General features: G+C 45.9%; 2 protein-coding genes, 1 long non-coding RNA gene and 1 other non-coding gene across 4 annotated transcripts; 1 reads left to right on the top strand and 3 right to left on the bottom strand.

Annotated features, from left to right (window-relative positions):
* Positions 1-29397: 29397 nt before the first annotated feature.
* On the top strand, positions 29398-107400 carry HAAO (3-hydroxyanthranilate 3,4-dioxygenase). The gene is made up of 11 exons (XM_009905394.2): positions 29398-29402; positions 75399-75504; positions 77792-77870; positions 86419-86502; positions 93336-93442; positions 98351-98440; positions 99102-99145; positions 102653-102798; positions 103931-103999; positions 105125-105207; positions 107309-107400. Exons 2-11 carry the CDS (start codon positions 75425-75427, stop codon positions 107385-107387), a joined length of 861 nt encoding a protein of 286 aa, XP_009903696.1. The 5' UTR covers positions 29398-29402; positions 75399-75424; the 3' UTR covers positions 107388-107400.
* Positions 47025-49201, bottom strand: LOC128897962 (FAD-dependent oxidoreductase domain-containing protein 1-like). The gene is given in 3 exon segments (XM_054168622.1): positions 47025-47770; positions 47773-47886; positions 49141-49201. Coding segments are annotated over 3 exon segments (921 nt in total).
* Positions 69025-69119, bottom strand: TRNAI-UAU (transfer RNA isoleucine (anticodon UAU)). The gene is made up of 2 exons: positions 69082-69119; positions 69025-69060 (listed from the first exon to the last, which is right to left on the bottom strand). It is a non-coding gene; the product is annotated as a tRNA-Ile (tRNA).
* Positions 107401-136710: 29310 nt separating the features above from the next.
* On the bottom strand, positions 136711-137535 carry LOC128897903 (uncharacterized). The gene is made up of 3 exons (XR_008462632.1): positions 137424-137535; positions 137223-137318; positions 136711-136781 (listed from the first exon to the last, which is right to left on the bottom strand). It is a non-coding gene; the product is annotated as an uncharacterized LOC128897903 (long non-coding RNA).
* Positions 137536-144179: the final 6644 nt, after the last annotated feature.

The raw sequence follows: 144179 nt of genomic DNA, 5'->3' as shown, positions 1-144179 counted from the left end.
AGCCCTTTTACTACCATTATTCAAGGGGTGCCACTCCAGCAGCACTCATAAGGAGACAATAATGGAGGTCTATCATCTGACACCCTCAGTTCCCAAAATGTTTGAACTGACATCAGAGCCAACACAGGAAGATCCAGCCCTGCTGGCTCATTGCTTTTTCTTTCTTTTTAACCCTAACAAGTTATATGGCACAGAAATGGCTGAACTGAGATAATGGCAGAAGATGAAGCACATCATGTGAAGTAGAACAGACAGAATACCAGTGCTGTTAAGGATTCCACTCACTGGTGCTGAGCATATTTTTAGAGTAGAGTAGAGTAGAGTAGAGTAGAGTAGAGTAGAGTAGAGTAGAGTAGAGTAGAATAGAATAGAATAGAATAGAATAGAATTAACCAGGTTGGAAAAGACCTTCAGGATCAAGTCCAACCTATCACCCAACACCATCTAATCAACTAAACCATGGCACCAAGCACCCCATCCAGTCTCTTAAACACCTCCAGTGATGGTGACTCCACCACCTCCCTGGACAGCACATTCCAATGGCAAATCACTCTTTCTGTGAAGAACTTCTTCCTGACATCCAGCTTAAACCTCCCCTGGAACAGCTTGAGACTGTGTCCTCTTGTTCTGGTGCTGGTTGCCTGGGAGAAGAGACCAAGCCCCTCCTGACTTCATGTAGTTGTAGACAGCAAGAAGGTCTCCCCTTAAGCCTGCTCTTCTCCAGGCTAAACAACCCCAGCTCCCTCAGTCTTTCCTGGTAAGGCTTGTGGTCGAGGCCTCTCCCCAGCCTCGTTGCCCTTTTCTGGACACATTCAAGTGTCTCAATGTCCTTCTTAAATTGAAGGGACTAGAACTGGACACAGTACTCGAGGTGTGGCCTAACCAGTGCTGAGTACAGGACACAATGACTTCCTTGCTCCTGCTGGCCACACTATTTCTGATGCAGGGCAAGATGCCATTGGCCTTCTTGGCCACCTGGGCACACTGCTGGCTCATGTTCAGCCAGCTGTCAACCAGTACCCCCAGGTCCCTTTCTGTTTGGAAGCTCTCCAGCCATGGCTGGCAAGATGAACAGAAACTTTAATTTAATTAGTGTACCAGCACCTGACCAAACAAATGTTGTGTCCAGGCTGAGTCAATTCATACATTAAACCAGGTGCTTCTCCTGATTTTGAAATGTGTGAAGCTGGCATTTCTCTGTGCCAAACCACAAAGTATTAAAAAAAAAAAAAGTCTGTGAAAGCAACGAAAGATTTCCATCAATCTTCAAAGACAATGAAGGTTAAGCTTTTTCTAGCTCTACTTGTATGTGACAGTCATTGGGAAGATTTAAGACTCTTTCCATAGGAACGCAATTTTATTTGTTACTATTTTTTTCCTGTAAACTCCAGTACTGAATGCAAGTCAAGAAAATAACAAGAAATGGCTCTTTTCACAGAGTCAGCAGCTCAGTGCCATTAATTAGCTATCTCTGCAAGGACCTGGAAGAGATTCTAACCACTGGAAAGAAACAGTGTCTCAGTCCAGAGAGGGAAAGAGACTTGGTTCTTTTTGAACATTCCCGTGTTATGAAGTTAGAGGCACAAACGAGGCCAAAACATCAACAGCCCTGAGATTATTTATTAACAGAATAAAATGGAAGGAGCAGTAGATGGGAGAGAGAAAGGGGAAAAATGGAGATGGAGAAAAAGAGGGAGAGAGAAAAAAAAGGAAAGGCATTATATTACCACAGCCCACACCGCCCAAGACAGTTTGGGTCCAAGGAAAGGTGCTGCCGCTTTGGTGTGGAGATGTCATCTTTGTTGGCTTGTGCTGTCCTGTCTGGAGGAGGGGAGGGAGAGATCCCAAGGTCCAAGTCCTTCTCTGAGAAGCCTCTTCAGCTCCACGAGTTGCAGCAGGCAGAACTTAGGACACAGAGAGAGGGTTCCTCCTGGTCTGCTGCCTCCAGGCTGCATGGTCATGTCTTTTTCTTCTGTCCTTTTCTCTCCTTGTATTTTCTTCTCCTGAGCAGGCATTGCTCAGGTCTTTTATACAGTTTTTTAGTCACAGGGTTTTTTTAGGTATATGTCCAGGTGGTGAATCCATTGTCCTTTTCACAATCCTCCCTTTCCGGGGTAGCTGTCGATGCACATTCCAGAGAGTCATTATCCAGTGGTGTCTGCTCACTACACATTTCTGTTGCCAAAGAGTCTTTTCACCATCCGCTCCCTTGGCAGCTGTTGTCTGGGCAAGGAGCAAAGGGTTGCTGTTTCACATCAAGAGTGCCAACATTTAGTCTCCTACAAACAGTTCTCAATGTGTTAAGAGAAAACTACATTTTAATTCCACGTGGTTTCTTGAAGGAAGATAAGGAGGTTGAAATTGGTGAAGGCAGATACAATAAAATGGGCCAAAAATGTCTGTATAAAAACAAAGCAAAGAATGGGCAATTCTGGACCTTCCTGTTACAGATGGACTTCATGATCTTAAATCTCTTTTTCAACCTATATGATTCTATGATTCCTGCACTCCAAAATCTTGAGGCTCATGGGCTGCTTGTTAAAAAAGTTTTTTACCCTCAACACAACTGTTTGTATCAATACATAATTCAGGTTTAAAAGATAATATGAATAATGTGTACTCACCTTAATATTTAATTAATCCAATGTGACATCACTGCATAAAAGAGTGCCAAATGTAAACCTCTTGTGGTGGTTTAAGCCTTAACTGGGAGTTAAGAGCTCAGATGGGGGCAAGGCTGAGAATCTCTCCCCCAGTCCCCCCTCCTCTGTCCCAACAGAGAGGGGGGGGAAAAAAGGAAGGAGCAAATCCACCAAACAATAATTTGGAGTTGGCTTGGAAGTAGAGAGGTAAAGAGTTTTCTTTAAACAAAAAAAAAAATATATATATATACACACACATACATAAACATACATATATATAACAATAACAGGTAAGGTTCACAAGGGCAAGGAACAAGGATGGATGGGAGTGGGACAAAGAATAATACAAAACCAGTCTCTCTCTGAAGAGGCACAGAGGCAGCAGGGAGAAGGATCAGGCACGACCACGTGGCAGAGGAGCAAGAAAGCAGCTGCAGTGGCTCTCATCCAGGAGAGGTAGGAGCCAAAAGGAGACCTAATAGCTTCAATGTCCTGGTTTTATACGCTAGCTGGGCAGAGAGTGGGGAGTGGAACAGACTCAGTTTCTCAGGGGGGAAAACAGCCTGCAGGGAGGGCAAAGTACCTGCAAGCCCTCCACCCTGTTTTGTTTTTGTTTTCAGAATGGGCGTTAACCCACCACACCTGTAAAACATAAAAACTCACAACTACTCAAGAAGAGAGCCTCACAAAGAAATACAATGTTTGCTATGACCCAATAAAATGATGTTAAAGTTACTTCTGTAGTCTTTTCTTTCTTAGGAGATGTTGGACCTGACATTTAAGACACAGTAAGAACAATGGTGGGAGAAAGATATCTACTTACAGCAAGATTAAAGGACTTAGGAAAAAAATTATACTTGTCATTGTCTTCACTTGAAAACTGGACACAATACTCAAGGTGAGTACAAGGGGACAAGGGGACAATCGCCTTCCTACTTCTACTGGACAGGGAAATTTTGATACAAGCCAGGATGTCATTGGCTCTAATGGCCACCAGGGCACACTGCTTGTTCATATTCAGTTGCTTGTCAATTAGAACCCCCAGGTCGCTTCCTGCCAGGCAGCTCTCCAGCCACACTTCCCCAAGCCTGTATTATTGCTTGGGGATGGTGTAAGCCAAGTGCAGGACCTGGCATTTGGCCTTGTTGAAGCTCATCAGTTAATGACTGTATTGAGGAGGCCGTGTCTGCATTGCCACAAATGGTGACCCCAACGTGATCTGTGACCCCAAGGGATCTTGCAGTTCAACCCCAACAGCTACCTGGAAAGGGGGCTGATTTGGATTTGTCAATGCTTGATGACTCACTGGTGGAGCATGTAGCTTGGCAGGTTGTGGAGCCTGTGGGCAGGGGCTCTGTTCACAGGAAGTGCTGCAGAACATGATTCACGGTGGGGCTAGTAGCTGGGGCTGCATGTATAGGGAAAAGAGCCACGGGACTCATTGGTGGGTGGCTGGCTGGTAAGGACATGTACTCCATGTACATAGTTGTAGATAGTTCTGTACAAAAATGCATTATGGACTCAGTGTATAAGTGTATATAGGCTTTCTAGAGGGATAAAGCATGTAATTAGCAGTAATGATAAAACAATTTTTAGTGGGGAATGTGTGATCAGCATTTAATTTCAGCAGAAACTTTTTCTGCAACCATTTTGGGGCTCGGCAGGTTCCACCCCTTCCCCCCTCCTTCCTGTTTCTTCCCATGGCTCTGGTGGTTTTGCTGAGCCTGCCTGTTTCCCAACCCCAATTCCCCCCTTCTCTCCAAAAGCTGTGTTCAGATTTAAAGTAACAGTGCTAAGTCTTGTTAAGAAAGATATTTAACATTTTGTAGATGTGAATCTGATATGGATAATGATTTTAGCATTATTTTTTATTATAATGGACGCTATCATCACCTCCATTAATTTGCATAGTTCGTGTTTCCCTAACATAGAGGGCCACGCCACCACCTCTTTTTCCTTGCCTATCCCTTCTGAAAAGTTGGTACCCATAGATTGCAGCACTCTAGTTGTGGGAGTCATCCCATCGGGTTTCTGTGAGGGCTGCTATATTATAGTTTCCCTGTAGCACAATAGCCTCCAGCTCCTGCTGTTCATTGTCCATGATGCATGCATTGGTGTATAAACATTTCAGGGAGGGAGCTGAGTACATAGTTTTCAACCTTGAGGTGGGGTAGACCTTCTGGTTATCTAAGATGCCAACACACTGCTCCACAAGAAACTGGGAAGACTGGGAGGGGACTTGCCTGCCTCTCCTGTCTCGCTGGAGAGGGACCTGCCTCCATTCCTCCCCATCTCTTAGATTTCTTCCTATTTCCAGGTGACAAGAAGGCAAGGGATCCCCTGCTTCTTGTGCCACCCACACCTGCTGACCCTCCCCCAGGGATGGCAGAGTCCAACTCCCCAAGTCTATCTCATATCCCCTTACAGTCCTTAGCTTTGCAACTTCCTCCTTCAGCTCAGCCACCAAGGTAAGCAGGTCATTCACCTGCTCACATCTAATACATGTGTTGTTTCTGCAAGCACCAGGCTCTGGTACTCACCACAGCCCAGGGCCTGGACACCTACAGCTCTGCTCAGAACCTCTGTCTGGGTACCCAAAGTTCTACTAGCAACAGCCCTCAGCCTGATTGCAGCTATGGCTGGATCTCTATCACTCACTGCTTTCACAGGCTGCTGGGACACACCCAGATAACTTACCTTAATTGTTGAATGACCTTGCTCACTGTACAGGTGTCACAAACCCCAATGAGTTACAAACAGCTGTGGCACCCCCTGGTGCAGTTTTTTTGGTGTTTGGGTTTTGGGGGTTTTTTGTATATATATATTCCACCTGACTGCTATGTTTTACCCAGGCTACCACAGAGGCTTCTGCACTCTGTCACCTGACCCAGCATGTGCTGGTTGCTGCAATCCAGTCAGACAGCTACCTCTCTCTCCTCAAACAAATGAAATCTATGGCATTGGTTTAGTCAAATTTATTCTTCCACTTAAATGGGGGTTGAAAGACAAACAGGTTAATCTTTTTATGTAATTATTCTGCCAACCTGAAAGTTTGAAGCTAATTGTGCAAAGTGTTTTAGTAATAACTTAGGATTAATGGAGTTTTCAATTTGTCTGAAATATATTATGAAACAAATAACCGAGTTGGCTTTAAAAATCACTATAATTTTATTGCCTTACAGCAGGCTACCAGTTTAAAGTTCTTAAGTAATATACAGAGATGTTTTTCAAAGAGAATGTTAAATTTTAGACCACTATTTTAAAAGACAGTTTCACATCAAACAAAACATAAGTAAACTGGCTTCAAAAGGATGAAGCATGCAGAGTTCTGCCACATCATAGAATACATAGAATACATAGAATAAACCAGGTTGGAAGAGACCTTCAAGATCACCGCGTCCAACCCATCAACCAATCCAACACCACCCAAACAACTAACCCACGGCACCAAGCACCCCATCAAGTCTCCTCCTGAAAACCTCCAGTGATGGTGACTCCACCACCTCCCCAGGCAGCCCATTCCAATGTGCAATCACTCTTTCTGTATAGAACTTTTTTCTAACATCTAGCCTGAACCTCCCCTGGTGCAGCCTGAGACTGTGTCCTCTTGTTCTGGTACTGGCTGCCTGGGAGAAGAGACCAACATCCATCTGTCTACAACCTCCCTTCAGGTAGTTGTAGAGAGTAATAAGGTCACCCCTGAGTCTCCTCTTCTCCAGGCTAAGCAACCCCAGCTCCCTCAGCCTCTCCTCGTAGGGCTTATGTTCCAAACCCCTCACCACCTTTGTTGCTCTTCTCTGGACTCGTTCCAGCAAGTCAACCTCCTTCCTAAACTGAGGGGCCCAGAACTGGACACAGTACTCGAGGTGCGGCCTAACCAGTGCAGTGTACAGGGGCAGAATGACCTCCCTGCTCCTGCTGGCCACACTGTTCCTGATGCAGGCCAGGATGCCATTGGCCCTCTTAGCTGCCTGGGCACACTGCAGGCTCATATTCAGTCTACCGTCAACCAGCACCCCTAGGTCCCTCTCAGCCTGGCTGCTCTCAGCCACTCTGACCCCAGCTTGTAACTCTGCATGGGGTTGCTGTGGCCAATGTGCAGAACCCGGCACTTGGATGTGTTCAATCTCATGCCGTTGGACTCTGCCCATCTGTCCAGCCTGTCGAGGTCCCTCTGCAGACAACTTTCAAGTGCAGCATGCATTTGCAATTCATGCTTTTTTCTTCTATTCCAGCCTGTTCCTCAGAAAGGCAGTACAGCGGAAATAAAAACCTGGCAGAGCCTCCAGTGTGAAAACTACAACTAAAACAGGATGCAAAACTGCAAGAGCATCCCTGAAATCACATCCGCTTCCAAAGCCCAGTTGCCTAGCTGGCTTGTGGCTTCTGAATGGAAAGATTCTCTCTTATTCCTGCACTATTTTTCTAATATCTAGAAAATGAAAATATTGCACACAGAGCATAAGCCAGGGTATGCACTGAGGGGTTACAGACAAGCTGAGGGGTTACAGACAAGCTTCAGTTCTGGGCCCCTCAATTTAAGAAGGACATTGAGACTCTTGAATGTGTCCAGAGAAGGGCAACGAGGCTGGGGAGAGGCCTTGAGCACAGGCCCTGTGAGGAGAGGCTGAGGGAGCTGGGATTGTTTAGCCTGGAGAAGAGGAGGCTCAGGGGTGACCTTATTGCTCTCTACAACTACCTGAAGGATGGTTGTAGCCAGGAGGGGGTTGGTCTCTTCTCCCAGGCAACCAGCACCAGAACAAGAGGACACAGTCTCAAGCTGCGCCAGGGGAAGTTTAGGCTGGAGGTCAGGAGAAAGTTCTTCACTGAGAGAGTTCTTAGCCATTGGAATGTGCTGCCCAGGGAGGTGGTGAAGCCACCATCCCTGGAGGTGTTCAAGAGGGGATTGGACGTGGCACTTGGTGCCATGGTTTAGTAGTCATGAGGTGTTGGGTGACAGGTTGGACTTGATGATCCTTGAGGTCTTTTCCAACCTTGTCGATTCTAAGCTAAAGAAAAGATAATGGGTGACAGTTCATATGTGGTTTGCCTTGGCAGTTCTGTTTGGTATCTTGGTGAGAGCTCATAACAGGCAGTAAAGGTAGTAGAAGACCTGGCAGAAGCTTAATATAAAAAGTAACAGACTTTAATTAAAAAAAAAGGAGTAAAAATTGATAACATTTCGTAGTGCACTCCCAGTGCTACAGTACTGTCAGTAATTCATAGACTAAAGGCTGGGGGGGAGGCGCAGAAATTACCATCATGTTAACAAAGCCAACAACAAACTGGTAGTGTTCTCAAGAAAAATGCTTCAGATAGGTAGGAAAGAGGAAATAATTCAACGTCAAGTCTCCATCCCTTTGCAATTGCAGGACAAAATTTTAGAGCATTCTCCAGCCTCAAGATGAGCCTGAGCACAAAAGCCAGGTTCTGACTTCACATGCTGAGTCCTGCATGCAGAATTGATCCTGATATTAAAGTAAACATACAGTGTTCACATGAGCCAAAGCAAACTTTGATTAATATGCATTAGAGTAAAAGCATATTATCATCTAACGTGTAAGATATTTACATACCTGGACTCTGTTTACAAGATGATTATTCATACAGCCTAAGATAAAGACACAGTTGCATAACAAGTTGGCAATTACTTGGCAATCCTCCCAGCATCTAGGAAGCAACAAGGGGACTCCTGGATGTCCCCAGTCACTGCTGCTCGCAGAGCATGTGTGTTTGGGGAACAGAATTGACATGCTTGCATGAATGTATTCCAACTCACTGGTTGCACTTATCTATTGAAATATACAGCAAGACATGGAGATAAAAGGACTTAAATTTCAGTTATCACTCAGAGCTGTTTATAATCACTACCCTGAAAAGAACAGGCATTGGTGATGCAATTTGCAGCAAACCACAGCTGTGCCAGCACAGCTGAAGGAACAACAAATCACAATATTGTGGCAGGGGCTCCTCCACCATCAAAAGAAACCATTTACCCCTGACATTATAGGTATGTTCAGTTGTGGAAGACAAATCTTTATATAAACTTTAATGATTTCAATGAGATTAATTTTAGAGAATGACATCCCACCTCTTCCTTAGCTCCACTTATCTAAAGGGGATACCAAATCAGTTTGGCTCTCGAAAGACTAACCCTCGCATTTTGAAAAAGCTCAAGATTTCATGAAATATGCCATTGTCAGGTGTGAAGAGAAAGAGTTAACAGCACTTGAGCTTGAAGCTCTTACTAATAAGGATTCACAGATGCTAATTATGCACAGGTCTTGGGAAGCTTAACGATCTAGACAGAAATTAGGCAAAGAGTACAGCTGCATGTTTTCACTTCGGGTGTTTTTCATTCTGTTCTTACTTTGTGTGAGAAAATGTCCTTTGTATTTCTTAGATAAAATTTGTTTGGGGTTGTGGAAAAGTACTGGGGTAGCTTTGCCATTTGTGCCATCTGATAATGACTGAGATTCAGCTTACTTTTTTAATTAAGAAGTGGAGAGAGGACAAGCTCAAGAGGCACAAAATGCAAATCTGGGACAGCAACAACCACTCCATGATATTGGTGTAAATGCATTAATGGGGGAGGCAAATTCTGCTGCTGCTGCAGAGCAAGCTAGAATTCCAATCAGAGGCTCAATGCAAGTTAAGGATATTGTGCTAAGGACAATTAGAGCTGTTCCTGAGGCTGGAAAGCAAAAGCAATTATTTATCAAGATAAAGCAGGGTCCACAAGAACCTTACCTGCAACTTCCTGACCATCTTAAAGATGCTCTGGGAAAACAGGTTGATAGCAAACTTTAAGCAGATGGCTATTGAGAGTGCAAATGCAGATTGCCAGAAAGCTCTACACACTTTAAAAGATCCTACAGTAAATGACATGGTAAATGCATGTATGAATATAGGCACACATCAACACCAAGTCTCCCGAGCAGCAGAAGCTTTTGCAGTCATGTCAGTTCAGCAGCCCCAACACTGTTCTTGTGGTCAGTTTGGGCACCTTCGCAAAGACTGTCCAAAACTGAAAGCAAACGCAGGAAGAGAGTCAAAGGCGTGCCCCCGCTGTAAGAAAGACAAACATCCTGCATACAAATGCCATTCTAAATTGGATAAAAAGGGCCAGCTGATCATGCAGAGGGTAAACTTCAAGCCAAGCATGCCCAGGGGTCACGTGAAGACATCAAATCTCCCCTTGACCTGGTCCCTGCAGCCAGCAGCCTCAGCTTGCACACCAGAAGAAGCAGTGGCACCAAGGTGGACTTGGCCACCTCAGCAGAAACAATAATCAAGGACATTTCAGTTATGTCCATTTCAACAGGGGTATGTGGACTGCTAGGAAAGGGAATGGCAGCTTTGTTGCTTGGTCTACCTTCTAGCACCCTAGCAGTACTTTTTGTCTTACCAGGGGTCATGGATGCAGATTACAAAGGGGAAATTAAAATAATGTCTTGGACCCCAACACCGCCTTGTACTGTACTGCCAGGAAGTCAAATGGCACAGTTAATCTATTTGACACTACAAGTGCCTGCACGTTTGCCATCATCAAGAGGGACTGGTAGCTTTGGCTCAAGAGGAAAGCCAGAGATCTATTGGACAGAACATGTTTCTAGTTGCAACTGAGTTGCAAGCTGCAATTGGAAGGGCAACAAATTGATTTAATGGGCATTATTTCTAGTGGGGCATATGTCACTGTGATTTCTGTGTTCAGCTGGCCACGTCTCACTACCACGAATCAGCGGAGAAACCATGCCCAAGGAAAGCAAAATGGTTGCTAATGTTGTTGGCCCTGAAGGCATAATTGCTACAGTGAACCTTTTGTGTGGCACAGTTCGGGAACACTCTGGGAAAGGGACAGTTTGAGTCAATCAGGACTATGCCTGAGCATGGATTTTTCCCTAGGGCCTGCGGAGGAGTAGCAGGTCCCGCCTCTGATTTGGAAAATGGATAAACCATCATGGGTGGATCAGTGGCCCCTGTCTTAGAACCGAATAGAATTAACCAGGTTGGAAAAGACCTTTGAGATCATCAAGTCCAACCTATCACCCAATACCATCTAATGAACTAAACTGTGGCACCAACCACCCCATCCAGTCTCTTCCTAAACATCTCCAGGGATGGTGACTCCACCACCTCCCTGGGCAGCACATTCCAATGGCCAGTCTGAAGAACTTCTTCCTAACATCCAGCCTGAACCTCCCCTGGTGCAGCTTGAGACTGTGTCCTCTTGTTCTGGTGCTGGTTGCCTGGGAGAAGAGACCAACCCCCACTTGGCTACAGCTTCCCTTCAGGTAGTTGTAGACAGCAAGAAGGTCTCCCCTGAGCCTCCTCATCTCCAGGCTAAGCAACCCCAGCTCCCTCAGCCTCTCCTCATAGGGCTTGTGCTCCAAACCCTTCCCCAGCTTTGTTGCCCTTCTCTGGAACACGTTCCATCAACTCAGCATCTTTCCTAAACTGAGGGACCCAGAACTGTACACAGTACTTGAGTTGTAGCCTAACCAGTGCTGAGTACAGGGGCAGAAGTGTGAAAAGCTGCTGCAATTAGACAAACTGGTTGATAACCAGCTAAAGCATGTCATATAGTCCCTATGACAAGCCCCTGGAATCCACCAGTGTTTGTTATTGAAAAGAAAAGTGGCATCTGGAGGCTACTGCATGATGTACAAAAGATCATGAAGTTATTAAGGACATCAGAGCATTACAACCAGGACTGCCTTCTCCTACCTTGCTTCCACAGTCTTGGACTCTGATAATTATAGATCTTGTTTGTTTACAATTCCTATTTGTCCACAAGACGCTCCTTGTTTTGCCTTTTCCATATAATATGTTAATGCAGCTGAGATCACAAGTGTTACCTCTGGAGAGTTTTGCTGCAGGGCATGAAAAACAGCCCTACAATATATCAATAGTTTGTTGCTACAATATTGTCACCTGTATGAGAAAAAAAATCCAGAAATATTCATATTTCACTAAATGGATGACATTTTAGTACCAGTGCCAACAGAACAGGTGGTAGAAAAGGTGCAGCAACAGGTCATGCAAGCTGCACGAGTGGATCCTGTCCTCTAAGCTATCTGTGGTGTTAAGTCTCCTCTCTCTCCTCCTGGAGACACCGATCAGGGTCTGTGCCCTATGCCACATGCCATGGTTTGCTAAGCTTTTCAAGCTCAAGATGCTATGATACCCTTACTTAGACCTGCCTTACCAAAATTATGAACAGGTCTATTCGCTGAGTACATTAATTCAGAAGTGGAAACCCAAACCATACAATACATTAAGCGGCACAGCACTATAGGTAGGCTGTGGCCAAATACAGCGTTTCCCTTATTTTGAGTCCTCTCCTCAATGAAAAGGAACAGTTTTATCATAAGCAAATGTAGAGAGACTTACCAGAGCCTCAAGAATGTGTTAGAACATATTTGCCATCATCTACAGATATCACATAAAAAACCAAATCATTAAGACAGGAAAAACTTGGAACATCATCCTTAGTCATTGCCCATCTATCTGTATGCTGGACAAACAGAGGTAAATGGAGAATTATCTCTTTTGCAGTTCATGTATATTTCTCCTACTCTCCTTTTGGATGTTGGAACCAAAAAAACCCAAAAAACCCAGCACCTCCTTTTTGGCTTTTCCTTTAAAACAGGTTGGACTGCATAAAACTAACATAGGAATAGGAGGTTGAGAAACAAGTAAAATTTCTGTAAGTACCAAAAGCTGTAATTCACTCTGAACACAAGAGGCAGTAACATGAAAATGCAAAGACATAATAGGAACAGCCAAGGCCTTAACTCAATCCCCCATGCCAATTTTCAACAGAGAAGTGAAACCAGATATAACCATGTGGTTACTATATACCTCATATTACCAGTTCACACAATTTAGTTTCAAAAGGGAAAGGCTCAGCATGCTGAAAAATAGGGAACTGCACACTCCTAAAAGATAGCTAATATGAGTTCATATTCTTTCTAAGATAGGGAAAACAGACTTCAACAAATCTGGGTTTATGATAGACACATGGGACATTTCTGTCAAAGGATTCCTATATTCCTACATACACTAACACCCAATACTGTTATAGAGAAGTGAAGACCAAAGTATTCAAGGGAAACCTGTAGCATTGGGTTCAAGGAGCTGGGAGCATCTTGGGGCAAAATGCTCAGGAATGTTATCCAACTCACAGCTCTCCACTGTCTGCTGGGCAGCAGCCAGTTTGGATGTAAGTGCAGTGGAATCCACCAGGATTACTAATAGCTTGCCTCCTTTGATATGTGAATCAAATTCTACAATAGGTGAGGTACTGAAAGAGCTCAACACACTGGATATTGACACTATTAGCAACATATCAAGATTTTCCTCTTTAATAAAAGAGGAGGGATGAGAAGAAATAAAGCCACTCAGTAATACTGGAAGTGATGATCATTTCAACACTACATATCTGCACCCAAATCACTTGCAACTCAGTCTGCAGTTCAAAGCTGTCATATCACAGATGATAAGCAAGATTCCAGTCCCTGATGCATGGACAGCTAACAGCAGAATCAGCCATGCCCTGACACTTCAGTTGCTTCAAGAGAGCAGGTTATAGGGTGTTGTGGATTTAGGAACTGAACATTCTAAGAACAGAACTGAGGTCCTCCAAAGGGACTAGAGAGTCCCTGGGGAGGGACCAGGAAGTTGTAATTTGTTATTTAATCCCATAATTCTGTTATCTTACTCTATTTAAGATTGCAGCAAGGCCACCTCTTTCTCTTTCTTCCCTCTCTTTTCCCAGGGAGGCACACTCTCTTATCTCCTGGTATTTTTACTGCAGTCATAGCTTAGTCCTGGGGGTATGGTGCAGCCTTGATGGGACTCAAGGAGGCAGCAAGGGTGAAGCAGTTTGGGCCTCACCAGCCCAAACTAGCCTAGCAATGTGGGGGAAGAAAGAGCACTGGGGTTTGGGTCTGATTTGATGGAAGTTTTGGTGAAGGCTTTGGCCTGCTGGGGTTCTGTGTTAAACCCAGAGTATGGATTTGTGTATTTCATATGCTTTTGCACTGCTTTGCACTGTAGTGTGTAGTTATTAATAGCAATAATACCAATAATATTCTGTATTTCTATCCAATTCGACACTGTGTGGAGTCTTTCTTTAATCACTTCGAGAGTAATTTTAAAGCCTTGTCTTCTTCTGCTGCTCCTTAAACGAAGACATAGGGTTGTGTTACAATTTACACAGACAAACCTGAAAATGAGAAACCAGTTACAAATATTTTTTAAAAATTTAAAAAAGAAAAAAGACAGTCTTGTAGGCAACAGAGTGATGAGATCTGAGACTGAATTTCTCAGTCATTAACTTCTACAGTTTAGAATCCCTTAAATAAGACTCAGTTTTCTTTCACTGGGCATTCAGACACGTCACTGCTATTCATTTACAGATCCAACCTTTCACAGAGAGAGGTGACAATGACACAGTCCTGCTGGAAAGACTGCAGAGACAGTGTAGCTGTACCAGAGGTGTGGAGGATGGTGATGATAATGGCAGAACTGAAAATAGGTTAGATGAAATTGAAGAAAACCTACCAAGTTCCTACGCTGGCAAACTGAAACCATTCAGGCATTAGCCTCTAAGGACACGGGAACCCTAGCACAAGGATGTCAGACCCCTTTGCTCTTGCTCTGGCTCCAGGCAGAAAAGAGTCTGGTACTTGGGTCTTGCAAGGCCACATAGGTATTAGCGAAGCTAGCATTCAAATGGTTCAAGTTTCTAATTGTTTGTGCACAGACATGAGGTGCAAGTCAGCCAGATGGATAAACAGTCTCCTTTAGACAAACTAAAAAGACATTAGACAAACTAAAAGACATTAGACAAACTAAAAAGACATTAGAAACTGGATTCTTATTGCTAAGGCCCTCAATTCTATAAGGACTAGAAATCCAGTTTCTCCCTTAGCACAGAAGCGTCAAGCTGCAAAGCTGACTGAGGGAAAAAGCATCCTAGACAATTCTGAGGCACCAGAGTATGTGATGTCTGCTGAGCATTAATTATCTTCTGTTCTCATTAAAAGTGAAACCACTTATGAGGTAGATATGTGGGGGAAAATTATTTCTTTTACAACTGCTGCTAGCATTTAGAGCAAGTGATACTGAAATCCTGATTTCATTTTTCCTTCTGTCAGATATAATAGCAAGGACACTTCATTACTGACACTACTTTCCATTAAAATAAACCACATACAAGAAATTATCTCTTTTTTTAACTGAGATTTCTCGGGCAGCTTCCCATTGAACACTCCAGATCACAGAATGAATAAATACCAGCTTAAGAAAACAGGTTTGACCCACAGTTTTTCACTCTGGCAGACACATGAGTAGTTTCTTCAACCACAGTAAACAAATAGCTAAAAAATAAAAGGAAAGGAGTGGGGGAACCCAATATTCCTATAATAAGCTGGAAGAAAAATTCAACTAAGCAAGTCACAAGAGGCTGTGCCAACATATATTAAGGCATACACTATAGGAAAATATCGTGGCTATATATTTGATAAGGGTATGTGGTCAGCAATTTTCAAATTCTAAGAGTTACTGTTAGAAAACTAATGTCATATAATTCTTTTATGTTTCATATTAGAGAAGCTCAGAGATAAAATTCACTTTGGGAAATGGTCTCCTTCTAGACTTTGCATGCCAACCCAGGAGGGGAAAAGAAACATTCATTCAAGCAATAAAGCTTACATCTGGTGATTTAATGACTGTTAGTGGGCTAGGTTAATAGAAATCACGGAAAAGCAAAAAAATACAGTAAGATGAAAAAATATATCCATATTGCAGCAGTGCACAGACACCACTGCTGGGATTACAGTCTCACTGTGATCAGTGCTTACATAGCTGTCTCAGAGAGAGCACAGTCTTGCTCTTGGAGCTGGTAGGCATAAAAGCATCCTATTCTCTTTCATCCTTGCCCTGGAAGAATTCCTTCTAAGTGGGAATGTAATACATTGTGAGAATGTAATACATTTGCACAGGACACAGACACAGGAATGGTGCCTTCTATAATGATATAGCTGAGGCAGCTACTGACAAGAGGACTTCAGTCCTCCATCTATAAACTTTTTCCTTTAACATTCTATAGAATAGAAAAGATAGAATCCTGTAATCAGCACTGAAGCTGACATTCGTGCAGTGATCTGTAACTGCTTTACAGTACCTAGCACTAGAGCGCAAGCACAGCTGCAGGAAAGCTGAAGCTGTGCTTTAATTTAGGTCCTTTAAGGGCTTCTGGGTTGCTTTAGGGGGTTCTGAAGGTGGAAAGACCCCAAGGGACAAGCAGGACTGGCAAGGGCTGTTCTCCAGCACATCTGCTCAGGCAAGTGATGTGGCTGGGGGGTTGCTGCCGGGTAACCACATGAAATTTAAACAGCAGTTAGCGCTAGTCATAGTATCATAGTATCAGTCAAGGTTGGAAGGGACCACAAGGATCATCTCGTTCCAACCCCCCTGCCATGGGCAGGGACACCCCACACCAGATCAGGCTGGCCAGAGCCTCATCCAGCCTGGTCTTAAACACCTCCAGGGACAGGGCCTCAACCACCTCCCTGGACAACCCATTCCAGGGCTTCACCACTCTCATGGTGAAGAACTTCCTCCTCACGTCCAGCCTGAATGTCCCCACCTCCAGCTTCATTCCATTCCCCCTAGTCCTATCACTACCTGATATCCTGAGAAGTCCCTCCCCAGCCTTCTTGTAAGCCCCCTTCAGATACTGGAAGGCCACAATTAGGTCACCTCAGAGCCTTCTCTTCTCCAGACTGACCAGCCCCAACTCTTTCAGTCTGTGCTCATAGGAGAGGTGCTCCAGCCCTCTGATCATCCTCGTGGCCCTTCTCTGGACACCTTCCAGCACGTCCGCCATTGCGTTGGAAGAGCAGCTGCGGGAAAGCTGGCCTGCCCACAGGAATGCAGCGAGTACTGCGTGAGGCGTAAAACAAAAACAACCCACAAAAAAACCCCCACACTAATAACCCTAACCTACAAACCTTAGCACTGCATAAGTTAAGTATAATAGTCTCCACCCAGCAGAAGGGCAAGCACCTGGTGCCAGCTAAGGTGGATGTGGGAACACAGACAGGACAAAATAAAGCAGGCAATGGCTGCAGAGAATGCCTGTCTCTCCTCAAGACCAGGTAGTTGTATACGTTGTGAGTAAGTAGATTTTTCTACTCAAACTAGCTTAGAAACGTTAGGGAAGCAGAATATGAGATAGACAGGTGGTGCCAGTGAAGAGACAGGACTATCCATTAAAAGATAAGATACTGAGGGTCAATTACCCCCCATAGCCTCCCCCTGCCAGTCTGAGGCCACTAACCTAAAAGAAAAGAACAGGTGGAGGCAAGTCCATGGTCAAGGCAGTGAACTAACTCCTGCCTTGTCCACCCCATATCACCCCCTAACATGTGCAGTTAGCAGTGTCCAGTGTTAGAATTAGAATCACTGTTGGAGCTATTAGAGTTATTCTGGGAAACTGTGGAAGTAACAGCTACCCTCCTGGTATTGCTACCTTGGGTTCTGCCACTTTGCAGTTCCTTTAGTGTCCTGAAAAAATCAGCAGTTGGTTGACCATGTGCTCATGTGCTCACCAAACTGATCATGCAGAGTTACCAAATACTCCCACATGATTGCCTCTATGGTCTGTTTTGGAATGACCTCCTTGGAGGACGTCTGTTTCTAACAGCTGAAACTTGTGTCCATCTGGAGGAAGAATTGGAATTATCTCCTTGTGTCAATTTGGATATGGAAATTTTAAATTCCTACTTCAGCTCTTTCATGCAATTCTCAATTTTTCCAGACAGAGTTTCAATGGCTGGAACCAAAGAAACATATGTGAGACTATCCTCCAGATGTCTCATTTGATCAGTGAAATGCCAACTGCAGGAGGAGCTCCACCATCATTTCTTGCCACAATTCTGCTTGCCAAAGTAGTAGCATAATTGGGAGGAGCAAGCTGGATGAGCTTTTTAGCAAGACCAGTTCCCACAGGAATTTCATCAGGATTCAGAGTTCCATGGCTACCATAGAGTACTTCTCTCACTGCAAACTCTCTCAGATGCTTAATTCTTTCATCCATGGTATTCCAAGGTTTAGGATTCCATGGAAGGTCATCTCGGGATGGGTATCTCATAAGAGCTGCCAATAAAAGGCATACCCACAGAGAAACCATACCATGACACCTGCCTAGATGTCTATCTATTCCACTGTCCTCTGAGAGAGTGCCTAGCTGAGATGATGACTTGTCTCCTACTATTAGAGCTGGTGCACCTGCATCGAAACATCTGCCAAGCCAAGTTAGAATTGGCTCATTCTCTGCTCTGATGTATTCCTTCCTCACATGCCTTAATTCTTGCCAGGGGGTGCTAGTGTTCTGAATATCATCCTCTTCCTCATCTGCTCATCTTCCTGAAGATGTTGTCCACCTAATACTGCTGCCACTCTCCTAAGGATCTCTTTAAGCTCAGAAGCACCTCCATTAGTTGCTGTCCTACCAGGACCTGTATTCTGCCCTGTGTCTCCATCCAGTGATGGTCTCAATAACTCAACTGTATCTTTAAGACAAACCTTCTCTTCCTCCTCAGCAGGATCTGCCTTGGTCTCCACATCTTCCCTCTAGCTTTGAGGCAAACCAACAGCCAAACCAATTCTACCAAGCAAGAAGCAGAAGAACCCAGGCTATGGGAAGGGGCACTGCTCAGAAAAAAGTTCTCTTGTCCATGCAGGAGCAGGCTAAGAGAGGCCTTACTGTCTGCATAGGATAGGATATTTCTGTATAGTTAAAACAATGAGTATTTTTCCCTATTCCTCTTGTGCATTCCTCCATTCTGCATAACCATGCAGCACTTTAGGGAAACCCAATAAGCAGCCTTAGGAATTTTAGAAACTTTAAAGGAACAACTTTTTGACTCCCAGAATACATAGAATAAACCAAGTTGGAAGAGACCTTCAAGATCATCGCGTACAACCCATCAACCAATCCAACACCACCCAAACAACTAACCCACGGCACCAAGCACCCCATCAAGTCCTCTCCTGAAAACCTCCAATGACGGCGACTCCACCACCTCCCCAGGCAGCCCATTCCAATGGGCAATCACTCTCTCTGTATAGAACTTTTTCCTAACATCCAACCTAAACCTCCCCTGGCGCAGCCTGAGAACAAGCAACTCATAATGTCTTGTGGCTGTTAACACAATGCAGGTGTTCAAACTATGAAATGCATTTTGCCTGAGTGTTCATGAAGTATGTGCACCTCTTCCTTGAGGTATTATTGCCTGTGCAACATCATGCTTTAAAAAACATTCTAAATGTCCCAATGGGTCTTGCAACAGCAGGTTACATCTGTAGTTTTTTGTTGATGAAATACACAGGAATCTGTAAGATTCAGTTTTACTTTCTTTGCAGCACTCCCGTGATCATGTAGCAGCCTACAGACAGTACAAACATACTCATATTCAAACATACAATCCTCAGAGTTAACTCTGAGCCTCTAAGATGAAATGTCTGCTGTTCTTAGCAGTGCCTTTCATCTTGTTTGCCCACAGAGGAACGAAAAAACACATTCTTTAAAAAAAAAAAAAAGGCATCTAAAAGCAGAGGAGTGGAGGGAGGTGGGTAGAAAAACAGTATGAGAGTGCAGGATAAATTATATGTAGAAAGTGGTATTTCCCTATAAATGCATAGCTTTAAAGTTTGAACATGAAGAGAAATTAGTCTTGATGCTGAACTAGACAGACCCTGCTGTGAAATTCCTCTTGGTCAAGACATTTTATGGTCTCCTCTCATTGAAATTTCATTAAGTGGCAAATGTTAATATAAAATACAACTTTCCTAGTATTCTTAGAAGACCATGAAGACAAATGGAGGGTTCTCAATTTTTCCTCTTGGTACTTTGCCACAGAAAATTTTACTGTAGGAAATACCTCTTTTGTACTGCAAACTTCTTGGAGAAAATAACTCTCAACCCTGTTAGTTTGGAATGTGTACTTACATGGTGGCATAAGAAAATAATACATATAAATTTAAACAAAGTGGAGTAAAACTTAACATCTGAGAAAAGGATGTCACTGTAAACAAGTGCCCCATATCAAAACTATAAAACACAGAGATTGTTTTTACGGATAAAATGATGTCAAGTAAGCAGCTCTAGCTTTCCACTGGGACACCCAAATAGAAGAAAAAATTTTTCCTCTTCATCTTTTAAAATAAAAGATGTAAGAAAGGCACACCTCCACAAGCCCCTTTTTTAAGGTGAACACTTAAAAATAAAACAGAGAGAAAAATCACCTTAAAAGAATGATCACAATCACAAGAATATTCAATACTTCCCCAAAGATGTTCAGCGTCTTATGAATGAGCTGTTTCTATTCCGACTGCTTGACGGAAGAGGTCAAATATAAATATGGCATTAAACTGTTCACACAGAGGAAGACCCAGAAAAGTTTGTAAATTAATCTAGAATACCATACTATTCAGGGAATGTGAGAGCACAACAGACATATATCTCCTATAGACATATAATAATTTTCTTAATTAACCCTGTTGTCTACCTGGACCTCAGCAAGGCCTTTGACACCATCCACCCCAGCAAACTCCTGGCCAAGCTGGCAACTCATGGCTTGAACAGGAGCACTCTGAGCTGGGTTAGGAACCAGCTGGAGGCTGAGCCCAGACAGTGGTGGTGAATGGTGCCACATCCAGCTGGCAGCCAGGCACTAGTGGTGTCCCCCAGGGATCAGTGCTGGGCCCCATCCTCTTTAACATCTTCACTGATGATCTGGATGAGGGGATTGAGTCCATCATCAGTAAGTTGCAGATGACACCAAGCTGGGGGCAGGTGTTGATCAGGAAGAGAGTAGGAGAGCTCTACAGAGGGACCTTGACAGGCTGGACAGATGGGCAGAGTCCAATGGCATGAGATTGAACACATCTAAGTGCTGGGTTCTGTACATTGGCCACAACAACCCCATGCAGTGCTACAGGCTGGGGTCAGAATGCCTGGAGAGAAGCCAGTCAGAAAGGGACCTGGGGGGACTGGTTGATAGTAGGCTGAACATGAGCCATCAGTGTGCCCAGGTGGCCAAGAAGGCAAGTGACATCCTGGCCTGTATCAGGAATAGTGTGGCCAGCAGGAGCAGGAAAGCCATTCTGCCCCTGTACTCAGCACTGGTTAGGCCACACCTTGAGTCCTGTGTCCAGTTCTGGGCCCCTCAGTTTAGGAAAGATGTGGAGTTGCTGGAAGGGGTCCAGAGAAGGGCAACAAAGCTGGGGAGGGGTTTGGAGCACAAGCCCTATGAGGAGAGGCTGAGGGAGCTGGGGTTGCTTAGCCTGGAGAGGAGGAGGCTCAGGGGAGACCTTATTGCTGTCTACAACTGCGTGAAGGGTGGTTGTAGCCAGGAGGGGATTGGTCTCTTCTCCCAGGCAACCAGCACCAGAACAAGAGGACACAGTCTCAAGCTGCACCAGGGGATGTTTAGGCTGGATGTTAGGAAGAAGTTCTTCACAGAAAGAGAGCTTGGCCATTGGAATGTGCTGCCCTGGGAGGTGGTGGAGTCACCATCACTGGAGATGTTTAGGAAGAGACTGGATGGGGTGCTTGGTGCCATGGTTTAGTTGATTAGATGGTATTAGGTGATAGGTTGGACTTGATGATCTCACAGGTCTCTTCCAACCTGGTTAATTCTAGTCTATTCTTAATTTGGATATTTTTAAAAAGAATTTGAAAGCTGTCAGTGGTGATATTGACCAAAACAAAGTGCTTAAATTACTATAAGAAGTGCTTTACTTTTTAACAGCTTTTTTTGTTGTTTGGTTGACTTGGTTTGTTTAAAACAAATAAATAAACAAACAAAATTTTGGAACAGACATTTCCAAAACTCTAGTAGCTGTCCATATGCACACATGCATACTGTGGCAGTTTTAAGCTGCAGATTTTGAGCAGAAAAGTAGAAAAATATAAATAATTCACTATTGGGTGTAAAAAGCAAAACAAAAGATTATTCTAAACATATTCATTGGGCAGTGGTTCCATAATATCTTTCACATTTCACTTCCATTCCCATTCCTTCTTTTCTTCTCTGGTCTGATTATTCTGCTGGGAAGATAATGCTTCTGGCTGACCTTGAGACAAGACTAACACTGCTTTCTCCCAGCTTCTCTCTCTCTTGGTAGAGGGGGGTCTGGGAGGTTTGGGAGGGGGCAGTGGAGCAGCTTCCCTGATCTTTTTGATAGGGAGGGGGGAGGTTGTGCTACTGGTTTTTTCCTAATTGTAAATCCCTGTATAATATTGTAAATCCTGTATTTTTTTGTACATATTCATTGCATTCCATTGTAGAGTGTAGTTTTTGCTTTGTAAATACAGCTTCCATTTGCTTCCCGACTGAATCAGTCATGCTTAGTTAATGTAATGGGAAATTTCAACCCACTACACATACATACATATATACATACAAGCATTCCATATATTATTCAAAACATCAACTCTAAATGTTATTTCACACACTAGAGCATGCCATATAGATGGTCAAATATTTCAAGTTTAAATGTGCTTTTTCTAAACACTATCCCAGTAAATTAAGTACAGAAAGAAAATTGTGACTTCATTACAACTCCAAATTTTCCAAACAAACCAACCAAAATCACTTCCCTAGCCCCACGGGAAACATTTACTATTCTTTATCTGACTAGGAGAGGGAACATACACAAGCAGCATTTTCTGCAAGAGTCTGTGAGGAAGCTAGTATGGCATTCCTAGTATGGCACCTCTGCTACAAGGACAGGCTGAGGGAGCTGGGGTTGTTCAGTCTGGAGAAGGAAATGCTCCAGCGAGATCTAATAACAACCTTCCAGTACCTGACAGGGGCCTGCAAGAAAGATAGAGAGAGACTGTTTACAAAGACCTGCAATGATAAGATGACGATCAATGGCTTCAAACTAGAGAAAAGTAGATTTAGATTGGATGTTATGAACAAGTTCTTTACCATGAGAGTAGTGGAACACTGGATGCCCAGGGAAGTAGTTGAGGCCCCCATCCCCGCAGATATTCATGGTGAGGCTGGACAGGGCTCTGGGCAACCTGATCTAGCTGAGGATGCTCCTGCTTACTGCAGAGGGGTTGACCTAGATGACTTTTGGAGGTCTCTTCTAACCCAGAACATTGTATGATTCTATGATTCTTGCAAAACACAAGCATTGCAGGTAGGTATGCTAACAGGTTCACCAAAATCAAACAAAAAACCCCAACAAATCCCAACCACCCCAGCAAATCAGCTATAAATTTGATCCCTACAAAAAGACACCAGGTCATAAACATTACATAAATCCAGTATAAACTATCAGATGAGGTTTCTTTATCCAAGAGATTTATTTGTGCATCCAGGTTAAAAAGCCACCAAGATTTGGTGCACTGAGATCTCAATTTGTTGTTAAAATGAACACACAGTAGGTATCTATAGTATTTTAACATTATATGACTGGTAACATTTACAGTTTTTAAAAAGGAATGCTGTGATGCAAATGCTGATTCATGAGGACTTTTGTTTTGCGTTCTAAACTGAAAAAAAAACCAAAACCTTCTCAATTTGAGATAATTTCCTTAAAATAAAATAAAGAGAAAAAAACCTCTCCAGAATTACCCTCCCTTGGCTATAATTTACAGTTAGAATTGAGTGCATTAGCCACTTTTTTACTTCATAATTATGGCCAATCTTGCAATTTGATTATGAAGCCACGTAATGAGTCTACACACAGACAATAAATTAAGTTAAATGGAAAAATATCAATAAGCTAGGAAAACGTGCAGTGGAGACATTTTACAAACCTACTTGAGCAAAAAAGTACTTTGTGAATGCAATTTTCCCTATGCAACATTAGATTGTTAACCCACTGTTATTCAGTGACTGGTGAGCTGACAGCCCTGAATGATTTACAGCAAGCTGTCTGCCATCTGCCCAATATTAATTATTTTAGTCCACAGACTTGGAATAAGGCAGTACTGTTGCAAGCTACAGTCAATTCCCTTACATTTTTGCTGAGTAGCACAGCAGTTAAGTAAGCCTGATATTTAAAAACAAAGTTAAAGCCAAAGAAATAAGACTGAGTCCATCTGACCAGTGCAAAATGTGGGTTTTTTTAATGTCTTTATGAATAAATTGCCTCTCTGACCACCTGTCTAATCAGCCACAATTTCATACACACATATATACACATGTATGAACAACTATTAGACACAACAGGTATCTAACTCTATGACAAGTTCAGCTAGCTAGCAATTGTGAGAAACGAACTCACTGCTGGAATTTATAACCAGTTTATTATAAAATAAAGGCAACACAGTGCTGGGTGCAGAGCGAGTTTGCTAGAGGCGCACCCCAACAACACGAGCTGAACTTAGATAGACGGCAAACATACATATTAATATATTAAAACGTACATATTCATCTATTCCCCAGCACGCTCCCACCCCTCTCCATCAGGACTGAGACAAAACCTGCACTTTCAACCTGGCCAGTCTTTAGACCTGTTGGCGCCTCACCTTTCTCTTCCAATGCCCTACACAATACAAACCATCATCAACCAATCAGCCCAACGACCGCGAAAGCCAAATATTAAAGGCAACACAATTTCTCACAATCCCTCCCCTTCTTTCTACTACATTTGGCTTGAGCCGTAATAACCTAACTTGGCAACAATTCTACAACAAGCAAAAGGATTCCTGGTAAAAGGAATGGAATAACAACTGATGTTCCTTGCCTGAAAATATTTCCTCTTTTACTTTAATAGGCACCATACACAGGGAGTGGGTATGGTATATCTGTGTGACAACTTTCTCCCTCCGAGTGGTTAATCCTGGGAATTAGGAGTCCAGTTTGACTTGCAACTCCACTCACATGGCCTATGGGGTTGCTGCCCACAGCCATGGCTCTAGATCTTCTTCGTGGCAATTACAGAGGTCTACCCGGTCTTGCCTTCTTCAGTCCCCACCAATGCTCTGCTCGGACCATGTCTCCTTCCCTTGTCCAGGGAGGTTTGTACCAATTTCAAACCCCGACCTGTTTCTAGTTTGTGATGTTTTCAGGCAAGGACCATTACCACTCCTATTCTGATACTGGAACTCATCTCATGACCATCTTTATGTCCTCCATTTGGGGTACCACAGTCCATTCAGTGGGTGGATCCACCAGTCCTTTAGCTCTGGTTGCATGTTGGCTGTCTGCATTGCAGTCTCTGTGGTCCCACTAGCCGAACACAGTTTTTGATACTTTAACACCAAGAACATAGATGAATCCTCTGTCCTAATCACTTCAAATTATAACCACATAGATTTGAAAATTTTGAACCCACAGGAAACCTAATTACATTACCATTAATAATATTGGAGGAGAATTTATCCACACCTGGGGACATGGTCCAGTTCGGTCAGGATAAAATACTCCTCGATTACAACAAATACCATTTCTTTTACGCTTTACCCATCCCCAATGACATCAAGTCCCAGGATGTTTTACACAGAATGAAATGGGGGCTTTCCTTGATGTTTTCTTACAATGCAGATTCAATGTCACACAATGTCAGGTGTTTCAAAAGGTGGGTTTGTCTCGCTGGCTCCAGAGCCTTCAGACCGAGGTGTTCAGAGGCACATTCCTGAAGTGGTACTTTTGCTCATGAAGCATGTGTCCACCCTTGTTCTGCAGTACGGACAGCTGGATCTGTTGTTAACAAAACCAAGAAAAGAGCCTTCCCAGAGGGGAATTAGTGACTCTCCTTTCCAAGTTTTTATTAACACTTTACCCCCAGCTTTAATTTTATATATATCGGGAATCCCAAAGGTGGGATCTGAGACTAGAACAAAATAAAAACTTGCTATCTGGGCCTCCTCTACTAATAAGGGCTGCTGGTAAGCAAATTGGCCCTCACCTACTTACAGAATCTAATAACTTGGAACAATGGCCTACACGATTTTTACTTCCATTCCAGTCCTGGGTCAACACCCCATATAGATGTACAAAAAGATCAAATGATTAGTCCCTGTCAGGCAAATTTAAAACAGGACATCAATCAACATTCTTTTTATTTATCCAATCGCTCATCATCGTCTGGACTCCATTTAATATTACTAATCAACAGTACCCCAGAAATCCGAGCAGCTGCTTGATTTCTGACCTTCTCTTACAGCAGTTACCAACATTCTAACTTTTGCCTCCTGTTTCTCTTCATCCCTCCTTCCTCTAAACTTCTGTCTTGCCAATCCTCGATCTTTTCCAATTTCTTTCTAATATCTGCCCATGATTTGTCACAAACTGCATCCTAGGAAGTATCACCCCAGCTGCAGAATACCATCCACTCCGTAGGAGGCTTCCTCTGATGTTCACTAGAGGCTTTCAAAATATCTGGGCATAGGTTCTTTAATTCCCTGTATTACCTCCCATGTTCTGTCTCCCTTGAAGCTGCTGATAGTCCCACTGAGGATCTTGATCAGGCCACTTCTGATTTTCTGGTGCCCCCCCCCCCCCCCCCCCCCCCGATTTTACCTCTCCCATATTCTCATGCCAGCCTGGTCGGCCTTTTCCTTGTCTTTGTCCTTATAATAACAGGGGTAGGGCATGAAAAGCCCTAATCCGAACAGAAACCACTCTTTAGAATTCACATGATGGTTTCAAGGCTTGGCAAATCCAATCATCAAAAGATAAACCATTTCTCAACTCGTCATCATCCCAATACTGTAATATGATCCCTAACGCGCTCTCTAAGATGGGAATGGGAGGGAGTCTGATGACTTGCTTCTCTTGTCCCATTCTCCTGATCACTAATCACTGACCGGGGATCAAAACCGAGCGGCGGCACTTGGAAGCGCTGGCTCCAAGCCATTAGCCCGCTCCCTGCGAACGACCGACCCCCCTCACTGTGCCGATCCCTTGCAAAGTCAAACCGCAAAAAAACCCTCACCTGCCGCAGCCCAGGTCCCCTCCTGCCCTCCTGCGGGAGCCTGAAACCACGGAAAAAGAAAACCTTCCCGAACCAGGTCCCTCACACCGAGGTCCCCCCCTAGAAACCCCCTAGAAACCCCCCTAGAAACCTCCGAGCGTAACCGCTCCACGGGCCCCCACAGTTCAAGCCCCCCTAGGAACCGACCGCAGGATACCAAAAACTCCCGAACCGGGTCCCTCACCGCCGGAACACCGGAAACCGGGACGTCAAACCCGCCACCGCCACTGCGACACGGGCCCCCACGGCCCAGGCCCCTCCAGAAACCGGACCGCAGGATACCGAAAAACCCCGAACCAGCTCCCTCACCACCGGGACGCCGGCACCGGGACGCAGCGCTGGTCGCCCTATCCCCACGGACGACCAGTCTCCACAGCCCCTAGACCGTAGAAACAACGCTGCCCCTTCACAGCCCGAAAATTCTCCAGGGCTGTGAAGACCACCTGGCTACCACCCAGAATCCTGGAATCCCCACCCACAGTGAAATTCCAGGACCCCGTAGCCAGGACCCTTACCCAGGCAAAACTCACCGAACGGCCTGGATCCTATGCATCACCTGATTGACACGAATTTACTCACTAACCTCACACCCACCAATTCTTCAGAAAAAAAAACAACTGACTATCCACAATCCACAATATCCCAACAATCCTTGCCTTGGGGTTTGAAGAGGCACAATCCTTCTTCCAACCCCAATTGCCCCTTCTCCCGAGATCAACAGGTTATCACACCTAACCCCCCTCTATTTTCTTCTGACCGTCATCTGCCCCTCTTCCAGAACTTCCCTTATGTCCAACTGCACTTTCTCTCCCTAGTAAATTACGTCTTGCACTTGGTACTACACTAAGATATACCCTAGCCCAGTTCTAGCTTCAGTCTCCAATTTAACATCCTTAGCTACCGGGACTTTAAACCTTTCCCCTTTTGGCCCTAAAACTCGCTCTCCACACCCCCTCTAGGAACCTTGGCAACACGAGTAACCCTCCTTCTCCGACCTGAGCCTGACCACCTCCTGGGCCTGATCCTTTACCAGTCCCTGGTGGACACGGCTCAGCCACTATAGCTCTCCCCGCAACAGCTCCTGCTCCGCCCGCCGCACTCCCGCAGATGCTGGTGCAAACACTTGCGCTCCAGGCCCGCCCGGATCCGATAGCAACTGCCGGGTGCAGCCGCGATTGCGGCCGCACTCCCGCTCCTTCTCCAGCAGTGCCAGGCTGTGGCTCAGCTCTGCCTTGTCCCGGGCCAGCCCTGCTGGCCAGGGCATCCCGCAGCTGACCCTACGTTCAGCTCCTGGACCTACTGAACATAAAAACCCTTTATATATGCTTCTAAAAAAAACCCTTATATTAAAGTCTCCCTTCTACTTGGGCACTCCCGTTTCAAATGCCCAACCTTCCCACAATCTACTTTTCTCTCTAGGCCCTTCCTCCATTATCCTTTATCCTTATCCTGTGTATTGTGCCTCCAATACGCTACCCAGAGGACTGTCCGGGGGTATATCCCTGGGTACCCTTGTTGCTCCCATTTTTCCCGGGGCTGCTCTACACCTGACACTCTACCCTTGCCCCATTTCCCCGAGGTCCACGCTTTCCATCACCAACCGCTTCGTCCTTTCACTGGCCAATTCCCTCGCAGGATATTGGAAACACAGTTAGAAGGACTCCGCACTCGCTTCGTGTCCAGCCCACGTCTCACGCACACACACACTCTCACTGACCTCAATACCCGCCCAACCGGACAGTACTTACAGTCCTTTTCTTGCCCGGGACTTTGTGCACAAGAATTACAGGCAGTCGCGACAAACCGGGAGCTCCTTCCCTTGCCTTTATCTTATAATGTTGGCTGGATCGTCTACCCGTGCTCCGAGAGGCTTCCAGGGTCCTCCTTCTAGGCCGCCGAAATCGGCGGGGGCATCCCCCCTTCTGAAGGGTCCCGAAAGCCGCTGCAGACAGGGGAATCACGTACGGGTCACCAAATTGTGAGAAACGAACTCACTGCTGAAATTTATAACCAGTTTATTATAAAATAAAGGCAACACAGCGCTGGGCGCAGAGCGAGTTTGCTAGAGGCGCACCCCAACAACACGAGCTGAACTTAGATAGACGGCAAAAATATATATTAATATATTAAAACGTACATATTCATCTATTCCCCAGCACGCTCCCACCCCTCTCCATCAGGACTGAGACAAAACCTGCACTTTTAACCTGGCCAGTCTTTAGACCTGTTGGCGCCTCACCTTTCTCTCCCAATGCCCCACACAATACAGACCATCACGAACCAATCAGCCCAACAACCAAACCCCACGGTCCCTGCGAAAGCCAAATATTAAAGGCAACACAATTTCTCACACAACGAATAACCATCAGATTTACAAACATATGGAAAAAACCATGGGAGTTACTATACAACAAATATAAAGGACACTACTTGCAAGTTCATGATACTATGTATTAGGTTTCTGGAAATGAGATTTTATAAGAATCTCACTTATTTAGAGAGTTTTTAAGGCTCAGCTCAGGAAGAGATCTATTTTAGTTTATATAGATTTATTGGCCAGAAATATGATAAAATATTAATACGATTTATTAAATATAAAAAATTGTTTTCCCAAGCCAATTCTATTCAGGTTCGTTTGCCTGGTTGATGATAGGTTGATTACACACGGTAGAAGGCTGGTAAACAGTAGAGTAACAGTCTAGAACAATCAGAACTTAGAATACAGAGGAACGAACTAGAATCTCCCTATGCGCGCAAAACCAAACAGCAATGTTGCCTCGGGTGGAGTAGACAAACCACCTTGAGTTCGCAACAGAGCTAACCAAGGGGTAACAAGTTATAAAACTCAGAAATAACCAGGTAAAATAGCATAATTTACTCACAAACCGCCGAGCTGCTAACTACCAAAGCTTTTGCTGAATGAAGAGATGTTCTGAGTTCATAGTTACAGTCCAAAAGGCAGTATCCAAAATTAGAGGAAATGAGAGAGCAGGCTGCTGTAGTGGGGGCCCAACTCGAGCACTATGCCGCTAAAACAAAAGAAGCTAATTGCCGTGAAGAAAGGAACAAGTAGGGTGCTTGTGGCTGCCTTGAATCCCATTAATGAACAGGGGAGAGAGAGAAGAGAAATAACGAGCGTGCAAGCTATGGGTGTAACGAGTAATGAGCATAGGAGGTCTTCACTTATCATACTGTGATAAATTCCCTTTTGCAAACGGAACGGCCCAATGGCACATCCCGCCAATCAATTCAAAATGTGTATGTGGCGAGTAAACTGCACATCCTTCTCTCATGGTGTCTGACACGTGCAGTTGCCTCTCTGAACCATGAAGATTGGGTTCAGCTTCCACCCCCCTCCAGGCAGCCTTAACAGCACCTGCCTATTAGGCTCCTCCGCCTCAATCCGGACCCTACAACAGAGAGAGAGGAGAGAGGGGCAGTGGCTCAAAACAGATTTAGCTGTCTTGTTAATGCCTCTTCCAGGACAAGATCTTACAAACATGAGAGCGGTTTTGTTCAAAATTCATAAAACAGAAAGTAAATAAAATCCTGTTAAAAAAAAATTAAATTTAAAAAAAAAAAATCTAGTTGCCTTAGGAACTAGGTAGTGATTTTTGAGTACTGCAATTAACAATAGCAACCATGGCAGATTTTGCAGGACTGGGATTAAATGAAAAAAATCCCAAACAATACCTCTGCTACAGAAGTCAGCAAAGACACTAGGAAAACAAAAAGTGTTTCTTCATGTAAGACCACGGGTCTGGTTCATGCTCCTCAAAATGCTAAGCTTTGTGTCTTAAATTGTAATGATGGGGGGAACAGTATGAAGCAGAGAATGCAGGGAAATTTTGATACTTTCAGCAAAGATCTATTTCAGCTGCTTCAGCATAGCTGATCCCACTCAACATTGAACACATCAGTTCCTTGCTTCCGCAGGACACAAAGGCCTTCCCCAGCCACACTGTTGTTCAAGAGATGTCTGGGCCACTGTATGAACAAGGCAGGGGGTTGTGATGTGACAGCACCCGCATTTCACCATCCCCATTTCTGGGGCAAATACAAAACTAGTACTATATAGACAGAGCAGCCTGATCTTCTGGAATCTAGACAAGGCACCATGGAAATCCAGCCACAAGGAGGTGCTTTTCCAAGAGGCCACTTTTGGAAACGGCCCCACAATGCTCCATAATACAGGGCAGAGATGCTACTTGTGACACTGAGATACCTTGTACTCTGAAACACTTTGTACTAAAATACCTGGGGCACGAGTTGGAAGTCCCCACCCAAAATAAACTTTAAAAGTATTGCTTTTTATTTCTGCATTACACACAAATGTTGTTAGAAGTCAGTGAGGTAGATATTTAGTCACGGCTGCCAACCTGTATAAAGGTTTGCTGGTTATCCAAGAATACACCAATTTTGCTAACAATAGTTGAGAAATCTTTAAATTATGTATCTCAGCTACAACTGTTAGAGTTGTGTAACCAGAGGACACTTTGAATTAGATCCTAAGTTTGCTTTTCTGAGTCTCGCTTCATCCAATTCATTTCATCATCATTTATTTTCCTGCCAACAGCTGAGGTCGGTCAGTGCAAGAGCAGCAAGTCATATCTCACACTTCAGGAGTTTATGCAATAGCTGGCAACTGGACAACATTTCTGACATCTGGGAGCTAATTTGGTGAAACAAGACCATCCTGAGTTATAAACACAAGTCTAATGGTGCCTTCCAGCTTTGTGGATCACTTTTTATAGAGTGGAAACTATGTAATTGTGTATATAGTTTCAACTGTCGCAATAATGTCTGTCCTACACATAACTCCTAATCAATGAAACAAAGACTCTGTAAAACATTTGAACAAATTATAATACTGTAGATACATTTAAAGAAAACAAATAATGAAACCTTATATTGCACACACACTAAGGAAAACAAACCAGGAAGATACTCAGCCCTGAAGATCCAGCTCTGTGTAGAAATACCTAAAAACCAGCAGCTGTACTGAATAATTTTTCTGTTATAGCAGTGGACACTTATGTTCAGTAATTGTGAAGTTATCTACTGTTTTGGGTAAAGGATCTTCTCAGACATTTCCACTAGCCAGACACCATACATTTCAGTGTTATGAGCTACCTAAACATCACAATATAATCAACAAAAGTAGTCTTGACTATGCTCGTGAGACCCCAGTTTTTCCGCCACATAAAATCATTTCAAGTACAAGCATTTTACTGCAATGTCAGGCAAGGATAAAGGTCCTTGCCTGTCTGTTGCAGCTGAGACCCTTCCCTCAGGTTCCCATGTCCTTTTCTCATTGATTATGAAGTTAATTACTGGAATATCAGATGCATACAAGATTTATCATTGTCAAAAACCCAATCATTTTAATTGCAAAACAAAAATCTGTTGAAGCCAATGGGAAACCTCAAGTGACAGAGAAGCTGTCATACACAGCTCAAGCACAATTTCAGCATGTTCATTTTCAGAATAAACACCAAAAAGTAATATTCCCCACTATCAGAAACCATGAATTTATGACATTTTATGACTGTAGGGCATTACCATCCTGGACAGGGGATTCTGGGTTGCTCTCTCACTTTCTGGGTCCTGAGCAGATGTTGCATTTTTCACTTGGTTGTGGGTTCTAGACAGTACTTTTCCCTTTCTGTTTTGCATATATACAGATGTAATCTGACAGTTTTTAGCAGAGGAGTAAAATGTTCTGTGTAAGTCAACTAGAAAGCTCTCACTGCCTTTTTTTTTTCCCCTCCTTGTCTTATCTCTTGGTAAGTGGGGAGGGAGGAGGCGGGAGAGGAAAAGGGGGGGTGGGAGGGACACTAAAACCATAACAGCAAGGAAGAGTAATCTTGGCCTTGTACCAGCCTGCAGCAGTACAGCAGCTGGTAGCAGCTGGATCTGCAGGTTAGATTATACCATGCCCTCTTCATGGAATTCTTCTTGTTTTGATTCCTTGAACCAAACATCCTGACTGCATTTGCAGTTTAAAGACATCTAAAGGAAATCTATCCAACAAGCCTTCACTGCCTGTTTAGTGGGAACTTCTGCAGACCACTCCTCAAAGTGCCGTGCTACTGGCAGCCATTGAACACAAACAACAGCAGCATGTGCCCACTTTCCCAAGTGGAAGCAAGCAGTACTGCTGCTCCTGTTCTTTCAGGAGTGACACCACCTCGTGTATCATCACATCAAATGATAGCACTAATGATGAACCTTGCTCTAATGATGAGCTTAGTTATTCACCATGCAAAAGAAAAATTTAAGGGAATGCAAACCAATAATGTGCTTCAGCTAATCACTTTGCTCTTTTAGACTGAAACAGGCATTCTTGTGTGCCAGTGTACCATTTTCTGTATCATTTTTTGGGAACAGGATTTCTGGAATGCAGCTGCACTTGCACTCTCAACTCTTTTATGCTATAGATCTGGAGCCCTAAGTAGGGATGTCCAAGAATTTGTCCAGGATCCTTACACACTGATGTCACAGCTATTGTGGTGTCCCCAGTTTCTGGGTCTTCAAGGAGATACCATTGATCATCTTGTACATCATAAATACTGATTGCTGCTCTCCTCACACCTTGCAGAAGTGATGATCTTAGCAGCTTCTGCTCCTGCTGCTATGTTACCCTGCTGGCAGAGCAGCTCCAGCCTTTTTCACAGCACAAGTTGATGAGCAGCAGTTTCCTCAGTGCCCAAATGGATTTTCTAGGAAGACCAGGTTTTGAAGACCCAAATGGTCAATTTGAAAGTGGAACAATGAAAAGTCTACTGTGGAGACAACATGTTCAGAAAAGAACTTGGGAAGAGGTAAGGACAATAGAAAGTGGGACTACACATATGAAGGAGCAGAAGAACTGACATTTGATAGCAAGTATAAAGGTGCCCATGTCATTTGGCTCCTTTAACAGTACAAGAAGCCTTCTTAGATTGTCACACCAGATTAGTAACTTAAGAATTTTGCATCTGTGCACACATTCAGGATAAGCATGGTTCCCATGCATTGATTTGGACCCATTGTATGCCAAGCATGTGCAGGCAGAAAAAATCTTCTGGTTTGATTTCACACCAAACAAATCTATTTTATACATACTCACAACACTCTGCAACCCAAACTCTATTCCCACCCACATCCCTTACTCCTATACAAGGAGTAAAAATGCATAAAGACACAGATACACAAATGTACTTAGAAGGGAATAGTTATTTCTTTATGACTACTTAAGTTGTTTAATGTGTTTATTCAAAAGCCAGCACACATGACCAGGAGGTTGGTCTGGTCTGCCATTTCATGCTTCAAACATGCAGGGAGATTGTGATAAATTAGTATTTTCATCATGGGGAAGTCATTCCTTTCCTCAAATCTTTCAGTGGCTCAAAATGATGGGAAATCCCAATTAAGCCACAGATCAGCAAAATCTGAATAAATCAACATACTGATGCTATGGGAGTGCCAGACTCACTAGCAGAGCCCCTTCATTTGGCGTCAGTCATGAAGTCTGAAACAAGATGCTGTACAGCCAGCAGAAATATCCAATAACTTGGTCTGAAGTAACAGTTTTGTCTGAACAATAACATTCACACCAAGTGAATCTATGTGTTGCTCATACAAGAATAAGGATTTATCTTCCTTCTAACTCTTTCTCAGAAACTGCATATGTACATCCCATAAATATGGCAACTGTTTTTTGTTTTTCCACTGTTCAACCTCCCATCCCCATAAGGAATTTAAGTCAAAGTGTCCTTTTTTTAAGTACAGAAGTGTACAGATAAATATTAAAGAAGCTCATGATCTGGAAAGTTACTTTAGAAGTTATGTTGCTCTTGATATACCTACAAACATGAAATTCTGAAAGATACGGTCTGGTCTACTTTCTCATTTAAGTGGTATAGTAGTTGCAAGTTGTGTTTGGAATGCTATCAAATTGTTCCTTTCTAAACAGAGAATTTTAAAAAACATTTAAAGCAAAATATGTTTCAAGGTAGCTCTTTGATATGCTTGAGTTGAGTGGGTGACTACATTGAGCACAGATAACCAGTAATTTCCAAATCTGAAAGACATTAAAAAGAAGTAATTTTTTTCCCCATAGAAAACAAAACCAAAACAAAAGATTCACCTATCACCCCAAAACTTACTTCTATTTTAACTTACTAGGGAATCAGGACCCACAATAAAAACAAGTAGCGGCTTCTCTGGCCCAACTTGATCAATCGTGCTGAGTTTGGTTTTTATTTAATTAGTTTCAGCTGGTTTTACAGCACAGATTTCATTATGCCAAGAGGATTATTTCATTCCTGTTTTGCACATTCTTCACATGGGAGTTTCCTGGCAATCATTTAATTCTCTCATCTATTATAAGAATTTTATCATCTGAGATACCTTTCCTACAACTGAGTCAGATCTCTGCTATGGTTACTGAACTCCAACTGTCCTTACTCTCCAACTGTAAAAGATCCTACTTCCACACACAAGCAAGAAGATGTGCTTTTTGCCAAGGAAACTATTGTGCGAGACTAACTCTTGTCTCTCTTGATGTGACTCAACAAAGATAAAATCACCTTTGCTGCTTGCCCAGACAATAGCTGATGTGTATTGGGCAGACACCACTGGATAACAACTCTATGGAAGGTGCATAGATAAAGGTTGCTCACCAGACTGCAGCTGCCCTGGAAATAATGGGCAGAGGCCACTGCTATCCATACTCTCTGGAATATGCATATTCACCACCTGGACTCTTAACTAAAAAGTGTATAAAAGATCTGAGCAACTACTGGCTTGGGAGAAGGAAAAGACCTGGACAATGCTGCTGAGAAGGAAACCACAAGAGAAGGAAAAGCCCGAGGCAATGCTGCCCTGAAGAAAAACGGAGAGAATACCAGGAGAGAAAAATGACAGAGACATCACCGTGGAGCCTGGAAGAAGCAGACCAAGAGGAACCCTCTCTCTGTGTCCTAAGTTCTGCCTGCTACAACTCATGGAGCTGAAGAGACTGCTTAGAGGACAGCACAGCCAACAAGGACAACATCTCCTCCACACCAAAGCTGCAGTAGCCTTTCTTCACAGACCCAACATCTCCTCCCTTCCAAAGATGCATCAGCCTTCGTCCACAGACTCAAACTGTCTTGGGGGGGTGAGAGGTGTGGTAATATAATTCCTTTCCTCTTCTCTCTCCCTCTCCTCTCTTTCCTTCTCTCTATTCTCTCTCTCTCTCTCTCTCTCCTTCTGATCCATCCACTTTATTTGTGTAATAAATATCCTCACTGTTGATATTTTGGCCTCATTTGTGCCTCTAATTTCATTACACAGGAATATTCAAAAGAACTGAGTCTCTTTCCCTCTCTGGACTGCATTAAGGTTTTGTTGGACTGTAAAAGTGAGTCACTCCCCTTATGTGTAATCTTAAATTAGTCTTCAGATTCCAAACACAACTTCCAATTCATCCAGTGTCATCTTAAGAAGTGAGAGCTACAGCCATTGTCCCTTCTTCAACAAGTTTCAGAAAATACTTGACAAAGGCTAATTTTCTAAAAAGTTCCTTATACTGGGTAAGAACAAGTCACTGGCCACTGGGAGAAAGCTTGAAATGGTTCAGCAGACTCCTCAAATTCGAACAGAAGTGGGGTTATTTGGTACTTCCTGGAACACTTTTTTATCTCAATTTCTTTGTTTTCCCTCAGTAGATGATTAACTGATTCAGGGGCACTGTGAAAGAGAAGAGAGAGAAAGAGCACAAAAGCACTTGCCTCAGAACAAAGCACATAACCAGAGAGAGGCCACAAAGTGCCAGCCAGTGAGTGCTCACCATGTATTCCTTTTGGTTAGGCTTACTACAGATTTCATTGTGTGTGCTGGTCATTAGTATATGTGCAAACCAAGTTTAAATGGAATGGGTAGTGCATCTGATGGCTCACCTCATACTGTTCAGCAACTTAATGCCCTGCTGAACAGGTTAGCAGAATGTATTGAGTACTCTTTCCTCTGTATGTTAGCCTTTCCCCTGTTGCTTCTATCAGTACCAGGAATTGAAATGTTGTGTCTTTGTAGGAGCTTGATACGTAGAAAATCCTTGGAGTTACATTTAAAAAAAAAAAGGAAGATAATTCTTCCCTGCATTGTTAATATTTAGTTTAGGTTTTAACTAATTTTAAAATTCAAAGCACTTCCTGAAGTCGCAGAATTGCTTACAGACACACAACAGAAGCTTGGTCATTACTTTGCATGCAAGTATGATCAAGCTCATAGAATCTCAGAATTGTTAGGGTTGGAAGGGACCTGAAGGATCATCTTGTTCCAACCTACCTGCCATGGGCAAGGACACCTCACACTACATCAGATTGCTCAGAGCCACATCCAGCCTGGCCTTTCACAATTCAAGCATGCTTTGTGCAGGCCTCTAATATTATTCTACATTGCTACAATGGAAACTATATTTAATCAGACTTTTGATGACATGAAGCATAGTGAGAAAAAACACTGAAACTGCCAAAGGCTGGTTCTCCCACATACCCTCCCTTCAATGGACACAGAGAAGTCTGTAAATAATTTGTGCAACCATGATCTTAAACTACATTTATGTGATATACTGAGTGCAAACACGCAAGCCCTCAGCAAATCTTGCACAACTCAAACTCAGTTTTCATTTGTAGACCTAAATGCATATAATAATATCTGAGTAACTCTGATGGTTCACCTTATCAAGAGCTCCACAGTATTTCAGTATGCTTATGTGAGACCCAGTCTGGAGCATGATATAACTTTTTAAAAAAATACGATTTCACACTGAGGTGAATAATTGGGGCCACAGACAGCCTGTAAAAACCTAAAGAATAATATAATCTATGCAAATTTATGCTTACAAATCTTGTTTACATGCCAAAGGACTTAAAAACACTTCAGCTATATTCTGAAGATGTTTGTCTGCTTCATTAACCTATTAACCTATATGAATATTTTGCAGAAATTGTTCCACAGCCCTTACCCTTCACTAATTCTCTAACCATCTGCTACCCATTCCATTGAACACACTGAACATCTATGCTGTAAGCTGTAAAATTTTATGTTAAAAACTGTTCTATCTGCACTATTTACTAGCAGCCTCTTCCAAAATTTTGTATCAAGCTTGGGCAATATACCAAACAATGTCTTTTTAATTATGTTTGTTCTTTCAAAGTTGAGGAGCAGATTTTCCACATGCTATCTCTTGCAGCCCTGAGGCACACATTAATAAAGTCACTGACTACTGTCTCCCAGATTTTCTCTAGAATGAATTTCCTAATTCTTGCCTCCAAAGGTTCACCTTTACTCAGAACAGGGAGGTCAGGGGCTTCATTTTTACAGAGTAGGAGTTCTCTCTCCATTGGTACCTTCAGCTCTGGTGGTTTTTATTCCACAATGAAGACACTTTGTGAGCACTTACAGTCTTAGCAGCACTGCTGATCTGGATAGGCAAGAAATTCACACACACTACTGGTCTTTATGAGATCATATGAATTGCTTCTCTGGTGGCAGATAAGAGAAGACATCTTCCTCTGAGATAGTCTGTCACATCCCTTCACAGAGTATGCCAGGCCAGAAGCACCTTGCAAATTCAGAAGCACCAATACTACCCTGAATGGGAAAGCTATGGGTAGACACGTGTGCTTTCACAGGACTGTGTGTTTTCTCCATGCCACCCTCTTCTTTCATTTAGTAACTAGCAAAAGATGCAAGACAGATAGTGGAATGCTGCCATTATGGTATAATTTGCTTGGAAAGTTATTTTTAACTTTCAGGAGCTCTGAACTTCAGGAAAATCTTCTTTCAAGGCCATCTTTGCAGCTGAAAACCATTCAGCTGACACAAAATGCAGTGACTATTGTTAAAATCCAAGTAAAGAAACTAAAGGGATCTATTCATTCTTATGCTGCAAAATTACTGGAGCACACCTGACATCCATTAACATTAACAAAAATTACATGAAAAATTTCCACATGTACCAACGAGAGAATACTGGGCCCCTCAGTTTAGGAAAGATGTTGAGTTGCTGGAACGTGTCCAGAGAAGGGCAACAAAGCTGGGGAGGGGTTTGGAGCACAGCTTCATGAGGAGAGGCTGAGGGAGCTGGGGTTGCTTAGCCTGGAGAGGAGAGGCTCAGGGGAGACCTTATTGCTCTCTACAACTACCTGAAGGGAGGTTGTAGCCAGGTGGGGTTTGGTGTCTTCTCCCAGGCAACCAGCACCAGAACAAGAGGACACAGCCTCAAGCTGCACCAGGGGAGGTTTAGGCTGGATGTTAAGAAGTAGTTCTTCACAGAAGGAAAGATTGGCCATTGGAATGTGCTGCCCGGGGAGGTGTTGGAGTCATCAGCCTGACATCTGCTAGGATCTCAACACAGCAGACAGGAGACAGTCTAGGAGGTTCTTAGAGTGCATGGAGGACAGCTTCTTATCCTAGGTGCTGCGAGAGCCTACCAGGGGTAAGGCTATCCTTGACCTCATCTTCACCAACAGGGAAGGGCTGGTGGGTGATGTGGAGGTCAGAGGGTGTTTAGGGGCCAGCGACCACGAGATAATTGAATTTTCAGTATTTGGTCAAGCTAAGAGGGGCAGCAAGAAGACCTCCACTCTGGACTTCCGGAGGGCAGACTTCAGATTGCTCAAGGAACTCAGAAGGTTCCTTGGGAAACAGCCCTTAGAAACAAAGGGGTCCAGGAGAGCTGGGACTACTTCAAGGAGGAACTCTTGAAGGTGCAGAAACAGGCTGTGCCAATGTACCGGAGGATAAGCCACCAGGGCAAACGGCCAGCCTGGATGGGTAATGAACTTCTAAAAGAACTAAGGGAAAAAAAAGAGGGTGTATCATCTTTGGAAGAAAGGTGAGGCAACCCACAGAATGTTTAAGGATGTTGATAAATCATGTAGGAAGAAAATTAGGGAGGAAAAAGCACATTTGGAGCTTAAACTGGCCTCTGCTGTGAAGGACAGCAAAAAGTCCTTCTATAAATACATGAATAGCAAGAGGAAGGACAAGAACAACTTCCACTCCTTGGTTGACATGGAGGGAAACGTTGTATTAAAGCATGAGGAAAAGGCAGAGGTACTTAACACCTTCTTTGCCTCAATTTTTACTAGCAGGATAGAATGTCTTCCAGACAGCTGGCCTGCAGAGCTGGCAGAAGGAGACAGGGAGCTGCATAGTTTCCCTGTGTTCCATGAGCAGGTAATTGGAACTCTCCTCAATCGCTTGGATCCACACAAGTCCATGGGACCAGATGGGATCCATCCTAGGGTGCTGAGAGAGCTGGCAGATGAGCTGGCCAAGCCTCTCTCCATCATTTTTCAGCAGTCCTGGCTCACTGGAGAGGTCCCAGAGGACTGGAAGCTGGCCAACATTGTGCCCATCCACAAGAAGGGCTGGTTGGTTGAGCCAGGGAATTATAGGCCTGTCAGCCTGACCTCAGTGCCAGGCAAGATTATGGAACAGGTCATCCTGAGTGCAATCACACAGCACTTAGAGGATGGCCAAGGGATCAGGCCCAGCCAGCATGGATTTAGGAAGGGCAGGTCCTGCCTGACCAACCTGATCTCTTTCTATGATCAGGTGACCCGTCTGGTGGATGTGGGGCAGGCTGTGGATGTAGTCTACCTGGACCTCAGCAAGGCCTTTGACACCGTCCCCCATAGCAAACTCCTGGCCAAGCTGTCAGCCCATGGCTTGGACAGGAGCACACTGCGATGGGTTAGGAACTGGCTGGAGGGCTGAGCCCAGAGAGTGGTGGTGAATGGTGCCACATCCAGCTGGCAGCCAGTCACCAGTGGGGTGCCCCAGGGATCAGTGCTGGGCCCCATGCTCTTTAACATCTTTATTGATGATCTGGATGAGGGCATTGAGTCCATCATCAGTAAATTTGCTGACGACACCAAGCTGGGGGCAGGAGTTGATCTGCTGGAGGGTAGAGAGGCTCTGCAGAGGGACCTCGACAGGCTGGGACAGATGGGCAGAGTCCAACGGCATGAGATTGAACACATCCAAGTGCCGGGTTCTGCACATTGGCCACAACAACCCCATGCAGAGCTACAGGCTGGGGTCAGAGTGGCTGGAGAGCAGCCAGGTGGAGAGCGACCTGGGGGTACTGGTTGATGGTAGGCTGAACATGACCCTGCAGTGTGCCCAGGCAGCTAAGAGGGCCAATGGCATCCTGGCCTGCATCAGGAACACTGTGGCCAGCAGGAGCAGGGAGGTCATTCTGCCCCTGTACACTGCACTGGTTAGGCCGCACCTCAAGTACTGTGTCCAGTTCTGGGCCCCTCAGTTTAGGAAGGAGGTTGACTTGCTGGAGCGTGTCCAGAAAAGGGCGACAAGGTTGGTGAGGGGCTTGGAGCACAAGCCCTATGAAGAGAGACTGAGGGAGCTGGGGTTGATTAGCCTGGAGAGGAGGAGACTCAGGGGAGACCTTATTGCTCTCTACAACTACCTGAAGGGAGGTTGTAGACAGGCGGATGTCGGTCTCTTCTCCCAGGCAGCCAGTACCAGAACAAGAGGACACAGTCTCAGGCTGCATCAGGGGAGGTTTAGGTTGGATGTTAGGAAGAAGTTCTATACAGAGAGAGTGATTGCCCATTGGAATGTGCTGCTCAGGGAGGTGGTGGAGTCGCCATCATTGGAGGTGTTCAAGAGGAGACTTGATGGGGTGCTTGGTTGCATGGTTTAGTTGTTTAGGTGGGTTGGATTGGTTGATGGGTTGGACGCAATGATCTTGAAGGTCCCTTCCAACCTGGTTTATTCTATGTATCCTATGTATTCTATCATCACTGGAGGTGTTTAGGAAGAGACTGGATGGGGCACTTGGTGCCATGGTTTAGTGGATTAGATGGTGTTGGGTGATAGGTTGGACTTGATGATCTCAAAGTTCTCTTCCAACCTGGTTAATTCTGTTCTGTTCTGTTCTATTCTATTCTATTCTAAATTTAGAATAAAAGTATATGGCAGAAGAAACATTCACTGTTGCTCTACAAAGAGAGAGCTGACTGAAAATGTTTGATGTACCGTGTTGCTTTGAGGTAATTGATAATTCTTAGCTATTTCTTAGCTTTTTCAATAATTCATGCCAGAGTTTTCCCAGAAACATCTGAAATTAGGGAAGGATACAAAATATACCATTAGGTTACACATGTTGCAAACACAAGTTTCTCATCATACACTATGACGAAGAGTAAAGATTTTAATGTCTAATGAACAAGGTATGATCTCTACACAAATGAGAGTAGGATCACTACCCAAAACCTTGTGGTTGTATCTTCAAAAATATGAATGCCTACAGGAAAGTATCCTAGAAGCGCATGCAGCCTAAATCAAATTTATTCTGGAGGAAAAGACAAAGCATGAATAGTAGCTGTGATACAACGTAGCCTCTGTAGACTTGAACAAAATTAAAGCTCAGTGTCTTCCTTATAAATGTGTGTGGCCAGGAGGTGCAAGACACATAATTTTCTGCACAGAACTACTCCAGCAGACATGAGGAATAAGAAAATGGACAGCAGTCACTTCCCTCCCCACAAAAATAAGAAGTAAACAACAAAAAAATTCCACTATTGATCATTCAACTCTGAGACTCTCTCCTGGCTGCTTCCTCTTCAAGGTGAGCCACTATGTCTTGATCTACAGCCAGCAAACCTGAAAGGCCATCCTCTCAGGCTGAGGAAATACAAACCAGCCACCCTGCTCAAATAAGGAAAGATAAAGCCTTTGAATTGCCCATGTAGCTGAGGAGTATCCAAAGAGTCACTGTTAGTTACTCCCATTAAGAAACACAAATTAGATGTATGTTTCATAATCCACAGATCACCAGTGTTTAAAATACTCATTCGAGAAGATCATTGTATTAGAAGTACAGAATACTGAAGAACACAGTCAATACATGGTGACAAATGCATATTTGCCACAAGTTTAAAATCTCCATCCAAGCTTCATGCTCATCAACTTTTACCCTATATTTGCACTAAAATAGAATAACTGTGGCTTAAACAGTTACTATGGGTGTTGTCCACCCTCACTCCCTAGCCTGAAAGCTGAGGAATACATAAGTCTTCATGCAAAAAGTCTGACTTACCAAATTGAGAAGAAATTTCTGACAATTTTGATTCATCATTTTCAAACAAATCCTTACTTACACAGCTTCTCACTAGCTGAAACAGAAAGACTTGGGAATAAGTGAAGTAGACCAAGGCATTTAAATATTTACAGATTCAAAATGTCATTACATGAGAGAATTGTTCCCTATCCAGCTCAAGTGCCACTTATGACTCTCCTGCATAAAAGAAATAAACTATAGGAGACATTTAGTGCATACACACAGAAAGTTAAGAATCCAATAACACATTCTGCTTTTTCTCCCTTTGCTTAAGATATTGAGAAATATCAGTATCATTTCATTTCATTAGAACAGATACTGGCATTTATCTGAGCATTAGGTTTTGACTAGACATCATTTTACTTCTTCTAATTCCCCTCAGCTACCTTAAGCCAGTCTCTCCCTTCCATCAATCCTACATCTAACCTAATAAAATACTTGGCCATCATTTTCCTTCCTGTTTTGGAATCTGCATCTAATAGAGAGAACTATTACAAAAGAAATTAACATGCTGCTTGTGGCATAAATTAATTCAAAGCTGTGTTTTCAGCACTCACTTTTTAAACAGAGATACAATTGTAATTTTGACTGATTCTCACAGCAAAGACAATGAAGCACTTTGAAAATGCTGATATGCATTTTAAAAAAAATCAATATTAAAGGCTAAGAAAGGGATTATTGTCTGCCCCTCTGTATTCCATCAAGATTAACAGCAAGTCTAATTGTGTACGAGCCTGCATTGTCCATAATTTCCCTGGGATAATTGCATTATGGTCAATGGGATTGTGCCAGAAAAAAAAGAGAAGCACTACTTTTGCACAAATAGAGAGGCTATTTCAGCATATGATGCCCTGAAAGAAGATAAGGAAGTAAAATTTGAATCCACACTAGCTCACTCTGCTTTGGTTAGACCAAGCTGTCTGTAAAGAGCATCACCTCCATTTCTTCTCAGACCTAAAAAAATACAGTACAGCAGTGGTGAAAACAATCCAAAGCACAGCTGACACGGTCAGAAACACCTCAAGTCAGAAAGTTCTTCCTTGCCCTTATCATTATGACTTTACACAAACACACACACATATATTTAAATAAATACAGATATGTTGCTCACTAGCTTATTTTGTATCAAATCAGAACATCAGATAATTCTCCAAAAGGAGTTTTCACACTTTTTCTTCATTCACATTTTTCTTAAGCCACCTGCCTATCTGTATTCACAAACATTAGAGCAGACAAGTATTGACAACTACTGTACCAATGCCACAGATTCCAACCACTACTAAAAGACTTCAGCTATTGATGCTGCTGACTGCTCAGAGCACTCTCAATTTTTGTTAGCTCTGGGACTTCAGAGGCCTTATATCTCAGATTTGCATTCACTTGCAATTACAAGAACTACCACCTTATGTTTGTGGAGCTGACTTGCACCCATGCCACCACATACACACGTGCGTCCAAGGAGAACACAGACCAAAGGAGCAGCACTTGAGGCCAGCTGACACTAGGAATGTTAGCCATATATATACACCCATTCTGATGGATCAGTCTCTTGAGGATATCTGACTTGTATCTCACTGGCCTGACAGCACAGAATCAGTATACTCCGCTGTTGAGACATGTTATTCTAGGGAAAACAGTGTGAATTACCTACATGTCAGTTCCTCGCCAACCCTTAGCCCCTCAAAGCAGGAATATTAACTGGCTTGCAGAGTTTATAAAATAAATCCAAATTAAAAGCCATTGTTATTAGTGAGGCAAGTGTCCTATTACTTCTGTTTCATCTTAGTAAAGCAGCTGGTTGGATCCTTTGCTGAGTTTTCCACAGAATACGTTCAGTGGATGCACAAACCAGAAACATGACCTTTCTCAGGCTTTTGAGCAGAATTCTTCATGAGTTAGAGTCTCAGACATCACTAGGCCCATTACTGAAAAGATACTATCCAGAAAGACTGGACAGCATTGGTATTGCCATAAAATATAAATGTGTGTTTTGCTTGGAGTCACATAAAGAGGGGATGGGGGGAGGGAGGGGGAGGAAGAGAGAGAGTAAAAAGCAGAACATTCTGTAATTGTAACTGAGGATTTTGGAAAGAAAACAATCTGGAAAACAAACTTTAATCCCATGATGATCATTTTCTCACAGAAAATGGAGAAAATGCTTTCTGAAAAAATAAACAGAAATAAACATTTCTGTATAGGCCATAAATGCCAGAACATTGAAGAAACAACTTCGATTTTGTAAGGACTGAAAGGATAAGTAATAAGTTGGCAGGGCTGCTTGGATATTTGTGAACTCTCATAAATATCACCTACCTCAAATCTAAATCACTGCCAGCTCTGGCTTATGTTAGCCTGTTTTACTATCTTACAAACTCCTCTGCCAGAGGATACCTAACCTTTTAAAGTTTTTCTTCTAGTGTGTACAGATAGTGTCAAGTAAATAAATGCTTGTCAGTTCTCTGAAACTGGAAATCTACACAATTTCTAATCTTTTAGATGGACCATTATGTACATCATGATTTATTAGCTTTTTGCATCAATGAAATACAACACAAAACTAAATGTTTTAGAGTAGTGAGTCTTGCAGTGAGTACCACTGTCCACGAACAGATGAATGGGCATTAGATTTATCAAAGCTGTATTATAGATAACTGAGATTAATAGACTTCTGTAATAGTGGGCTCCACTTTTCATCTGGATTCTTCTCTTTACTAAGGTAAAATGACCAAAATGACTGATATACACATGAAAATCTACATGGATTCATGCATCTTGGACTCCTCACTGGTTCAGACTAAAAGGAAATAGAATAAAACCTGAATCATCAGTTTCTCCTTCTGAATTTTCAAGCTATGTATCTATACCTGAACTGTCTGACAAAACAAACAAACCACTAAAAAAGCAAACAATAAAACCCACAAAACACCAAAACCAACCACAACAAACAAAACAAAACAAACACACACAACAAAACATGACCAAACCCACAGAAAAGACATAGCCTGACAGCACTATAAGATCTCTTTTTACTCTTATAACAATATGGTAAAGATTTTTTTAAAATAGAGTAGGTCTCTCCACTGATTTCTAATTGGAGAAAGAGAAGAGTGAAACCTGGAACAAGAGAATTCCACAGCTTCTCCAAAGCCCAGCTGAATCTGCCTGCCTTACCAGGCAGTAGAGTCCCTACTCCTGCTTCTGAGAAACTGTTGGGGCTGTATATGTGTGCACCCACAACATCTGCTGGGGCTTCAGAACCGTGTATCCTTCCATAGCAGCACTTCCCCTTGTCCATTTCTGAATTAAATGTTAGAATTCAACATTGTAACCACCACTGGGGTGACATAATGCTCTTTCATTTGTCGACTAACATATTCATTAGGGCTTATGGAGGGGGTTTGTTGTAGTTTTCAGAATGGGTGTTATCCCAAGCAGCTATCAGATGTTAATGGCTTAAAAGGAATACATGTATGAGGTCTGTGGTGACAGGTTGGACTTGATGATCTTTGAGGTCTCTTCCAACCTTGGTGATTCTGTGATTCTGTGCGAAAGTTCCACAGTTATAAAAAAAGGTTTACATACTATGATTTACTCTGATGCAACTCCAGGATGTACAGAAGGGAAAGAAAAATAAATAAAAACTAAAAGGAAAAAAATATTGGCATGAGAGTAGTATCTAATATTGCAAATTCACCATCCCAATTTTGCAGTTTCACACTTAATACTTTAAGTTCCGATATCCTTCAGGGATCAAAGGGCAGTTCCCTTTTCCATGGGTCAGGAACTTTCTGCCTCTGTGACTCCTCTTAAGGTGGCAGTTACAGTATCACAGTATCACAGTATCACCAAGGTTGGAAGAGACCTCAAAGATCATCGAGTCCAACCTGTCACCACAGACCCCATGACTAAACCAAGTGCCACGTCCAATCCCCTCTTGAACACCTCCAGGGATGGCGACTCCACCACCTCCCTGGGCAGCACCTTCCAATGGCGAACAACTCTCTCAGTGAAGAAGTTTCTCCTCACTTTGAGCCTAAACTTCCCCTGGCACAGCTTGAGACTGTGTCCTCTTGTTCTGGTGCTGGTTGCTAGAGAGAAGAGACCAACCCCTTCCTGGCTACAACCACCTTTCAGGTAGTTGTAGAGAGCAATGAGGTCACCCCTGAGCAGGCTAAGCAACCCCAGCTCCCTCAGCCTCTCCTCATAAGGCTTGTGCTCGAGGCCTCTCACCAGCCTTGTTGCCTTTAAAAAAAAAAACACAGGGGGGGCTGCCACATCTCCTCGGGCAGCCCTGCCTCCTCCAGCAGCTTCCCGGCCCAGGCACCCGCAGCGTTGACCATGATGGAACAAGCCACAGGCTTGTACTCCAGGCTGTCCCGCATGTAGATGTGGATGTGTTTGATGCGTGCGGACGTCAGCGATGGTCCCCCCGGCACCAAGTCCCTAGCTGAGGTGACAAAGCCTCGCACCTCCCCGGAGCAGCTGTGGACTCCCAGAGAGGTGGCTTTGTGGCAGAAGGCATTGAGGAGGGTCCAGGGATCAAACCAACCTTCATCTTCCAGACCATAGGAGGCCACAGCCACCCCCTCTGTGTTCATCCAGGGGAACCTCTCCTTCAGCTGGGTTGGGGACAGCAGAGCCACTTGTGCCCCTTCCTCCCTCTGGAGCCAGACAGTGGCCTCCAGCCTGGCAGCAGCTTCTGTGAGAGCAAGGAAGAGGTATCCCGAGGGCTGGAACTGGATGTCGATGTAGGGCTCGTTGGGCACCCCAAGGTACTCGTCAATGCGGCGCAGGAATGCGGTGGCGAAGCGCGACATGCGGATGTTCTCTGGCAGCAAGAACTGCTGCCGGATGCCCCCCACCGACAGCACCGTGGAGGCCTGGAAGTACGTGGGGTCCCTCTCCACCACCAGCACCTTCATGCCGTGCTGCTGCCCCTCCAGCGCCTTCAGCCAGTACGCCACAGACTAGCCCAGCACGCCGCCCCCAGGGGCGTCCAGCCCCCCCAGCCCCCCGGCCTCAACGCTGGCATCTGATCCTTCAGGGTCTGACCCAAGCACTCCAAACCCTGTCCCAGCTCACAGAAGTTGTCAGTGCAGAGCAGGACTGAGGTGCAGAGGGCCCAGCCAGGAGCCCCCCGAGGGAGCGGGGACCTCTGCAGACACCCCTATAGGGAGCCCCCCGGCGGGACCCCAGCTCTGGCCCTCCTGAGAAGGCACCGAACGTGGCTTTTGTTTGTGGGAGAAGGGCTGAATGTTAGAAATTAGGGTTGAAGGGAGAATGTGAGAAAGGTCAATCAAAAGTGTGGCTTTATTGGAAAAAGGAAAAAGGGGGAAATGTGGGAGAAGGGTTGGTTTTGGATAGCTTTGCGAGGCTATGGAGATTTGCCTTTGCTCAAATTAGAGAAGACTTTGACTCGGAGAAGAATGTAAACATCTTGTAACTGACAGAGAGAAATTAGGCAGAATTTGGTTGGATGTGTTAAAATATTGTTTTGTTGTTTTGACCAATTACACACATGCCAGTAGAAAATGACCAATTAAGCTGTGACACCTGTGCCTTCTGATAGACTTTGCTGTGTAACGTAATAAATGTCTTCACCTGCTTACATCTTGCCCTGGAAGCTGTGCTCAGGGTGAATAGAACATCTATATTACAACAGCAGTTGACTTGATTTGCAGCACTAATAAATGATATAGCCTCTGGTTCTGCGTCTCCATCATTTCTCATTCTCTTTCCAGATGCAAAATCTTTTCATCATAGTTTTTCAATTCCTCTAGCATCTGAATGATGCACACACCCACACTTACAGCGAGTATGCTGCTAGATGGGCTAGCATTCTTTTGGGAAATAAGCTCCAGATTTTTGCAATTTTGGTTTGCCCAGTCTAACCTCAAGACTGTAGGTACATATCCCAGTTTTTGCAAGATATATCTCATTGTACACCCTGGTCTAAGCAAGGAATATTGTTTTAATTTATAAACTATATGCTTCCCCTTGCAATCAGGATTTTGCCATGCTTCAATTCACCCAGGAGCAAGCACCCATCGCAATAGCAATGTTAACAGCCTGCCATCTGCTGAAGCCAGACCAGCCATCGACAACCTCGTGGCCTTTCTGCCGGCAACATGCCATGCCCAGCGCATGAGCGCCCCAAAGCCAGTAATACACAGCAGCAGCACTCCCTACCTGGGTACAACCAGCTGTGAGTAATTAATTCACTGCCTCTTTGGCATAACTGTTCTCATGGAGTCTCCCCCACACTGTGGTCGATTGCATTTCACGCCTGGGGTATTCTCTTTCTGTTATATTCCTCCCGGTTTGCATAAAACAGTTAAATTGTTATAGTTGCCCACTTACTGCACATCCCATTATAGATATATTCTAACCGTACATTGAACCTTTTGATATGTTTTGACATTTTTCATATTAATAAAGGTTATTAATATTTTGATTAATATTGCCATATCATTTTATAATAAAGGAAATCTATATCCTTTTCAGCAGGGGGGAGAAGGGGACCACGTCTAGACACATCAGGGTCTGTCTGGATTTGTGCTGGGACTTGTTTGGCCCTACCATGACAGACCACAGACACAAGCTTGAACTACTGCTTTAGCTGAATGCTAACACTTAAAGGTTGATCCTCTCCACATGGTTATCACTTTTCCCATTTGAAAAATTAAATATTCCTATACTTCATCTCTCAATGAAAGTGAAACACAGACCATTTCTGTGCACAGTGCCAGAGTCCTGACCAGATCTTTCCAACAGCAATTACAGCCTGTGGATGTAGTCTACCTGGACCTCAGCAAGGCCTTTGACACCGTTCCCCATAGCAAACTCCTGGCCAAGATGTTAGCCCATGGCTTGGATGGGAGCACACTGCGATGGGTTAGGAACTGGCTGGAGGGCCGAGCCCAGAGAGTGGTAGTGAATGGTGCCACATCCAGCTGGCAGCCAGTCACTAGTGGTGTGCCCCAGGGATCAGTACTGGGCCCCATGCTCTTTAACATCTTTATTGATGATCTGGATGAGGACATTGAGTCCATCATCAGTAGGTTTGCTGATGACACCAAGCTGGGGGCAGGAGTTGATCTGCTGGAGGGTGGAGAGGCTCTGCAGAGGGACCTCGACAGGCTGGGCAGATGGGCAGAGTCCAACGGCATGAGATTGAACACATCCAAGTGCCGGGTTCTGCACATTGGCCACAACAACCCCATGCAGAGCTACAGGCTGGGGTCAGAGTGGCTGGAGAGCAGTCAGGCTGAGAGGGACCTGGGGGTGCTGGTTGACAGTAGACTGAACATGAGCCTGCAGTGTGCCCAGGCAGCTAAGAGGGCCAATGGCATCCTGGCCTGCATCAGGAACAGTGTGGCCAGCAGGAGCAGGGAGGTCATTCTGCCCCTGTACACTGCACTGGTTAGGCCGCACCTCGAGTACTGTGTCCAGTTCTGGGCCCCTCAGTTCAGGAAGGAGGTTGACTTGCTGGAACGAGTCCAGAGAAGAGCAACAAAGTTGGTGAGGGGTTTGGAACATAAGCCCTATGAGGAGAGGCTGAGGGAGCTGGGGTTGCTTAGCCTGGAGAAGAGGAGACTGAGGGGTGACCTTATTACTCTCTACAACTACCTGAAGGGAGGTTGTAGACAGACGGATGTTGGTCTCTTCTCCCAGGCAGCCAGTACCAGAACAAGAGGACACAGTCTCAGGCTGCGCCAGGGGAGGTTCAGGCTAGATGTTAGGAAAAAGTTCTATACAGAAAGAGTGATTGCACATTGGAATGGGCTGCCTGGGGAGGTGGTGGAGTCGCCATCACTGGAGGTTTTCAGGAGGAGACTTGATGGGGTGCTTGGTGCCGTGGGTTAGTTGTTTGGGTGGTGTTTGATTGGTTGATGGGTTGGACGCGGTGATCTTGAAGGTCTCTTCCAACCTGGTTTATTCTATGTATTCTATGTATTCTATGTATTATAGTTCTCTTGCTGCAGGAGAGATTATTTCCTTGCTTCTACCAAATTTGAGTAGAATGTAGATGTTTTAAAAACCCTTTAGATTTCCTCATTCTGTAATATATAAATAACATTGACTCATATTACATCGTGATTTCATGCCATTACACTGAAAGTAATCCTAGAAAGTGAAAATCACTGGTGCACTGGGTACTACACATCCCACTCAACAAAGGTGTGACGTGTCTCACCAGCTTTCCTGCATACATCTTTTGCTCTATTCCCAAACAGAACTTGTACACTTTTCATGTGTCAGAACTTTTTCCCACTCCTCTATGTCATCTTTGCTCCAGAAGATGGCTCCTCTTCAAGAAATGATCTAATCAGTCACGTTCCTCCTTGAATTTAGTTTTAAAGCCCATTTCACATATGCATGCAGACAACCACCTTTGTGTTCCTGAAAGTCTGGCTTCTTATATCAGCTGTACCAATCCAACTACTGAGACATAACCTCTGTCTACAGATTTTGCCTTTCCTCCACGTGCTCTTAAACAGTTTTTTGTCACACACACCACATAACAAAACAAAATCACAGGATGCTATGATTTACTCTTTCTGGGAAGATAAAAAATATTTTGTGTTTTGTGAATATATTTGCCTAATTTCAGCATGTTAAAGGTATTTCAAATTACTAGCTCAGCTCATGGTTTTAGCAGCTATAAGCTCTCCCATTTTTCCAGAAGCTGGAGAGCCTTTTCCTAGCAGTCTTTTAAGCCTTATCCTGAAGAAGGCATGTGGGCTATACAGGTCAGGAAATAATTTCTTTAGGCAAGTTCCAAAGTACACCAAGACAGAGATACTTTGAAAGCCATCTGACAGCCAATATTGTCCCATTTTAAAAATAAATGAAACTCTTTAGAAAACACTTTCTTAAAGCTGTTGATCCTTTAAAAAGAAGCAATTCCAAAATTATCCACCCTGTAAAAGCAAACAGAGCCCACAGGATTCTTTCTGAATGGTTTACATGGCTGTTTTGAATAGGTTCCTTCTGAAATGTGTACAATATGCAAATATCTATTACACAGCTGCAACACAAAAAAACCCCGTATTTTGGTTTTTTTAACACATAAGTGAAAAATATTTACTTTGTATTCAGTAAATGTAAGATACAATTACATATAAATGACTAAGAAAGAAGATATTTAGCAAATAAAGACCAATCTCATTGCCTTCAAATTTGCAGGATTATTTGCTATTCAATAAACTCAAGAACCCACAAATTAATTCATTAAGAGTATTAAAGAGGAAACATCTTCTGTCATAATGAGACCAGCAAGTAGGTCGGGGCAATCCTAGATATCAATACTCACTGGGGGATTACAAAATTGACAGCAGCCCTGCAGAAAAGGACTTGGAGGTTCTGGTGGATGAGAAGCTGGACATGAGACAACAGTGTGCACTTCAAGTCCAGAAAGCAAATCACATCAAAAGAAGTGTGGCCAGCAGATCAAGAAAGGTGATTCTGCTACTTTACTCTGGTAAGACCTTACCTGGAGTACTGCATCCAGCTCTGGAGCCTTCAACACAGGAGGGACATGAACCTGCTGGACCAGGGTCACAAAAATGATCAGGGGCCTGGAACACTTCTCCTAGGAGGACAGGCTGAGGGAGATGGGGTTGTTAAGCCTGGAGAAGACCTAACAGCAGCCTTCCAGTACCTGAAGAGCGCCTACAAGAAGGCTGGAGAGGGACTGTTTACAAGGGTCTGTAGTGATAGGACAGTGGTTTTAAATTACAGAAGAATAGATTTAGACTGGATGTTAGGAAGAAGTTCTTTACCATGAGGGTGCTGGAACATTTGAACAGGTTGCCCAGAAAGGTAGTTGAGGCCCCACCCCTGGAGGTATTTAAGGTCAGGCTTGACAAGGCTCTGAGTAACCTGATCTAGTGGAGGATGTCTCTGCTAACTGCAGAGGGGCTTGGACTAGATGACCTTTGGAGGTCCCTTCCAACCTAAACCATTCTATTATTCTGTGATTCTAAATGCTGAGTGTTCCACAGTCACACCCCCAGAACTCCCCACATGGTATGATCAGTATCATCTGAAATAATTGGGAGCAGTCCTTAATGGTAAGATCAACCATGTCAACTGCAATGGGAGCCTGGGGAACTGCTAGATATCCACACATTCCATTCATTTTCACAGTGTGTGTTGCCCAGTATTTCAAAGATAAGGCAGTTTATTTAAGCAGTTTACAACCCTTCAGAGGACAAAGTCAGAAAACCAAGTATATTTCATTAAAATATGAAAACATTCAGACAGATCAGAAGCAAGTGTGTCATTCAATCCTGAAGAAGCACAGTTAAGTCTATATTACAGAGGAGGAGGATTACCTTTCCCATTAAGATTTTATCTCAAATTCAGGAAACACTTTACAGTGTTACTGAAGTGAAACCAGTGGGCCTTCAGTGTTACTGAAGTGACACCGTGGGCATCATCACTGCTCAGACTTGCTCATCTGGCCCCAAGCACTCCACCAGCATTTCCTACCCCACGAATGGCTACTCAGAGGAAGCACTTGGTGAAAGATTTCAGTCCTAGTATCACCTGCTATATCTGTAAAGGCTATCTCATCAAGCCAACTACAGTAACTGAGTGCCTCATTGTTCAACACTTTGAAGACAGCAATGACTGTCCCAGGTGTGGCAACCAAGTGCATGAGACCGATCCACTAGAAATGTTAAGGCTGGATAATAACACCTTAGAGGAAACTATATTTAAGACACCACTAAACCTCTTTGTTACAGCAGTGCAATTTTCTTGATACAAAATGCTGTTGTAAAAGCAAAACATTCGTCCAGACTAAATTGCAGCAGCAGAAGCCACCAAAAGTAGTTGCCCTCCCTAGAACTGCTCATTCCAGCACAGCAAAGGAAGACAGTCCAGACAGTTGGAAGACAAGTCTCTCAAACTGAGACCTGCCTTCTGTGGCTGGTGGGGGTTTTTTTCAGTTGGTCGGTTTTATTGCCTGTTTTTTGCGTTTGTTTCAAGAGTGTTCTTCCTGTAACATTAACCAAGCTATTTGTTTATTTCTTCTTCATTTTGTTTTAAACAGGCTTATGCAAGTTCCATTTAACTGTTATGAAGACAGGAAATTAATTCCAATTCTTGTTGATCTGCTCAAGTTGCAGCGGGAGTCCAGGTAGGCCAAAAGTCCCTCGTCACACATTTGGACTCTGTAACAACATAACTTTTCTTCACTAGCATCTTTATGTAGTTTGAGAGAAAGAAAACAACACAAAACTATTCATGCATTAGACTCCTCTGGCCAGACCATGTTCTGAGGACATGACTAGTACAAGGAGACCTCTCAATTTAAAACACCAGTTGCCATGCTGCTGATATTACTGAACTTCTCCCATTCAAGTAAAATTTGCATATACTTAATTTGTCCCCCAAAACTGAGATAGTCACATCCTGGCATAATATAGCTGAAAAAGTTTTTGTTCATCCCAGCAGAAGAGTCTGGCACCCACAGTATTCTTCTGTGACTGCAAAACCAGAATAATTCCACATTTTCACAGCCCTTCACTTACATGGCAAGAGGCAGAACTGTATTAAAGTGTAACCCAATGTCTGAACTTTGCTTTTACCTCTACTATTATTTTGTGCTCTAGGAAAATAAAAAAGGAGAAAGAAAGGATGAAGTTTTCTTCATTCACTGCAAAGCCAAGTTCTGAAGTAGGTAGGCTTTCCAAAGAGCCCACTAATGTAGTCAATATACTTATTACTACCCAACAGCTGCAGGGGCACAACCTGCAAGAGGACCACAGATTTTAACCTTTGTAAATGTTTGCAATGGTGGAATTTATTTCTATTCATTATTGCCCTGTGTTTTGTGTTGCTATTTGCTGTATTTTGTGCTGCTGGTTGGAATGCAGTACTCTGAAAGTGCATCTTATACCAAACATAAGAATGGTCTTATATTCTCCCAAAGAGAATACATGAGAAATAAAACAACTTACACACTTAATGATTATGTACAGAGTAATGTACAGTACATCACAGACAGATGTCTATGTAGAAATAAAAGAGGGTTTTTCCCAACAGGGTCTCTGAACTCACTCCTTTCCTTTAATAACAAGAACAGCTTTCATTTCCTCCACTGTCCTACTAGAACTCCCACAAATCAGTGGGGAATGTGGGGCAGGCAGGGAAAACCTCTCCAGTATTGTCATATCACAGTATCACAGTATCACTAAGGTTGGAAGAGACCTCAAAGATCATCTAGTCCAACCTGTCACCACAGACATCATGACTAGACCATGGCACCAAGTGCCACGTCCAATCCCCTCTTGAACACCTCCAGGGATGGTGACTCCACCATCTCCCTGGGCAGCACATTCCAATGACAAACAACTCTTGGTGAAGAATTTTCTCCTCACCTCCAGCCTAAACTTCCCCTGGTGCAGCTTGAGACTGTGTCCTCTTGTTCTGGTGCTGCTTGCCTGGGAGACCAACCCCTTCCTGGCTACAACCACCTTTCAGGTAGTTGTAGAGGGCAATGAGGTCACCCCTGAGCCTCCTCTTCTCCAGGCTAAACAATCCCAGCTCCCTCAGCCTCTCCTCATAGGGCTGTGCTCAAGGCCTCTCCCCAGCCTTGTTGCCCTTCTCTGGACATGTTCAAGTGTCTCAATGTCCTTCTTAAACTGAGGGGCCCAGAACTGGACACAGTACTCAAGGTGTGGCCTAACCAATGCAGAGTACAGGGGCACAATGACCTCCCTGCTCCTGCTGGCCACACTATTCTTAATGCAGGCCAGGATGCCATTGGCCTTCTTGGCCCCTGGGCACATTGCTGGCTCATGTTTAGGCAGCTGTCAATCAGTACCCTCAGGTCCCTTTCTGCCTGCCTGCTCTCAGCCACTCTGACCCCAGCCTGTAGCTCTGCATGGGGTTGCCGTGGCCAAAGTGCAGCACCCGGCACTTGGACTTATTAAATGCCATCCCATTGGACTCTGCCCATCTGTCCAGTCGGTCAAGGTCCCTCTGCAGAGCCTTTCTACCCTCTAACTGACCAACATCTGTTCCTAACTTGGTGTCATCTGCAAATTTGCTGATGACTGACTCAATCCCCTCATCCATATCATCAATGAAGATGTTAAAGAGGATGGGGCCCAGCACTGATCCCTGGGGGACACCACTGGTGACTGGCCTCCAGCTGGATGTGGCACCATTCACCACCACTCTCTGGGCTCGGCCCTCCAGCCAGTTCCTAACCCAGCACAGAGTGTTGCTGTCCAAGCCACGAGCTGACAGCTTAGACAGCAGTTTGCTGTGGGGGACGGTGTCAAAGGCCTTGCTGAAGTCCAGGTAGACCACATCCACAGGCCTTCCCATGTCCACCAGGCGGGTCACCTGATCATAGAAAGAGATCAGGTTGGAGAGAATTGCTAGAAGTTGACCAGACTAAATGTACAATCAAGCATGTGTTTTCTATATGATGCAACATGCTCGAGTTCTCACAAGCAAAAATTAACTATTGCATCTGAACCTCTGAATGCTGTCAAACAGTTGATAACTTTTAGTGAGGGAATATCCACTTGTACCTCTGCCTAATTATGGACTCGGATGATCAGGCTGCATGTTGTTTAAAAGGTATAGTATGGACAGGACTAGGAAAGTCAGCTTTTTTTTTTTCTAGAAATGGAATTGGGGGGAGGGGTGGTGGTGGTGCTATAGTTTTAAAGACATAATATGCAGGAAGTCACTTGCAGATCTCCACATGTGGTTCCAGTTCAAAGTCTTGCATCTTTACTTTTACAAATAAGAACATTCCTATCAAACAGCCTTCCTCTGTCTCAAAACAATTACTTAAAGAGTTAACAGGAAAGATTTAGGTACAATCGCATTGCTCTTGAGTACAATATGCCCTCATGCAGCAGTGGTATTTTCCATATGAAAGCTCTGAAGCCGAAACAATACCCAAATATCATGATCTACTAAGATCTGTATTTCAAAACATTTTAGAAGAGGTTTTGGGTTACTTTTTAGCTGGCAGCCTCCTGTCAGTCTAAGGAGCAGAGTTGCAAACCACTCCTGGGAAAATGAAATTCCAGAGTGCAATGCTGCCATCTGCTGAATATCACTTGTCTTAATCTTCTGATTATAATTTCCAAATACTCAGTTACAGGCTTTTGCACATTCAAAGCTATTTAGACCTATTTCATCTGATCAATTTGAGAAAGAATAACTTTTTTTTTTCTTCTTTTTGGATGAAGTGCTTGCAGCTACAAGGACACCCATAAGTAGCTCTACTTCTCTCTAATGAGGTGGTCACTCAACACTTGGCAACAACCCACATTTCCATGTGTTAAGTACAACACAGCACCATAACCTTGCAGAAGGTTCCTTGGAAGCAGCAGGTACCAAAAGCAATGTTTCATGCATGGTGACAAGTCTGGAATAGGGCATCCAAGCCCACGGGGTTCTCTGTCTACGCAGAAATTGCAGCTGCACATCAGGGTGGACATCAAACCCTCCAGCAGCTTTGGCTGTTGTTCCAGTTACCAGGGATGTAAATGAGGGTTGCAGACTCCTTGAAAAACTCAGGAGCCCATATTTTTAATTGATTTCTATTTCCTTGCATCTAGTCACAGAATGATTTTGCCAAGAGACAATATTTGTCATCCATGGGCCAAACCCAAGTGGTTAGCAAAAGCCACTAAAAAAACCAAAAAGGTATTCATGTGAAAGGGCCACAGCATTGTTTTCACTTTGACCTGGATTAGCTGTAGTAGCTAAATTGAGGTACGTTTACAGAGCTCATGTAATTTGGTCTGTCTTGCACAATTGTTACCCGTGACAGTCTGACATTGATGCCCTGACCTACAGTGTTTGGTGTTTCTCAGATAAATAAGGCTAAAGAGTTCCTCCTAGCACAACATTTAAAGCACACACTAGATAATATCTCATATATACATTTCAGCAGTATAACTCTGAAGTAACTCAGTGGAGCCACTGCACCAAGTTTAGCCATACATGGCTTTACCAGATACAGATGCTTGACAGTACAAGCCTCATTTGTCTCTGCCTGGCACTGAAGTAAACAAGAACAGAATTATAATATAACATTATTGCATTAGAATAGTAATTGTTAATCAGTTTGAACAGATTGTAAGCAAATTAATGTGGAACACTGAACAGAAGAAATCAGTCTCTTCTACATATAGGAGGTCAAACAAACTCATCAAATGAGTTAGTCTGAGGGGGCCTGCCCCTCTTACCATCTCTTGTTTTTCCATTAGAAAAATTCATCCTTAACCACATCATTTAATTTGGTGCAGCTTCACAATAATTATGATAAATTCAGGCTGCATCATTTACATTGACAAAAGGAAATTAACAGCAGATTCCAGAAGCGTTTTACTGATTTAATTCCAAGCATAAACTCCTAAGTGCTCCACTGATATCTCTCAGTTTGATTGTGGTATGAATCACATGCCAAGAAATACTATAAATTATGTATTTTAAGGCAATCTTTATTCTAAGAATGCCACTAAAAGAAGGCAAAACCCACTCATCTTTAGCTTAATTTTCTTATAGGATGAAGATGGTCAAATTTCAGGGGAAAAAACAAGTGTCAGTCCAAAAACTTGTATGTAGTAAGCTGACATTTTGCACTTAAGTTGATAATTTGTGAACACTGCATTATTTAACAGTGACAGAAGATTAAAAGAGTTTATCAGTAAAACAAGATACAAACAGAACACATGGGAAGCACAGTCACAGCAACACTAAGCTACAGCAAAGACTCATTTACTCAGAGTAGCTCATAAATACCTGATCAGTAAGGAATGATCAACGGAGCATTTTTTTCCCAGATCACCACTCATGTTTACAATCCCAAGACAAGGAAATTACAAAGACAGTAGGTCTGATTAGACTGAAACAAAGACAGCAACAGGGGTTTGTTTTGGGTTTGTTTTTTTGTCTTGTTATAGTGCAACACTATATATATATATATATATGTGTGTGTGTGTGTGTGTGTATATATTCACACATATATATTATATATATATATATATAGGGCAACACAAAGTTGCAGACATCAAATGCTACAGGACTAAGGTTTGTAGGTCTGAATTACCTCAAGGTTTCTTGCCAACCATCAGCGTGGGTAGACTGACACATGGCAGTTTGAACTGAACACTAACTAGAACTTCATGGTCCATTGGTGATCCATGAAGGTCAAGAAAACATCTGCCCTAACAAAATGATGCACATGAGACTCAAGTGCAGGATGCACAACACACAAGGAACTAAAACATTAAAATGGAGGACCAAGTTCTCCTGTAATTTCAATGGCTACAGTTCCTCTAACAGTGTTTTTTGTTTTGGTTTGGGTGCATTTTGGTTTTGATCTTTGTTTTTTAAAACCTCCCACAGAAGCCAAGCCAGATGACTAGATGCTGCTAATACTAATGCTGCTAATGCCCCTTCAGGACTATTTATTGAGTGGGACAGCTAAAACCAGCACTTTCACAGCTTGTAATTACTACCAGTTTTTTTCCCCCAATTTGCATCAGTTATAATTTTCTTTGAGGATACATCTCCAATGTGCATTGTTCAGATCTACCCTGAGACATTACTTAGCTATTGCAAGTACAATTGAATTTATTCCAACTGTATCTAAACTACAGTTGTTATTGGAAACTTCTGTTCCAAGTTACTTTTCAAAGTGACCCTTAAATCCCATCTTCTTATCTTGTCCAGCAGTTTAGTGGAGTAAGCAACATGAATTTTCACCCCATCATTCCATGGATTAACTTCCAGACAAAACTAGCACCTTAGAAATACTCCATATTAAACCAATAAATGCAGTCCAATTTGTTTTTCAAATGAGTATTCCTTTCAATGAATTGCAGTTTTCCAATTATCACACTGTGCAAGGAAGTAATCTTGAGGCAATAGCTCACCATGGTCACATCTGATCTATGCTGCTAGCTACCCTTCTCAGCTCCTGACTCTACAGAGGTCACACACCAGGAATACTTCTTCCCTCTGTGTAAAATCTGGCACACATTAAGCCAAGGCAATCTAAGCTCCAAGAGCAACTAAAATATGCCCAAGACAGAGACTTTACTGTGGTAACAGCTCATTCTGCTGTTTGCCTTAATTTATACCTTGCTTATGGAAGTAACCTGTTGATTTCTGAAGGTCATCCTCATTGCCAATTAAACAAACAGAAGCCAGATCACTCAGTCACGGAGCCAGCTGTGGGACTACCTTGGCTCTGTCTTTTACCAGAAGGTAAGTTATAAAATTACTTGATTTCAGCAAGCCTTTTGACACCATCACCCACAGCATCCTCATAGGAAAGTGTAAGAAGCGTGGGTTAGATGAATGGACAGTGGGGTGGATTGAAAACTGCCTGAAGGACAGAGATTAGAAGGTTGTGGTCAGTGAGTGCACAGAGTCTAGTTGGAGGTCTGTAAGAAGTAGTGTTCCCCAGGGGTCAGTACTGGTTCCAGTCCCATTCAATATATTCATTAATGACCTGGATGAAGGGATATTGTGCACCCTCAGAGAGTTTCTTGATGACACAAAACTGGGGGAGGTGACTGATATGCCAGAAGGCTGTGCTACCATTCAGTGAGATATGAACAACCTAGAGAGTAACCTTATGAAATACAACAAGGGCAAGCGCAGGGTACTGCACCTAGGGAGGAATAACGCCATGTATCAGCACATGTTAGGGGCTGACCTGCTGGAAAGCAGGTCTGTGGAAAAAGATCTGGGAGGCCTGGTGGACCAAAGGGTGACCATGAGCCAGCGATGTGCCCTTAAGACCAAGAAAGTCAACGGCATCCTGGGGTGCATCAGGAAGAATGTGGCAAGTTGAGGAGCGTTCTCCTCCTCTACTGTGCCCTGGTGAGGCCTCATCTGGAGTACTGTGTCCAGTTCTGGGCTCCCTGAACCAAGAGAGAAGGAACTACAAAGATGATTAGGGAACTAAAACATCTTTCTTGTGAAGAAAGGCTGAAGGATTTGGAGCTTTTTTTAGCCTAGAGAAGACTGCGGAAGGAAATCTTATCAAGGTTTATAAATACTCAAAGGCTGGGTGTCAGAAGAATGGGGCCTGTCTTCAGTGATGCACAGTGACAGGACAAGATGTAATGAGCACAAACTCAAACATAGGAAGTTCCATCTAAATATGAGGAGGAACTTCTTTACCTTGAGGGTGGTGGAGCTCTGTAATGGGCTGCCCAGAGAGGTGGTGGATTCTCTACCTCTCAAAACCTAAAAACCCTCCATGTTTATTAGATCATCTACCAAAGGAGTAGTATGTTGATTATATCCTCCAAGCCAGTGGCCACTGAACAGAAAGTCTCCTCTAAAATGATGCCTGCCAAGAACAGCATTCTTCACACAGTTTACTGCTCAATGCACAGTATACATACACACATACACACAAAGCAGATAATTCTGTCCTCCTGGTTTCAGGTGTCATCCAAGAGGACTGTTTCCACAGTTTCAGGAGTGAAATGTTCCAAACTTCTGCTGTGTGGCAGCTTGAGGCTGTGGGTGCCTTCAAGAACCACAATGTTACAGATTTCCAGAGGGGCCAGAGTGTCCAGGAGGTGGACTGGAAGATGTATTTCATACCCATAAGTCCTGCATTCCTATAAATCTGTCTGCAAAATCAATTTTCTTCCCTTTTCCTTCCCTCTCTCCTCCTGGGAAGGATGCCCAGACTCTTATCTCTCTTGGCAGAGGAGTGAGGCCTGGTGTCAGTCTTGGCAGTGCTGACAATTAGGCGTGGAGCAGTCTAACTGGGGGCTGTATTTGCCAAGCAGAATCTGTGCTGTGTCACAATGGTGTGCTATGGAGGGTACAGAGGCTTGCTAGGGAGGGGGCATGAAGGTTTGGGTTTGTTAGCCTGGTTTAAAGGGAGGTTTGTATGAAGCTTCGTCTTAATGAGCTTCTGTGTTAAACCCTTTGTTTGCCCCTTTGGCAAAAGAGCAACCTGTTTCACTCTAAATCACAACATGCTGTTCTTCCCAGCAATTGTATTTTGTGGTTCAGTTTCCATTTTCTTACTGTGTATGCACAAGCAGAAGGCCTTCCTTTGGTCTGAATTATTTACCCTATAATCTGTGCTTCTGTTTTCAACTATTATTTACTATTGAATCATGCCAAAAATCACACATACTGAATATTGCTGTGGGTCATACTTTAAAGCCCCATGAATTTCCTGATTTCCTTTCAGCCAGACATAAGTTTCCCATTACTTTGGGTCAATCATTATCCTCTTATGGAACATGAAGCAAATTCACTGACATGAGTGAAAATGTAGCCATGTATATTATACATTACTACTACATTTCAAGAAGTCACCTCAATCTTGATTTCTTACTAGTTTGGCTTTTACTTTCAGAGGTATTTAGATGACAGATGCTACTTCTGCAAGAATACTTTACATACATTAAATCTGCAGTAAGAGGCCTGTTTGCTCGATATTCTTTACAATACCCAGATGCTTAGAAGCAGGCACACCAGAAGGAACAGCAGGCAGACATCCCTTATCAGCTCTGAGAATTTGTTCAAGTGTTGCAAGAATCCTGCCAAAGGACTACAGCTATTAGTAACCTAAAGAAAATGGTGCAAATACCCTGATTCTCTATTAACAGATTTGCCTTCAAACATGAAGATGAACCATAGCACTCACAGTACCCCTCGTGAAACACAAGCCCCAAACACCGGGGGGGAGGGGGAGGGAAGAAAAAGAAAGAGGATTTTCAAAGATATTATATATTAAGAAGATAAGAAATAACAACACAACCATGCCAAACATACCAAAGTGGTACTTTGCTGTGGTTTTTTTTGGCTAGGTTACACTGTGGGCACAGAATAGCTAAATGACAGACACAATCAGATACACTCGTCACTCACATCTGTATTTTAAAAAGGTGTAGGCTACTATAGGCCTTGCAAGCATTTCAGTATTAGCATTCAAGTTTTCAAAGCTATTAGGGCCTTAAAACTATAAGGATACATCTATAAATCTCAATACATCTGAATGTAAGCATTTCTTACTATCATTGATTTCAATGGGATACAGCTGCTGAGGTTAACTGATTTTTGCAAGTCTCAAGAAGAAGCAAGTACTTCTGAGGTGTTAGAGTTGGATCCAGTAAAGGATTTGGCCTGAGCTGCTACTATCCATGTCCGTGTAGCCTCTCCTGAGCTGCTCCTGGAAGTGCAGCACCTCCTGCCACTAGACACAGATTTACAGGAACATGGTAAAGAAGGTAACTGGCATCTCCCTCACATTTTAGTGTGAACCTCTTGGAGCTCTTGACCAAAGCGGGAGACAAGCTGAGCCTCTCAGGAGGTGGTCAGGAGTACAGGGAAATGTGAGTGTGGAGGGAAGCATCTGAATGGGTGCTTCCTGCCTTCCCTAAAATGGTGCCAGCTTCAAAGCAACTCTCTATTTATTGAGCCTGGCACACTCATGACAGGGAAGTTAGAGCAGGAGTAAGGTTGGTGGAGAGAGTCAGAGTGGTCCTGCATATGCAACAGAGTAACTCCCCAGCCCTGGATCTAGGCACTTTACTACAGGTACCCCCCAATGAGTCTGGCCGAATGCACGCTCAAATCCAGCATCAGTTTCCTACAAAAGTCCCCTAAATCCTAAGTGAGGTGGGCATATTTTCACTTCTAAGACATTTTTAGCTTGCTACAACAATGCATGAGTGTTTGCAAAAGTTTGCAAAAGCCAAGTTCTAGGATGCAGCTCACTGACAAAGCTACATAAACTTGCATTATTAACAGCTTCATACACGGCCTTCATACAGGCTGGCACAAGTCCTTCCATAAACAGCATGTAAATAGTGGATGTTCATGTTTATGATTAGTTTGATAGGCTTTCTTCACAAAACCAGAAAGCCATTTGAATCACATTATATAGCCACATGGTCTGCAGCACAATTGTCTTTCAAGAATTGTATAGAGTCTTCTCAGAAAACAAATGTTTTAAAACGGTGCCTTTAATCTCCACTACAATATTCATATGTATAACTTCATAGCAAAATTTCTAGAAGTATTTCTTGGCACTACCATAAATCTTCTATCCCATCTCTCAACTAAAGCAGGCAATACAGGCTCAAGTGACTCCTTTAAGGGAGCATCTCTCCTCCAAAACTTTTAATTACAGACTCTGACTGTCCCCTGCCATTTCAGTCACTTCCACAGCTTGTTCTTTCTCTGTCTCTGGTTTAGTTTTGCAGCATTTTGAGACTTTTCCAAGGTTTCAGATATTTAGGCTGCACCAAAATTGTTTGAAGAAACCAGGAGACTTTTTCCACCCTAAAAGCAGAGCCTAACACAGCAAACTCAGCATAAGCAATACAATTAAACGGGCACAAAAATCCAGTACTGATTGTCCATTTCCTTCCTTTTCTAAACCAGCAAGCTGAGCTCTTTAGCTCTCCGAACATCAGCTTCAATCCCTAGAGAGACCGAGTGGTCTCTTACATTACCACACTAAAGTAACCACTCAAAGTAACACACAAAGACCTGCCTCTTGAGGTCACTCTCAGCTTGAGCAAAATGTGCGTGCCAATTTGCTTGCCACAAAACTCCGACTTAGGTTGGCTTGACTGGCTGACACTTACTCGTTTGTTTTTCATCCCCCTAGGCAGTACATTCACATAGCTATAGTCAGACAAACCGATTTTGTTGTTGTTGCTGTTGTTAAAGGTCCTTATCTATGTCCTCCCTGCTGCTCCCTCTATTCTCTGATAATTTTCTTTGCCTCCCTACTTTTTTGCTTTTGTTCTCATTCCCTCCTTAAAATGTCCCCTTCCCCAGTTTCAGAGTGCAATGCATGAATTGTTTCTCTTTGTGTGTTTGCTTTTCTATTGCTCTTAAAAGATCTTTTCACTTCTCCTCCTGTTGGCCTGTATTAGCTTAACTATCCCCTTAATTTTTCAGCCTTTCAAGTAAGTTTCCATGTGATCACCTGACTCTTCCCCTCCCTACCTCTACTTAATTTTGCTCCTCTCCTCCCAGCAGCTGCTTCCAAGCCTAGTACCTCCATATCCTGGGCACCCTGAGTGAGAAGCAGCCATCTGGACTTCAGGCAGCTCAAAACGCTCAAACTCCAGCTATTCTTTAAAAGGAATTGTTCAAGAGAATCTCTGTCGGACCTGCTATGCTGGCATTTTGACACGACACTGAAAAAAAACTGACACACACCTCACTGACCTCTGTTACTCCAAATACAACTAATAAAGACATTGTAATTTCAGAAAGGTCCTCAAGATGTTATATCCAAGGTGGTGGTGGGAGAGAATCTAAAACAAACAAACAAACTCTCATCTATACCTCTTAATGGACTTTTTTTCTAAGCAACCCATGGAACTTTAGCGTATTGTTGTTTGCTGCGCACGACGGAGCATTTGGCAAGGGATTTCTACTTTCAGGCTGTCGGGGAGAGTGTTCGTCTTTTCTCACTTTGTGGGACCACAGTGCCATCTACTGGAAAAGTCATGAAGAGCAGACTCTTTTTGGTTCGTTACCATTGGTAAAGTTAACACTGGAAATATTTATCACCTTCGTTTTCAAAGCAATTAGATGGGCGAGGTCTTTAATCATAGGCTTTTACAGGAATTTCTTAGGATATTAAGATTTGTTGGCAAACCCAATATTATAGAAAGTTCCAGACTGGTACATCCAAAGAAACTTCATTTAAGCAAACACACAAACACCCAAACTGTGCTATACATATCAGAAAGAAAAGTTGCCACTTCTAGACATAAATGTCAAGAAAGGCTATCCCACATGAGCCAGTCTTTCCATCCCCTAGATCCTGCATCTCCCATTCCAGTGGGACTCCCTGTTTGAGCAAGATTCATTTGGACCACAACAACACTATGCAGTGCTACAGGCTGGGGACAGAGTGGCTGGAGAGCAGCCAGGCAGAAAAGGACCTGGGAGTAGTGGTTGACAGCATTTGAACATGAGCCAGCAGTGTGCCCAGGTGGCCAAGAAGGCCAATGGCATCCTGGCCTGTATCAGGAATAGTGTGGCCAGCAGCAGCAGGGAAGTCATTCTGCCCCTGTACTCAGTATTGTTTAGGCCACACCTTGAGTCCTGTGTTCAGTTCTGGGTCCCTCAATTTAAGAAGGACATTGAGGCACCTGAATGTGTCCAGAGAAGGGCAACGAGGCTGGGGAGAGGTCTGGAGCACAGGCCTAAGAGGAGAGGCTAAGGGAGCTGGGGTTGCTTAGCCTGGAGAAGAGGAGGCTCAGGGGAGACCTTGTTGCTGTCTACAACTACCTGAAGGGAGGTTGTAGCCAGGAGGGGGTTAGTCTTTTCTCCCAGGCGACCAGCACCAGAACCGTATTGATTCTGTGATTCTGTGATTCTGAAGATCACATAGGGATAAACACAAAGCCCAGTCCCTAACCTGACATATTAACTCTCCAAGATCAGGCAACACACATGTAAAGTTTCTCTGTGTCTTTATGACAGCCCTCTTTCTTCCCATGGTCAGTGAGATCTCAGCAGCCTGAATAAAACTGTAGACTACACACATGTCCATACGTAACATGAAATGAAAAGCAATAAAATTTTTAAGGAGAAGAATCTTCTTAAAATAGACCCTGGGAAGATTTCAGAGGAGTTAGGGAGATACAGGCTTGCAGGCACACCATCTACACGAGACAAATGAACAGAGAAATTAAGAACATGGCATAGGCTAAAACAGGCAGGCCCATAGGTAACTCATGCAGTACAGAAGACTCACTTCCATTAGCACCTGCTCACTTCCAGGAGCACCTACTCACTTCCAGGAGCACCTATGGCCTGCACATGCCTCTCACCAACTGCTCCCAAGCTGATGCCAAGGCTTCCCTGGCCACTGCCCACAAGGCCAGTGATGAACTGGGCAGTGACTGGCAATTGGTTTTCAAAGTGTAAACATAAGGAAAAACCTTTTCACTGTGAGGGTGACAGAACACTGCATCAGGCAGCCCATTTGAATGGAGACACTCAAAAGCTGCCCGGATGAGTTCCTGTGTGACCTACTTTAGGTGATCCTGCTCTTGCAGGGGGTTTGGACTAGATGATCTTTTGAGGACTCTTCTAACCCCTAAGATTCTGTGATTCTGTAATTCTGTGAAGAGGTAGAAGGGGGATGGAGGGATTACTTCTTTCAAGATCATATTAGTATAGCTGGCACTTTGCATCACTCAGTTTCCTAAATACATTAACTGTGTGTAACAAGGATTTAGAAAAGATTCTCTCTCACACGGTCATTTGGACCTCTCCCACAATGACGTAAAGATGTCTGTACATGTACATGTATATATATATATACACACATATATATATCTCCACAAGTCACTGCCAACTAGCATTGAAGACTTAACCAACAACTCAGGACCAATAAAGAAGAGGGAGGGAAAAAAGGCACTTGAGTGTTTGTTTTCATATGCCTGTAAGACACCTAATTTTCAGGGTAAAGTTGCAAGTGACAGCCAAGGAGACTCTGCACTTGAACCTATGAAAACTTCCAATAAATAACATCCTTTCCTTCTACAGGAATTTCTTCTAAATCCTCATTAATTGTCCTGATTTATTATGATTTTCCATGTGAAATTCTCATAGCAGAACATGTTTCCCTCAGGTGTCATAGGTCCCAATCAGGTAAGGTAAGGCCTCTGCTGCAGGAATGAAAACAAGTGTCACCTCACATGGTGATTTTGGTGGGTTTTCTTTTCTTTTTTTTTTCAAAGGCAAGACAAAAATCATATTGGAGTGAAAGTAAAAGCCAAAGCAGGACTAAAGGAATGAAGCAGATCTTGTGAAGAAGGCCACAGCACTGTGCAGCTCTCACTGACCTGGTTGCTCTCTGGCACCGCAGAGGCAAGTCACAAAAAAGCTGTGCACACAATGAACAACATCAGCTTCATGCACCTCTTATGTGGTAAAAATTGCACCATCACCCCCAAGCACACCAAAGCAAGATCTCAAATGCAAAACTAGCAGCTCCTCCTTGGTGATGGAGTGCAGGAGCTATCACCTGTGGCCCAGGGAATGGAATCTGCTAGGTAGGTAGGTATGTTTGTTTGTTTTATTTCCAGTTTCCTAAAAGTAGCATTTTAATATTTTAGTATTTCCAGTACCTCTGCAAATGTTCCCCTGTACAGTCTGTACTCTGCAGCACTGGGATGTGGTGCTCCTGCATGGAGAAAGTTAGAAACTCAGTGCAAGCAAAGGATGAATTTTATTCACCCTCCGGTAACATTATAGATCTCTCTTGCTGATTTACAGTTCCGTATATTGATACACCACGCACTTCAGGCGCGACAGTGCCATCACTGAAATCAATTATGTCAATGCAAAATTCAGAGGAAACAAAGTGGTAACTAGGACAGGGAAGAAAAGGCAATTGAAATCCTAAAAGCAGCACCTCAGGGAGTTAAAGCCTGCAGAACCAACCCTAATGCACAAATTTGGGCAACACAGGCACCTTTGGCTGCATGGTCTTGAGGGTTTCAGTGACCTTTTTGATAAAAATGGCCCTGTGCATGCAGCAGCCTAGATGTTAACACAGAGGCAGGTTCTCCAAATCTGAGCCTAAGCATTCAGGCTGGGTGCCCCAGCCCCCTCTTTCAGGAAGCTGGTCTTTCCCCATGCCCTCGACATCTCAAATCGTGAAAATGGAAATTATTTGAATTATTTTCCTTCCTGCTTCTCGCACATATGTTTAAAGCATTACAAAAGCAGTTAACAAAGACTGTCACTGCTGAAGGAGATAAAGGGGGCTCATTTTGTTACCTTTCAGTTGTAGTGGGTTTTTATTTACTTGCAGCCTGTATTAAGTGACAGAATATAAAATAACTTTTCTTTCCTGCAAGTTCACTCCAGCAGCTGATACAAGGAGCGTTCATTATACCACACCAGCCGCTCTGAACACACCCGGCTTGCGCTGATACGTGACCGTATACCCCCGTAACCAAACACGCACAGGCAAATTTTGACAACGAATCCTCCGCCTCTTCCGCAGCGTTCCCTCTGTGGACCACTGCAAGCACCACCTACCACCAGGAGCTGTCCCCCACCATGCCGGCACACTAAACACGCCCAGCAGCTCCGGCTTGCAGAGGAGGCCGCCTGTGGGCTCACGCACACGCCACAGACACAGTCTTTCCGCGAACTTCACTTTTCTCCCTCCAGAAACCAGCCGAGTCCCAAAAAAGCCCTTCTTCCATCCAAAAAGCTGTGTGCTCCAGGTGAGGCTCGAACTCACAACCTCGGCATTGCTCGGCTATAGTACTGCTGTATAAGTACCGCGCGCTAACCGATTGCGCCACTGGAGCCCTGCTAGTGAGCCCTGCCGAACTCTTTATCAAGGTCTGGCCGAGCCTCGGCGAGGGCACACTCCTTTCAATTCTGTGAGTATCCAATGCAGAGCAGCAATGACTCTGGACCTCCCCAAAACCCTATCAGGGCCGCGTTTCCCTCTTTAACAGCAGGACGGAAAGGAATCTAGAGAGAGCTTCCGCAGTACCCGAGAAAAGCCCTCCCACCCGCGTCTCCCTGACGGGCAGCCTTGGCAGCACGATGGCGGCACGGAGAGCCCTGCCCAGGCCGCCAAGCGGGCGGGCCCTGCCGCACGGGTCGGGCCGACAGCGGTGCCCGGGGCCGGCCCTGCGCAGCCCGCGGTGTGGGCTCAGTGTGGCTGCAGATGGCGGGTGGGTCGCGACAGCCCCCTGCCTCCCCGCTGATCCTGGGCATTGCTGTCAGCGAGAGCGGCCTCCGCAGCTCCGTACTCCGGAAACGAGGCAGAAGGGCCCCGGATCGGGCCGCGGGTCGTGCGACCTCAAACCTCCGCACGGCCTTTGCGGAAATGCACTACCTGCTAGGTCAGCACCCGGCTGACCTGTTCAGGTGTGAGACAGAGAGCAGAGCAACTAGTTACTGCCACTAAATTAAATTATTACGGTATCAGTAGCTGCACACTCTAGGACTCTGCAGTCTGCTTGTTCCTCAGCCACACTTTGGTGCCTTAACCCATTCAATGTACACGCTGCACGTTAAAAGGAATCATGTTACTTTTGGAATGATAGTTAATAGAAATAACAAAAAATATTGAGGTTTATTGCATATGGATAATTCGTGTTCTGCTGTTGGTGCAATTAGTGTGGGTATTATTTAGAGTATTCTTATATATGATTGATAGGTGAAGTGAGATGCAAGTGCTGTACCTGGCCATTGAGGAAGGTGCCTGGTATGGAGAAAAAGAGAAAATCGACAGTGCATTTCTTAGAAAAATTTTCCATCATTACACATCCTGGCCTGCATCAAGAACAGTGTGGCCAGCAGGAGCAGGGACCTCATTGTGCCCGGTACTCCACACTGGTTAGGCCACACCTTGAGTACTGTGTCCAGTTCTGAGCCCCTCAATTTAAGAAGGATATTGAGACTCTTGTACGTGTCCAGAGAAGGGCAACGAAGCGGGGGAGGGGTTTGGAGCACAGCCCTGTGAGGAGAGGCTGAGGGAGCTGGGGTTGCTTAGCCTGGAGAAGAGGAGGCTCAGGGGAGACCTTATTCCTCTCTACAACTACCTGAAGGGAGGTTGTAGCCAGGTGGGGGTTGGTCTCTTCTCCCAGGCAACCAGCACCAGAACAAGAGGACACAGTCTCAAACTGCATCAGGGCAAGTTTAGGCTGGAGGTGAGGAGAAAGGTCTTCACAGAGTTGTTGCCCATTGGGATGTGCTGCCCAGGGAGGTGGTGGAGTCACTGTCTCTGGACTTGTTCAGAAGTGGATTGGAAGTGGCACTTGAAGCTATGGTTTAGTTAGTCATGATGTCTGTGGTGACAGGTTGGACTTGATTTTTGAGGTCTTTTCCAACCTTATTGATTCTATGATTCTAAGTTTAGTTGTCATACCAGAACACAGCAGCTGCCTGCATTATCCTTAGCAGCATGTCATTGCAGTAGAAAATAACCTATTCTCTACCACACCAAGATCGCTGTGAACATACCTTCATCCAAACAAGTGTCTTTCTGGCAATTACAAGCATCTCAGAAAGAATCAAAACTGAGGCAAGCTCTTTATTGCAGATTTAACATTAGACTTATGCAAGAGAGGGGACTCAGTCTAATTTTGCTTTTTATATAGATGGTAATCACTGCCTATTGTATTTAAATCAGCTGTCCTATAAAGGTAACGGCAATAATGGCAACGATTCGAACAGTTTTCATGGCATCTTTTAACTCCTTTATTGTGCTATGTGATTCACTTCTGTGCTCACAGAGACTGAGGCCTTGGTAATATATTTATGAGTATATTTATCAGTGAAATTTGGCTACACCAATAAGTTTGTGGGAGCATTACTTGTTTCTAAGTAGTAGGTTTGTTATTGAGTTGAATTTTTGTTTTCATCAACTACATGGGGTCTTTAATAGAGTTTTTTCTAATAGTACTTAAATAGTACTTTGTTTTCAAAGAACAAAAAAGTACAGAACTGACCAAAACCAGGAAGTGTGTTCAAACAGATGAAATGGGTTATTTAATCATTTTTCTGTCTTCCTATTTCCATTTCTGTACAATATTAGGGGAAAAAAAATAGAAAGATGCAAAACAGAAATCAAAGCCGTGCTAATGCTGCAGAAAGTTACTTGCTTGCTGCTGCTAGCAGGAATACCTTCATCTTAGCTCTGTTATTTTAACACCAATGTAGATAAATCAATCTCTATACTGCACTAGGACAGAAAGGCAAAGTTGACATGAAACTAAAAGGATTTTGTCCTTGAGTGGATGGGGAAGATTTTTTCAGAATACTTCTTAGTACTAAATATGACAAAAACCCAAACAAACGAACAAAATCCAAGGCTTAAGAGCCTATTTTCACAATGCTGTTTGCTTTCAAGAGTAGAATGGGCAGAGTGAAGCCATGAGCATCCATGTTTGCTGGCTTTATGATGTTTCCATCTCCTCTTGCCAGGGATTTTAAACCATTCTAGGTCTTTATCATCAGTTCTTTAGGAGAAAAAGTAAAATAAAAAAATGGGGAGTAACAGAAAAATGACCAAGTATATTTAATACAAGTAAAAATCCCTACCAACAAACCTGATTACCTTATCACCAGGAACACAATATTTAGCGTAAGTGATTTTCATTAACATATCCTGCTTGCTGCACATCAGATAATAAATTTAAGTCTGCAACAGGTTCGGTGGTTGAGGTAAGTAATGAAATAGAGAAGGTGCTGTCCTAAACTCATTTTTTCCCACTACTACCTTTTCCCTGCACCCTCAATCCAAACAATGGATTATTTTTGTGTAGCAGTTTTGTGCTTCAGTAGTCTTGTGCTTCTCTGGCAGCAGAAACTGATAAATGGGGTCCTTATCTTTGCATAAAGGGAAGGATCTGAGCTGAAAATAAGAGCAGAAATCTCAGCTGCTAGAACAGGAGTTGACGGATGTCAAGAGTCACTGCAAAGCAGAGTAGTAAGAAAAATCCAGGCCCCAGTCAGATGTACGTATTTACTTGAGTCGCACAGAGACTGCAACACTGGCTTTTATCCTCGCCTCTCCAATACACTTCACAGAAATCAGATTTTATGCTCCAGTACTTCCAGGTCATTGAAACTATTTCTTAGCCCTCCTCCTAGAACAAACAAACAAACAAAAAAACCCACAAACAAAAACCCCCAACCAACCAAAAACACCCCCCACAAACAAATAAAAAACCAAAAAGAAACAAAATCGTAAGCAATGTTCCCTTGTGCCTGTTGTATGCATGAAGAGACCATTAGCTGCATTTTTTTAATCCTTTTCAGAAGATTGCAGAAAATGCTACCTCATGATAATGACCTCTGTTTCATACTAATGATGAATTCTGTAAGTAAACTTTTTTTTCCTGCCCTGAGTAGGTCTCAGTGAGGTTTTCATAGCCACAAAATGGATTTATGAGCCTGTGATGGTATTCTCCGCAGGTAATAGTACCTTGTATTCTGCCTAGTGGAAGAAACTAGAGACTAGAGTAGGGGTTGCAGTGACCAGCCCTGCAGTTTAAACTGGCACACTAATACTGTGGTGAATAAGGCCTGGCACCATCAGTTCCAGGATCTGTGAGTTTTTTCTGTCTGTGACTTTGTACAGTCCCTTGTTTTTCATGCCCAGCAAATGGAGTCCTGCTCTGCAGCACGTGTTACTAATGATGAAGTAGAGCTTTACAAACAGTGGTCATTAAAATAAAGTGTCCTGCCAGGCTGGGTCACAAACCTCTAAACAAAAGTGCATTTAAAATAGCAGATCTCTTTTCCATTGCAGCTAAATAATGTGTCAGTAGCCTGTCATAGCACTGATAGGTTCCTGTCTGTAGGTTCAAAAACAGTCTAATGACTTTCATGTACTAAATAAATAATGTGGTGGTTTTTTCTTCTTTTTGTAATAGAGTTAAATAATAATTACATTGGGGTTATTTAAGAGGAAACTATTGCCAGTCTCGTTGTGGTTGTACTAATACAGCAGAACATGGTATTGGTGCAAACTCAGATTGGAAGATAATAATGGTATAAGGTAAAGACCTCCCAAATTCATGCTGTTCCAGTGTGCTGACTCTACAGTCCAGCAGCTGTACATGCAAGCCATGAAGGATGTATGTCTCTTTAAATCTTAGCCTGACCTTATACCCATGCACATTCACCCTCTAAGCACAATGTATAATCAGAAGATGAAGCTGTATGTAGCAATTGAAATGTGCTAAGATCTTGTAATGTCTTGGAGTTTTTAGTTTACCACCCATTTAATGTAATTCAAGTCTGAAAATGAGTTTATATACATTTTCCTATTTTAAAATGGCTGCAGTGGGGAACAGAGTGAGCAATCCTGTGGGAATTGTGTAGATGTTGAACTGAAACTAGCAGAGGAATAAAGACAAATACACATCTGTGATGCCTGGTAATTCTTAGTTCCTTGTTTGCCTGATAATTTGATGACAATGTGCTGCTGTTTCCCAAAGGGCATCACAGAATCAGATTCAGCTCTCCAGCAAGCCCTTCTACAACACTGGCAAAGAGTGCATCATATTGCAATGAATGCTTAAGAACAGATGCTCTCGGTCTTACAAATGCAAGAGACATCTTTGTTATTTGGCGGAAGAGAATCCAAATATCTTCAAACATACATCTCCAAATGTTCAGCTTAAAAAGATTGAGGGGAGGTGATGAAAAGGAAATGGATCTCTATTACTAAGCCTGAAATATCTGTATATAGTTATGCACGTATAAAAATACTTTAAATACATTATATGTAACTAAACTTTGAACAACTGCTCTCTAGCTGCATTTAAATTTGAAATCTGTTTCTATAGTAGACTTGAAGGGTATTGTGGTGGGTTGAAACTACCTCCCAACATAAAATTGCCAGACTAGCTCAGTTAGAAAGCAAATGAAGCTGTACTTACAAGCAAAACTACAATCTAAATGTGAAATGTAATGAACTCTTAGCAGTGGATCACTCGGCTCAACGAAGAAGGCAGCTGGCTGTGAGAATTGGTGTGAATTGCAGGACCCACTGATCATCAATGCTTCAAATGCATTTGCAGCCCTAGTTTCCTCCTGGGGCTACACCTGTTGGAGCATCACTTTATCTGCCAGAGCGAGGAAGCTGGAAAGAGTGTGAGTTAGTGTACAAAACTTAACTTTATGGTAGATACCTGTCCAATGGGATTATTGAGACACTTGAACATGTCCAGAGAAGGGCAATGAGGCTGGGGAGAGGCCTCAAGCACAAGCCCTACAAGGAGAGGCTGAGGGAGCTAGGGTTGTTTATCCTGGAGGAGGCTTAGAGGAGACCTTATTGCTGTCTACAACTACATGAAGGGTGGTTGTAGCCAGGAGGGGGTTGGTCTCTTCTCCCAGGCAACCAGCACCAGAACAAGAGGACACAGTCTCAAGCTGTGCCAGGGGAAGTTTAGGCTTGAGGTGAGGAGAAAGTTCTTCACAGAGAGAGTTCTTAGCCATTGGAATGTGCTGCCCAGGGAGGTGGTGGAGTCACTGTCCCTGGAGGTGTTCAAGAGGGGATTGGAATTGGCACTTGGTGCCATGGTCTAGTAGTCATGAGGTGTTGGGTGACAGGTTGGACTTGATGATCTTTGTGGTCTTTTCCAACCTTATTGATTCTATGATTCTATGATTTAGAATTTGTCATTATCCAATGGTAATTTATTTACATTCTACCACTTGCTGTTCAAGATCTGTGGAAAATTTTCAAGGTGCATCCTAAAACTACCACAGGTATGGATACCCAAGTCTTGCCTACTTTTCTAACTCTGAGTTAACTGTCTGTGTAAAAAGGCAGTGTTTGTAGGGAGGTAACATACACCAGTAGAGAGAAATAAGAAATCTCCTGCATACAGAATCAGTCTCCAGTATGAAAATATATATTTTAAAAACACTGGTCAATGATTAGCTAAGCTGCTGGAACATTAGTACTCTTCACAAAGTAACCTTTGGCTGATGGACCTGTCCCCTTTGACACCAAATCCTGAAGACACCTCTTCTACCAACCAATCCCCTGAGCTCTGGGGATGGAATCATACGCAGTTTGCACAAAGAAAGAGCACTCCACAAAGTCCAGAATCTCTGACAAGAGTTTCATAGCTGGTGGACCATGGAGCTTCTTGTAAATGTAGGAAAATGGATAGAAGAAAACAAATCTTCCTTTTTGCCACCTGTGTGCAATAAGCTTATGTAAGTAAATCAAGACCTTTTTATTTATTATTTTTTACCCAGTTCTTACGTTCCTAGTGATAAGAGGAAGCTGCTAAAATGCATATATGGTAAAGATTAGTAAGGAACTGTAGTTGCTCTTACACTGCAGCCAGTCAGACTGCTGTTTTGAAGAACAGAAAGTGATTGAAATCTGTTTTGCAAGAACTCATCAAAAGCTGTAAAGATCAACTTGAATACAGGATATATTTTTCTTGTAGGCAATTAAACTGAGTTAAGGGAATTTGTGTCAATCCCTGTGACAATAAATTCACAGAAATCAGAGGAGATGACGTCCACAAATAATAAGATTTAGCTAGCAGGTTAGTGCTACCAAATTACAACCTGGAACCTGGAACTTGCTAGAGCTGCTGAGAGCCATTCCAACTTTGCAGAGGAGCCAAAGCTGCAGGACAAATCAAAACTGGTGGGACATACCACTGAAAGATAAGGAGGAAAGGAAAAGAGGGGCCGGGGCACCGAAGAAGCAGGTGTCCAGGGCATTTCCAAACCTATGAAGGCAGGGTAGGGAGACTGAAGAGGCAGCTTTCCATCCTTATGATTTTCCTTCTTAGCAATGAAACTATATTAATCACACAGCTTTATGTAGCAAACAAACGTACTGAAGTTCCTGCTGGTATTTCATATCTGAAAAAGTTTGTTGGTGTCATTAGGTAATGTTTAATGATAGGAATGACTAACCCATAGTAGCCTGTTTATTATGTAAAACCCAACTAAAGGCCTAGAGTAGCAAAATTAATGGTAGATTTGTCAAACAAAAAGTTAAGCAACAGTGATTTTTAGAGCAGAATTTCCACTTTTAGTTATTGAACTATTACTGAAGCTGTATGTGTTTCTGTAAAAAAAAACCAAACTCATCTTTACATTAGGTTACAAAATACTCACAGATTGCCTTTCTCTTATTTCACTCTCCAGGGTTGATTTTAATTGATTCCATTAATTTCTAGCTGTATTGTTATTGGTTTGGTCTTCCTACCCTTCCTTGTGTTCAGTAATACACAAGAATTACAGTGCATTCTTGAAAACAAACCTGCATGGTGCAAGCAGTTCTGATTTTGATTCCTTATTTTAGGATACAGGCATGCAGCCAAGTGCTATAATGTATATAGCTTCCTATGGTGAATATAGTCAGTTTAAGAATTGTAGGTAATTTAATTCTGTGGACTTCTATTTCGCCAATGATTTGTCACTGTTGCTTGTTATTTCTGCTTTACTATTCCCTACTGTGTTGTTCATTATCATTTAAATACTCTTAAAGGCAAACATGATAATAGTAGCAGATCAAATATATATGGTCAGCTATTCAGAACAGCTTCACCTCAATTCTGAGGTGCTAACACAGAGCCACATTATTCTTCCCTGTGGTGCAGGGGAGCGTGGCTCTGATGGTTCTACCTACCAGGATCCCCTGTTAGCCCATGCATTACCCAGAATCTTCTGAAAGTAGAGGTCATGATACCTCGACACACATACCAACATGAATTTAAGAATACATTTTGAATCACAGCTAACAGGCATGATTTACAGGTGGGATTTTTAGCGAATGAAACCCTGCTACCTTACCTCTTTGTTAGTGTAAGTGGATTGATACGATAGCTGTTCTTCGTGACAGCTGAGAGAAGTGCTCATCTGGGCTCTTGAAAGTGGCAGAATTAAGACAAAGGACCTGAATATCCTTTTCTGAATTAACCACAGCCCCAACGAAACCACTGTAATGTTGTTCTACCTTAGCAAAACCAGCATAAATAGAAGTTAGTTGGTAATTCTACCAACGGGGGGAGGAGGGGAGGGGGAGGATAGGGCGTAGGGGATAGAAGGGGAAAGGAAGTTCATTTTAACCTTTATTAACCTTTAAAAGTGTTTTAATTTTACAGAATCCTGATCTAATCAGCTCAGGTTGAAAAGACCTTTTTTTGTCTTTCCTCTTATGTAGCATTCACTATATTTACAGTTCAAAGCTCTTTCCACAGTTGGTAACTATCGTTGTCCTCTCTTCATAGTTGGAGGCACTGAAACACCAGGAGGGAGGTAGTTGGCCTCAGGTCACCCGGCAGAGCAGTGGTAGAGTGGAGAGATGCAGAGAGGTCTTCTGAGTTCTCATTCTGGATGTTGCTTGTCACTCAGCATTGTTTCTTGTCACTCAGCATTGTTTCATTGACTCACTGTCCCCAAAGAATTAAAACCCACTTACATAAAGTACAGAGTATCATGAGTGCTGTTACCTTCAAAATCTCACTCTCTTTTCTAGGCATCGCCATCAACTAAATGTGATGTTTGTTGGAGGGCCAAATGAAAGGAAGGATTATCATATTGAAGAAGGAGAAGAGGTAACCTGTAGGATGTTTATGTTTTGCTGATTTACTTGATCAATAATGATGAAAATGCAGCTACTTTTGAAGGTACAGCTACAGGTTATCAATGCCAGACTCAGCACCATTGTATGTATTAGATCCGTTCAAAGACATAAACAGAAGCATTCACAGGAACCACACACCATCTGTATGTTTCCTTTGAAACAGGCACATGAGGTCAGATCTATTTTGCTATAATTAATTTCCAACAGGAAACTAGAGAAAGCATTCTGACACATCAAAATGTCTCATTTCAATATTTTGGAACAAAGCTTTGGAAAGGTAATGATACAATTTTTTTAACTGCTATTTTATTGCAGGACATTGATCTGTAGCTCAAAATAACTTTGAATTTTGAAAATCAAAATTAAATATTTTGGCTTCAAAATACATTTTTCTGAGCTTTGTGAAAATATCATCAAAATCAGCTTTCATTCAGGTTTGGAAGATTAAAGGTCAGAGTCTCCACATACTTTTCAAATCAGTCCCTTTTCTGCATATCTTCTGCATCAAAAACAGCTGTCCTTTTGCTTTGAGTTGTGAGCAGCAATTGTGCCAAGTGCAGAATATGAGAAGCAAGAGCAAAACATGTCAAACTTGTAACAATTTACACCTACTGTTTTTTACTGCCTTTTGCATGGAATAGTTTGTTTGGCCTGAGGACTCTTCTGAATCAAAGGTATCACCGTCTCTGGAGGAACCCTAAGGGAAAGGGGGCACTAGACACCTTTCAGCAAGGCTTTCAGGATGGAGTGCAATTTGCCGTGCTTCCCAGCAGAGGAATTTAATTTCACACAATTACAGCAAAATGTTACACACCATTGGAAACCCAAGCCTAAGCATCTACATGATTCAAGGCAAAAGTGAGTCAAGTTCAAGAAATCATTTTAAAAATAAAAAAATGATTAGTGAATCATTTCTCACAAAACCAACCCAAATATTTCACAACAGCCTTGATTAATTTTCAGTTATGATGGTGTCATGCAGATGTTTGTAGTCAGCCTCTGTGACCTGCCCTAGGTGATCCTGCTTTGGACCCAATGATCTTCAAAGGTCCCTTCCAACCCCTATCATTCAGTGATTCTATGATGCTGCCTTACCACTGACCCTTGCTTCCTTTGGGCTGCCACCACAGTCTCACAGCTCTCCCATGGCTGTAGGCAGAGGTCCATCTGACCTGTATATGTCCCTTCTCTGCATAGAAGGAACCTCTGGCAGCATCCAGGACCATGCTGTCAGGTTGCATGGGCTGGGAAGGAGGCAAGCCAGGTCTCAAGGCAGTCTGTGTGCAGTGATAGTTGCTAGCCAGAAGAATTTATCATCCACCACATGTCCTACTTGATGGGAGGCTAGCAAACGTGACATCCATCTACAAGAAGGGCCAAAAAGGATAATCCAGGGAACTACAGGCCTGTCAGTCTGACCTCAGTGCCAGGAAAGGTTACGGAGCAGGTCATCCTGAGTGCCATGACATGGCACTTAGCAGACAGCCAGGCAATAAGGCCCAGTCAGCATGGATTTATGAAAGGCAGATCCTGCCTGCCTAATCTGATCTCCTATAATAAGGTGACCTCCCTAGTGGATGAGGGAAGGGCTGCAGTCTTTGTCCATGTGGACTTTAGTAAAGCCATTGATGCTGTCTCCCACAGCATTCACCTTCAGAAAGTCATGGCACATGGCTTGGATAAGTGCACTCGAGGCCGGGTCCAAAGAGTAGTGGAGAATGGAGCTAAATCTGACTGGCAACCAGTCACTAGTGGTGTCCCCCAGGGTTCAGTCCTGGGGCCCGTCCTCTTTAGCATCTTTATGAATGATCTGGATGAGAGGACTGAGTGCACCCTCAGTATGTTTACACGTGACAGCAAGCTGTGTGGCTGTGTCACTCTGCTAGAGAGCAAGGAAGCTTTACAACAGGATCTGGACAGGTTGTAACAGTGGGCCAAGGCTAATTGTATAAAGTTCAACAAGGCCAAAGTTCCAGGTCCTCCTAGGTCACAACAGCCCCATGGTAAGGTACAGTATTGGTTGACAGTTGACTGAATGTGAGTCAGCAGTGTGCCCAGGTGGCCAAGAAATGGCATCCTGGCTTGTATTAGAAACACTGTGGCTAACAGGAACAGGGAGGGGATCATCCCCCTGTACTTAGCACTGGAGAGGCCACACCTTCAGCATTGTGTTCAGTTCTGGGCCCCTCACCCAAGAGGGAGCTGGGGTTGTTCAGTCTGGGTTGGACTGGATGATCTTTGAGGTCTCTTCCAACCAGATGCATTGTGTGATTCTGTGAAAAGGAAATTCTAGAGATACTTAGGTGGGAAAGCAGAATGTGCTTTTGTCAATGTGACTACATCCCTGGGAAAGGAGCAATCATATCTATAGTATGACTGCTGAGAAAGCCCTGTACACTGCTGTTATGATATTTTGCTAAGTGTTATATGTTAGATATATGTCAGATTAAAAAGAAAAAAAAGTGTGGGAATTTTGTTAGATCCTTTTTTTTTTCACTGCAGAAGAACTGAGAGACAGAGAATATACTAGCAAAAGGCCATATTCCTAAATTAGATTTGGGATAAAAAACCAAAACATAACAAAACCAAACAAACAAACAACCTGGTTTCAGCTCATTGTCTTGGCAGGCAAAAGGTCTTTTGTAGTTCTGAGTGCTAATTCGAAAGACCAGGCATATTGTTATGAAGCAAAATCATGAGTGGAGAACCCCACAGGCCCTTTACACAACTTTAAGGTGATGCTATTCTACTAGAATTATTCTGACAGCAATGAAGTGTTAGATTGAAAGAAAAAAAAAAGTTAAATATAGGATTGTTCACGCATTATTTGATGCCTGTTATGACACAGTTTATAGTGTGTCCTGTGGCACAGCTGGAACTTGCCAACTTAACAGCAAGGCATTTACATGAAGAGATAAGGGCTTAGAAGCATCCTTTTGCAGGTATATCAGGAAGATCAGTTCTGGTGACACAGTTCTGCCTAAATACATGCAAAACAGAGACGTGATCTGGACTGTCAGTGCTTTTTGGGACTGTCTCCTTAATATATAGGAGTCTTATATCACAGTCTTGCACAATTTTTTTCCTATCCTCAACAAGCAAGAATTGAATAAATATGTAACTCAATGTTTTCTTACTTCTTAGTTTTCTCTATACAGAATCACACAGAATCACTAAGGTTGGAAGAGACCTCAAAGATCACTAAGTCCAATCTGTCACCACAGACCTCATGACTAAACCATGGCACCAAGTGCCACGTCCAATCCCCTCTTGAACACCTCCAGGGATGGTGACTCCACCACCTCCCTGGGCAACATATTCCAATGGCTAACAACTCTCTCAGTGAAGAACTTACTTCTCACCTCGAGCCTAAACTTCCCCTGGTGCAGCTTGAGACTGTGTCCTCTTGTTCTGGTGCTGCTTGCCTGGGAGAAGAGAGCAACCCCCACCTGGCTACAACCTCCCTTCAGGTAGTTGTAGACAGCAAGAAGGTCTCCCCTGAGCCTCCTCTTCTCCAGGCTAAGCAACCTCAGCTCCCTCAGCCTCTCCTCATAGGGCTTGTGCTCGAGGCCTCTCCCCAGCCTCATTGCCCTTCTCTGGACACGTTCAAGTGTCTCAATGTCCTTCTTAAACTGAAGGGCCCAGAACTGGACACAGGACTCAAGGTGTGGCCTAAGCAGTGTGGAATACAGGGGCAGAATGACTTCCCTGCTCCTGCTGACCACTCTATTCCTGATGCATGCCAGGATGCCATTGGCCTTCTTGGCCACTTGGGCACACTGCTGGCTCATGTTCAGGCAGCTGTGTACTGTTCTTCCTTCTTAATTTCCCATGCACTACTTACTTGTCATCCTTCTGCACAGAAGTATTTCCCCATACCTGAGACATTGTTTTTCATTGGACAGGTTTTATAAAGAACCAAATGAAGCTGCAGCTCACAAGAGAGAAACTGTTCACAGTCTTTGGTGTGACTTTATCACTATGTTATAATAATGACTTTTTAAATCTGTTGTCATGTGTGTCACACACACCCCATTTGTCTCATGCAAACTCTTTGAATATGTTAAAAGAAACAAAGGTCCTGTTACAAAGCAATGATCCTTTTGCATCAGAGATTATGTCTCCAGAAACAAGTTTGCTGCATGAAAGTGTTGGGATGAGTTTTGGCTAGCATTCAGGTTTCACATGTAAACGAACAGAGGGAAAAAAAACAAACAAACAAAAAACCCAAACCAAACCAAAATATCAACCCCCTCCACAGCATAGTTTTATTTACTCATCTGTTTGCCTTCCAGACTTCTGATAGCTGAAAAACCTTGTGATGAGAGACACAGAAAATTGTTTCTCTATTCTCAGATCGATCAGTCACCACTGAAGTCTGGGGAACACCCAGGCTCTACTTCCACATCAGAATTTGATTTGCTCTGCAAATTAATTTAGTATTTAGCAATCTGACAAGCAATACAAGCCAGATATGCCAAGTCAGAGCCCAATCCCAGAAGTTGCCAAGCATTGCCAAAGTAGTCAATACTACTTTGTGCATTGCAAATTGTAGGTTGCTCCAGAAGACTGTAAAGAAACTCTCAGCTGCAAAAGCCCTCACAGAGCTCTGGGCATCTAGGAAAGTTTGATATTAACTGTGGTTCTGGATTAAACTACATAGATTGCTGTACATAAAAATGATTTGGGTTTTAATTGGCCTATACAAAGCCTATTAGAAATACTGTATCATTTCCCATGTATGTACTTCCTTCTTTAATTGCTAGGATACACACACCTGGATGAAGAAGCATTACAGCTCTCACCACATTACTGTGGTGGGATTGTTATCATTCTTTTTGAGGCAGTATCTACCCGTTCTACGACTCTGTTGAAATGAATATTTATCAAGACAAGCAGCTTCAGTGTTTCCACTAATGGGAACAGTGAACTTTCACCTCTCTGCATCTCCACCTATTGTCTCTAAAAATGCCTATTTTATTTTTTCATGTATCTCCATAACTGAACAAAATACATCTTCCAAGAATTGACAGTGATTCAGCAGTGGTCAGTGCTGCCTTTCATAGCAGCTTTATACAATACTGTCAGGTTTGAAGCATGATCAAAAAGGATGAAGCAGACTAAGGAGAGTGTAATTCTCCTGCAGTAAAGAGAATTTAAGGAAAAGTAAACCAAACTCTGTCTTAAGAGGCATTCAGTTTAGTTTTTGTAGGTGTAATTGCAATTTTAATTATTATATTAGACAATGTTACGAAAAAATGTAAATGATTTTTCAATGGAAGATGCAACATAGCAAGCAGGAAACAAGGTAAAAGTCTGGATTTTCCCAGAAGGTAGGAAAAGGTTAGGTTTGCCCAGAAGGCAAAGCTTCATCAGATTAAAATAATAAATGGGGGTGGGGGGGGGGGGAAGGGGTGGGCAAAAAGGCAGTATATTGCTGTATTGCCAAACTGTCCTGTGAAATGGGCATGAATTGTAACTCACTGATATTAAACAGTTGACAGTTTTCTTGCTAAATGTTCAAGGTATAATGTAAGCACAGCAGTAGATTCAGTAATTACTGCCACTTGTATTAGTCATAGTTGCATCAGATGATCTATATAGGACTGAACCACTTAGGTATTTTACAAGAAAAGTTTTGAAGAACAGGCCATAATTTACAGTGAAAGGTACTATTTAAATTCAGTCAGAAAAACAAGTTTTATTGACAATGTGTAGCTCACCTCATCCCTCCTTCCCTATTAATTCAAATTTTAGTGTTCAGAATCTTTTCTTATGACTGTGATGCTCAGCTACTGAACTGGATGGCCCCTTTCCCCTTTCCATTGTTTCATTACCAGAAAGTTTGCTTACCTGCATGATTCATGGTCACAAACAGAATAAAACTCAGCCTCTGTTGTCCTTTCCCTCATCTATATGTCCTATGCATGTGTTCAGTAATAGCTCCCTCAGTAGTTGGAAGGACAATAACATTCCAAAGCTCAGCATTTCAAAAAAGGTCTTTCAGTTTCAGCATTACCAGTACCCCATGGCTAATGGCCTGAGTGATAATCCATCACGATCTTAATGGTCTTAGATGAGTCTTCCTTGAAATGAAGGAGAGATCATTTCCCCACTCAAATCACTTTATGTTATACAATTAACAGACAGCCCTGCCCTATATGCTCTGTAACGAGGGCTACTGCAGTGAATGACCAAAGGAAATTACAGGAAAAGCTCACTGGGAGTGCAAGGAGGGAAAGTAGCCTGGCGCTACTTGTTATGTCTTTGGCACAAGGTGAACTTTTCACTCGTATAAGAACTCTCAGCATCTGCTAATTTCCAGCACATCTTCGGCTCTCCCAATTGGTTTATTCACTTGGCAGCATCTTTGTTCTTTCTTATGTTCATAGAAGCGTTTACTGAATTTTTCAGGCACATGTATTAATATTTCAAAAGTCTTTTGGGAATAATCCTGATTTTTTAAAATGATTAAGCCTTTCTAAAGATGGGGAAGGGTTGGTTTATTTTTTTTTAGATACATCAGTGGATACTTCTTTCCCCTATTTACTTTGCATTTTACTAAAACTGTAATTACTTAATATAAGTAAAATTTTCATTAGAACTTTTAATTCAGATGCACTAGCGATTATGTGAATAAATGTTTGCTTTGTAGACATGGCCAACAACACAGAAAGCATATAGAATCTTGGCAGAGAGTAGCAGAAAAGTAAAAGTGACTTCTTGAAGTATTATTGCTCCATATTGTATAGAAAGAGGGAAAATGTGCCCATTTTTCCAGGTCATAGGGAGACCTTAAAGATTATAGCACAGTTCTGCCATGCAACATGAGGCTAGGTCTGAGCATCTCAGAGCTCCCCCTAAAGCTTCTCTGAAAACAGAGCTGTGGAAAGGTTACTGAAGACAGAGTTATGGGTTCGGTGGTTCTGTTCTTATACACGCTTCAAATGTCATCCTTTTGGCTATGCAGTAGGAAGCAGAGCAGCTGTTACTGGTCTTTGAGGGTATCCACAGAAATAAAGCAGAACAACTTCCAAATGGGCAATTACTCCTCAGTGAGAACTCTCTGCTGAAAATGGAAAAAAAAACAAAACCATACCAACAAAACCTGTGCATACATACATGGAGTTTATTTGGAAAAGTGACATTTAATTTGACTGAAGGTAATAGTGAAAGCCCTGCTACATCTGAAAGTAAGTTTTATATACAGTGTAATTAATGGATGTCTGGACCCTAGCATCTCAGCCCTATGAAGAGGAATCCCCAGGAGTAAAGACAGCACAATGGAATTCCACTGTGTTCACAGAACAGCTCTATAAGCAGTTACAGATCTCTTAGGTAGATTGCCAAAGGTATGCAAGGTGTTGGAAATAGTATTTAGTAACATTTAGCCTAGAGAAGAGGAGGCTCAGGGTAGACCTGAAGGGAGCTTGTAGCCAGGTGGGAGTTGGTCTCTTCTCCCAGGCAACCAGCAAAAGAACAAGAGGACACAGTCTCAAGCTATGCCAGGGGAAGTTTAGGCTTGATCTTAGAAGTTCTTCACAGAAAGAGTTATTTGCCATTGGAATGTGCTGCCCAGAGAGGTGGTAGAGTCACCATCACTGGAGCTGTTTAAGAAAAGGCTGGATGAGGCCCTTGGTGCCATGGTCTACTTAGGGTTGAGTGACTGGTTGGACTTGATGATCTTGGAGGTCTCTTCCAGCCTGGTTGATTCTGTGTGATTTTCAAAAGCAACAAAAGCTGGAAGTCTGTTGTTATTTATTGTTGTCATGGTTTGAGACATGGGCATCTTTAAGAAACCACAGTGAAGTTTTGTAAGAGGCTAGAGTCTCCAACACAGTAGGTGGACACAGGAAATTATGTTATTTCATTCCCATAATGCCCTGCATCTCCAATATAAAACTGGCTGCAGAGTCAATCTCAGCAGCTTCTCTTTCCCCTTTTCCCCCCCTTTTCCCTCTCTCTCACCCTTCCGGGCTGGCTCCCTATCTTGCTATGCATGGGAGCTGGGCCTGGAGCAGCCTGGCAGGGGCCCATTGCTGCATCACAGAGAGTTCAGTAATGGGGGTGCAGTGAGGCATACTATGCAGGTGGGTGTTCCAGCCTGGGATGTTTGTCCTGGTTTTGGTGGAGGTTTGTAGAAGCTTTGGAGTAAATAGGTTCGTAGATGACTGTGGCCTATGGATCTCTTTTGCTTTGCTATGCTTTGCACTGTAGAATTGTAGTTTATGAATAGCACTTCCAATTAGACTTCCAGTAATATTCTGTATTCCTATTCGATCCTGTGTGGAGTTTTTTTAACTACTTTGAGGAGTTAGCCTGTCTTGCTCCCTTTTATCCCAAGACAATTGTTAGGAAAAAAAACCCAAACATTTGTCAATATTTGCAATTACAGATTTGATGTATGGATTGGATGTGTGAAAGTATACATGTATCCTGTATATGCAGAATGTGAAGGACAGAATGTTTTGGAGTAGTGCCCTTAATATTTGTTTTGTTTGTTTTTCCTATTCCTTCAGCTTTTTTATCAGATTAAAGGAAATATGTGTTTGAAGATAATTGAAAATGGGAAACAAAAAGACATTGTCATCCAAGAAGGAGAGGTAAAACAGCTGTTTTTCTGTTCTAGTTTTACATGGGTATTTTAAGTGACTATTTTGCAAAGTATTTATACAATTTGTTCCTGATGGGCAGATAGGGCATCAACATGAAAAAAAAAATAATAAGGAAATCTGGGATGCAGTGTAGTGAATTCTGTGGAATGGACAGCAAACTCCAACATCCTGTTGTGACAGTTTAGGCTGTGCCTTTAAGCTAGTAGCTACCGTTGCTGTAAAAAGGAAAACAGGAGTGATAACTCTAAATCAATGTTATTGGTGGATGAGTGGGATGTAGTTTTACAATCTTACATTCTGCTCTCACTCTGTCTCTTTCTTGTGGCATGTCTGCATTGCAAGGGAGTTATCTATGACCTTCAGATAAGCAGAACTAACTTCTTAACAATGCTCTGAGCTAACTAAAAATCCCTCTAAAATCTTTCCTTTTCTCTTCTAATTAACCACAGGAAAAAGGGATGGGAGAGGTTGGGGGGAGGCAAGGAGGAATCCTCCTACGCAAGGACGATTTTCTGTGCTGTTTTCCTTTTGTACATAGTTGTATAATATTGTAAATACTGTGTATTTTGCATATATTCGTTGCATTCCATTATTGCTTGCAAAATACAGCTTCACTTGCTTCGCTGACTGGGCTCAGCCAAGTGTTTGTGAATGTGCGTGGGTTAAACCATCACACCTGTGTTCAACATTTCATTACTTCAACAACAGATAAAAGTCACTCTGAATGTTTAGGATACTCATTCAGATAGTCAGGAATATACTGAGAGGTCTTCTTCCCCTGCATGTCATGGAGTCTGCCATGTGCATTCAGGTGCATCATTCTTTTATTTACACCTTGTTAGATACATACTACCCACTTATCCTAACATGCCATTAAGCAGACTGGTTAGAACTCAGAAAATTAAGAGATTTTCAGCAATCTTTAGTCCTCACAGCTAAGACTTCACAACTATCACAACAAAAGAACATCTTTAAAGGAGTGATTTATGGATAAGATGTATCCAGCTGTGCTCAGTTGCTTTTCTTTATAGTAGTGTGTCATGGTTATTAACAATTAATATTTGAGACAAAAATGATAAAAAGATAATTCTTTATTCATCCAAGAAAAATCCCACCCCAAAATACATACAAAATTTAGGAATTTACTTACAGGTTCTGGGTATTTGGTCGGGAATATTGCTCACAACAGGAAATTATTAATAATTACAAACAATTTAGGGAGTTTGCAAAGTTGGAAAGGTCAAGCCACAAGACAGCTTTTCCCCACTACAGAGCAACAGGTGGAGTCCCAGAAAAGTCTAGGAAAGTAAAGCCAAAAGAACCTAATTTACTCACAAAATCGGTGCCATGAGGATGAAAAATTTCTTGTGGTTTTGGTGGTCCAGGAAACAGCCTCCAGAACTGCAAATTTTTAATCCGCATGCAGATTGCAGGAAACAAAGAGAATCACAGAATGTTAGGGGCTGGAAAGGACCTCAAAAGATCATCTAGTCCAACCCCCCTGCCAGGGCAGAATCACCTATACCAGATCACACTGGAACACATCCAGACGAGGCTTGAATATCTCCAGAGAAGACAACTGCACAATCCCTTTGGGCAGCTTGTTCCAGTGTTCTGTCACCCTCACAGTGAAAAAGTTCTTCCTCATGTTCATATGGAACTTCCTGTGCCTCAACTTCCACCCATTGTCTTTTGTCCTGTCATTGGGCATCACTGGGAAGAACCTGACTCCATATTCTTGGCACTCATGCTTTTACACCTCTCAGTCTCCTCTCCAAGCTAAACAGTCCCTCAGTCTCTCCTCATAAGGAAGATGTTCCACTCTTTTAATCATTTTTGTGTCTCTGTGCTGGACTCTCTCTAGTAGCTCCCTGTCCCTCGTGAAGCAAGAGGCCCAGAACTGGACACAATATTCCAGATGTGGTCTCACCAGGACAGAGTAAAGGGGGAGGAGAACCTCTCAACCTACTAACCACACTCCTTCTAATACACCTCAGAATGGCATTGGCCTTCTTGTCCACAAGAGCACACTGATGGCTCATGGTCAACCTTCCATCCACCAGGACCCCCAAGTTCATTTCTCCTTCACTGCTCTTCAACAGGTCAGTCCCCAACCTATACTAATACAAGGGGTGTTATTTCCCAAGTGCAAGACTCTACACTTGCCCTTGTTGAACTTCATTAAATTTCTTCCTGCCCAACTCTCCAGCCTAAGTCTTGCTGAATGGCAGCACAACCTTCCAGCATGTAAGCCACTCTGCCCAGTTTGGTGCCATCAGCAAACCTGCTGACAGTGCACTCTGTTCCCTCATCCAGGTCATTGATGAATGTATTGAACAGCACTGGTCCCAGTACTGACCCCTGAGGGACTCCACTAGATACAGGCCTCCAACTAGACTCCATGCCATTGACCACAACTCTCTGACTTCTTTCCTTCAACCAGTTCTCAATCCACCTCACTACCTGATCATCCAGACCACACTACCTCAGTTTAGCTGTGAGGATGCTGTGGGAGACAGTGTCAAAAGCTTTACTGAAATCAAGATTAACCACATCCACTGCTCTGCCATCACCTATCCACCTGGTTATGTCCTCATAAAAGGCTATCAACTTGGTCAAACATGACCACCCATTGGTAAAACCATGTTGACTGCTCCTAATGACCCTCTTGTCCTTGATATGCCTAAGAACATAGCCAAGGATAAGTTGTTCCATCACCTTTCTGGGGATGGAGGTGAGGCTGACCAGTCTATAGTTACCTGGGTCCTCCTTCTTATCCTTTTTGAAGATCAGAGTGACGTTTGCCTTCCTCCAGTCCCCAGGCATCTCTCCTGCCCACCATGACTTATCAAAGATGGTGGAGAGTGGTCTGGCAATGACCTCTGCCAGCTTGCTCAGCACCCATGGTTGTATGCCATCAGGGCCCATGGATTTATGGATATTCATTTTACTTAACTGTTCCCTAACCCAGTCCTCATCACCAAGGAAACTTTCCCCTTTATCACATCTTCCTCTGTAGCCTCAGGGGCTCCTGAGTTTAGATGGTTGGTCCTGCAACTGTGCTCTCACTCCCTTGACCAGTTGACTCAAGGCCCTGAAGTCTCACTTGACAGCCCTCAGTTTTCTTTTTTCAAGGTCATCATTGGCCATCTGAAAGGATAATATTGGGTAATAATCTGTGGGCTGTACCAGGGTAGGGAGCTTTCTTACCACATCTTTAACTTGGGCCCTGGGGAGACATCAGACTCCCTTTGAGGTGGGTAAGGTCTGCATATTGGGCTTTCTGTTCCCTTCAGATGGAGTCACATATCACAATGACTCTTCTCTCTTTTTTTTGATAGAAGATGTTTGTATGCTGGGTTTGGGCTTCCTTAATCTCGGGAATACTTCCAAGACACATGATTCATCTTCCTCATTGTCTGGCTGCACTTGCAAGCTGTCATACCTGTTCTGCAAGGGCACCTAGGGGGTTAGAGGAATAACTGAGGCAACATGTCTGCCACACCATGCAGGGACTTGTTGCCACTGCTCCCTGTTGAGGGAGTGGCGGAGGTGGGCATGGTACAAGTTTGTTTGCTACCTTGACCATGTACATGCCTCCACTCCCTCTTTTCCATCATCTTTTCCTTTGATATGGTGGGGGAAGGCTACAGGGGATACTTCACCTCAGTACTTTTTAGTAAGTGTTCCTGACTCTTCTTCAGGGCAGTCAGAGCCAGGCTCCAGCAGTCAATCTCATCTCAGCTTCCCTAATGCTCCTAAGCATATCAACTTTGTCTTTCAGTCTTTCAACCATGCGCTCTAGCTGTGCTGCACAGCTGAGTAGAAAATCCACCTGCTTGTAGCATGCACAACTCCCTGCTACCAAGGAAAGACTGAGGCATTCCCTGCAGCCAGTGACCTGTATCATTGCATCCTTCTGTGTTCCCTCCTCCATTTTGGCTGGCATCAGGAGCATGATCTCCTTCTACCAGGTGAAGACCATTACATCTTTACTGAGATGGTGAAAAGTACTTGTTTTCAATCCTGCCTGACTGCTGTCTTTTACTCAGGCTACTGCTGAGGCTTCTGCACTCTGCCACCTGACCCAGCACATGATGCTTGCTGCATTCCAGTGAGAGAGCTGTCTCCCCAAATTGTGGCCTCACGGTTTTTTCTCTGCATTTAAATTGCCCACGTTTACCCCCCGCAACACCCCCAGCTACATCACACACCTAAGCAGGGACATAAAAGTATGACCCTGCGGGTCGCCCTGCTCTCCGAGTCCTCCCGCCCTGAGGAAACCCCCAAAACAAACCAAAATAAAGCACCGCCCAGCTAGAGTCCACCAGAGCCGGTCCCAGAGTCACTCTCTTGCTCATCTGCGGTCTTGTGTTTTTTCCTGTTTGCGTTTAAATTTCCTGAGAAGATGGCTTCTGCAAGCACCACAGCTCTCTGACCCACAAGGATGCTGCTGGTTTGCAGCACAAGGTGTGCTCCCAGCACATAGCACGGTCGCAGCATGCAAGCAGGAAACAGCAGGTTACGGCAGGCACAGTGGCAGCTCATCTGGCACGGAGGAAACGGAGTCCAGGTAGCAGAAATATCAAGGAAGCTCCCTCATGCTTTTAGATCATTTATTACCTCTTCAGACAATTGTGTCCAATTGCCATAAATACTGAGAAGAAATTACTCAGCCTATAGGATTCTGGCATGCATTCCACAGTGCAGGAAACTCACATGGTGTGGGGGTAAGCTATGTGTGCAGACACCCCACCCTGAGGCAGGAAAAGGTCTCTTTTCACACCATTATGCTTTCCCGAGTCAAAACCCACAGGGGGAGGGGGAAAGCAAAGGGGGGCTTTGGGGGCACTCCCCCACGTAGTGGGACTTACTAAAGCATGATTTCCAGAAAAGGGCAACAAAGCTGAGGAGGAGTTTGGAGCACAGCCATATGAGGAGAGGCTGAGGGAGCTGGGGTTGCTTAGCCTGGAGAAGAGAAGGCTCAGGGGAGACCTTTTGGCTCTCTACAACTACCTGAAGGGAGGTTGTAGCCAGGTGGGGGTTGGTCTCTTCCCCCAGGCAAACAGCACCAAACAAGAGGACACAGTCTCAAGCTGTGCCAGGGGAGGTTTAGGCTGGATGTTATTAGGAAGAAGTTCTTCATAGAGAGAGTTATGGGCCACTGGAATGTGCTGCCCAGGGAGGTGGTGCAGTCACCACCCCTGGAGGTGTTTAGGAAGAGACTGGATGGGGTGCTTGGTGCCATGGTTTAGTTGATGGGATAGTGTTGGATGATAGGTTGGACTCGATGATCTCAGAGGTCTCTTACGACCTGGTTAATTTCTGTTCTATTCTATTCTATTCTATTCTACTCTATTCTATTCTATTCTATTCTAATTATATTCTATTTTCACTTGATGTTACTACAAGTTACTGGATGTGCTACAACTGTCATTCATTACTATTGTCACAAGCTCAAACTGCATTCCGTCTTTGAAAGGATTACCAGATCTAGTAAGGCAGGCCATTAAAATGGAAGTTATATGTGTTAGACCCAATACCTTGATGTCACTAGAAGTATAATGACATTTTCAGTGAAGAAATAGGTCTGTGTTTTGAAATGTATAGTCAGTGAGATTCTGGTAATACACTTCACACTGGAGAGGTATATCCAGCTATAATCTTGGCACGTACTAGAAGTATTAATGAAAAGGAGCACACAACACCCTTAGTTGGAAGGCTGACCCTGGTCCTGGTGAGACACTGTCATTAACTCTGTTTTGCAGACAGAGAAATGGTAATGATGTGCCCAAAACTGGCTGAGCCATCTGTAGCAGTGAAGAACAGCACAAGCTTAGCAACTTCCTACATAGTCAGATAGCTTCAAGAAAAGCTTTATGCCCAAACTTCAGTAATAGACTTCTGCCAGCCAAATGTTCCTTATTCACTTTGTCACTTGAATGAGTAAGTAGCCCTTCTTATTTGTTTGTGTTTTTTTTCCTGGAGTAATCACAGGTGCTGAATGTGTTTGAGGGATACATGCAGTTGATTACTTCAGACATTTTCTTGAGCTGACAAAAAGCTTGCTTTTTATTTACATAGAATACATAGAATACATAGAATAAACCAGGTTGGAAGAGACCTTCAAGATCATCACGTCCAACCCATCAACCAATCCAACACCGCCCAAGCAACTAACCCACAGCACCAAGCACCCCATCAAGTCTCCTCCTGAAAACCTCCAGTGATGGCAACTCCACCACCTCCCCAGGCAGCCCATTCCAATGTGCAATCACTCTTTCTGTATAGAACTTTTTCCTAACATCTAGCCTGAACCTCCCCTGGTGCAGCCTGAGACTGTGTCCTCTTGTTCTGGTACTGGCTGCCTGGGAGAAGAGACCAACATCCGTCTGTCTACAACCTCCCTTCAGGTAGTTGTAGAGAGTAATAAGGTCACCCCTCAGTCTCCTCTTCTCCAGGCTACATTTCTGCTACTCAGAAACTGAAGTAAATTTACAAATTCTAGATGAGTAACTGGTTAGATTTCCATTTCAAGTGTGTCCAGCAATGATGATCAAACCGTGAGGAGAGCATCTGACTGTCATAAAGGCAGTGCTGATTGCAGAATCAACGGTAATCATCCACTGAGGAAGCAAGAAACAGTGTCTGCTTGGCTGTTAGTTCCAAAGTGGATGCCAGCTGCAAAGGAGCATCACAGGAGCAACAAAAGATAGGGGAAAGTGGGTCAAGTAGCAATAGTAGTGGGATGGGGGGCAGGGGAAGGACAACACAAGAAAAGGGACTCTCTGATGCTGATGTTTTCCCATTTCTTTGAACAGATGTTCCTCCTCCCTGCCAGGATACCTCATTCTCCTCAAAGATACGCCAACACAGTGGGTCTTGTGATCGAGAGGGAAAGATTAAAGACAGAAATTGATGGGCTCAGGTGAAGTATAAACTGTTGGCTAACCTGTTAGGATTCGTAATATAAACTACTTTATCATGTCAATACAATATTTTACTTTCTGATAATTTATCAGATTCACCCTGGCAATTTCATAATACTTTTATCTACACATCTATTTACAAACACACGAACAGAGATCTCATTTAGCATCTGATTTAGTTAAACAAGGAACACATGTTGTGGTTATAGCTTTCTAGTTATGTATTGCCTACTATTACTGCCTTAAGGTTTAGAATCTCAGAGCTCTGTAACAACACAAATCAAAAAATACTTTAAAAAATAAATTGTAACAAGGAGAATGCCATCTCCTTTGTTAGCACTGAGAGCAAAAAGGTTAAGAGCTTTCTTGGTAAGTATGCAGAAAGCTGGAAGTTTTCTTAATGCTAAACCCTCTACATCTGCTTACCTTTTATTGCCGTATGAGAACAACGTCTTCAAAGAAATGAGAGGCTTCCTTTGTATTCCACTGGAAGCAGGACTGAGCTTTGTCCTATGATCATACAGAATTCGTAAGTCTAAGAAGGCAAGTCCCAGAAGGCAAGTCCCAACAGAAACATTATCCAAGTTATTCAATATTAACTAGGTAAGAGTGACCAAAGAGATTTAGTCATGTCATTTATAAAAATCTAAAACTGGGGGAATCTCTGTAGTGTGCTTTTTCTGTCCTTTTGCCTACAGTATTGATTGTTGCATGGGTGGGGTCACAGCAAGAATATTGCACCTCTACAGATCTATAATGATATGCTTTCTCATTCAAACAAAAAAGACTAGAGATAAAGAAATAAGAAACTAAGAAAGGGGGCATTCAAAAAAACTACCCAATTGGAGTCCAAGCTAAAGACAAATCTAGTTAATTTAAAACATCATTTATCTATACACTAGTTCATTTTCCTCCTTTCATTACAGGTCTATGGATCATGATGACTGTTAAAATTTTATTTTGAGGTAGAAACAACTGACCAGTGCTTCCCATGATAATGCTTATTTGTAATCAACTGACCAGTGCTTCCCATGATAATGCTTATTTGTAATCAACTGACCAGTGCTTCCCATGATAATGCTTATTTGTAATCAACTGACCAGTGCTTCCCATGATAATGCTTATTTGTAATAAAGGAACAGAAGTACCTTTAGGGAATTTTAAGAAAAATAACCTGCCCTGTACATGAAGTCTGTGAGTGATGTAAGTTAGAGAGATGGTCAGTACCTTTTCAGGGATCTCAGATCCAGATATTTGCACTCCAATATAATCATGCTCTGGTGGAGAAATTTTTCAAAAGCTACCATATGGTTTGTAGGCAGAAAAAAAAATCAATAAAACACAGTCTTAATTTAAAATATATAATCATAGCATTCTGCAACGAACACTTTGGGCTGGAGGATTATCTAGTCAACCCCCTCGCAGTCAGCAGGGACATCTTCAACTACAGCAGGTTGCTCAAAGCACCATCCAACCTGACCTGAAGTGTTTCCATGGATGGGGCATCCACCACCTCTCTGGGCAACTTGAGCCAGTGTCTCACCACCCCCACTGTAAAAAAGTTTCTTTCTACTCTCTAGTCATGTCCCCTTTTTAGTTTAAAACCATTATCTAATCCGCTGTCTGAAAACAAAGCACTAGAGGGTTTTAGTTCCCTTGTTTTCACATGACATGATAAGCAAAGACACCTGAAGTTTTGGAAGTGAGCAGTCATGTCATACTTTTAAACCTGTGTTGTCTCTCCCTGTGATCCTCGGATAGATGGGAGTTTACAACCAGAACCTCTGATCATGCTTTGTACTGCAAGAAGTATGCACTAGCTAATCTCACTCCTGTGGCAGACAAGTTTGATGTTAGTTGAGTGGTTGGGTTCTTCAACACCTATTAAGGTACAAACTTATTTCCAAACGCTAAGACTTTTCCCAGCCAAGACATTTGTAGCATCTCTCTTCTCTTGTTATAAATGTATGGTTATTATTATTATTAATAGGGTGAGTGAGTAACAAAAATATTAATTATTACTTTAAAAAATTCCATTAAAAATATTGATAAAACCTATTTACTGGTTTGAAATATTCAGTTATGGAACAGATAGCTCACCAGCAGGAATATGTAACAACTTAAACAATATTAGCAGAAAATCAGAAACAACAAACAGAAATTTTAACTGTAAAGGAAAAAGAACATCGGCACCATGCCGGCTTTGCCCACAAGGGGGGGAACGCTAGAATTCTTTCGGGTAACAGGCCTTTTAACAGATGCTTGTAAAAATCAGCTTTCTTAGATTACTCACTGCAGATCACTCGAGTCCAGTACATTCAGTTGCGGCGTTCATAATCCACAGATCACGGTACCAAGTAGCACACGCAGGGATTTAAACAAAACCACAATGGCGTCAAAGAGGTGAAAGCTGCAGGAGCACGGTTTCACTTTCTGTTGGCCTCTGCAGCCTGTTGCTGTAGCACATACAGGGTTTATCTCCAAAGGCTTTATAGCTGAAAGCTTTGTAAAAAAGTGGTTGCTGCTGAGGCTTGCAGGGCTTGTCAACTGCTTGCTGACAGCTTTGCCTGTTTTGGAGAGGTTCTTTCAGCTGCAATCTTTGCAGCAGTTCTTGTTGCTTCTTCCAATAAAACAAAATTGGCTTGGCTCCTCCAGGGTTCATCTCTCAGCCCAGCAAGACGTATCTGTCTGCTCCTGGGCTTTACAACACGTTACTGCAAGGGACACTTGCAGTCTTTCTGGGTAAACTGAAGCACAGCTAGGATTCCAAATTGCAAGGCAAGCAAGGCTTGGCTTCTCGGGCTTTCAGGGTTAAGGCTTGTGGCTTCTCCCAGATCTTGGACAAGGCAAGGCAAGGCACTCACTCTTTGGGCTAGTATTTATAGATTTCCTGAAACAATTATGGTCAGTGACAACACAGATTAAGAGATAGAAACCTCATACTTTAACCTGTACAATCAGTTTTCTCCAAACATGAACAAAGGCACGCACACCTGACCCCAGGGCATATTCAGAAAAGCCTGGACAACATGGGCAATATTCTGAAAAACCAGACCTCCTGGCTCCTGCTCCATTGTCTGGTTCAGGGCATTTTTGAGGCTTCTGTCCCTTCAGGACATCTCTGTAGACCGTGTTCAAAATTGATGCTCATAGTAGAGCTTTTACCATATTTGAGGCATTAATAATGTTATTTTCTTCTCAGTACCCTGTGGTTCCAAAATTTAAGGAGCTGAGGAGCTCTTAAATTTTCCAGACAGTATTTAGATTGATACAGAAGGCAGACATGAAGAAACAAATATGCACTGAACAATTATATGTCTCTCTCTTCAAACACATCAACCTTTGACAGGCTGGACAGATGGGCAGAGTCCAACATGATGGCATTCAACAAGTCCAAGTGCCAGGGGCTGCACTTTGGCCACAACATCCCCATGCAGTGCTACAGGCTGGGGTCAGAGTGGCTGGAGAGCTGCCAGGCAGAAAGGGACCTGGGAGTAATGGTTAACAGCCAGCTGAACATGAGCCAGCAGTGTGCCCAGGTAGCCAAGAAGGCCAATGGCATCCTGGCCTGCATCAGAAATAGTGTGGCCAGCAGCAGCAGGGAAGTCATTGTGCCCCTGTACTCAGCAATAGTTAGGCCACACCTTGAGTCCTGTGTCCAGTTCTGGGCCCCTCAGTTTAAGAAGAATATTGAGATACTTGAAGGTGTCCAGAGAAGAGCAACGAGGCTGGGGAGAGGACTCAAACACAAGCCCTATGAGGAGAGGCTGAGGGAGCTGGGATTGTTTAGCCTGGAGAAGAGGAGGCTCAGGGGAGACCTTCTTGCTGTCTGCATCTACCTGAAGGGAGGTTGTAGCCAGGTGGGGGTTGCTCTCTCTTCTCCCAGGCAACCAGCACCAGAACAAGAGGACACAGTCTCAAGCTGCACCAGGGGAGGTTTAGGCTGGATGTTAGGAAGAAGTTCTTCACAGAAAGAGAGATTGGCCATTGGGATGTGCTGCCCAGGGAGGAGGTCAATCACTGTCCCTGGAAGTGTTCAAAAAATTATTGTTTGTGGCACTTGAAGCCATGGTTTAATTAGTCATGAGGTGTTAGGTAATGGGTTGGACTTGATGATCTCTGAGGTCTTTTCCAACCTTGTTGATTCTATGATTCCAGTGACTTTCACCCAACGGACATTTAAGCAATGAGTCAATGTACTGGAGCATCTCTCCCTTGCCAGTCCATGCAGTCTTTCTAAAATGTATAGGTAAATGCTGTCTTTGCATTGCACAGATTACAGCTACCTTAGCCTGTTGATCTCAGCACTATTTATTTCTTTGTTAAGGCATAAAATAATGCATGTGAAGCACAAGTTCCCTTCAGACAGCTGAGCTAAACAACATATCCCAGATCTTTGCAGCTGACAACCATCTTCTTTTGCAATGAAGTCCTTAAGCCACCTTGTTTTCTTATCATTCCATCATTCCAACTTTGGGCAATAAACAAGTTGACTCTCTTAAGTATGACCATTTATCTCCTAGCTGCATGGAAACACTTAACAGGAAATGATATTATGGGTCAGTTATTTTTTTTGCAATTACATACAAAGAGAGTTACTTGTCCCAAGGGACTATGGCCCCAATCAAATTACTACATCTGTAAAGTTTGCCAAAGGAATGTGGTGATCTATCTGTGGCTGATCATCAGAATAACAAGGCCCTCCACAGAAGATTGAGCACCTCATCCACCAAGTCACATAACTAGAGAAACAGAATGCTTCCCTAAATAACCGTTCTTCAGAATAAAGTACATTAGGCTTGCACACAGCACACTTAGACACATCAAGTATGCAGTTTCTGAAGAAAGAGGAAACTGCCTGAGCAGCAAGTTAATAAAAGGCTTGACTAGTGCTTTTACTTTTTCAGGTACTATGTTGGAGAATCAGCTACTGTCCTCTTTGAGAAATGGTTTCACTGTGAAGATCTCGGTACTCAACTTATTCCAATAATTCAAGAGTAAGTTTTTCTTCTGTGTAAATTTTCAAGGAACGCTTAAAATGATCCAGCAGATCTTTTATCAGCCCGTGATTCACACATTTTTTGTTTATGCTGCATTTTACATAGAGTTCTTAAAAGCTAATTGCTACTCTTCACATTTTTCATTGTGTCTTTGTCATTAAGTCAGATTAGTGAAAAAAAAAAAAAGAAAATAAATGTTCCTTGCTCCTCTCTGGAACATACTGCCTAAACAAGTAAAAGCACACTGCTGCAAAGTGCAAGAAGAATTCAGTGAAAAAAATAACACTGAACTGATGCTAGGTTAACTAGGTAAAACACTGAATTGCCTTAGGGCTTCTTTCACTCTTGCTTTAATCTAACTACTTCTAATCAATATTATTAACGGTCAGGACTGCGGCAATTTTGGTTTTCTAGGAAATGTGTAAATGTCATCAATTAACTAATCAATTTGTTACATAATTCCTAAAAGAGGACTTTCAGATGAACCCTGTGTCAATAAAATAGGTACAGCCCTGCTGAATACATGTGATAGTCATCAAGGATCCGGTGTATCCATTGTCAACACAAAGATTAATAGCCAGTGTTACTGCCTAGTCTTTGTTAACCTAGGGAACATGAATGTGACTTTTTACTGGTATTTAAATGTTTATTATTCCAGGTTTTTCAATTCAAGACAGTATCAAACTGGAAAGCCAAATCCAGGTAATGCAAATGAATTTCAGAATTAGAAAAAGTGCTCTATCTGACTGAACAGCAATGACTCCCTCCACATAAAATTACTGAATTTGTGGTTTTCTTTCTGGCTCTGTAAATCAAAGACCCTTTGGGAATTAATTCATTTGTTTACCCCAACCATAAATAAAACCCCTATAAATGAACAAGAGGACACAGTCTCAAGCTGTGCCAGGGGAAGTTTAGGCTGGAGGTGAGGAGAAAGTTCTTCACAGAGAGAGTTCTTAGCCATTGGAATGTGCTGCCCAGGGAGGTGGTGGAGTCACCATCCCTGGAGGTGTTCAAGAGGGGATTGGACGTGGCACTTGGTGCCATGGTCTAGTAGTCATGAGGTGTTGGGTGACAGGTTGGACTTGATGATCTTTGAGGTCTTTTCCAACCTTATTGATTCTATGATTCTATGAAATGATTACTGGCAGCATCTTGGTTGTTCATGTGATGCCATCATAAAGGCCTATCAGGTAACTGTACAATATGCAAACTCCATATCCCTGTCCTTACATGCCATCCAAGCCTTACACTAACAAAATCTCATTTCTGATTCTGCAGAATGAGATGTTGTTAATTGATTCTACATATTCTATACCTACTTATTGTCTTTTACCTATAACTGTACACTATGATCTACTCTTGGGAAATGAGGGCACCTACAGAAGGACTTTTGTTCATGTAGGTCCTGATCCATTTGGCATTCTATTTCCATGCTTTCATGCCCTATATTTTAATTTTGCCTCTGTTTATGAATAGCGATTGCGACATCCACACTGGAGCAGGCATGCCATTTAACTCCAGTCTTGAGTCTGTTGGACAGAGACACAGCACATAAAGAGAGTGACTGTTCAGAAAATGAATTTATTAGTATCTTTAGGAATCTGATCTCTCAAACATGATGGTTGTTTTCACTATGGCAACTGATGTCTCTATTGGAAGGATATTTACAATAGCACCTTTGGTAGGAAATCTTTTGTGCTGAAATATTACAATCCTGTTGGTCCACATCTCTGCATCAATGTTCAGCATGCCCATGATTCATTGATATTTATTAATGTGAACTATGTGCAAAATACCACCCATCTGTCTTAACTAGGCACAAAACACAGCCCCTGCAGGAACAGTTTCTATAAACCATTTGATTTTTTCAACTTAGGTGCAACTTGATCAGTTCTGGTGCAGACATGACATTGACAGATTCTACATCAACACAGCAGAGGGTACAAATCAGTGGAAGCACAGCAAGAGCTGCCTTCTGGATCTCCAGAACAGCCTGAGATATCCGCTTGGAGAGTTCTTGCAGTAATTAGTCAAATGCTGTTGTGAAGGTCTGCTGCTCAGTCAAGCCCATCACTCAAACTTTATTTTTTGGTTTCAAATCAGTCTGTTGTCTCACATCAAGACTGGCTAGGGGACATCTTACAGCAACCAGGCTCAAAGGACACTGCATGTACACATGTGCATAGCTATGCCGCTCTTAAAACCACACGACAAATCACATGCTTCTTCAGTCACTATCACCACTGAAATTCCATAGCTCTTGCACAAGCTAAAGATAAATTTTAAATCCCCACTCTAAGATTTTTCTTCAATCACTTATCCTTACTCTCTCTATTCATTTCTGAATGTCATAAGCAAGGTGATTTTAATGAATTATTACAATAGAGACAAAAGTACTAATGAAACATTATTTCCACATCTATCCCATTTCTCAGCGTGACAGTCACCATAAGAAATGACACTGCCTGCTCTCTCGATCAATAATGGAACAAAGTTTTTACTCAAATCCTTAAATCAGGGAAATATTTTTTTTTTCAATGAACACCACCTTTCTTAAAAATGGTGGACTAAATCATCATCATCAAAATTAAAAGTTCACAGAAGAGTACTATGCATGGGATAGCAATCTTACAAGCCTTTGCAATTAGAGAATGGCAAGCCAGTCAGAAACTCTGCCTGAGAGACTTTGCAGCTGAACCACCTTTTGGCATTGCCTCTTTGACTGATGAGGAAATGTACTTCTCAAAAAAAGGCTCCATGTTTCTTGCTAACAAAATTGTTGTTGACAAGATCCTACTCTTCTTTATATGCACATAAAAATATGTTTAATTTAGGCTTATTTTAATTTCAGCATGTCACCTGTGTGACCTTTTTTTGGTATTCATGGTTTGGGTGTTGTTGGTTTTACTGTTTTGGTGTCTTTTTGTGGAGGGCAGGAGGGTTAGGTAGGGCAGGTACCTCCACGGTCTGTGCTCATATGGTGTCTAGCAGAAGACCTATAATTTCATATGAAGCCTCCAGATGCTGTTGTAATAATGATTTAAAGAATCATCTCACACATACAATCCTTGTTCAGTACAGTGATTTCCAATAAGCATCCCTCACTAAGATCTTATATATATGTAAAGCTATACCAGTGCATAAATATATATATTGTTAATAGTTTTGCAGAAGACTAGAGCTAAAGAACAAACCTGACAGTTTTTCAGTTTGATAGTTGACACTATTTTAGTATTTTGTATTTCATGTGCTTTGTTGCTCTTTTCCTTTGCAACAAGTCTTGAAGAAACAAGCTTTGCGAGAGAACTATAGGAAGAGCTTGCAGATAGCAGAACTCACTGTGGGAGAATGAGGTGATCTGCTTTCCTGACAGGAAAGCTTAGTCACATCACTGGATAGGGAAGGGGAGCTTCCATGTAAACATGCAAGTTTGGGGTAAGCAAATATACCCACATATAGCTAGATTACTGTGCTCTCTCTGCACTTCACTGTGAGCTGGTAAATAACAAAAGCTGATTTCATACACCAGGGCACACAGCACAAATCTTGACTTTTGCCAGCTACACTGAAACTGCAGTCTTCCACCTATTTTAAATCAAACCAGTTATGAGGGAGAATTATGGAATATTAAATCCAGATACAACATCAGGAACACCACAGAAAAGGCATTGTATTGAATTCAGGGTTGTGATAACTGGTTTGCTCCACTGTGGTCAGTGTATTTAAAAACACATAGGGGAGAAAAGCCATAAAAGACAGTACTAGCTCTGTGAAAGATGTAGAGTAAGCAGGTTCTATGAGCCTAATTCCACTTATATAGAGATACATAAAGGGTGACTCAGCAAAGGATAACAGATGCTACACCAGACTTCACCAATGCAATGCTGGTCAGAAAGAGAATGAAGAATATCCCAGCATGAACTTGGTAGACTACTGCATATTGTTTGGATGTATTTTTAACAAGCACCAATGCACAACAGGTCTGACAAAAGCTTCAAAGAAGCAATTCCATGAAGTTACACAAACAATGTATGCATTGTACAACCTCGGGTAAGGAGTCCTGTTAATGACCATAACACTAGTTGCTGTTAAAACTGGATAGATAATATCTGCAAGATGAAGTCTTCAAGCTGTAAAGCAACAGTAAAATGTTTGCATAGATCAAGGGAAGCAAGAATCACTGACAGCCCTCTGCCTTGCTTACAGATGAACTCCTGAAAGAAACACCTTTCCCACTAAATTCCACTTCTGCTATGGAACCGTTTTGCTTCCAAGGGTGGTTAAATGATCATCGCAGTGAAATAAAACAGAAGCAATCCTTGAGAATGTTTGGAGAAAACTTTGAAACAGAGGTAGGGAGGTCTAATTTCTCTGAAAAAAAGAGAGGGGTATTTTGAAAGGTACAGATAGTTGATGACCACTTGTGATGGTTTTAGGCTATGCCTTTAAAATTGAGTTAGAGATTTTGAGCAGAAAAGTAGAAAAATATAAATCAATCACTATTGGGTGTAAAAAAGGAAAACACTATTGGGTGTAAAAAAGGAAAACAGGGTGTAAAAAAGGAAAACTGGGGCAGGAGATTCCTTGCTCAGCTTCTTCTGTTCATAAAATCAACCTGAACCTTATTTCCCTTCATTTCCTTTGGGATTAAAACAAACTGTTCTTTCCATCCTGCTAACCCCACCACCTATTTCCCAGCTCAGAAACACCAGCATGGTGCAAATACTACTCACAAGCATATTCGGCCTCCCTACATGTTTGAACAGCATTCTTGGTGCCAAGTCTAATCTAACCTGTTTCCCTCCCATATATACATAAAGATGAAACAAGGAAAACTGGACAACACCAATGAGCCTGGTCTGTGCTATAGCATGGCACTTCCCAGTTTAGTCAAACACAATCTTGTTTGGGTGCAAATGAAGCTACCTGTGTCCATTCGCTACCTGTGCTGTATGCACAATAACGTACAAGACATTATCTTCCTGGGTTACTTGGAGTCACTCTCTGAGGAACTCAATTTGACAACAAACTGATGGAGTGTAGGATTGGCACAAAGAACACTAAGGGGGCAGATAATAAGAAAAATAAGGCCCACTCTATGGCTTTTTGAAGAATGTTTTGTACTTCAACAGGTTACTGACAGGGCTGAGAGCTCATGAGGAGGAAGTGCCTGTTCCAAGAACAGAAGCAGGAAGGAAATAGATGCAAATCTGAGAGTGGAAGGAGGCTGAAGGAATAGTTAAGTGAGGATGCAGAGGAGCATAAGGAGTGGCAAGTGCAATCAGTTCCCTTTTTATCAGTAAGAACTGATATGAGAATACTAAATGTAATGTGATTTTGATGTCTGCAAAATAACATCCTCTTCTATGAACATTTCCCTGTAAAAACAGGGAATTTTAAATGCTGTAGGAAGATGAATATGTACGCTTTGGTTGCTGGCATGAATCCATCACTTTTCTTTCCTGTTTTCCTCTTTATTTAAAGGTTATTGTTTATGGACCAGGAACAACTGAGAAAAGTAAAAAGAATTCAGATATCTGGATATGGCAGCTGGTATGTGTAAATTCACACTTTTTAATTAAGAAGTTTATGTTTCAGTTCAGAACAGACTGAAGAGTAGTAAAAGCCTTCTGACACCAGCAGATGATTGCCCTCCTTCTCATAGAGAAGACCAAAAGGCATCACCCTTCAGCTTTAAACTGTGATGAAAAATAACTGTAAACTACTGCCACCATAAACATTAGCCTTTCATTTTCTTTATCTTGTATGCTGAGGGCAGATACTAGCATGCTCCATCAGGTCACAGTGAGGATTTTAATACACCTTATGTAGGGTTCATTCCTGTAAGTATATCAGAAAGCCCCCAAATGATAAAAAAGTATCCCCTATTACTTTGGCCTTGCAGCACTTTTCTCATACTGAAGTGAAGCTGGAGTCAGGTAGGATAAGCTAATACAAAAGTCTGGTAACTTGTTTACACTAAAGTACAGTGGTAGGTGATCCAGATGCTTTTCATTCAGCTGGCTTCTAGGAGACATTTGCAACTCGGGAAAAACAGAAAAACTAGTTTTCATTTGCAGAAATCAGGCTACCTTGGGAGATAGGATTTCACATTCTGTTGAAATATATAGGGATTATCAAATACTAGTTAAAGACATAATAATCTTGAAAGATACTTGTTTACACTGAAGCTTACAGCAGTTTTGCTATCAGAACCTTGTTGCTAGCAAGAGCACTAGTTTCTTGCATGACGAGTCCATTCCAGTGTGGGTAGAGTCCTACTAGCAATTTCTGTCAGTAACCTACTGACTTGTAAACTGCTTTTCAAGACTTCAAAAGGTACTAGGAATCAGAAAAGTAGAAGAGGAACTTGAAGTACTCCAGGAGTTTCTCTCTCTAATTTCCAGAGCTGTGCTAACCTGCAAGCTACAAGGTTAAATTGGTAGCTGTATACCCCCAAGAGTCAGGCAGTGGGTTGCCCCTTTATGAACCATCAAGAATGTTTTTATTGATGCTAATAGTGTCAGACAAGGATGATCAGCTGAATATTCAGCTGGCCCTCATGAAGCAGAACAGGTTTGAAGTGCTCTTTCAGTGAGAAAAATTTTCATACTTGCCTGCATCATTTTTTTTCTGCCATGGAAAATTAAAAGCTGGCTATCTGTTTTTTCCCTTCAGGAGGGCACATCAACTGTTACAATGGATGGTAAAAACTTGATGCTATCTGCTGGTGACAGCCTGCTTGTCCGTGCCCAGTCTACGTGAGTAGAGATGAACAGTGGTTCAATGTGTGAATTCCTTGCTTCCAACAACAAATTCAGTGTATTGGGTCCACACCATGCTGAGTGTCAGCTGGTCAGAAACACGGTGTCTGTGTGTCTATGTGTGGATTTGCAATAGCCTCCTCAGGGCAGAAGTGTCTTCAGGAAGAAGCAAAGCCAGACATTCATTTTAGTTCACCTCTTCTGATTAAAGCTGGGGATAATAAAAAATATAAGAACTACCAAGAAAAAAAGCATTATGCAAAAGACCATGCTTAAAGATAGATGGCATGAATACACAATTGGCAATGACAGCAGATCCTCTAAGCTTTAGACTAGGCTTAATCAACATCAGTGCAGCAAGACCTGGGGTTCAGACTAAGATCACAGCTCCTTTCCTGGAGTAGGATGCATATGGCTGTTTCATAATCATGACAGGTGATATACATAAAGGAAACCAACATTCAAAACAGCTCCTAGAGAGACCAGAAAGGGAAAGTACTCATGAACTCTTGTAAAGACTGGCATGAACTGATAAAGTGCCCACCATTAAGAAGGTGAAGGATGATAGATACTCACTGGTAATGCAATGCAGCAGATGACAGGCAGGTGATAAAAGTGGCCTTCTTTGCTACAGGAAAAAAAAAATGACTAAATAGTAGTGATGACATTTGCACCTTTTGTTCAGCACGCAAAATAACTGAAACTATTCAGCTATGCATAGAACTGTTCTCTAATTCTAACATGTAGCTACCTCCTTCCTTCACTGTGACTTCCATCACTTCTGTAAAATCATGTACCTTAATTCCCAGTCCTGAAGTCCAATCAAAATGAATACATGATGATGTTTTCAAAATTATGATGCAGGTCCAGAGATCTGCCATCACAGTTCATAGTGCATTAAGATGTTTATCAGATCAGCACAGCAGGCACCTTCTATTATATGCATCACTGCTGCATGCTGATTGACCTTTGGGCATCTCTGCAACTGGCATGGAAGCAGCTAATCAGCAGAGCTACAGGCTGGGGTCAGAGTGGCTGGAGAGCAGTCAGGCTGAGAGGGACCTGGGGGTGCTGGTTGATGGTAGACTGAACATGAGCCTGCAGTGTGCCCAGGCAGCCAAGAGGGCCAATGGCATCCTGGCCTGCATCAGGAACAGTGTGGCCAGCAGGAGCAGGGAGGTCATTCTGCCCCTGTACACTGCACTGGTTAGGCCGCACCTCGAGTACTGTGTCCAGTTCTGGGTCCCTCAGTTTAGGAAGGATGTTGACTTGCTGGAACGAGTCCAGAGAAGAGCAACAAAGTTGGTGAGGGGTTTGGAACACAAGCCCTGTGAGGAGAGGCTGAGGGAGCTGGGGTTGCTTAGCCTGGAGAAGAGGAGACTCAGGGGTGACCTTATTGCTCTCTACAACTACCTGAAGGGAGGTTGTAGACAGACGGATGTTGGTCTCTTCTCCCAGGCAAGCAGTACCAGAACAAGAGGACACAGTCTCAGGCTGCGCCAGGGGAGGTTCAGGCTGGATGTTAGAAGAAAGTTCTATACAGAAAGAGTGATTGCACATTGGAATGGGCTGCCTGGGGAGGTGGTGGAGTCGCCATCACTGGAGGTTTTTAGGAGAAGACTTGATGGGGTGCTTGGTGCCATGGGTTAGTTGCTTGGGCGGTGTTGGATTGGTTGATGGGTTGGACGCGGTGATCTTGAAGGTCTCTTCCAACCTGGTTTATTCTATGTATTCTATGTATTCTAATCCAAGAGTGATGACCATAGGAAAAACGCTATTGTATTTGTAGATACTACTGAGGTGATTCTGTTCCAATCCTCACGTCACCAAGATCAGAATAGATGCCTTCTCCCTTGGTTCACCTACGATCAGCTATGCATTCTTTCCCACCATATCATGACGTTAGTTTTGTATTAGTGATGGTAAAGAATACTTCCTTGAAATATGAAAGAAGATACCAGTATGGGAATAGAATGAGTGTAATCAGAACAGAACCTTCTTGTTTTCCCCTACTTTTCAGTAGCATCAATGTTTTAGCAGTTGATTTCAGCATGTGGATCTCCACCATATATATTAGATCATTTCTTTTTTTCCCCAGGTACTGCTGGAAGAGAACAGAAGAATCTTTGGCTCTGTGCATTGCTCAGGATCCGAAACGCAAGCAGCCTTATACCTAGCTCTTCTGCCAACTGACTTTGATGATTAAAAAGTTTCAAACTACTTACCTTAATGATCTTCTAGGCAGAGTTCCTGGACATTTGAATAATCTTACACAACCATTGCACTGATTTAAGTGCTGTGCCAAATTAATTTTTTTTTCTCCAAAGTAGTTTCAGCAAAATCTGCAATCAGTAATTAAAAACAACTCAGAGCAAACAAACAGAGCAATAGTTGTTGTATGAAAGGAAATAAAACAGATTCAGGCAGCAGGTTTACTTATATATGACACTATCTAGAATAAGTTTTAAAGTCTTTTCACAGAATCACAGAATTTTCAGGGTTGGAAGTGACCTCAGGTATCATCCAGTTCCAAACCCCCTGCTATGGGCAGGGACACTTTCCACTAGATCAGGTTGCCCAGAGCCACATCCAGCCTGGCCTTAAAAACTTCCAGGAATGGGGCTTCTACCACCTCCCTGAATAACCTGTTCCAGTGTCTCACATTGGTTACATTGAAGAACTTCTTTCTAATCTCTCATTTAAATCTATCTTCCTCTATCTTGGATCCATCCCTCCTAGTCCTATCACTCCCTGACACCCTAAAAAGTCCCTCACCATCTTTCTTGTAGGCCCCCTTCAGATACTGGAAGGCCACAGTAAGGTCTCATTGCAGCCTTCTCTTCTCCAAACTGAAAACCCCCAACTCTCTCAGCCTGTCTTCACAGGAGAGGAGCTCCAGCCCTCTGATCACACTCATGGCCCTTCTCTGGACATGCTCCAGCATGTCCATGTCTTTCTTGTAATAGGGGCTCCAGATCTGGACACAGTACTCCGCACACAAGAGTAGGGGAGAGGGAGAGAGTCACATCTCTCAACCTGCTGGCCACAATTTTCTTAATGCAACCCAGGATATGGTTGGCTTTCTGGGCTGCAAGTGCACACTAGTGGCTCATATTGAGCTTCTCATCTACCAGCACTCCCAAGTCCTTTTACTTTAGGGCTGTTCTCAAGCCAGTCACTGCCCAGCCTATATCAGTACCTGGGACAGTCCCAAACCAGATACAGGACCCCACACTTGGTCTTACTGAACCTCATGAGGTTGGCATGGGTTCACCTCTCCAACCTGTCAAGGTACCTCTGGATGGCATCCCTTCCCTCCAGCATGTCTGCTGCACCACACAACTTGGTGTCATCAGCAAACTTGCTGAGGCTGCACTCAATGCCATTGTCCATATTGATGATGAAGATGTTAAACAAGACCATAGAATACATAGAATACATAGAATACATAGAATAAACCAGGTTGGAAGAGACCTTCAAGATCATCGCGTCCAACCCATCAACCAATCCAACACCGCCCAAACAACTAACCCACGGCACCAAGCACCCCATCAAGTCTTCTCCTGAAAACCTCCAGTGATGGCGACTCCACCACCTCCCCAGGCAGCCCATTCCAATGTGCAATCACTCTCTCTGTATAGAACTTTTTTCTAACATCCAGCCTGAATCTCCCCTGGCGCAGCCTGAGACTGTGTCCCAGTACTGATCCCTGAGGGACTCCACTTCTCACTGGCCTCCATTTGGACATGGACCCATTGACAGCCACTCTGTGTGTGTGTCAAGCTAGTTCTTTATCCACCGAGTGGTCCATCCATCAAACCCATATTTTACCAGCTGTAAGGCACAAAACCTGAAAGCAAAGCAGAACCCTACAAGCTACCCACAAAACCCAAAAGCAGAGCCCAAGTAAAGCACGACTAACTTAACCTAAACACTCTACAGGAAACATGGCTGTACCAAAGAGTGCACAGTGGTGGAACTGACTGTCTTCCACCTGGGCAGCTGTCCCCACGAGACCAAGTCTTATTTCATCGGATCAGAGAAGTGGCAGAACCTCGCCAGTAGTGATCTTCAGTTTATGGGTCCCATGTTCTGTGACATTGGGCCAAGGCATCACAGGAGGCTGGGTCTTGGAGCCAAAGCCCCTCCCATATTTTGCAGTTGTGTCCTGTAACTCCTCACCCTGCTGCTCATGTGTGCAGCCTGCTCAGGTGATCGCATGCCCCCCCACCCAGCAATAGCCTTCATCTTCATCTTTCTTGGGTCCATTCTATGATTAGTGGTCAAACAAGGGTTTGAAGGACTTTTGTGGTTAGCTCAGGGTGTCAACACATTCAATACATTCCCTTCCCTGCTTAGTTTTACAAAAAGAGGAACCTACAGATACATATTATTATACTCTTATAAGTACCTGGGAGCTTCTGATCAAACACCAAGCATCCCGAGGCACTCCCAGGCAGCTGGGTACTTCTAATCAAACCCCAGTTAACTCTTTCCTGTTACAGAAGGACAGCATAGAATCATAGACTCATAGAATGGTCTGGGTTGAAAGGGACCTCCAAAGATCATCTAGTCCAACCCCCAGTGGCCAGTGGAGTGGCCCATGGTTAATACCATAAAAAGCAGACTGGCCAACAGACCAGATTTGATGGCTGAAGGGTGGGAGATCCCATTTCCCCTCAAAAATTCCCTCACAGATTCTGTTACATGGTACTTCATGATGCAACTGCTAAGGAAATGCATTTCACAACCAAGCTTATGACCAGACATAAATACACATTATCAAGATGACAGAAATTGCTGCAGTATTTGTACCATTTCTGGATAAAGAACAATATTAATTTTTAGATAAACAAATCCCATGAAGATTACTGCTGTTGCATCAAAGAGCCTATGCAAATATCAAGCTGGGGGCAGGAGTTGATCTGCTGGAGGGTAGAGAGGCTCTGCAGAGGGACCTCGACAGGCTGGACAGATGGGCAGAGGCCAACGGCATGAGATTGAACACATCCAAGTGCCGGGTTCTGCACATTGGCCACAGCAACCCCATGCAGAGCTACAGAGAGTGGTGGCGAATGGTGCCACATCCAGCTGGCAGCCAGTCACCAGTGGCGCCCCCCAGGGATCAGTGCAGGGCCCCGTCCTCTTTGACATCTTCATTGATGATCTGGATGAGGGGGTTGAGTCAGTCATCAGCAAGTTTGCAGATGACACCAAGTTAGGAGCAGATGTTGGTCAGTTAGAGGGTAGAAAGGCTCTGCAGAGGGACCTCGACCGACTGGACAGATGGGCAGAGTCCAATGGGATGGCATTTAATAAGTCCAAGTGCCAGGTGCTGCACTTTGGCCATGGCAACCCCATGCAGAGCTACAGGCTGGGGTCAGAGTGGCTGGAGAGCTCCCAAAGAGAGAGGGACCTGGGGGTGCTGGTTGACAGCCGCCTAAACATGAGCCAGCAGAGTGCCCAGGTGGCCAAGAAGGCCAATGGCATCCTGGCCTGCATTAGGAATAGTGTGGCCAGCAGGAGCAGGGAAGTCATTGTGCCCCTGTACTCTGCATTGGTTAGGCCACACCTTGAGTACTGTGTCCAGTTCTGGGCCCCTCAGTTTAGGAAGGACATTGAGACACTTGAACATGTCCAGAGAAGGGCAACAAGGCTGGGGAGAGGCCTTGAGCACAGCCCTGTGAGGAGAGGCTGAGGGAGCTGGGATTGTTGAGCCTGGAGAAGAGGAGGCTCAGGGGTGACCTCATTGCCCTCTACAACTACCTGAAGGGAGGTTGTAGGTTGGTCTCTTCTCCCAGGCAATCAGCACCAGAACAAGGGGACACAGTCTCAAGCTGTGCCAGGGGAAGTTTAGGGTCAAGGTGAGGAGAAAGTTCTTCACCGAGCGAGTCATTCATCTTTGGAATGTGCTGCCCAGGGAGGTGGTGGAGTCACCATCCCTGGAGGTGTTCAAGAAGAGATTGGATGTGGCACTTGGTGCCATGGTCTAGTCATGAGGTCTGTGGTGACAGGTTGGACTCGATGATCCTCAAGGTCTCTTCCAATATTAGTGATACTGTGATCATATATGAAATTCAAGTCAGCATGAAGACACTGAAGTATAGGCAACTGAAGTCCCACTAGTGGCAAAACCTCAAGATCCAGAAACAAAAGCAACTGACTCAGCTCATTCTAAAGGCTGGTCCCTCTTGGCTCTCCAAATCTCACCTACTGCACCAGCACTGATTTCCATCAAGGACAATGGAGAACTCTGTCACAGTGCGGGAAGACTGGACGACTCAATCAATGTGATTGATAAGCAAGCTTCAAACTTTATTGAAAATCACACAGGTTATATAGGATAGCTCATTCATATATGCAAATCTTTATCATGCTATTGGTTACATGTTCAATGTCAAACCTGCCTCTTGCGGTTTTCCATCCTGATAAGCTAACCACAAGTTCCTCTTTTTGTTGGCCACGATTCCTCCTAAAACTCTTCAAGGTGACTCTGTCCTTGTCCATGATTGGTCAAAATCCACTATACCTTGCCAAGTCACGCTCTATCAGCTGGACCAAGCTGGACCAGCTGCATCTTGTACCATTAACTAGGCCAGCTGCGTCCTGTGTTTTGCTAAATCACCTTCGGTCAGCTCATCTTTGTGTCCCTTAGCCTTTAGCCAGTCCTCCACAATTCCCCCGTTTTCTTTAACAAACAAAACAAAAATAGTCATCTGTTTAACTTGGGTAACAATACAAGTATAAACAATCTTAACAACCAACAATATGAGTATAATAATGCCTAACCATCACAAACCTTCCTTAACAAGTGACATAATCCACGGGGATACACCTCCAAACCATGAACAAAACCAATCATCAGGTGGGTTGACATCTTTTGCAATTTTCTGGCTGTGATCTTCCTTACCTGAACAACAACACAAACATAAACAATTCTCACAACTAACAATGTCAATAAAACAATTCCCACCAATCACAACCCTCCTTTACAATTGACATTAACCAAATAAATAAACACCCAAACCACAATTAAAACCTGGTATCAAAAATTCATATTCTTCTCAATTTTCTAATTATATTCCTCCAACCATTTGATCTGCTTATATATAAAAACACTATTATCCAACAAGTTAAAACAACACATTCCTTCCAAAATTTCAATTTTTTGTTAAATTATTATTTTTGGTTACATTTGGTTACAGGGAGGGGAAGATCCATTCCAATACAGTGGTATCCTCCTTCTCCCCCGTTCTCCTTAAAAAATAAATAATAGTTTTTCAAACATCTCAACCGGCACTTTCCTCTAACTTTGTAACACTTGCTCAAAACCTTACTGCCCTTTAAACATACCTCCAAACACAATACACGTTCGAGTCCAGCTCCTTGTCCATTGACAACCTGTACTTTGCCACTATACTCCTATCGCTACAATAACATGGTCAAAAATAACATGCAAACAAACAGCAAAAACAAAAAGCTTCATTGCGTTGCCCAATATAATTATGGCCGTGACTTCAACATACATCACAGCATCGAGGTGATTGGTCAAAGGCAACGTAAACTGTTAGTTTATTCACTGTTTGGTGTCTCAATCAGTGCTATAATTCTTATTTTTGTTACTGTCCTCTGTTATTTCAATAACTATTATAACTAAGTTGTTTCCACGGTTCCTGTTAACTACCAATTATCGTTAATTGTTAACACTCATTACAATAAAGTTTATCATTTTCTACAAAATTTATAACAAACAAAATCAAAATTCAGTCCTAATTCACGTGGAACCATGGTACATTTTTCTAAACAACGTTTGTGATCCCAAATGATCAATGTTCAGCTTCATGAGAGATGCTGTGTCCTCATGGTCTTGACTCCTCTGCTGTTGTTTGTTGCGATGATCACAGGTAGCAGGAAAGAAGGCTTGAGGGGGTCTACTTGCCATTTGCTTTTAAAATTTATTTCTTGTCTACTTTCCTAATTATTATTTGTATTTTGTTGTTATAATTTTTAATCTGTATTTTAATTTGTTATTCTAATCACCTTTTTATTTTTAACCCTTTTTTTTCTTTTCTTTTTTTTTTTAATCTAATATTTAATCTTTTGTTTGATCTTATATTCTTCAAATTTTTTATTTTTTTTATTTTCTATTTTTATTTATATTACTGCTTTTTATTATATTTTGTAACCTTCTGCATTTCGATTAATTCCTTTTATTATTATTGTGCATTTTAACTTTCCTGATGTCTTCTTTCTATGTTTTTTATATCCAGAGTTTTTGTACTTTTGTTATATTTTGTATGTTTAAACTTTTTCTTTACACTTGTCACCTTTTTGTTTACCATTTTAAAATTTTTTGTTCTTTGCATTTGTTACCCTTTTTGTTCACACTTTTTTTTTTAATATTTTTTCTTTATTTTTCTTTTATAGTCTATGTCTAAAAAAGGAATCTAAAAACCTTACATTAGCTAAAGAACACCTTAAAAAATGAATACCTATTTACTACAAACCTTAACATTATTACAATATTACATGGAGCTCCTTTAAAATGCCTAGGCAAACACAAAAAAAAAAAACACCAAAAACAAAAAGGTTCGAACCAAAAAAAAAATCTCACAAGATAAACTCATCACTAAGTACACACACCTCAGTACAATAACCATGCATTAATTACCCACAAGTACTAAATGCATACCATTCATCACGCTCACCAGGACAACCCAGCAAAACTCTAAATAACAAATCTTCACACCTTAGCACAATGGCTATGTATTAACCACCCACAAGTACCAAATGCATACCAGTCATCATTCTTACTACAAAAACTTAGCAAAACTCTAAATAACAAATCTCTGAAAAACATTACAACCAAAAAGGAAAAAATTAACACTGTTGCTTTAAGTGCAAACAGAGTTGCGGCTAAAGCCACTGGGAAGGGGGGGGGGGGGGGGGGGGTCGCTAGTGCAAGCCTCTGCGGGGGAAAGGGTGGGGGCCGGGCAAGCGGCCGCCGCTGGGCTGCCGCTGCTGTCAGTGCTGCCGGTATCAGTGGTGCGTCAGTCGGCACTGCCTTTGTCGGAGCCGTCGGTATCCGCGGGGGCCGGCAGGGCTGGCGGGCGGGGTGCGGTGGTAAGAACGCCGTAGCCGCGAGCCCCCAAGCGCTCCGCTGTTTCTCAGAGGGGCCGTAAAACAAAGTCGGCGCTGTTTGAATTCCTCGCTGCCGGTGTTGTGGTCCTCCGAATCCGAGCCCTCGCTGGCGATATCAGAGGAAGATGTTGATGAACGGGATCAGACACACTTGAGCTGCCTTTTCTCGGCTTTTTCCCCGCTGGGTGCAGACGGCAGTGGTGGTGGCTGGTAAAACGCAGTGTGGTATCGGGGGCGGCCCCGGCCGATCGGTCGATACCTCTCAAACACGTCGTTTGGTTGCAATTCAGATACAACTGGGGCTGCATCTTGTCCTGACAAGTTTGCTGTAACTCCAGCAGCCATCCGCTGTTCCAGCTCATAGTTTTCAATACAGTTTATGCATTCTTGCCACGGCCTTGACAATTTCCTTGCAGTCTTATCATCATCTAACATGCCTTCCCATAATATTTCTCCTAACTTGCGCCACTCTCCTTCCTCAAAAACAGTATTAGGGTCCTTAAAACACTCTTTTGCTACCCCATACATAAATAACCCCATTAAATCCTTATTCAGGTCTACACCTTGTACATGCCGCTTTTCTAAAAAGCACTTAAATAAACCATACGCTGCTTGCCTCTCCATAATTACCCTAGGTGCGCACCTATTTCCTTGCAGCCTTTTGAGGTCGCTCTCGCAGCGTCTTCGGCTGGATCACTTCGTGGCGGAGATGCTGGGGATTGAACCCAGGGGCCTCTTACACGTCGTGTCTCCAAGGTGAATCACCTCCTGCGCTGCAACAGGGCCGGCATCCTCACACTGGACTGGCTCATCGCCCCCGTGACGGAATTCACCTCGTCGCCTCCGTGGCGGATCACAGGACGGGCCTATGTCCCCGTCAAAAGGAGAAGAAAGAGAGGAAAGAAAAGAAAGGAAGGAAAAAAAAAACCCGATGGCAGGGAATCAGTTCTGCCTGCAGAAAGATCGTCCCCGTACGGGCCACCATTTGTCACAGTGCGGGAAGACTGGACGACTCAATCAATGTGATTGATAAGCAAGCTTCAAACTTTATTGAAAATCACACAGGTTATATAGGATAGCTTATTCATATATGCAAATCTTTATCATGCTATTGGTTACATGTTCAATGTCAAACCTGCCTCTTGCGGTTTTCCATCCTGATAAGCTAACCACAAGTTCCTCTTTTTGTTGGCCACGATTCCTCCTAAAACTCTTCAAGGTGACTCTGTCCTTGTCCATGATTGGTCAAAATCCACTATACCTTGCCAAGTCACGCTCTATCAGCTGGACCAAGCTGGACCAGCTGCATCTTGTACCATTAACTAGGCCAGCTGCGTCCTGTGTTTTGCTAAATCACCTTCGGTCAGCTCATCTTTGTGTCCCTTAGCCTTTAGCCAGTCCTCCACAGAACTCAATATCCTAGCCATCAGGAGCTTCCACTGTACCCTTTCTGCAGATTGATTTCCAGGAGCCAGGCTCTTAGTGATGTCCAATGATAGGACAAAGAGGTAGTGGGTGCAAGCTGGAGCATAGGAGGTTCCACATGAACATAAGGAAAAGACTTGTTCACTGTGAGGGTGATAGAATACTGGAACAGGCTGTCCAGAGAGGCTGTGGAGTTTCCCTCTCTGGAGACAATCAAAACCCACCTGGATGTGTTCCTGTGTGTCCTAATCTAAGTGATCCTGATGTGAAAGGGCATTTACACTAAATGATCTCTGGAGGTCCTGTCCAATCCCTAACATTCTGTGATTCTGTGAAGCCACATATCATATCAAACCTGCAAACATATCACAACCTTATGCTAGACATGTTTTCGTGTAAAGCTTAACCAACTCACACCTTCACCTTGGCACCCTTTGATTGGAACATGCTGCAGAAGCCACCTCCTTGACATGCTGGCACGTCTCACTGGGAAGAGGTTAGCTTGGCTGGATTTTACTGGTTAAGGATTGACAACAGAGAGTATAAAACCAGTCACTCTGAGCAATAGGCACTTGGGTTAGGGCTTTGTTAGGGATTCAACTAGGGCTTTGGTATAGGGATGCTGTTATGGATATGCTCAGGACTTTTACTTCTCTTAGCTGCTTCATCTGTTAAGGGCTTCCAGGACTTCTGTAAGTGGGACTTGGAGACTCTGGTATGCAAGGGATTCTACAATGCAGCAATAAAGGAGTCTGGGAGGGCTTATGAGATTCTCTGCTCTCTGCATGTCTGGAATCTCATTGCTATATGGCAATGGGGTTCACGCATTCATTCATCACCCAATGGGCCTCAAATGGGGGGGGGAAGAACAACACCTGGCTAGCTTTAATTCTATCTGAGCTTTACCTTTTCTAACCAGGTCTCTTACTGCTCAGTTTATTTATATGCCCCCCATTCTAGCTGTCCTTTCTTCCACTCCTTGTACAGTTTGTCTTTGTGTGACACTGTGTCTAGGAGCTCCTTGCAGGAGCTCCAGGCAGGCCTTCCAATATTCTTTTCTGCCTTTACTCCTGGGCAGAGAAGATGATCCTTGAATATGGACCAGATGTCCTGGGCTCCCCTTCCCTCTAGTGCTTTGTCCCACAATATTTTGGACAGCAGATCCCTGAAGCAATCAAAGTCTGCATGCCTGAAGTTCAGGGTTGTAAGCTTGGAATTTTGTGTTCTCTTTTGAGAATATCTTCAGTTGTTTGATTTGGGTTTTGGTTGGGGGTGTTTTGGTTTGGTTTGGGATTGGTTGTGTTTGGTTGGTTGGGTTTTATTGTTCGGGTTGATGGGTTTGGTTTTTTCCTTCTTACCCTCATTCCTTCCAGTTCAATAATTATTTAGTAGCCATAGCATAAATGATAGCACAGAAAGAAGAACTTGTCATTTACTCCTTCCAAGATGCTTAACCATTGTCATTCAGAAATCTGCAAGTTATTCCCAAGTCTTCAAGTAGTTTCAGGGGGGAAATCTTTTTCAGGGGCTCTCTTCTTCTTCTGTAGTTTGTATATTTCAAGTGGCCCAACAGTACATTTATAAGTAGATGCAACATGCTCCTCTACTTACAAAGAAATTGTCCAGATGCAAGTTTCATACCTGGGGTCCTTTTAGCTGTTAGGAGCTGTTTCTCTGTGTGTGATCAGCCGAGTAGATACTTTGGCACCAGAGTTGTTGGGGTCACAGTCTGGGGACTCCAATACTAATCTTCCCTCATAGAGAAAGATTTCAGACCTAAGTCAGTAGCAAAGGCTTAGCTAAGAATGTTGTCTGCAAAGTGCCTTTATGCACTGCAGTCAACAATGTGCTTGTTCATGCATGTCCATGACAACACATCAGCATAAACCACTTCCTGTGCATATAAATGACTGATTTTCTTTACAGCTCTCTCTGTACAAGAAAGAGTGCGCCTGCACCATGATTTATGGACCCAATTTCTCTCTGAACCATACAGATACAGCACCATCTATTAGTTAATAAATTCACTACATTTTGGCAGGATTGTGCTAATGCCATGAGTACATAGTACACAATCTGTGTTGCTCAGCCGATTCTCCAAGACTCAAGAGCAAAGCCATTATAAAAAGATATATTCTAAGCAGTATTACAGTAAAGCTTACACAGGCAGGTAAATGAATAATAATAGGTAATAAAGGTAATTAATTATTACCTTAAAACATGTGCATGACTGTTCAGAATCACAAGCTGGAACAGACTTGAAACCTTAGAAACACACTCAAAGGAGTTTGATGCAACCACAGAGACTTTTTCCAAGCCTGAACCTCACCTGTCCTGGAAGTCAGCAGGAGATTTCCCCTTCACTTCAAATTGGAAAAGGTGGTTCATCCCTGTCCTGGCAGTTGTTGAGTAAAGGATTGTTAACAGATAGAAGGGTGCAGGTGGGAAGCTGACAAAAGTATCCATTATTTTATTAATTTAGAAATCCTGCCACCCGTGTCACTTACATACCAATTTAGGAAAGTATTCTTTGCAGGTTCATTGCTGAGTGCACAGTGACTCCCAGAGTACAGGAACGGGTGCAAATGGTTAAAGATCAGTCTTTGGAAAATGATAGGACCCAAGAGCAGCATATTGCCCCTACTAACAAGAGAAGGTACTCCCCGGAGACTCAGACAGGTTCCAAGTGTTCTCACAATGCCGGCTCCAGTTGTGGGTAGTCCTCCTAGCGTCTCTGGTTCTCGAGGAGTCCTTCTAGACTGCGATGTGTGGTCCAGACATGCGGGGGAGAAAATCCCAGGAAGAGCCTCTAGCACTCTCTAGCAAACCCATTTTATATCAACTCATGGCCTAAATGTCCTCTCACAAATGCCACAGATCAGGTTCCACATGCCAAAAAAAAGGAAAAGAAACCGATCAGCATCAGGTTCTGCATTGTTCAGGCTTGTGCTGGCCGCGGGGCTCTGCCCTGACGTGACCTGGGGGAAGGGGCCCAGGTGACAGCTGACATGGCCTTGAAAGGGGGGAGGTGCCTTCCTCTTTACCCTGATTTTCACCCCCAGCCCAACTCCACAGGGTGGGCAGTTTGGATGCATGCCACAAGGATCAAGAGAGACTGGACCTTTGAGAGTTCAGTGCATTTAAAATGCTTCATTCCAGGGAGAAAACATCAAATTTTGTAAAACTAAAGATAAAACAATTCTGTTAATCTATTTAAATATTTTTATTTCTATTACTATAGCAATTAAATGGTATAATGAGTGATATTATTATAGTACATCAAACTGAGCAAGTGGCTTATATCTTACAGTCTTTCAGTTCATGTAAATCAGCAATATAGATCGACAGTATTTAGTTAGTGTCTCCTATTGCCACTGGGCTAGATACCTCTGACCTGATAGGGTATTTTTGTTCATATTTTGATCTATGCTGACTAACATGAATTATAGAAACAAACTGATGGTTTCTCACTATATTCCTCCTTATTAAGTGTTGAAATATGAAACCATTAGCAGTACATCAGTACCAGTTTAGAATAGAATAGAATAGAATAGAATAGAATAGAATAGAATAGAATAGAATAGAATAGAATAGAATAGAATTAACCAGGTTGGAAAAGACCTTTGAGATCATCAAGTCCAACCTATCACCCAACACCAATCAACTAAACCATGGCACCAAGCACCCCATCCAGTCTCTTTCTAAGCACTTCCAGTGATGGTGACTCCACCACCTCCCTGGGCAGCACATTCCGATGGCCAATCTCTCTTTCTGTGAAGAACTTCTTCCTAACATCCAGCCTAAACCTCCTCTGGCACAGCTTCAGACTGTGTCCTCTTGTTCTGGTGCAGGTTGCCTGGGAGAAGAGACCATCCCCCACCTGGCTACAACCTCCCTTCAGGTAGTTGTAGAGAGGAATAAGGTCTCCCCTGAGCCTTCTCTTCTCCAAGCTAAACAACCCCAGCTCCCTCAGCCTCTCCTCACAGGGATTGTGCTTGAGTCCTCTCCCCAGCCTCGTTGCCCTTCTCTGGACACGTTCAAGTGTCTCAATGTCCTTCTTAAATTGAGGGGCCCAGAACTGGACACAGGACTCAAGGTGTGGCCTAACCAGTGCTGAGTACAGGGGCACAATGACTTCCCTGCTGCTGCTGGCCACGCTATTTCTGATGCAGGCAACAAAAGCCAGAGCTGAGTCTGCTATCCTGTTCCAGCCTCCACAGCTGCTTCTGCTTTGCCATCCTTGCCTGGCAAGGGAGAACATTCTCCCTCATCTCAATATTGATGAACCATGTCTCTCAAGGAGAGAGACCCATTTACATCCGGGGGGTGGGAAATTAAAAAGCCCCATGGACCCTTTGATTAATTCAGTGTCACACCAGAGGCACACCCATCAACAGTCAGGGGGTGGATAATTGAAAGAGCACCGAAGTATTTGGCTCCGAGCATATGCTGCTCTATAGTGTTTGTGTTAATACTTTGTTCATGGCTACACGGTTTGTATACACTGCTCCTATCATGCATATGGTATTGTAAGTCACTATGCTTAATGTGTAAACCACTGTATTGATATGTAAGCCACTGTGATTGTATAAGCCAGGGTTCACAGTGTCCATGAGTTGGGGTGTAGAATTCTCAAGTGGGGCTAGGGCTAGGGTTAGTTGTTAGGGTTAGTGTTCAGGTTAAACTTAGGGTTGGTTTAGGTTTATGTTTATGATTAAGGGTTAAGGTCCGTGTTGGCGTAGGTGTTAGGTTTAGTTTTCATGTTCTGGTTTATGGTCAGGGTTGTGTGAGGTTTAGTGTTAGGGTTTGGGGTTAGGGATTATGGTTAGGGTTAGGGGTTAGGGTCAGGATTAGGGGTTATGTGTTAGGGTTAGGGTTCATTATTAGTGTTAGAGTTTAGGGTTAAGTGTTGGGAGTAGAGGATGACATTAGGGTTGAGGATTAGGGGTTGGGTTTATGGATTGTGGTTAGAGTGTAGCGTCATCATTATGTTTAGGGATAGGAGTTAGGGTTAAATTTAGGGATTAGGTGTTAGGATATGTTGTTATCTTTAGAGTCAGGGATTAGGTTTAGGGTTATGATGAGGTTTAGGGAGTTATGGTTAGCATTAGGGACTAGGGTTCAAGGTTAATAGTAAGGGGTTTGGGTTAAGGATATGGGTAGAGATTAGCACTAGGTTTAGAGGTGAGGGTTTAGGGTTTCGGTCTAGCATTAAAGAGGTAGGGACTTAGTCCTAGGGTTAGAGTTAGGGTAAAGTTGTTATGGTTAGGGTTAGGCTGAGGGTTAGGGATTAGCATTATCTTTAGACATTAGGATTAGTTTTAGGGCATTAGAGTTAGAATAGGGGCTAAAGGTATTAGGGTTAGTTATAGCTTCTCTGTCTCTCCCCCGTGCTTGAAGTCTGTTGCAGCTTTGCAGAAGCTGTGTAAGTTTTGAAGACACAGTGCTAAGTTTTGTTAAGAAAGATATTTTAAGAGCTTTTGTAGGTGCAAACCTGATGTGGATAATGCTTTTAGCATTGCTTTCTGGTTACAATGGATCTTGGAGATTTGTTATTTTTAGTGTTCGTAATAGTTAAATTTTAACAGTAAGGATAATGAATAATGAGTACTCATGAGAAGTAGTTAGTAATTGTAATGAGGTATGCTAAGTAATAACTAATAATACAATGTGATAAGCATATGGTAATTATACAATAGTGTCATGAGCAATTCATTATGATAAACATGGTAATTAATAATAAGCAGAAGATACAAGTAGCAATGGGTAAACTTAAGCAGAATAGGTTATTCTACGAGTTCAGAGGTTAAGTTTCTCTTCTGGTTCAAAACTCCGTTTCTGTTTGTGTGCTGGCAATTTCAAAAGAGCTATAAGTATTCTTTTTATAAAATAAAAATAAAAGGGCACTTTAGGTAATACAGCATCCTTTACTGGCCTTCATTTGGTGATTTGATTTTAACATAGTTCTTTTAAGTTTTTTAGGGACTTTTGGTATTAGCGTAAGTTAGGAGTTTATTATAGGGACGTTATAAAATGTTGTTTTGGTCTTTGTGTTCACAAAAGTTTTAAGGATTATAAATATATAAAAACCAAGCAAAAAACAGTTGGTGGGGTTTTTTTGGTACCTCACACAGAGGATTAACCTGGGAAAAGGCAAAGTCTAGGAAAGGGATGCATATTTTATCACCTACAGGCTTTCATGATTCCAGCAAGGACAAGTCAACCCATGTCATGGATCAGTTCTGCGACTCAGTTCTGCAAACATCTCAGCTGACAATGCAGGAATCAACACAGTGGCAAGACACCACTACAAACACCACAGCCAAATGAAGGCTAACTGCACTAGAAGTCAACTGCCCACTAAGACTGACCACAGTGACTCTCATGCTAAACGACAATCAAAACCATCAATCCAAGGCTGACTGCACGAGAATGTCACCCGGAAACATCTGAGTTCGGACTGGCTATCACAATTGCTTAATTGCTGTGTGATTGGGGAACATGTTTATATGGGCCTGTATGTTACCTCACCAAAATGTTGTAGCTGAGTAATAATGTCAAAAGGTAACACCTGAGGTGTGAGACAACCGTGGACCAGAGTGGCTGGTGGTGGAGCCCAGCTTGGTAAAAAGTGTTATTTCAGCAGACCCCAGGGCCAAAAAACCTAACACTAATTCTAATCCAAACCTCAATCCTAAACACTAAACCCTAACCCAAAACCCTAACCCTACCGCTAAACTTGAACTCTAAACCCTAAACTCTTAAACCTAACACTGAGTCTAGTCCTGTTCAACATCCTCATCGATGACACTGATGAGGGGACAGAGTGTCTGCTCGGCACGTTTGCTGACAATACCAAACTGGGAGGCTTGGCTGATACACCTGAAGGCTGTGTGGCCATTCAGCAAGTCTTAGGCTGGAGAGGGTCAACAAGGGTTAAGTGCAGAGTCCTGCATCTGAGAAGGAATAATAAACTTCACCAATACAGGTTAGGAGGTGATCTGCTAGAGAGCAGCCCCATGGAGAAGGACCTAGGAGTTCTAGTGGATAACAAGTTATCCATAGGATAGCAAAGTGCTTGGCCACAGGCCAAGAGGGCAAATGCTGTCCTGGGGTGCATTAAGAGGAGTGCATCCAGCAGATTGAGGGAGGTTCTCCTCCCCCTCTACTCTGCCAGGTGAGACTTCACCTGGAATAGTACATCCAGTTTTGGGGTCCCCAGTTAAGAGGGACAGGGATCTCGATAGAATCCAACAGAGGGCAATGAGGATGATTAAGGCACTGGAGCATGTGCCCTGTGAGGAGAGGCTGAGAGTCCTGGGGCTGTTTAGTCTGGAGAAGACTGAGAGGGGATTTAATACATGTTTATAAATATCTGAGGGCTGGGTGTCAAGAGGGAGGGGACAGGCTTTTCTCTATTGCACCCTGTGAGAGGACAAGGGGTAATGGATATAAACTGCAGCACAGGAGGTTCCACCTCAAGATGAGGGGAAACTTCTTCACTGTGAGGGTCTCAGAGCACTGGAACAGGCTGCCCAGAGAGGTTGTGGAGTCTCTCTGGAGGCATTCAAGACTCATCTGGATGCACTCCTGTGTGACCTGTGCTAGATTCTGTGGCCCTGTGTCGCAAGAAGGGGTCGCAAACGATCAATATGATCCACGAAATCCAACTTTATTGATCCACACTTCCTTATTTATAATCTTATACATAGTTAATTCTATTCTAATTTAACACACACCATTGGTTACTTTCTAAAAGGTTACATCATTGTTTTCACTACTCTGTGGAATTTCCTAATTGCTCTTTTTCCCAGCTCTTGTCCACTTCTTGTTTGCCTTCCCTCTCAGGGGCAGCTTGACCTCAGCATACCAAGCATCAGAACCTTTCCACAACTCCTACCCCATTGCTACATAAACAGAAAGCCCTTCAAGGCCGAACTGGCACAGATGTTCAAAACCGTTTTCCCAACAGCCCTGCTCTGGCAGGGGGTAGGACTAGGTGATCTCCGGAGGTTGTGATGATGAGAGGTTATTCATTTATGAATGTGAAATTTTAAATAGGAAATTTTTTTTCCCTTAATATTCACAAATTCACAGATGTTTGGGCTGCTGAGATTCTGGCTAGTCCCCTCCCCATCAACTGGGTTAAAGCTTACCCTTGGGCATCAGTCCCTTTCAACATGTGATGGGACTGGCAGATATGACACTGGGCTGGGGTTGCAGCAAAGCGAAGCACTCTGGGCTCTCGGGTTGCTGGCTTCTCTCCGTGCTACAGAGGCCAACAGTATGCATGCAAGTGAAGTGAGAAGGCTTACTAGCAAGAGCTGTGGAGGTTAGGCCTGGAGCTTGCCAGCAAAGACAAAGCAAAGAGCTTAACGGCAAAGAGAGATCAAAGAGCAAAGAGAGTAACTTGTTTACCTTTGGGATCTTCTAAGTTTCTCGAGGCCCAGTTTGGCCAATGGACATTATTGTAAACAGAGAGCTTTAGCCTATGGAAAGCATGAGGCTGGAAATATGCCCTTCCTTGGCAGTAACCCTGGCATGTGCGTCCCATGCGGTGGGTGCATGTTGTCATCTACCCCTTAGAAGGCAGGTTGGCTTGTTTATGCCCTCTGAATGGTGCCTGCGGTCACAAATACGCTGTTATCCTGTGAACACTAACTGTAACCCTAACACAAACATTAAACCCTAACCCTAACATACACCTAACTGCAAAACTCTAACCCAAAATCTTAACCCTAAACCTTTGCAGAAACCTAACCCGAAACCCAAAACACAAAGTGCTAAATTCTTTTCCTAACCCTAACCTTAACCCTAACACTAAATGATAAACAAACTATAGTTAGTAAACCCTAACCCTAAAACTAACCTTATCACCAAAACCTTAAACACTGCACCGTAAACCCTAAGTCTACCCCTAACCCTTATACCCAAATTCTAATCCTAAAACTAAACCCTAAGACCTAACACTAAACTTTAAACTCAAATCCCAAAACCTAATCCCAAAACCTAACCCCAACCCTAAAACCTAACCTCTAAACCCTATCCCTAATTCTAATCCTAACACTAAGCATAAACCCCAAACCCTACATCCTAAAAAATAAGCCCATACACTAACCCTAAGGCTAAAGCTAACCCTAAACTGACCCTGAAATACGTAATACTAAAACCTAACCCTAAAAATAAGACTAAAATTAAACTTGACCCTAACAGTAACTGTACTATAACCCTAAAGCCTGACCATAAAACCTAGACCGAGCCCTGAAGTAGTATCTTAAATGTAACCCTAACCCTGACACTAAATCTATCTCTAACCCTATCACTAACCTGTCCTGAAGGGACAAAGCCTCACATAGACCCTGAACCAGAGCATGGAGCGGGAGCCAGGCGGTCTGTGGGAGGTTGCCCACATTGTACCCCCCCACCCCCGCTGTCCCGTAAGTGCATAGAGGCAGTCGGTAGGAAATACTATTTTATTATTGTATTAAATATTCTCTTGTTAAATGTTCTTTTATTAAGCATTCTTTCATTAAACAGTATTTTAGTATCTGTAAAAGGTCTGCCAGCATCTACAGAATTCCCTCCCCGCTGGCCCCTGACCGCCCCCCCCCGCCGCTGCCGCTTCCCTCTGACCCCCGCCCGCCATTGCCTCTTGCCGCTGCCGCCCCCCTGCCCCCCACACCTTGCCTATTCGCCCCCCTCGCCACGCTGCCGCTGCCTGCCCCCCGATGCAGCTGGCAGCTGGGCACCCCGCAAACCGCCGCGGCTTCCCCTTCCCGCGTCGTACACTCGAGGCGGGGGGGTGGGGTGGTTGCAGTCCGCTCCCCCGAACCGCGACCGCGGGCTCCCCGTTCCCTCCCGGGGTGCTGGCGCTCTCTAACCAGGGCGACCGAGGCGGCGCGCGGTTACGGTGGCCGTGCCCTGGGCCCCGGCTGGTCTCTGCTGCCCGCCCGCAAGCGCCCCGGCCCCCCAGCGCTACCGCTTGCCGCTGCACCCCCACCCCGCGCCGGCCGTCACTTGCTTCCTACCGCTGCCGCCGGCGGGACTGACTTTGCTCTGCAGGGAACCGCCACGGCCTATGGACGCGTGCTCGCAACCCCCCAGCTACCCGCCCCTCCCATCCAGTCCCGGGGGAGAGCCTGCGGCGGCACTCAGGGGCAGTGCCGGCAGGCAGAGAGGAAGAGGCGCGGGGGGCTCGGGGGGGAGGGGGACGCCGGGCGAGGAGGCGGCAGGCGCCTGTCCGTGTCCGTTTCTGCACGAGCGCGCCTCAACGACGCAACCTGTGTGGCAGAAGCCGAAGCATCGAGAACGGCACGAAACTAAACGTGGAAGAAACCCCGAAACTGTCCTCCCCCTCCCGCCCCACATCCCCGCCCGCCGCCCGTGAACGGGGCGCCGGATCCAGGCGGTGCTGGCACAGGCCGAGACCCGTGTAACATTCCCGGGAACAACCGCTTCCCGCCGCCCGCTTCAGCTAGCCGCGACCCGGGCGCCGCAGCCCCGGCACCGGGACCCTGCCGCCGGAGCCGGGGCCGCTTGGCCCCCGTGCGTCATTCCCTGAGGCAAACGCTTTGCCCCTGCCGGCCCCCGCGCTTCTCTCTTGCCGCTGCTGACACCGGAGACCGGCCGGGAGCGACGGGGTCAAGAGTGCAAAGAGTCTCCCATACTATTTGCCCTCGGAGCCAGCCCAGACCTTCCTGGAGGACCCGTTGGACTATTCTGGAGGCCTCTGATCCACCGTAGGCCACCCTGCGCCCAGCTCCTGCCGGGGCCAGGGACCAGCCTCCCAGTCCAGCCGCTCCTGGGACTGGGAAGCTCCCCGCGCATGCGGCCGGGGCCGAGGCCGGGCCGGCTTGCCCCCCGCCACCCGCGGGTGTAACATTCGCTGCAGCAAACCGCTTGCCGCCGACACCTCCACGGCCCACGGCTGCCGCCTGGCGCTGCTCCTCCCGCCGTCCCCCCACCCGCATTGCCCTCCCCGCCCGGCAACCGGCCGCGGGGGCCGGCCGCTCCTGGGAGCAGGTGCTGCCGGGGCCGGGAGCCCGGGGCCGCGTTCCAGGTGCTTGATCTCACCTTTCCGGCCACGGTTCAGCCAAGAGCGAGGAATGCTTTTGTCTCTGCAGTGAAAGTGCCAGCTTTCAGCCCAATGAACAGTGTCAGCCCCCAAGAAAGTCGTTTTCATGCAGATCATTTTATCAGCTGGTCTTCAAAATGGAAAACAAACCATGAAAGCAGAGCCCAGAACTCAGCAGTGAGTGTTACAGAAAGATCTGTAGAATAGAAGGGAATTCAGAAACGCAGAAGAGTTTCTAAAGGCAAATGTCCTTTCTCTGACCCCCACCTAACTCCCTTTTCCTGTCACTTGTGTTACATGCTCAGAGGATCGCTATCAGAAACCACACTGGAGTAGAACGTGTAATGCCATCACACAGTTGTTGGAATTCCCGGAAAGCAGAGAATGAGGCCAAAGCAGATCCCCCATCCCAGGAAGGAGAACTGGTCTTTCTGCTGTTCATTTCTCGGGCTGACACCACCACAAACATTCTCTGGGGACTAAGTGGGTCTGACTGGAGCACTGTGCCTCTCACAACCATAGCACCTTTTTGGCTGCAAAAGACCTGTAAGATCATCATTGTCTAACCACCAAGTCTGGTGTTAAACCATGTCCCTTATCACTGCACCTTGTCTGATCCTAGGCAGGGTGATCACATTCCTAGCCAGATTTACTGACCACAGATGAAAAAACAGAGAGGATCAGTGAGCTGCAGTGCTGCCACCAGCAGCTGAGGAGAAGAGAGCCTTGAGGAGGACAGAGATGTTTTCCAGGCGGCCTTTTGTATCTGGGTGAGGTAAATGTGAATGCAGAGCGCCCCTGCCTGAAAGTGACACAACAGCCTGGCACAGTGTGTGAGGGCAGGTACAGCCCCTTCTTCATCATCATCACCACCATCACCATCACTACCATCATCATCCAGCTGCACTCTTTTGCAGCCCTACACACACCTGCGGCACACCAGGGGAGCACAGGCAGCTCACCCTGAAAGCTGCGATGCAGAAGCCAAAACTGAACCTGCAAAGTGCACCCAGCAAAGATGTTTGGTGTACAGCAATAGGCTCTGCTGGCTAACAGCTGGAAGGACAAGCCTGCTGAAACAGGCAATGCATCCCAAGCTTGCTAATGCTTTGGAGTGTGCCTCTTTTGGGATTCTTTCCCTCACTGGGGAAAAATCATTATCCCACAAAGCAGTTTCCTTGCAGGGGATAGCAGCTCCCAGCACAGCCGCCTGCTTGAGCTGCTCTTTTATTTCCAGGCTCTCAAGTGGTTCATGTGGAGAAGCTGAGCTCAGTCCAAGGGGAGACAGCCAGAGGCAACTATCAGGATCTCATCCCTCTGGAGATAAAGCTGGAGCACAGCAAGGTCCCTGTGACAGACATTGTCCTCTTCTAGTCCCCCGCCCAGGAGGTTCTGCTGTTCATGACCATGCTGCCTGGGTTAGGATGGCATCCAGCACAAGGTCCCAGTTCCAGAGAGGGCCAGGGCTGCCCTTACCTGGCGGTGCACAGCACTGCTGATGGCAAGACCTGTGCTCATGTGGAAGTGTGTGCCCCAAGGGGTCTGCCTAGACACCAAGGGTGGCTTCTGAGCAGAGCACTCCACACCCCCAGTATCTGCACCGGTGTGCCTTGAGGACAGGCTAGGCTCAAAGCCTGCTAATGCAGGACCCAGCTCAGCAGAGCCCCTGGGTTGGGCTGTTTCTTGAGCCCATGCCAGCTGCACAGGGCCTGGTGCAGCAGCCAGCAGCAGAGAGGTCTGGGCTGCTCAGTGCCTCATGCAGGACCCCGATCTCCTCAGCCTGAGGCACCTCGTGCATGGCTTTGGCTGGAGGAAGCACAAGAGAAAAAGAGGAGTCAGGGCTACAGAAATCCAGCCTATGGCCCCAGACAATAACGAGCCCATGCCCCAGCCCTGAAGCAAGGCCCCAGGCCTGGAGAGCAGCACTTCTCACCTCCTCCTCCTCACAGCCCAGCCAGTTGGCCACCATGTAGCAGAAGGCAGGGTAGAAGTCGTCACAGAGCTGCGCTGCCCAGGGCCCAGGGCAGGAGCCTTGCTCTGGGCTGCAGATGCACCTCTGGACCCCTTTGGACCACTGCTCCAGAACTGCCCCAGCAGAAAGGGACAGGCAGCACGTGAGAGGCTGCAGCAAGGCAGGGGCACAGACCCACCGCATCCTCTAGGCTGGGCAAGACCCTGGAGGTCATCGAGCCCAAGCCAGCACCGCCACGGCCACCACCGCCCCATGTCCCAAGACCTAGGGCTGCAGTCTTGCCAGTGCCAGCAGGCTGAGCCCCTGCCAGGCGTGCCCCTGGCCCCTGGCACTCACTGTCAGCGCGCAGCAGTGCTCCCAGCAGGCCCAGGGCTGCTGCACGCCCGGCCTGGCTGCCAGCGCTCAGCTGGGACTGCAGGAAGACCAGCGTCTCCTCGGGGCAGGCTGGGGCTGCAGGGAGCAAATGGAGTTCTGCAGGAGCAGGCAGCTGCCTCTGCCCGCCCAGGGCTGGCACACAGCGGCCCTGGCACGCTGGGGCCTCTCCCGGGGGCTCTCCTTACCCTGCAGCACGAAGCAGCGGGACAGCAGCGCCCGGTGGGCAGGGCCAGGCTCCTTGCACACGCCAGAGAGCTGTGGGCACAAGGTCCCAGTTCCAGAGGGGCAGCTCTGGCCCCTCCACGGCAATTCAGGGCCGCGGGCCCCAGGCTGGTGGCGGGGCCAGGGCTGCCCTTACCTGGCGGTGCACAGCACTGCTGATGGCAAGAGAGGTGCCCTCTGGCACTGGGCTCCCAAGTCCTTCCAGGATCTCCAGGACGTAGCTGAGGCTCTACAAAAGGATGGGGCAGGAAAAGGAGGCTACAGCCACCGAAAGGCACTTGGGATGGCAGGAGCTCGGCTCTGCTCTCACCCAAAGAGCCCAGGAAGCCTCAGGTGTCCTCTGCTCTCCCTCCTCCTTCTGCCAGAGCTTCCCAGCTCCTCCTGGCACCCCACAGCTCCCCAGTGCCTCCTGCTACTCGCCCAGCCCCAGCCCAGCAGCCATGCCTCGCCCTGCAGCACCTCTCACCTTGGAGACCCGGGAGGTGTCTTGGACCTCCTGATACTGCTGCAGGAGCCAGGGCAGCTGCTGCCAGGCCTGCTCTCGGTGCTGCTTCCCCTGCAGAAGGAGTCCCATCATGGCGGCCATCGCCCCGACAACAGCCTGCTTGTCCTGCAGAAGGAAGGCAGAGGCCCTGCTTGCAGCCTGCAGCTCTGCCTGCTGCTCAGCGGCCCCGGGACACCAGCCTGCCCTTTCCCTGTGCCCTGCAGAGCTCACTCCAGAGAGGACATCTCCCCAGCCCACACCCCAGCCCTGCCTGCAGCAAGGCCCCAGGCCTGGAGAGCAGCACTTCTCACCTCCTCCTCCTCGCAGCCCAGCCAGTTGGCCACCATGTAGCAGAAGGCAGGGTAGAAGTCGTCACAGAGCTGCGCTGCCCGGGGCCCGGGGCAGGAGCCTTGCTCTGGGCTGCAGATGCACCTCTGGACCCCTTTGGACCACTGCTCCAGAACTGCCCCAGCAGAAAGGGACAGGCAGCACGTGAGAGGCTGCAGCAAGGCAGGGGCACAGACCCACCGCATCCTCTAGGCTGGGCAAGACCCTGGAGGTCATCGAGCCCAAGCCTCCAGCCAGGAGATGCCACGGAGGGAGGCAGCCAGAGCCAGCCCAGCCCCTGCCCGGGACACTCACCGCAGCAGGCGGCGCGCAGCACCCGGCCGCTCCCCGCCTGGCTCATGGCGGCGTGCAGGGCAGGCAGCGTCACCCCCACGAAGGGCAGGCACCGCAGGGCTGCAGAGGAGGCAGGGACACGGGGGTCCAGAGGGGCACCGAGAGGCATGGCAGAGGCCCTCTGTGCCGGGGCTGACGCTGCTGGGCCATGGGATGTGCCAGAGGGCACGGGGAAGGCTGCCCTCCCCTGGCAGGGCACAGGGAAGCCCTCTGGGCACGTGGGGAGGCCAGCAGCGGGCAGAGACCCTGCGCGGTTAGCTCTCTGGGCACCGGGGCCGGGCCGCGAGGGCAGAGCTGCCGGCTGGCCCTGGCACGGAGCGAGGGGGCAGGGCGGCGCCGGAGCCCCCAGTTCAGCAGGCAGCCTTTGGGGAGGGGCAGGGTTCCTTGTCCCCTTGGCACAGAGCCCCGTGCCCCCCCGGGAGGCCGAGAGCGCCTTACCGTAGCTGCCGGCCATGCTGCCCAGGCTGAGCAGCACAGGCTCCTTAGGCTCCTTCCCCAGGGCCTTCAGCTGGCTCTGCAGCTCGGCCATGACAAAGTGGAAGTGGGAGCGGGCCAGGGCCAGCAGCATGTCGCCAGCAGCCACCTTCACCTCATCTCTCACCCCCTGCAAAAGCCACACAGGTGAAACACTCCTGACACCAGGCCCAGCCCCTGGCACAGGCCACACCCCACAGCTTCTCCCTTAGCTCCTCTCTGACTGACTCAGCAACCCTGGCAGAGAGCTTTAAGGGTCACCCACTCACGTTAAGGGCCCAAACCCTCCTTTTGAGGCCCAAAGTCTGATTCTGAAGGGTCAAATAGGCATTGGAAGAGCCTAAACCCTCGGCTTCAGAGTGAAAATCCTCAGCTTGCAGGGTCTAAACCTCTCTTTTCCAACCCACAGCCTTTTTAAGGCGTCACACTTGCATTTTTGGCCTCTAATCCATCACTTTCAGGGCCATAAGCCTCTCTCTCTTTCCAAAGTCTCATTATTGGCTTCTGAAGCCTCATCTTTGGCACCAAAGCCCTGTTTTTATAGGCTAAGCACCAATAAGTCTCAGAGCCTAAGGCCTCATTTTCATCTCCAAAGCCTCATTGTCAGGGGCCAAAGTGCCATATCCAGGATCCAGCCCATCTTGGCTTGGGCCCCAGGTCTCACTTTGGCCCTTTGAATGCCCATTTCAGGGTCTCAAGGGCAATCTGGCTTTGCAGGGCAGAAAGCCTCTCTTGCAATTCTGACAGCCTTGTTTGTACAGCCCAAAGCTTGAGTTTGCTCAAGGCCCACAGCCTTGGGTTTAGATCCCAAAGCGCTCAGCTTTAGGGACCGAGAAGCTCTTGGAGGCTCCAAAGCCTCCTTTTTAGGGCCTAGAGCCTCATTTTGTGGGTGAGAATTGCCAGCCTGGGAGTACAGTCCCTCATTTGCAGGGTCCAAGCCCCTCTTTTACAAGCCATGCCTGTCCTGCCCTGTGTGGTGTCCACGTCACACTGCTGCTTTGGGGTGGCACATCTCTCTTCTGGCTCAGGGAGACAGGAGGGGAGCCCAGCCTCCAGCAGGACACTGCACAGGGGACACAAGCAAGGGGGCCACAGTCACCGAGCAAGCCTGCTCTCCAAACCTCACTTGTGCCCGTGCAGACCCTCTTCTGCAGCTCAGGAGGCCTCCCAGGCAGCCAGAAGGCTGCCAGCGGCCACTGCCCCGGGCACAGCCCCACAGCAGCTGGCCACAGGCATCCTCGGGGCTCTGACCTGCTCAGGATCTGCAGCCCCTCAGCGTGAGCCAGGGGGTCTTCCAGCTGAGCCCAGACTGCCTTGTCCACCAGCAGCTCCATCCATTTCTGCTCCATGCACTTGTCCAGCAGCAGCTCCAGAGCCAGGAGGAAAACTCTGGCAGAAGACACAAAGGCCAAACAAATCCAGACCCAGCCAAAGCAAACCAAGATGCCAACCCAAAGAGCTCTGGAGCCGCAGCAGCTCGGGGGCAGGCTCCCCTTTAGCAGAGCTAAACAAACACCCCTCAGCTGATGCCTCCAAGCCCTGCCCAACCTGGCCTTTAACGCTGCCGGCGAGGGGACGGCCACCACTTCTCTGGGCAGCCTGCTCCAGTCTCTCAGCACTCCCACAGATGAGAATTTCTTCCCTGGGCCCAATCTAAATCTTCCTCGCTTAGCTTAAAACCATTTCCCCCGGTCTTGGTGCTACTGATCTTGGGCAAAGGCCTTTCCCCAGCTGTGTTTTCAGCCCAACTTCATGACTGAAGGGCTGCTCTAAGGTCTCCCTGGTGCCTTCTCTTCTCCAGGCTGAACAAGCCCAGCCCAAGAGACTGGTTCTGCTAGGAGAGGTGGCTCCAGCCTCCTGAGCATCTTTGTGGCACCTGCCTGCAGGGCTTCTCCTCAAGGCCATCGAGGCCTTCAAGGCCCGGCCGTCTCCAGCTGTCCCTGGAGCAAAGCTGCCTCTCCATGCCCAGCGTTCCACGGGCACACTTCAGAAGGCTGGGAAGCAGCAGGGGCAGCAGCTGCCTGAGCTCCTCCGTGCTCCTCCGGACAAAGAGCACCTCGCAGATGGCACGGCTGATCTGCAGGGGACAGGACCACCGAGGCCCTGCTCAGGCAAAGCCTTTTGCCACCAGCCTGCCTGGGCAGGGCCCCTCTCTGCAGTTTCTGTCCCTTCAGCCACAGCCTCGTGGCTCAGCAGCACAGAACTGCCCCAGTGCCCCGCACCCCTCGAGGCTGTCTCAGCCCAGTGCCCTGGGAGTCTCCACGGGCAGAGGGCACCCAGCCCCTGGCAGCGCAGGAGGAGCCAGAAGCAGCCGCACAGCTGCAGAACCCTGCCTGCCCTGGAAGGTACCGTCAGAGGCTCCAGAGCAGCCTGCTGCTGGTGCTGCTCACACCCAGAGCAGCTGGGCCTCAGCAGGGTCTCTGCCGCTTGCTGGAGTTTCTCTGCCAGGCGGCTCAGGATGGGAACCCCGAGGATGCTTCGCCCCAGGCTCCTCCACAGCTCCACCGTCTCCCTGCAAGGCAAAAGACCTTCACCCCTGAGCCCATCTCTCACAATCAGAAGATGCTTTGGGCTGGAAAGGACCTGAAAGATCATCTCATTGCACCCCCCCTTTGCCATGGGCAGGGACACCTTCCACCTGACCAGCTTGCTCCCGGTGGGCCTTGCACACTTCCAGGCATGGGCATCCACAGCTTCTCAGGCCAAGCCAGCCCAGTGTCTCAGCACCCTCACAGCCAACAATTGCTTCCTTCCATCTAACCTCAATCTTCCCTCTTCCAGTTCCAAGCCATCACCTCTCTTCCTCTCCCTCACAGCCCTGCAGAGCCCTCAGGCTTTCTCCTCACCTGCAGTGGGCCTTACAGCCCCCTGCTGAGAGCACAGGCAGGAGCAGACAGCCTGGCCACCCTCAGCTCTGCAGGCAGAAGGCTGCTGCACAGGCCCCCAGGGCGAGCAGGCTGCAGGCCGTGTGTGTGCCCACACTGGGAAGCAGGCAGGGCACAGACCTGTCCATTGGCAGCCCTCTCTGGAGGAGGCTGCTGAGCAGAGGCTCCTGGTGAAAGTAGGCGAGGAGGAAGACGGCGTGGAGCAGACAGGGCCTCAGGCTGCTCTGACCCATGTAGGCCTGAAGGGTGCTCAAGATTTGTGGCATCTGAATGGAAGAAGAGCAGAGAGAAGGGCTGGGGGCAGCCTTGAGCCCTCCTGCAGCAGGGCACAGGCAAAGGAACAGTGCCTGCTCCCTTGGCACCCAGCCCAGACCCAGCTCCAAACCTCAGCCCTCCCACTCTGCCTGACCCTGGCTCCTGTCCGAAGCTGAGCACGGGCAGGACCTGGGCCAGCAGGAGGCCCGGGACAAGAAGTGTCCTTGTCCCCAGCTGGAGCAGAGGCCAGCAGCAGTGCTAATGCAGCACTCAGCCCAGCAGAGCCCCCGGGCTGGGCTGTTTCCCGAGTCCACGCCAGCTGCACAGGGCCTGGTGCAGCAGCCAGCAGCAGAGCTGGCAAAGGGCAGAGGAAAGCAGAGCTCCTTTACCTGCTGGCCTGCTCCCTCTCTGCACTCCACCAGGAAGGTGAACACCCACTGCGACGGGACCCCCGGCCAGGGAGCCCTGCCAGGCAGCCGGCTGTCCAGGGCGGCTCTCAGAAAGTCCGTGGCCTGTGCTGGAGGGATGCATCTGCAAAGAGCCTGCAGAGGAGGCAGGGCCAGCAGAGAGTCACAGCTCTGCTCCAGCCCTTGGCAGAGCAGAGCAGAGGAACCCTCAGGGGACTGCGAGCTGGGCAGCCACGGCGGGCATCGCTTGACCCCCCTGTGCTGCAGACACAGCTCTTTGCATCTGACACAGCTAAGCCCACCTGCAAGTCTCTGCCCCACGGTGGTGTCTGCTTAGACACCAAAGCTGCCTTCTGAGCAGAGCACTCCACACCCCCAGGGTCTGCTCCAGCCTCAAGGACAGGCTGGGCTCAAAGCCTCCTGCTGCTTGCTGACCGGAGCTCTGCTGGGCTGCTGCCTCTGGAGGCAGCAGACGCTCAACTCTGGAGGGGAGCAGGGGGCCGTGGAGAGTGCAGGACCTGGGCCCCCAGGCCCTTCTCTTTGGGCCACTTACCTTTGCTATGGTGCCACGGGCCTGCACCACAGCCCTGGGGTCTGGGCTGCTCAGCGCCTCGCACAGGACCCTGATCTCCTCAGCCTGAGGCACCTCCTGCGTGGCCTTGGCTGGAGGAAGCACAAGGGAAAAGGAGGAGTCAGGGCTCCAGAAAGCCCACCTCTGGCCCCAGACACTGATGAGGGAGAACCCAGCTGGTGGCAGTGAAGGCCACAGGGCCCCCCAGGTTCCAGAACTATCCACAGCAAGCAGGACCTGAGCCCAATGAAAGGCTGAGAAACCCTGGGCTGGAAAGAGCCCTCCTCCTGCTCCCACTCTTTCCTGGGGCATCAGGCTTCCAGCAGCCTCTGCCCCCAGCAGCTGCCTCCCTTCTTCCCACACGGGCCAGCAGCGTCTCTGGGAGGCAGGAAACCTCCCTGGGACTTCCTCAGCACAGGCAGCACAGGAGCTGCTGCTGCCTGAAGGGGAACCCTTGCAGCACAGGAGGAGGCTGCGGCTCAGCTCCCTCCTCCCTGCCCACTTTGCTCTGGGCAGCAAATTGCTTTCCTCTCCTGTGCTCAGGCAGCCTCTGAAACACCTGGCCCCTCCTGCAAAGCCAGTGTTCTGAGCACCCCCTGCCTCTCCTGCAACGTGGAGGGGACACACGGTGGGGGGAGGGAGGACAGGCCTCAGCACTGCTGACAACCTCCTGCTCTCAGCCAGCAGAGGGGCATGGCCCTGACCCCCCAACCTCACAGATGCCCCAGGGAAGCTGGACTCTGTGACCAGCTCCCAGGGATCCTTCCTGAGATGGCTGCTCCCCAGCACAGGGATACCGGGGCGGGGGGCACAAACCCAGCTCAGCACCCTGCCTCCCACTGCCCTCCCGGGGACAGGGCCTGGACCCAAGGGCCCCCACTGCTGCCAGGCCAGAAAGGGAGGGGAGGATCAGGCTGAGCAAGGCTGGGAAGCTCCTGCTCATAGAATCACAGAATTGTCAGGGTTGGAAGGCACCTCAAGGCTCAGCCAGTTCCAACCCTCCTGCCGTGGGCAGCGACACCTCACACTAGAGCAGGCTGCTCACAGCCACATCCAGCCTGGCCTTCAAACCCTCCAGGGATGAGGCTTCCACCACCTCCCTCCCTGGGCAACCTGTGCCAGTGTCTCACCACCCTCATGGTGAGGGTGGCTCTCCTCACCTTGCATTTGGAGAAGGGAGCCAAGGCAGAACCAGGCCATCTGGCGGGACATAGCCAGGCAGTCACTGCTCAGAACCCCCAGCAGTCCCACCAAGGAGCCAAGCTGTTTGCCAGGACCTCCTCCCTGCAGGGCAGAGCAGCAGGAAAGGGGTGGCAGGCAGCCCCAGCACCCACTGGCCACTGCCACCCATCCTGCTCCCTGAGCAGCAGGCGGCCAGGGTGGGGATGGGAGGGCTGCCCCAGCAGCCCAGCAGTCCCAGCCCCCAGCCAGGCAGGGCTCCTGGCCAGGCCGTGACTGGTGCCAAGGGGGCAGCAGGGCGTGCAGGGGGTCCCTACTCACCATGAGCTCCGGACACTCATTGCAGGCCCCCAGCACACGCGCACAAAGCCACAGGGCTCTCTCCTTCTCCTGTTCCTTGCCGGATCTGAGCCAGCCCTGCAGGACCTGGGCCAGGGGGCAGCTCTCTCACAGCAGGCACCTTGCCCTCCCCGAGACCCCTCTTCCTCCTTCTCCAGCTCCCGCCTGCCGCAGCCCCCAGCCCCACCGAGCCCTGGCACCGCAGCCTCCCCCTCCTCGCTCCCTCGGCCGCCTCTGCCCTGGGCCAGCTGCTGCTTCCCGGCTGGCAGCGCCCCGCCTTGGCCTTCCCCAGGCCCAGCTCAGGGCTGCCTCGTGGCTTTGCCTCCAGCTGGACCCACTGCTCTGCCTGTCGCCAGGCTGTCGTGGCCAGGCGCTGCCATGCCCCAGCTCAGCCCCCGGCTCTGGCCAGGTGTGAGACGCAGCCAGGAGCCAAAGCCTCACTGTGCCTTGTCTCCACCTCCTGCCACCCACTGAGGCCACGACTCTCTGTGCCCCACGCAGTCGCCCTCTTGCCCCATGGCTACTCACGTGGAGCACATCCTCCAAGCTGGCAGAGCTGCTCTCTGCCTCCAGGAGGGTTTCCATCAGCTGGCCCAGATCCTGCAGCAATCCCCTGTGCAGGGACTAAAAGCAGGAGAGGAGAAGCTGAGCTGCTGCCCTGCAGGGGCTGCCAGGACACACTGAGCTGGGCTCCTGAGCCAGGGCTGGGCAGGCACTGCCCGTGGCTACCTGCATGTTCTCAGCTGCCCTCGCTGCCTTCCTTCTCCTTGTCACCTGCCCCTTGCAAGGAGAGGACACCACAATCCGGCAGCACACTGCCAGCAGACTGAGAGCTTCCTCCCTGCTCAGAGGAGGCCTCAGCTTGCTGCACAGAGGGAAAAGGCAAACAGACAGGGGATTTACCAGCCTTGTGCGGAGTGCCTCAAATCACAGCTGGCTTCCTCCTCGTCCAGGGCCCCAAATTCAACACCCCACCCCTGCCAGCGAGGCTGGCCTGCAGCTCCAGCAGTTCCTGCCTCCCCTTGGGCAGCAGGCAACCCCCCACCCCCCGGGCTAGAAACCCCTGAGGCTCCCTCCAAAACGGGCAACACCCTCCCACTCCACAGCCCCCGCAGCTCCTGGCCCCATGCTTCAGGTCCCTGGGGCTGCCCCAGCCAGCTGGCCTGGGGCCACTGCGAGGCCCCAGAGCCCTCACCTCAGCTCCGACAGCACCTGAAGTACTTCATACGCCAGGCAGTCCCAGGGCTCCTTCTCTATCCAGTCCTGTAAGGCCCAGAGGCACAAGTGCAGCCTTGGCAGCAGGCAGAGACACAGGACAGCCCTGCCACCTCCCAGCCCTCCCAGGCTCTGCTGACAGGCACTGCCACCTCACCCCCACAGACCCCTAAAGGCACTGCAGCAGGGAGCCTGCTCTGCAGCCCCCCGGCACCAGCACACAAGGGCCTCCCAACCAGCTGGGCAACACAGCTGCAGGAGCTGCTGCACAAAGCCTCGTGGCACAGCCCCAAACTCCTCTTGTGACTGCCTTGACTGTGGGCACTCACCAGCAAGGTGCACATCACCTCCTGCCTTGAGGCAAGCTCAAAGCTGCCGCAGTTGCCCACAGCCTGGGTGACGCTGCGGATGCTCTCCACCAGGGCGAGCTTGAGCAGCAGGTCCTGAAGCCAAGGAAAGCAAAGCACTCCTTAAAGTCTTCAAAGGGCTGAGGGCTCGAATAACAGCATGGGCAGGGGACACCCGTGCAGGGCTTGGCTGTGGACATTGCGGACCAAGCCTTCCCGGGGGCACCTTTAGGAGGAGGCCCCAGCAGGCTGCAACTGGGGCACCCAGGCACCCCTGCCCCGGCGGGCCCTGGGCTCCTACCCTCGGCTGAGCTCTGAAGAGCCGCAGGATGCTGCCCAGGATGTCGCTGTCCAGGCGGCTGAGCAGCTGCTCCCTGGGGGCTCGCAGGGCAATGCCGCCGCAGATGCGCATCAGAGCGGCGCGGGTGGCCCGGGCTCTCGCCAGCTGCTGCCGGACCTGTGCCCAGAGAGACGCTGCCAGGCCTCGGCCCCGGGAGCTCCTCCTGCTCCCCAGCAGCTGCTGCTCCCGCTGAACACCTCCCAGCAGCTACCCAAGCCTCTCCTGGAGCTGGGAGCTGGGGGCCGGGAGCTGCTCCCACCCCACGCCTGGGTTCTCACAGGCGATGGGGAGGAGGTGGCGGCCAGCACGCTGCTGGTGCTTCCAGCACTGCTTGGAGGGCTCGGGGAGCTGCCTGGAACCCTCCTGTGGAAAGCTGCCTCTGACATAGCCTCTTGTGCTCCTGCTCACAGACGCAGCACGGCTGCAAGCCAGCAACCCCGGCAGCTGCCCCAGTCAGGCAGCTTGGACCCATGAGGAGTCAAACCTCCTCCCACCCGCGACCCAGCACTGCAGGGTTACCACCAAACCATGTCCCTAGGGGCCAGCTCCAGATGCTTTAATGCTCCCAAGATTCTGTGAATCAGGGGGCCCAATGCCAGGACGTGCCCCTGCAATACAGCTCTCAAGGAGCAGGTCCAAGAGGGCTCCTCTGAAGGCAACTGCCCCACGTGGACTGCTGCAGACGGAGAAGTGGAAAGGAGGCCAAGCAAGGAAAGGCAAACCCTGAGCCTTTACCGTCCAGCCTGTGGCGGTCTGATGGAGCTGGCCTCTGGTGACGGCAGCAGAGAACATCAGCACCGTGTCCAGGACCAGGTGGAAGTGGCCCTCAGCAGCATGGGACACAGCAGAAACTACTCCCTGCAACCACAAGGAAACAAGAAACCCGGCACTGGGTGACCAGCGAGGGAAGCAAGGGGGGAATGGCAGCAACGTGGAAGGAAGGAGGTCTGGAGCAGCCTCCCTCTGCCCTGCAACAAGCAGAGTTCTGCTCAGGACAGGAGCATCTCCTCACCTGGGCCTCGGGCAGCTCCACAAGGTCTGCCTCTTGGAGGAACCTCAGCACCTGCCCTTGGACATGGACGAGGTCCTGACAGCCTGCCAGCGCTGTCCCAAGAGCCTTGTAGAGGAAAAGCTGGAAGAGAAGAGGCCCAGCCAAAGATGCAGCCTTGGCAGCAGGCCGGCCCCACACGGCCCCAACCTCCCCCCGCCGCACCGGTGCCAGCCCCAGCCCTGGCACGGGGCAGGAGACAAACCTTCTGCCAGGATCCAGGGGCAGAGCTGCCCAGCTGCTGGCTCAGTTCCCGGCTCAGGTTCACGCTCCAGGCCTTGTCCTGGATGTGCTCCAGTGACGCTCGCAGGAGCTGGGGGGAACAGGAGAGGCAGTTGGGCTTCCCCTCCCCTTGGCCAGAGCCCTTTCCACACCTCTGTGGCCCAGGACACTGCTGGGGCAGAGCTGCCAGCAGCGGCCGGCTCTGGGTGCCTACACAGGTGCCTCCCACCCCTTTGCCTGCTCCTCTTTTCCCCCTCTCTTGGTGCCCCCCCAGGGGTGCTGTACCTTCAGCACACGCTGCTCCCACTCCCCCGCAGAGCCCAGGGATGTCTCGGGGCTGCCTGCAAAGCAAGACAAAGCAAAAGCTCTTTGCTGCTCTTCAAGCTGCCACCAAAGATGAGCCCAGTGGTCCCTGGGCCATCAGGCTGCAAAGGCCCTACAAGCACCTAGGCCTGAGCCCTTGTGAAGCCAAGCACACAGAAGGATCCCAGGGCCATTTGTCAGATTCAGGCTGGGCAGAGATGCGCAGACTGGGGCTGGTCCCCACTGCTTGCCTGCAGCTCCCACAACGGCTGCAGCCACCGTGTCCCAGCACAGCCCAGCAGCACACAAGTTCTCCTCCATGAGCAGCCTGCCCATTTGCAGCCCCTCTGCCAGCCTACTGCCAAGGACAGCTGCTGCAAACCTGCCTGGGGACTTGGTCCTCCAAAGCCAGGAGCTGCACCCCCTCTAGGAGCGCCAGTTCTGTCCCTTCCCCAGACACTGTCCTTGGCTGCACCCAGACCTGCCCTCGGGGACAGCAGCCCCCAGCCTCAGCGCTGCCTCCCTGCGAGGGCCAAGGCAGCAGAGCAAGCGGTGAGGAGCTGGCACAGTCCCCCTCCCTCAGGCTGGGAAGCTGCATTTTCCTGCTGCCCCTCCCTCCCCTCCAGCCTCTCCTTCCCCACCCGCACTTTACCTGCCAGCTGCTGCAGCAGGAGGGGGATCTGGGTCGCCCACGCTGCCTCCAAGGCGCCGTGGATCCTACTCTGCAGAGCCTGCAGCAGCTGCAAGGCGGCGACTGCGCGTTCCCTGCTCTGGGAAGGCTCTGCCACCATCACCTGGGCCAGGGCAGGAGAGAAGGCTCCTCAGCCACAGTGGCTGTGCCAGCAGCAAGCTCGGGAGCCGGGCGCCGCCCAGCCGGCAGCCGCTGCCTTCCCCGGGCTGCTGCCAGCCCCGAGCAAGGCTCCCCGCCGGGCCGCGGCAAGCACCGGCCTGCTGCCTCCTCCTCGGGGGCTCCCAGCACTGCCGTCGGCAGTACCACAGCCCCGGGCTCTCCCAGCAACCCTGGCCAGCAAAGCCCCTTCCTCAGAGCCCAGCTACTCACCAGCACTCGAGACAGCAGGCTCTGGGGAGCCGGCAGCTGGGCTGTGGGCAGGAAGAAAGCATCATGGAATCATGGAGGTGCAGAAAGGGTTGGCTTGGGAGGGACCTTGCAGAGCATCAAGCTCCAACTCTCCTGCCACAGGCAGGGACAGCTCCCACTACACCAGCTTGCTCCAAGCCCCAGACAGCCAGCCCTGGAACGCTCCCAGGGAGAAGGTCTCCACAACTTCTAAGGGCAAGCAGGGCCAGTGTCTCACCGCCCTGGTGCCGAAGGATTGCTTCCTTCCATCCAGTCCCCATCCTCCATCCTTCAGTTTCAAACCCTTACCCCTCGCCCTGCCACCACACTCCCTGATCAAGGCTCCCTCCCCACCTTTCCCGTAGCTCCCCTTCAAGTGCTGCAAGGGGCTCCCTGGAGCCTTCTCCGGGCTGAAGGGACACCCTGCCCACACCCAGCAGCACTCCCTGGGGCTCCTACCTTCCTCCTGGGAGTCCATGGCACCAGGCTCCTCCTCCTCTTCACATCCTCTCTCCAGCCTCTCAAGCAGGGCTCGCAGGCAGCGGGACAGTGGCACCACCAAGTCACTGTACTGGGCCTGCACCACGTAGTGCAGCAGCCTCGGCCACAGGAGCTGCGGAGAAGAACCAGGCAGCTCCCCACATGGGCATCTCCACTCGGCCCCAAGGCAAAGAGGAGGCTCTGCTGTCCCTCAGCCTCCTGTGGGGGGGAGGCTCAGGGCGTGAGAAAGGACGAGGAAAAATGCCCCAAAGGCAACAAATGGCCACAGGACCAGGGCAGAGGGCAACTTACTTTGGGCATCCCTCTGCGAGACACATCCAGTGAGCCCAGGATGTCCACGCACAGGGCTCGGAGCGCTCCAGCGTCTTCCCAGGGTAAAACCCAGCCTGGCACCTGGCAGACAGTTGGCAAAAGCTCTCTTCCTCAGCTGCCAGCCGCCAAGGCTCGGGCACAGCCCCAGCAGCGCCCCTGTGCCAACAGGACAGCCGCAGCGGCTCCCAGCGCAGCAGCCCAGCGCCGCTCCCAGCCCCGGCTGCCCCGCTCTGCCCTCACCAGGCTGCACGACGCCCGCTGGAACTCGGTGAAGACGTGCCCCAGCACATCCCATGGCCAGCAGCTCTGGCAGCCGGAGCTGAGCAGCTCCCTGATGAACTCCAGCACTGCCCTCCGCACCTGCCAGGGCACAGGGTGCTTACCACCTCCTGCTCCACAGCCAGAGGGGAGCTGCCTTGGCCTGGGGACAGCCTCTGGGTCTCACAGAGAGCTGACAAGGCCATGGCAGAAGATGTTGCTCCTGGCTTCACAGGTGGCCTTGAGCAGCAGCCTGCAGGTGCATTTGCCCTGCAGAGCACAGCCCCCCTCCCCACTGCACTCAGCCACTTCCAGCACACAGCACACCCTCAGGCCCCCCAGCCCTGCCCCAGACAGCAGCAGCGTCACCTCTCACCAGCAGCTCTCTGGGGAGCAGGAAGAAGCAGGGGAAGGGAAAGCAGCCCAAACTGCTGCTTCCTGCCACGGCCTTGCCAGGCTCTGTCCCGAGGGAAAGGGTTTCCCTGCCTGCCCTGCAGCACCATCCCTTCCCAAACCAGCTCACCTGGGGGCTGGGGTCGTGGCTCAGCGACTGCACAGCCTCCACCATCCGGGGCAGCTTCTCTCTGACCGCAGGTGCTGCAAGAGATACGGAGAGCTGTGCCACTGAGGCAGAGCCCCCTGGCAGAAGGGATCCCTTGATGCGCCCAAGCATCCAGTGGGATGGAAAAGTGGGGCCTGGCTCGGGCTTCACAGGAGGCAGCGGGGAGGCAGAGCCACCCTCTTGGCAGAGGCAAGGCCACCTGGTGACAGGAGAAGCAGAGCAGCTCCTTTAGGCACCAGCCTGCCCTGTTCCTCAGCTGCCAGCATTGTCCCTGCCGTGAGGCCACTGCCAGCTGCCCGGCAGAGCTCCATCCCTGTGGCAGGCGTCAGCTGGCCTTGGGAACCTGCTCCTTGCAGCTCCTCGGGCTGCAGGGGCACCAGCTGCAGCCCCTTCCTCCTCTCAGCCCAGCAGCCCCGAGCCCTGCCTTGTGCCCCTGGCCCCTGGCACTCACTGTCAGCGCGCAGCAGTGCTCCCAGCAGGCCCAGGGCTGCTGCACGCCCGGCCTGGCTGCCAGCGCTCAGCTGGGACTGCAGGAAGACCAGCGTCTCCTCGGGGCAGGCTGGGGCTGCAGGGAGCAAATGGAGTTCTGCAGGAGCAGGCAGCTGCCTCTGCCCGCCCAGGGCTGGCACACAGCGGCCCTGGCACGCTGGGGCCTCTCCCGGGGGCTCTCCTTACCCTGCAGCACGAAGCAGCGGGACAGCAGCGCCCGGTGGGCAGGGCCAGGCTCCTTGCACACGCCAGAGAGCTGTGGGCACAAGGTCCCAGTTCCAGAGGGGCAGCTCTGGCCCCTCCACGGCAATTCAGGGCCGCGGGCCCCAGGCTGGTGGCGGGGCCAGGGCTGCCCTTACCTGGCGGTGCACAGCACTGCTGATGGCAAGAGAGGTGCCCTCTGGCACTGGGCTCCCAAGTCCTTCCAGGATCTCCAGGACGTAGCTGAGGCTCTACAAAAGGATGGGGCAGGAAAAGGAGGCTACAGCCACCGAAAGGCACTTGGGATGGCAGGAGCTCGGCTCTGCTCTCACCCAAAGAGCCCAGGAAGCCTCAGGTGTCCTCTGCTCTCCCTCCTCCTTCTGCCAGAGCTTCCCAGCTCCTCCTGGCACCCCACAGCTCCCCAGTGCCTCCTGCTACTCGCCCAGCCCCAGCCCAGCAGCCATGCCGCGCCCTGCAGCACCTCTCACCTTGGAGACCCGGGAGGTGTCTTGGACCTCCTGATACTGCTGCAGGAGCCAGGGCAGCTGCTGCCAGGCCTGCTCTCGGTGCTGCTTCCCCTGCAGAAGGAGTCCCATCATGGCGGCCATC

This window comes from Dryobates pubescens, chromosome 16, assembly GCF_014839835.1.
Source record: "Dryobates pubescens isolate bDryPub1 chromosome 16, bDryPub1.pri, whole genome shotgun sequence".
In the NCBI taxonomy this organism is placed as follows: domain Eukaryota; kingdom Metazoa; phylum Chordata; class Aves; order Piciformes; family Picidae; genus Dryobates; species Dryobates pubescens.
Note: the sequence above shows the minus strand (reverse complement) of the source record. Positions and strands in the feature narration are given on the sequence as shown.

Excerpts from the sequence above, each read along its gene's own strand:
- HAAO (XM_009905394.2), top strand. The coding sequence starts at position 75,425 with ATGGAGCTTCTTGTAAATGTAGGAAAATGGATAGAAGAAAACAAATCT. Across the intron at positions 86,503-93,335 it reads TTGTCATCCAAGAAGGAGAG|ATGTTCCTCCTCCCTGCCAG; the intron begins GTAAAACAGCTG and ends TTCTTTGAACAG. Across the intron at positions 105,208-107,308 it reads CTTGTCCGTGCCCAGTCTAC|GTACTGCTGGAAGAGAACAG; the intron begins GTGAGTAGAGAT and ends TTTTTTCCCCAG.